Genomic DNA, 104,990 nt, shown 5'->3' with positions numbered 1-104,990 from the left:
GAGAGAGAGAGAGAGAGAGAGAGAGAGAGAGAGAGAGAGAGAAATGAGATACATGTGACAAGGGGACACAAGAGGGACAATTGGCAGAGAGAAGGGGACCAGCCAGGAGGTAGCAGGGGATGTAAATGAGAACAGTGTACACAAGAAAGCGTCGAGATGAATCTATCACTTCAGGTGGTAAACTAAAAACAATCTTAAAAGAGAAAGAAAAATATGTAAAAGACCCAGTAAGGTAGCATATGTCTTGGTTTACACCAAAAGCACAGCATAGCTTTCCACATCACGCTTTTACCTGGCTCTAGCATGACAAAGGCCACTGTGAGCAGTAACTGCCCATGATCCCATGCAGACATTTTAAAAGGCCATAGTTTATGCCAGACCTTTCATTCCAGACAGAGCTTACCCACATATGCCAGAGGAAGCTGTTACAGCCGCTGTTCAGAGTGACTCTTGACCCTACTTATAAGTGACACTAGGACCATGCAGATGTATCTTGAGCCACTTGCTTTGGGAGCTTTCCAGCTATGATACAGGAAGTCCACCCAACTTGAAACTGCCATGTGGAGGGAATACAAACAACAGGAAGGACCAACCTTAAGCTGCCCCACTTCAGCTGCCCAACCCTTCCCAACTACCCCTCAGATGACATTGTCCTGGACACCGAAACCAGAAGAGCTTAGCTGAACTGCTTGCTATCCCTCACCCACCACAACTGAAGAATAATACACTATTGTTTTATCAACTCAGCTTCAGAGAAATTTGCTAGGCACCAATAGATATGACACATATATGAAGTCATCTATTTGTACAATAACCCAAAGAGTTACTGTCAGTCTCTTCTAAAGTGAAGATATGCTGGGCGTCGTGGTGCATGCCTTTGATCCCAGCGCTTGGGAGGCAGAGGTAGGTGGATCTCTGAGTTCCAGGGCAGCTTGAGCCACATAGTGATACCCTGTCATTCAAAAGAAGATGAGGACACTGGAGGCCATTGATAGTGCTATGGCTCGGCCAGTACTGAGCAGACCTGGCACCCTAAGGTCTAAGCCTGGACTTCATAAAGGTGGGAAGAGAAAACTTGGGCTGACTCTACAAGGCTGTCCTCTGACTACCACACTGCTCCCATACACATACACAGCTATGATAAAAATTTTTAAATGAGATTAGGAACTACACAAACAAGGTCAAGGGGTTAGGCAGAGCTCCAGGCATCAAGGTAGACAGGAAACACAGGCCAATCAGCCCAGTTCTGTGGTCTCCAGTGGTCTCTTGGGTCACACACGCCAGGCTGAGACTTGTAGGACTCCTTAACAAGACTCATCTGGCCTGACAAATATTGACACATTTAGGTGGAAGGACTGGAAATGTGGGCAGAGACATACAAATATGTTTGCGTGTTTGCTGGCCTGGAGGGTGCAGATGGAGGAGGCTGAAAGTCTCTGCTTGGCACAGGCAAGGAACGGCTTCTGTGTTCAGTACTCTAAAACTAAGTGAAACAATAATTTCAAATATTGAATAGAGATTTTTCTCTCTAAGTATACACGTGTGGCTGTCGGCTGGTCCGTGTCTCGTGAGATTTGATATAATAAAGTACGGGCCGGTTGTGAGGGGATGCAGGTGGGGATGTGGTAACAGGTGAATGGTCCTTTGGGCACCGTGATGTTAGAGGCCTTCAGTACTTCTGCAGCAGCTCTGGGGATGTGCTGATGGCAGATCCGGGATGTCACCGGTGCTGAGGAGAGCAGTCCTGACAGAGGGCTCAAGTGAACATTTCTCTTGGATGTTACTGTTCTTGTATCTGTCACATCTCTTTCTTTCCTGGGTCTGCCTAACAACTCTGAAAGCTACTCCAAACCCTCTAAGTCTTTCTATTCGTTTTTGTGTATTTATTGTGTTGGGGTACATGGTATTGAACCTTGGGCCTCAAGTATCCTAGGCAAGTACCTTACCACTGCATAGTGCTATCAACCTTTTAGATTTGTATTCATTCATTCATTCATTCATTCATCTATTCATCTGGTTTTGAGACAGAATCTCAATCCCAGCTGGCCTCAGGCTCATTGTGTAGGTGAGGATAACCTTCAAATTCTGATCTTCCTGCTTCCACTTCCTAGAATTATAGGTACGCAGTGCATTCTGCCATGGTCTCAGTTACAGCTTTGTCTTTTAGGCTATTACAGTAAGTGGATTGTCACCGTGACCTCATTTCCACATACCTTCCACTGCCACAGAATTCCCAGCATAAGTGTGATGTCACTGCCCTGCAACATGGTCTCATTTGTTACCCGTGTACAGTCCTTGTTACTGTGAAGCTGTCCCAGCTACTTCTTTTCTACCCTCTCCTCCTCTCCCGCTCCAAAATCCTTTCTCTCCTAAAATCCAAAATACTGGCTTTGTTTATTTAAGATAATGGCCTTGGGCAAGTACCTGACTGACCAGGCCAATCAACAATCCATTCTAGAAATAATAACTTAAGTCTGACAATCAGTTCATTTTTTTCTCTACATGGTTGCAACATCCAACATCAGAAACAATCAGTGGCCATATCTTCTTCCCTACTGAGCTGGAAAAAATAGAGAACTCCAGTTGTTCAAGAGAAAATGAGGACATTCGGTGTGGGGCTCAGTCAGCAAGTAAAGAGCTGAACGTCAGCTCCCAAGTCCAAAGAGACAAGCCAGAGACAAGTCAGGTTCCTACAGTTAACTCCTGAGTTGCTCTTCACTTTTATTTTTTTCCAATTTTTATTTTTGAGGTAGGGTCTCAGGTAGTCTAGGCTGGCCTTGAACTCACTACATAGCCAAAGATGACACTAGATCCTGATCGTCCTACCCCTGCCTCCAGAGTGCTGGGACTACAGAGACCCTACCATGCCTGGTTGGTGTGATGCTGGGACTCTAACCCAGTGCTTTGAGCACACTAGGTAAGCATTCTGCCTACTACCTCCCAGGCCTGCTTTAGCCTGTTTGATATCTGTACCCGACAGTCCTAAACCATTCTGAATCTAGCTCCTCTTGGGCCATCCCCCCAGTGCTTCTTTCCCTTGACTTAGAGAATACCTTATATGGGCCTCAGAATGTCATCCAGATGTCCTTGCTGCTGTGATGCTTCCACACGGCTCCACTCTGCGTAACCTCCCCTGGTGTGTGCGTAGCCCACCAATCACACTTTCTCATTGTGACAGAATTCCTACTTTCCTATGGTGGCGTGCTTTCGGAAAATATCTCTTGCCTGCGAAGACTGAACCTTTGCTGGACCTTGCAGCCAAGTTAGTTAATAGTATTGCCTGGAGACTATGTAAGATTATGCACTTCACCTGCTGTCCTACTCTGTGCTCAGCCTATTTAACTGACCTGCCTGTAAGGGAACAACGTCACCAATCTTAATATGCTTTGGATTTTCCAATCCGTTTTTACAACGTAAGTCAAATGCAAATTGTGTAGCCCTCCCTGAGCCAAAAGAGTGTGTGCATGCACGACTGCGTGCAGGTATATGTCGTAATCGTTTACTGAAAGCAGCCAGCAGGTTAAAGGAATCTTAAAAACAGTAGTCCCCACAAATGTTGAAATTGTACTTCTAAGTTGATAATGTGTGAAGTTTTGAGTACTACTGTGGGTCAGTTAAGGTCAAGAGTTTCTTCCCTTTTAAACCTGTTAAAGAGTTCTATAGAGAAGCCCTCATTTTTTCCCATACCATGTTTCCTGTGCTAATCAATAACTACAGAGCAAAGCTCTTTGCTAGGAACAAGCACAACACACAGGCAACACAGGGTGAACAATGGGACAGATCTGACACAGACAACACACGGCTATAGACAGGTCAGAAATCACAAACTATGGACAAAAGACACACAAAGAGAAGAGTTCAAATTTGGTCAACCTATTCCAAGAGAATCCTGATTTATTCCTTAATGTGATATTGAAGCATTTACCTCATTTAGTGTGTGTGTGTGTGTGTGTGTGTGTGTGTGTTTATGCCATGTACATGCAGATGCCTGTAAGACCCAGAAGACAGCATCAGACCACTCAGAGTAGTTACACATGACTGAGGCACCCAAAATGGGTGCTGGGAACTTAACTCGGGTCCTCTGGAAGAACAAGCATTATCAACCACTGAGCCATTTCTCAAGCCCCTTACCTACATTTCAAGCTCTTCAAAGACAGTCTGATTTGTTTACACAATTCCACAGCCTACAACAACTGGGGGACACATAGTAGGAATTTGGCAAACATTTGACAGACAAGATTATTTCAATAAACCAAATAAAGTGGCATGTGCCAGTTCTAGCAAATCTAGAAAGACATGGCCAGTTGATGATCCAGAGGACCCAAGTTAAGTTCCCAGCACATATGTCAAAACCACCTATAGTACAGCCCAGTGATCTGATGCCCTCTACTGGGCTCCACAGGCTCCTTCCTGATACATGTCTGAAGGACATGGCCAGTTGGTGAACCAAATATCTGATTAAGACAGCTATCTCTGGATGCAAGTTAGCACTTGAACACAAGAGTAACTTAGATAACAAACTGACTGACCTCTGAACTGTCCAGAAGGGTCTAGGTTGCAGTCTTATACCTGACACACTCTTCCTTCTCCATCTCTAGTTACCTACGTTCACTCTGCTAAATCCACACCAGCCATCTTTAGAGCATGTGCTGTCTGCACTGAGTATGCTTGAGACTGCCTTATGTTTTAGACTTTGGGTTTGGTTTTAGTCATCTGTATCAACTTCACTGGTTGAGAATTCCTAATCCAAAAATTGTCGATCCAAAATGATCCAAAATCTGAAATGTTTCAAATAGAATAAATATCAGATTTTAGACTTTCAAATGAAAGAACTACAGGCTATACATATTTTCTGAAAACCACAATAGACAGGAGGAGGTATGTTCTTTAATTTTATATTCAACCCAGAAAACAAAAGAAAGAAACACTTCTTCATGGCAAAGATAATTTATTGTATGTTATGGGAGAAGTGTTAAGAGTGACACTGTTTCACAGCAGAACTACTGACCTTGTTGAGAGAACATCAAAGAGCCTACACTGACAATCAAGTAGTATGAGCCAACCACAACAGACTCCAAAGGAGTTTGCTTTGCTGTTTGCAAATTAAGATTTTTTTCTAGAATATCTTGACATTTCCAATTAAATGTCAGCCATAATAAACTTCACAGATGTACAAAATGTGTGATTTGTGCTTTAAAAAAAAAAACAAAAACTAGATGCCGGCTCGCCATCATCTTGGAAGTAGTATCAGCAGTCAGTAAAGTGCTTCCCAACACCTTGGACTATATCTACAGGCACTATCCTTGCCCACCTGATATGTATCTTTTTAAAATAAAAAACTAAAAACTAAAGTAGTAGGTCATTACAAATGAGATGCAAATATTTTTGATTAATAAATACTAAAATGAAAAAATTATGCTTTTCACAGAATTGTAAAGAATGCTCATTTTAAAAAGTTACTTTAAAAAGAAAAATTATTAATTAACAATACTGAGAAAACAGTACTGAAACAGTACAGAAGAAAACCATAGATGTGACTGGAGAACCTATCAGCTCTTTCTTAATCTTTCTAGCATGATTAAGAACGATGCATTGGACTAGTCCTGGTGAGAGAGCCTTTCATCCTCAGCAGCTGGAAGATGAGGCAGGTTGGTATCTGTAAGTCTGTGGCCACCCTGGTCCCAGCCCAGTCAGGCCTACACAGAAAGACTTGTATTTAAAAACAAAGAAAGAAAAAAAGAAAGAATGAAAGAAAGATCTCTCTAACTATGAAGAAAACCAACTTGGGCCCTAATCTTTATTTTATTGTACTTACTGAATAAATATTTAAATTGAACAATCATCCCTTAAGTTACTTTCACTTAGTTTATTAAATAGAAAAATTTTGCTTTCATAACTGAATTGTTCAGCTGAGACCTTCAGAATGATGAAACAAAAATCTGAAACTAGGTTGGGTTATGTTTGTTTCCCACATTATGAAAATATTTAAGTAAAACATATTTTGGCTTCATTTTCTCTAAAATTGCAAGGGTTGTGAGCTGTCACAACAAGGGTGTTCAGACTTGGGCTGACCTTATGCTCCAGTGTGCTAACATCTTCATATGTAAACTACTATTTCCTTTGTGCAGAGCCTTATAAACTCAAATTATAAGTACTTAGGGCAAAAAAACTTTCTAGACTATTTCTTTCATCATTGAGGAACAGGTAAGATATTTTTCATTCTTTAACTCATTTTTTTATACCAAGAAACATTTTGTCTTACCAGTTTTTATACCAAGGCCATAAAATTCAGGCATTTAATAAAAAAACTCATCCGACAATACGATTACAGGAATACAAGTAGAGCCGCAGCCAAATGGATGCTGACTGAAACCAACTCTGAGCCACCCAGCCGACTGGGAACAGAGGACAAGGGGCACCAGAAACCAGCTTTGTAGATATCTGATATTTCCATTAAATGTCATGGTTAAAATAAACTCCTGTTACAACTGCTTGTATTCCCTTATTAGCTTTTAGTGCTTAAAGATACAAAGTAAAATAAAGCACCCTATTAACTCGCAGCTCGCTCTAGCTCTGCTCGGCATATGTGTGCTACACAGCATATCTTTTGCTGCCCCAGGGATAAAGAGAGGAGCAAGTCTGACCCTTTAAGTTCCATCATGCTCACTTGAAGCTGCTGCATCTGGCTGGAACTGGAAAGGTAGCCCCAGTAGTCCTGCCTTTGCTTCATTTTCAATCTCAGCTGTAAAGCGGCCTTTTCCATGTGCTGTCTCAGTGACAAACTTGATTAAGAGGATGCAAAATACAAACAGCATCGTAACGACGATAACAGCAGGATGATCCATTACATTTAAGATTTACTCTTATGAACTTGATCACTGTCACACTTCACAAGCTTCTCCTCAGGTAAGTCAGGCCTGTGATGGCCATGCCTATGACTTAGCACCAGCAAGTCACCGCAGGCTTTGTTTCAGGTTTCAGGCTAATTCTGTTATCAGGCAGTTGGCTAAGCATCAATGGTTTGTGGCTCTTTAGTTTATGAGCCAACGTCATAAATATAGCTTCTACGTGGTCATTATCATTGGGGTTTTTAGCAGAGGTCTCAAACAAAGGCATACTGTGTGTGTCAGCAAACTTTTGTGCCAAGTCTGTGGGCACCTGAATGGCGCTTCTCAAGTCACATTTATTTCCCACCAGAATTCGAGGTATGTCATTTGCCAACAAATGCTGTTTGCATTCCTCTATCCAAGATGGCAGGCTGTGGAAGCTGGCCATGTTGGTCATGTCATACACAAAGACAACAGCATGCACATTCCTGTAGTAGTGCTGGACCATGCTCTTCCTGAACCGCTCCTGTCCCGCAGTATCCCACAACTGGATCTAGAGGGGAAAACAGAAAGCAAAGGTGACAAGCTCAGTCCAGTGGCACATTCAGAGCAGCATAGCCCCTGTTCCTGCCCCCTAATACCTCTCCACTTTCTAGCTTGTCTTTTCTGTTACCTGCAGGGTCTAGACTTCATGATTCTGGTCTAGTCACAATGTGACTATTAAATACAGATTATAAATCTGAACACTATGGGCTTTAAAAGTGTTTTTTAAAGATTACTGTAGGAAAAGGTTACAACACACACACACACACACACACTTAAAATACCTGTGGCCTAGTGCTATGAAAGACTGGTGCTGAGTCAAATGTACTCAGTGGTTTTTAAGTTTTTATCCTGTGTGCACACACATGCATGTGCACACATGCAGTGCACACATGCCATGATGGATATATGCAGTTAGAGATCAGCTCAGGAGTTGGTTCTCCACTGGCCTTTGTGGGATGCAGGAATCTAGTACCTCTAACCTCTGGGCCTTCCAGGTAGCCCTCAGTTTTGACTTTTAAATCTGTCAGTTCTTTAAATCCAAATTTCTTCATTTTGCCTTTTTTTTTTTTTTTTAAAAAAAAAAAAAGGTAAGGTCCTTTTACGGTATAGTCCTCAGTGGCCTGGAACACTCTATATAGACCAGGCTAGCATCAAACTCAGAGATTCACTTGCCTCTGACTCCTGAGTTAGAACTCAGGTCAGTTCTGTTAGAACTCAGATTAGAAGCACATACCACAATGCCCAGCATCTTCATTTTCTTAGTAGCCTTCCTTTTTCCTAACATGAGCCTAATTTTATTGAAGGTAGAGATATAAGGTATTTATAAATCTTGATTTCTCATATTTTCTTAGTATTTTGGGAGACCCAGCAGCAGAATTGGAGTCAATTGCATGCAACCAGCCTTCCCTGGAAGAAGGTATCCCAAGAAAGCTACTGTCTTTCAGGCCTGGGGAAAAGGTGTTTGCTGGGCAAATATGAAGACTGAGTTCTGTCGCCAGCACTCACAGTCACAGCTGTAACCCCAGCAGTGGGGTGTGCAGGCCAGCCAGACTAACAGGACTGTTCAGTTTCCAGTGAGAAACCCTGTCCCTGGGACTAAGGTAGAGCACGACTGAGGAAGAAATGTAGCCTGCACACTCGCCTGCACGCTCACCTGCATACACAATCACAAATACACACAAGTAGAGCAGCTAAAACATGTCACATGTCACAGCTCATCCTGCCCTTGCTGCCTGACAACAGGCATGTATAAGAGTAAAAACAGTCTCACAAGGAGAGCACAATACAGAATTAAGGATAAGCTTAGCATCCAACCAACAGGAGCCAGCACAGAATTGCCACCTCTGCAACTCACTTTTTAAAATTTTTTTTTTTAATTTGGAGAGGATGCCTTTTGTACCACGGGTGGGTCCTAGGAACTGATTCTGAATTTGTCAGATAAGATCCTAATGAACCCTCCAAAGGTGTCTAAATTCTATCTTGGCATGGCAGCACACACCTTTTATCCAAGCAGAGGCAGGAGGATCTGTATGAGTTCTAGGACAGCCAGAGCTACATAGTGAGAATCTGTCTCAACCAAAGGTATCTGAATCCTGTATTTAGGGTTGGCAAGATGGCTCAGGCATGGAAAGGTGCTTGCTACCTTGCCTGACAACCTTAGTTCAATCCCAGGACCCATCTGTGGAAGGAGAAAACCACATCCCACAAGTTGTCCTTTGACTTCCACAGGCATGTGTGCATCCAAGCGCATGCACACGCACATGAATTAAATACATGCAATTTAAATTAAGGCATCTTAAAATAAATACAATTCAATGTTCTACCAGGCATAATGCTGTCTGTGGTTCTGTTACTCTGGAGACAGGGGCAGGAGTATCTAGAATTTGAGACAAGCCTGTGCAACTGAGCAATACTCTGTTCTAAAATGTAAAGATTCAGAGGCCAGAGAGACAGCTCAGCAGATAAGTGCATTTGCTGCTCTTGTGGAGGACTAGGATTTGGTTTGCAACAGTCCATAACTCTAGCTGGGGGAACCCAACATCCTCTTCTGAACCAACCGCATGGTACACACAATGAAATAGATGAAAACTTGCTTATTTCTTTTAATTCATTTATTTATGTTATGTATATGAGTACATGGTTGATGTCTTCAGACACATCAGAAGAGGGCATCGGATCCCATTACAGATTGCTGTGAGCCACCATGTGGTTGCTGGGAATTGAACTCAGAACCTCTGGAAGAGCAGCCAGTGCTCTTAACCACTGAGCCATCTCTCAAGCCACGAAAACTTGCTTTCTTTTTTTTTTCCCCACGAGGGAGAGTTTATTCAGGAGATAGGGAAGAGGAGGGGGGGCAGAAAAGTAGAGGAGTAGAGGCCGGCCATGACCACGTGGAGAGAGGGGGAAGGGAAGGGGGAGGGGAGAGGAAAGCCTGCAGGTGTGGGGCCAAGGGGGCAAGAGAGGAACAAGAGTGAAAACTTGCTTTCAAGGTGGACGTTTCACCTCATTCTCATGACCTCTGCTCCTCAGTTATCACCTCCAGTCGCTCTAATTTGCCCCCATGGCCTCTTCTTCATCAACAAAAACCAGTTAGTGAAGCCTTTGGCTTTAGCTTCAACATTCACCTAGGATTTTGTCCTTTGTCACTTTTCTTTTCATTGGCTTTTTTTTTTTTATCATTCGAATTTGGGATTTCCAGGGTGACCTACCAACTGACCTGTTTGCACAACTGAACACTTGGTCCCTGAGCTCCTACCCACTACTTCATGGACTGGGAACTATCAATTATCAGACCCAGTCCCGTCCTGACAGGAAGACAGAAGTATAATACAGTGAGATAATGGTTTGGTGGAGGGCGAAGGGGGTTACAGGGAAGCAAAACGGGTGGGATTCTCAAGAACTAGACGTTGAATAACAATCTTGCAGGGAAATACAAAAGGAGAGATATTGCAAGCCATCAGTGGGAAACCAGCAAATGACTTGGCTGAACTCTAGGATGACTGAAGGAAGAGGGCAATGTGCACCAGACAGAAGAAGGCTGTGTTGGCTGTTTTTAAATGAGAACTGAGCTGCTATCGAAGTTCAAAGCAGGTTTGGATTTTCCCCCCAGTACTAAGGAGGAAGCCCATCATCCTGAACATGCCAGACAAGTACTCCATCACTGAGCTTTCCAGACCTCTAATCCCTCAAAGAGAGGCTTAAAAGAAATATTTAGCTAGGGTTTTGACAATGGAAGTAACAGGAGAAACCTGAGTATGAAACTGGCTAGATTTAGGAAGTAGAAGATAAAGATTATATCAGGATGACCTGATCGATTCTGAATTTTATGTAATTTTCATTTATCATGAAATCTCAGTTCATTTCTCCAACCACATAAGAACAGGGCAGGGACCAGAGCACTGGCTTGAGCAGTATGGATGAAGAAACCTTGGGTTCAACCCCTGGCACAGGACATAATACAAATAAGTCACATAAAAGTAAGAAGAAGAGCATTTGACTCTCACAATCTGTTACTCCTTACATCATGTTATCATTCTTTGTGCTTAATAAAATATCTATTTTATCAAGTATTACTCTTTAGGTATTAGATCCAAGGGTAAAATATCTTGTTTCTCCTTAGTTAAAATTACTATCTTGTCTTTAAAACGGCAAAATCTCACTTTTCTCTCTATAAGCATAAGCCTCTGATATGTTTAAGCAGTGATTGCTGATCGATGGCAGGAAACTGGATTAAATCTCAAAATATCAGTCTATACTCAAGTATCGACCATGGCAAAATGACTGTTGACAGAGGAGTACAGCTAGACATCAGGAAGGAGCATGTGGATTAAGACAGGGAAAGCCAATCTGAAAGTCAAATATGTTTTAATTTAAGGAATTAAGTTTTATTCAGCTGCCAAAATTCTGTGAACAAGATTTTCTCTTTCAATTATATGTACCTAGCACTTAGAAATCAATTAGCAAGTACAGAGTCAGTGGAGTTCTGGTTTCTTTCCTTATGTGTACGTTTAGACAGGCTCTCACTTAGCTCTAGCAGGCAGAGAATTGAAGACGACTCTTTTTAAGGCTACCAGACTGTTGGTGGCTATGGATGTACAGTTCAACTGCCCAGAGGCATAGCCTGAGTTCTTTTTCAGACAGATCTGAGAGAGCTGGGAGTAAAGGTGTGCAATCACGCCTGGCTCGGGTTTTGGTTCTTTGTTTTGTTTTATTTTGAGACAAAGAGGCTCTCAGTTCACTAAGTAGTCAGGCTAGCCTTCAACTCAAGGCTATTCTCCTGGCTCAGCCTCACATTATGTAGCTCTGGCAGGCCTATAACTTACATAAATCCTATCCATGCTTCCTGCCTGCTGAGAATAAAGGCATGCATCATCATACCCTGCTTAGGAAAAGTTTTACAAAGACTTTATATATACACAGGGATGGGGAGAGAGCTCAGACCACAGTGCCTGTTAGCATATACACTCCCTGGACTCAATCCCAGCACTGCATAAACCAGGTATGCTTGCCTGTAAGCCCAGCACCCAGGAGGTAAAGACAGGAGGTTCATGAGTTCAAGGTAGGGTTAGGGAGATAAGTCTCACTTTCAGAGAGGCCCTATCTCAAAAAATACAGCAGTAGAGAGCAATTGAGGGAGATATCTAACATCAACCTCTGGCCTCTACACACATGTGCATGAACATGTACACACTTTCACACAAAAATGTACATAAACTATATGTGTGTGTCCATGCACATACATACAAGGTCATCCTTAAGTATATAGACTTTGAAGTCAGTTTTCGGTACATGAGACCCTTTTATTAAAAAAAGAAAAAAAAAAAAGCATATAGGGCCGGAGAGATGGCTCAAAAGTTAAGGAACCTGGCTGCTCTTCCAGAGGACCAGGGTTTGATTCCCAGCACCCACATGTTGGCTTAAAATCATCTGTAACTCCTGTTCCAGGAGAATCCAATGCCCCTGTGGACACTGCATACACACAGTACACACACACTCGTGCAGGCAGCTCCATACATATACATAATAAACAAACTATTTCTAAGGTCAGGGATGCAGCTTGGTTGTGGAGGTGGTAGAACACTTACCTAACAGGCACAAGGGCTTAGCTCCAAGCCCAGACGCCACCACTACCACAAGGAACAGTCTTCTCCACAGACGGGATTGTAAGGAACTGTCAGATGCACTGAACAAGGTGACGAAAGTGGGTGCATGCGTGGGTGCGTGCATTTGAAACAGGGTCTCACTGTTTCCTAGATGGCCTGGAACTTGCTATGTAGACCAGGCTAACCTCAATCTCAGATCTGCCTGCCTCTGCTTCATGAGTGCTGGGACACCATCACACCCAGCCCTGGAACCATAACCTTGTGAGATTTTTTTCGAAAAAGGACGTACATCCTTTATTCTAAGCTAATGACTGACTTAAAACCAGACTCTAGGTGTAAGGGACTATTCCTAATACCCCCTCACTACCACCACCACCTTCTTTTTTTTAATTTTATTTTTCAGTTGTTCAAGAGAGGGTTTCTATATAGTCCTGGATGTCCTGGAACTCACTTTGTCAGTGGTTCCCAACCTTCCTAACGCTGTGACCCTTTAATACAGTTCTTCATGTTGTGGTGATCCACAGCCAGAAAATATTCTCATTGCTGCTTCTTAACTATAATTTTGCAATTGTTATGCATTGTACTGTAAATAACTGTGTTTTCTGATGGCCTTAGGTGACTCCTGAGAAAGAGTCCCTCAACCCCAAATAGGGTTGCAACCCACAGTCAGAGAACCACTGCACTGTGAAGACCAGACTGGGCTCCAACTCAGAGATCCGTCTACCTCTGTCTCCCAAGTGCTGAGGTTAAAGGCAGAAGCAGATGGATTTCAGTGAGAGGCCAGCCGTGGTGCAAAGAGGGTTCCAGGACAGCTAGGGCTACACAGGAAGATGGTCTCTACATTAATTTAAAAAATTGAAAATTTCAGAAAAGCAAAACAAAAAGCCAGACACACAGCCCATATACCTTAGAGAATGAGGTTTATTTGGTTCACAGTTTTATAGATGGGCAAGCACTCCCAATAACCTATTAACCCATAAATAAGATTAATTCACTAATCTCTGAACTAATCCCTTAACTAGTCAACAGATTAGTCTAATTAGTCTATAAAGGGATTAACCCATTCATAAGTCTGAGGGATCCAATCACCTCCCAAATGTCCCACCTCCAAGTCTCATTATTTAGGAGCTTGGGAATTATATTTCTAACACCTGAACTTGGGAGACAACTTCAAGCCATACTTCACTGGCTCACACTTGCACCTAGGTGAGTTGAGCAACTTTCCCCATAACTGCTTACCCCAAAATATGCGCATACCAGAAGCTTTCCTACTTCCACAGGCTTCTATACTATACTGGCTTGGTTTATGCCAACTTGACACAAGCTAGAGTCATCAAAGAGGGGTTGAGAAAAATGGCCCAAGAGAGCCAGCTGTAAGGCATTTTCTCAATTAGTGATCAATGGAGGAGGGCCCAGCCTATTGTGAGTGGTGCTAATCTTGGGTTCTATAGGGAAGCAGGCTGAGCAAGCCAGGGGAAGCAGGCCTGTAAGCAGCACCCATCCATGGTCTCTGCATCAGCTCCTGCCTCAAGGCTCCTGCCTGTGTGAGTTCCTGTCCTGACTTCCTCCAGTGATGAATAGCGATGTGGAAGTGTAAGCTAAATAAACCCTCTCCTCCCCTCCTTGCTTTCTGGTCATGATGTTTTGTTGCAGCAGTAGTGACCTTAAGACATATGCCTAGCCGGGCAGTGGTGGCGCATGCCTTTAATCCCAGCACTTGGGAGGCAGAGGCAGGCGGATTTCTGAGTTCGAGGCCAGCCTGGGCTACAGAGTGAGTCCCAGGACAGCCAGGGCTACACAGAGAAACCCTGTCTCGAAAAACCAAAAAAAAAAAAAAAAAAAAAAAAAAAGACATATGCCTAATCTTATTCATCTTCTACTCAGCCAGCTCTTATTGCCATGCACACAAATCTCTTTCCTCAGCTTCTGGTAGGAATCAAACACGAGGTCTTGTGCATCCTGGTAAGCACTCCATTCCCTATGTCTCCCTTTACTTTCTTTATACTATAGTGTAGCCAACACTGGCAGCCTGAAGAAGATGAAGATTAATATTTACAAGGCTAAAGACATGATCAGTCAAGAAAGTGCTTGCCAAGGTAAATTTGAACCCTCAGCACGTGTACAACTGCAATCCTAGCCCTGGAGAAGGGCTCCCTAGTCAGAGAGTCTCATGGATTCAGTTCACTCCAGATTCATTGAGAGACTATCTCAAAATGTAAGATAGAAAGCAACTGAGGAAGACTCCTGACAGCAACCTCTGGAGTCTAGATTTACCTCACTCACAAACACACATGCTCATATGTACCTGTGTGTCCACACGTAAAATAAACACCAATTTAAAAGCAAAGGGGCCCAGAGAAGGGTTGATGTCTTAACTCAGATGATTTGCCCTTTATTGTTACTGGGGTAAAAGCTCTTCCCTCAAGGGAAGAAGGGTAGGAGGAGCAAATCAAACCTGTTCCAAGCAGATTGATGTAGGGGACTGCAATGTAAAGCAGAGTGAAACCAGTTGTTTAAGGGAGTCAGTAGTCCCAGGTTTCATGTGTGTGTGTGGGGGGGGCAGTTCTGTTTGAGACAGGGTCCCCCTGGTTGTCCTGGGACTAACTATATACACCAGGCTGGCCTTGATCTCACAGAAATCCACTTGCCTCTACCTCCCAGAATACTAGAGTTAAAGGCATGGGTGTTCCCCCCAACCCCCGCCCACCTCCATTTCACATGTTCTAAGGAGTAGTATTAAGTAACCCTGTGGTTTTGCACTAAAGTGTCAAGGTCTACAGCATCAGGAGGCCCCTGACTTGTCAAGGATCTTTATTCTGCCGTCCAGGAACCCAACTCTTCAGAATCTCAAACTGGCTGCCTTTGACTTCACCACTATGATTACAGAGTCTGAGTCTCAGAAGCCACCTGGGAAACGGTCTGTTCTTGTATCAAGAGATATGATTTGGGCAAACCACTTAAGAATCATCACATATAAATACGTCAGTGAGAAAATAGATTTTTCCAGCTAGATAAATTGATTATCATACAGAAAATGCCTCAAAGGCAACAGGTTTTACTTCCACAATACTTAGCCTTTGTGCAATGCTCAAATAAATTCCCAAAAAATAACAGGTTTTTTTGTTTTGTTTTGTTTTTAAATTGGGGTGTTTGGGATTTGTTTGCTTGCTTGCTTGTTTGAGACAGGGTTTCTCTGTGTAACAGAGCCCTGGCTATCCTGGAACTAATTATGTAGACCACACTGACCTCAAACTCACAGAGATCCTGGTCTCTGTGAGATCTGCCTGCCTCTGAGTGCTGAGATTTAAAGAGTGTGCCCCCATGTCCAACTTATAACGGAGTTTTCTATGCTTGAGAAATTTCTGAGTTTCTTTCGGTCATGCCCCCCAGACCCCCCCATAACTTTCACTCAAGCAGTGGAGGGTGGGAGGGTGGGGAATGACCGCCGCCTACACCCTTGACACTTAAAAAGTGTGGTCCACAGACTCATTGCATGTGCGTTATAGGGGAGCTTATCAAATCAGAACGTGCTTTTCTGAAAAGCAAGTTGTCTCAGGTAAACCTGATCCACATTAGAGGTGGGGGAACACTGCCTCAGAAGTCTGATATACACAAACACACTTTGACACGCCACGGGACACACACTTCTGCCCAGACCCAGGGTGCGGTCCGGACACCTGCCAAGAAGGGGCAGCCCTCCGCAGTGACAGCGCCCCCGCCCCATCGGCTCACCTTGATGCGCTCTCCATCAATATCCACGGCTCGCTCTCGGAAGTCCACCCCGATCGTGGCCTCGGTGCGGTCGGGGAAGCGGCCGGCGCAGAAGCGGTAAGTCAGGCACGTCTTGCCCACGTTCGAATCGCCGATCACTATGATCTTGAAGATGCGGGAGCGGGCAGGAGGCAAACACCCAGACGCTCCTGACACCGCACAGCTGGACGAGAAGCTGACCTCCAGCGACGACTCCATCTCCGAAGCCATCCTCCCGCCCCGCCCCAAGCTGAGCGGGAGCAGAGAAGCCGAGGGAATGGCGCCACACCAGCGACAGCGCTTCCTGGCAGTGATACACAACGCCCCGCTCCCCACAGCCCGCAGGCACGGCAACGCGCGTGCGCGAGCTGTCCCTGCCCACCCAGGTGTGGCGCCCCGCTAAGGCCCCGGCGCGCGCGCAGTAGGTCTCCGCCAGCGGGCACAGTGTACCTGGAAAGAGGCGTCGGCCCTCCTTGGCTGGACTGCGGCGCAGAAGGTCCGCCTGAGGGACATCTGTGTGTGGCGCTCCAGCCTTCTACCGCCTCGCCACGTCCAAGGTTCGCAAGCTCTGGAGGAAGCGGCGTAACTCTTGGGGGCGGAGAGAACAACAGCAGAGAGGAAGGAGATGCGGCCAGGCTGCTGTCTCGCGAGAGGCGGCCGCCCAGTGGCGTCGTGGCCTGCTGGTTGCCGCCGGAGTTGGGGTTTGGAGCTAGGGTCTGCACATCGCCGGTGTTCACCGCTTCCTCCAGGCCTCTGCGGAGCGGGGCGGAACGGCATGGGCAGGAGAGTGTGAGGCTGCTCAGCCCCTGAGCCTGACCTTTGCTTTAGAGACTCTCCTCTACCTACCCAGTCCTGGGATGAAAAGTGCACTACCACGCCCGGCAGTTTAAAAAAAAAATGCTTTGGGCTGGTTTGAACAACACAGGCCTTAAATCTCTGTGATTCTCTTCATCTACATAGAGTTTCAGGACAGCCAGATTTCCGAAGGCAGAATCTCTCAGTCAAACCCAGAGCTCACCCCATAGAGCTAGTCTTGATAGCTAACTTGCTCTAGGGATTCCGTTTCCATCTTCCACGGTAGGAATTACAGGAGGGCTTCCATGCCTGCTCAGCATTGCCCTGGGTTCTGGGGATCCAAATTTAGAACCTCTTAGTTGCCCTGAAAACACTTTAAGCACTGAGCCATCTCCTTACTTCCTTCTTTCCCATTCAGCCCCTAACTGGGCTTTCATATTGTAGCTAAAGCTGGCCTAGAACCTCACTGTGTACCCAGGCTGACTCTGAACTTGTGGGACTCATGTCGCAGTCCCCTGAATACAGGTGTGACCACTGCCTAGCTGAATTTTTCCATTGGTTTAAAAAGAAAAAAAAAAAAAAAACTACTGAAACTGAGTGTAATACCACATGCCTATAATCTCAGCACTGAGAAGGCTGGAACAGGAAGCCTGAACTTGGGGCCTGCTTGGGCTAAATGTTAGTGGTTACATGTAGACGATTTAGAGTCAACTCTAAAGGACCTGACATGTTAACTTTGTAAGTCAACAAATTCCAGTGCCAGTTGATGAACTGGCAATGGAACTTCTGGGTGAGAAAGAAAGGGCATCTCCTCAAAGAGGCAGAGATCATCGTGTAGGCCCCACTCCCCAAGTGATGCCATGAGGCCAAGGTGATGTCTGTCTCATGTCATGTAAGTGGTAGCATTACAGGAAAGGCTCTGCAGTAAACTGGTATTTCATAAAAGTCCACTGAACCTGTCCTTCTCCATCCAGAAGAGTGGTGGTACCTTTTCTCATCCTGTAAACCAAACAAGACTCCCCCTAGAACAAGAAGAAAAAATAATTTTTATCACACAAAAATGATGGCTATACAAATATCCCTAGAAAAGACAGCCCTGGAAGAAAGCTGTTGGTCCCTTTGCCTGAATCTGCTGGTAGGAGACCAATGAGAATTAACTTCCATTAAATGGTTAATGCTTCATGAGATAATTTCACCATCTGTGTTCAGTGTTAGCATCATTTTTCCTAGGAGGATTCTCCACATTCTTTGTATGCTTAGTAATTAGGCTTACATCTGGACATTTTGAACATTTCATTTGAGACTTGAGTCCTATTGAAATTCCACTGAAAATGCAGAACTGTCTGATATGATAGTACATTCTGAGGCGGGAGGGTAACCATAAGTTCAGCTCGCCTGCTGCCATAATGACTATGAACTAACCCTCTGAAAATGTAGGCAAGCTCTCAATTAAATGCTTTGTTTTATATATACATTGTCTTGGTTATGGTGTTTCGCTATAGCAATAGAAGAGTAACTAAGACAGAGGCTTCCTCTCCCGCGAAGGAAAAATGCTTACATTTAACACAATGAACATTCTTTCACCTGAGTGGAAATGAGTGGACACCAGTGCTAGGATAAAATCTCTGAATCTCTTCAGTGCATAGCATGTCTGTCAGGCAATGTGTGATTTCAGGAAACACCTGGCCCTTGGGCTCTTTCTGCCGCCCTGGGAGAGCTGAGGCATGCAGAAGTAATACACGGTACTGTAGTGTTTATAGCCATTTTGGTGTTGCATTGTAGGATGCTGTTGTGGTTGGGGCCCTGGTTACTTCTCCCAGAAATAAGACTCAGACTCAAAATATATCTACAAATACCTTGGCCATATAACTGACTAGATATAACTTAAAATATCCCATTTATTCTAACCTACATTCTGCCATATGACTGGTTACCTACTCTCAGATACCATGTGACCACCGTATCTTTTTTTTTTTTTTTTTTTTTGAGACAGTGTTTCTCTGTATAGCCCAGGCTGTCCTGGAACTCACTCTGTAGACCAGGCTGGCCTTGAACTCAAAAATCTGACTGTTCTGCTTCTCAAGTGCTGGGATTAAAGGTGTGCGTCACCACTGCCCGGCCATCTTATCACATCTTTCAAGCAAATCTCCCTGCCTCTTTTTCTCCCAGAATTTTTTCTCCCACTTTCTATTTCCTGCCTAAGCCATAGGCCATAGGCTTTTTAATTGACAGGTGATACAGCCATACAATACACAAAGATGTTCTCTCTCTGTCTTATAAAGAACATCTCAAATACTTCGGCTTCTGGCTTGACAGAAAGCAGGATGAGAAGGTGTAATAGGCAGGAGTAAATTCTACAGGATCCCAGTTAGCTAATTTGATGGAAGATGTCAAGGATGGTGATGGAGACGACAGGACATCTTGTTCTCTGTTCCTTTCTGACTGTGACCAGTACAGCAGTGAGTGATCGTTAGGAGGAAATGAGCAAGGTTCCTGACGTGGGTCTAGTGCTGAGGGACTCAGGCCGTGAACTGTGGCTGCAGGTTTTAAGTATTCTGAGCAAACCATGTTGTTAGTAAATCAGGTGTGCTTTCCAATAAATGATGCAGGAAATGTCTAGAAAAGTTAAGGATGCCGGTCGGTTGTGGCGTACGCCTTTAATCCCAGCACTTGGGAGGCAGAGGCAGGTGGATTTCTGAGTTCGAGGCCAGCCTGGTCTACAGAGTGAGTTCCAGGACAGCTAGGGCTACACAGAGAAACCCTGTCTCGAAAAAACCAAAAAAAAAAAAAAAAAAAATCATGTAAGTAATGTCAAGACAGTGGTAGGAAATATAATTAACAAGTACAAGGCATGAGTTCAAAAGTAAAAAGCTGATAAAGTTTGTCAGTCAGGTTAGGTGGCACATAGCCATGATCCCAGGTCCTTAGAATGATAAGGCAGGAGGATCCCAAGTTCAAAGTCAACCTGCTGAATGTATCAGGAGCTGCTCTCAAACAAACAGCATACCTATTATGTCCACATAATGCCAAATGATAAAATTTATGGATGGCTAAATTTGTTTTTTTTCTACAGTAGATTAAATAGTGAAAAAGATTTCTCCAAAACTGGAAGATGGGAATGGCTGTTAAACTATTCACTGATGCCCTCTGGTGGCAACACAAGGAGGATGCTCTCTTTTCCACAAAGCCATCTTTAGTAATACAAATATAATTAAAAAGTAATACTGGAGCTAAAGGTGTAACTCAATGGTAGAACACATGTTTAGCATGTGTGAGGCACATTTTATCTCTAGTACCAGAAGTAGTTATTTTTAAAAGTCACTTAGTTACAACTATCATTTTATAGCTGAATAAATGTAAAAGTCAAAAAACTCAAGACACTTCTTCTGCCGGGGTTGTAGCTCAGTTGAGAGAATATCTACAAAGCATATGCAAAGCCCTGGGTTCAATTTGTAGAGCTGCATAAAACTGGGTGTGATGCACTCTAATCCCGGCCTTTGGGAGATGGATGGAGTTGGGATACCAGACTTTCAGGAGCATCCTCTGAATTCTACACAATTTCTCCACCAAACCTCTCTTCATACTTATTTCTGGCTACAACTACCTTTCCTCTTTACAATCTCCCTTCTTCATATTTCTTCAACTGGGAATAAATTATTCCTTATGGGATATTTTGTATCGGCTGCATCCCATTTTTCCTTTTGGCTTAAAATCTATGTACAATGACTGTATACACATGGTTCATGAGTGTGTACTGTGTTTGCACCCAGATGGATGACAGAGACCAATGATGTCAGGTATCCTCGATCTGTCTCAATCTTGGAGGGGGGATGTTTCTCATACATCCTTATCTGTCCTGGAACTTGCTATGTAGAGCAGGCCTGCTTCTCTCTCCCAAGTGCTGGAACTGAACTCAGGACCTCTGGAAGAGCAGTCAGCCTTCTTAACCACTGAGCCATCTCTCCAGCCCCCATATTTTTTGAATTACATTTGTGTGTGCATGAGTGTGAGCAGCCACATCACAACATACATATGGATATCAGTGCTGTTTCACCATGTAAGTCCCAGGTCATTAGACTGGATGTCGGATGCCTTCACCTGGAACTAACTCAGCAGCCTTAGTGTTTAACACAAGGCTCTCTCACTGAATCAGGCAACCTGGCCAGCAGTCCCCAGGGAGCCCCCCTTCTCTGACTCCCAAATGCTGAAATTATGAGTAAGCCTGTTTTTTATGTAGGTGCAGGGGTATGAACTCAGGTATTCATGCTTGCACAGCAAGACTTTACCAAGAAAGCCATTTCCGCAGTTCCAGGGAAGGTAATTCTTAATTCAGTTTCATTAATTTTCTCATTTTAGCTACAGAACCTTACATACTTCAATTTATCCATTCCTCTTTAGACATTCTTGTATTTTCTTTTTTGGGGGTGGGGTTTTGTTTGCTTGTTTCAAGATAGAGTTTCTCTGTGTAGCCCTGGTTGTCTTTGATCTCACTCTGATCAGGCAGGCCTTGAACTCAAAGAATGCTGGAATTAAAAGCATTCAACGCAACTGCCCAGCAACATTCTTGTATTTTATACAGATATAATTTGTAAAAGTTAAAATTTGAAGGGTATCAAGAAAAAAATTTTAAACTACTTCCTGAAATATTGGCCCAATGAGCCATAGCAGGCGATGATGATCAGGAATAATGAAAATAGCAATACTGGTGAGAATAACCCCATTTAAAGTGGATGTCTACTCCACATTGCTGCAGTGATTAAAAAAAAAAAAAAGGTTAAAAGTTGTAACTTGTTTGACCTAGAAAATTTTAGAACAGTGTCTGAGACATCTGAGTCAGCCTCTAACCTGATTCTAACTTACCTGAAAGCTGCTGAGACAATTTCATTATACTGCTGTGGTACTAAACCTTTATAGAGTCTGTGCTGTTACTTGGCAATTGAGTCACAGGATCAAAGAAAATAACCTAATGCTGGACCTTCTGTGAAGGCAGATTGAAAATGGAGACCTCCAGGTATACCATGGTGAGGAATAATACAAACTCCAGAGAGGCAAGGAATAGTTTCAATCCTGCTACTTGTTTAGTAACCACTAACCAGCAGAAAACATCCCAGGTATAACTGAGGCTGGGTGACAAGACTATTTACCTTTTATTAACAAAAAAATACTAGCTAGATTTTAGAGTCCTACCCAGAATGTTTGTTTAACACCCTCAGCAAGTAAGTTTACTTGATGACTTTGGTGCCTGCTAATCCTTTACCAAATGCTCTACTACCAAAGTTCCTGGCACAACTAAGACTCATAATAGGGATTCATTTATTTACAATGCAATACTGTAGTGAAGACAAATGGTCAGATTCGGCTGTTTTCAAAAGTACTGGATTGGTATTTAAAAGCCCAAGGATTTATTCCTTGTCCATTTAAAAGTGCTGTTGTCCAGGGAAAAATTAAAGTTGTTTCAATGACATAAAGTCGGTGGACTTTTTCTTTGTTTTCTACTGGTGTCTCAGTATAGTAAACATGACTTAAGTATCAGAATAGTGTAAATGGTAAACCAATCAGAAAGCACTTGACAAGAGTTAAAATTATGGGTTCATTTACTTAGTGTAAGAGAAGTCATAATCTCTACTTCCATACTTTCTCATTGTTGTTTTTAGAGACAAGGCTTCTGTGTGTACACCTGGCTATCCTCAAACTAAAGAAATCCACCTGCTTCTGCCTCCTCAGTACTGGGATTAAAGGAGCACACCATCATGCCTGACTGAGACAGTGCCTCTTAACTTTTGATGTACCTTAGAATTTCTAAAAAAGGTCAGGTGTCAGTACTGATTAATACTAACTGCAGCTCATGTAATCACACTTCCCAGTGGGCCTGGGCAACAGATGTTTATAGAGTTTTCTAGGACTTGAATACAGGATCAGTGCTGAGTTTACAGTTTTAAGGACTGAACTGTCTCCTCCATGGAGAGAAGTGCAACTGTGGACTAGAGCCGATGGCTGTGAATGACTCACTATGGTGTTGAGAAGCCAGGCAATCCTGCATACTTTGTCTTTGTAAAGACTAACGATGCTAGGCTATTAAAAGAAATGTCTAGGTATGTAGTATGTCTGTCGCCAATGTCCTTAATATTCTTTGAAAAATTAAAAACTGAGGGGCATCTTTTGTAGTCAGTCAGTTCCACTAAGCATGGCAGTACCTAGGAAGTGCCTGCTTCTAGATGAGCCCATTCCAAGGCCAGCCTGGTCTACAGAGTGAGTTCCAGGACAGCCAGGGCTAAACAGAGAAACCCTGTCTCGAAAAAAAGAAAAAAAAGAAAAAAGATGAGCCCATTCAAAGCCAAACACAACAGACAATGGAAAAAATGAGAGATAGCCACCATCCACCATCCTTTGTAGGATACACCTATATCCTATAAAGACACCACCATTTCAGACAAACTATATAAGAGCAAAGATTAATGTGGAAAATATACTGATAACGTCAATAAATAAGATTATCTGTAGTATGTTGACATGATTACATGAGGCCAACTAATAGGAACAAGAAGATGAATCTTCTATAGCCGTAGCTAATTAGGAAATTTGAGTTTGCGGATGACCTAAATTCAGTTATTGTTACTTCCTACATACTGTAGGGCAATTATATTCACACAAACCTCAACAGGAACTTGAATATCTATTATGCACTGCTCTTATCCTTGTCTAAGACTGCATAGGTTCACTACGTGAGTGAAGACACTTGCCACAAGCCTGATGGTGTGAGTTCAAATCTTGGGACTCATACATGGTAGAAGAGAACCAAGTCACCTTAGATCTCCAAGTTTACACTCAATGAACAGAATTTTAAAAAATTAAAAATGGACTTACAGCCAGCATGGTGGTGCGCACCTTTAACCCCAGCACTGAGTGGGCAGAGGTAGATGGATCTCTGTGAGTTTGAGACCAGCCTATGAGTTCCAGGACAGCCAGGTCTATGCACAGAAACTGTCTGGAGGTGGGGAAGACTTACAAGAACTGAAGCCAACATGTTAGTCATGAACTTTATGTTAGACACTTCATTCACAAAATTCTAGCAGTCAAACAGAAGATGCTATGTCCAATAGACTGTTTAAAACTACAAAATGGACTGTTTTAAACTATAAAAACAAAAACAAGTGAAACAGTTGGCTTATTCTTAGGTCCTTTTTAATGAATTTCTGAACAAGTAATGCTGAATACATGTTCCTAAATATGTCTATTGATCTCATTTTTAAAAAAACTAAGTTAATGAAGGTAATTAGTTTTTGGTATTCCAGAACCCAGGTGAATAGTCTTGTTACCATCTACTTGAGATGCTGACTTGATCATTTTGAAAGATACAACGCAGCAATATGATTACTTCAGGGCAGGTAAGTAGAGCTCCTAAGAAAAGCCAATTTGAAAGAACAATGTAGCCATATGTGTCCTGAAAAGCCTGCAATTACAAAGTAAACAAGTCATAAATTCATTCAGGACCAAACAATGGAAAACCAGAGGCAGCAGAGTCTCTGTCAGTGATGTACAGGTAAACAGAAGACAAGCAAGCATCATTAGTTGAAATCAACTCATGAGATCCAGAACACACTTAAAATCATCTCACTCCTAAATGAGAAAAAAAGTTTGTCCTCAGGGCTGCCAGACTATCTTTACAATGAGATTTCCAACATGTAGAAATATGTCACCTGCATGAAACACAGGTTCTTAAACTACAGACCAAGGCCTCACTTATGGGAGGGTGAAGTGTCTCACCAGGTGAAGGTGCCATTCAGCCTGAGTTTGACTCCTGAAACACATGGAAAAGGTAGGTAAAGGTGGGAGGTGGAAGGTGCGATCTAAGTTGTCCTCTGACTTACACATACGCACTCCCCCCACACATAGCACACACACAAAAAAATTTTAAGTCTTCATAGATAGGCATTGTACATGTGTTTAATCCCAGCACTGGAGGGATAGGGAGGCTGACCTCTGGTGTTGGAGGCCAGCAGGGGCTACACAGACCCCAGAAGTTTGTTGCACTGCTAGTGACATCCTTTAAGTTTGCTATAAGCAGCTTTTAAACGAAGACTGTCATCTGGTTTTGGTACATAAAACACAGAGGCTATAACATCAGTAAATTCTAATTTATACTGTACCTCTACCTATTATCCCAAAATGATGTTGCCTAAGAACCCACTGCACAAGCAAGTGGCAGACTTTTTGACTCCTATAGGTTTCATTCCTGCTTTCTTTGCCTTTCCAGGGCAGCCCTCAATTCCATCTCCCAAGTGCTGGGATTATAAGCATGTACTCTCACACACAGCACCTTATTTTTTTTAAAAAAAATATTATGAGTATTTCTGCAGAGAAGTGGGCTCATTTTACTACATTTACCAGAGAATTTATATAAAAGACACCCTTTGTTAAGTACATTCTTCAGAACCTCCTACACACAAAGACTTTCCACAACCATCTCAGAAAGCTGCAGAAGGGAAAAGTGAAACTTGATGAATAACCTTTTCCAAAAACTTTTTATTGCTACAAGTTTTTAAATTTTCAACCAGCAGAAACAGAAACCATTTCTGCTTCCTATGGCGCAACACAGCCATTTCATGGGTTTGTGTCTTAGTCTTAACAATGGGTTCAGCAAAGCTTAGACAATAGCAAAATGGTGTTAAGAATTCTTAAATGGAAAAACCAGGAGCATGATGCAGAAAAGGAAGACTCCTTCCATCAGAAAGGTTGACCTGAATCCTCCTAATATCACTGTTTTCAGAATTCAAGGACAGTAATTATCCAAAATAAAAAATGCCTAGCATTTTCAGTACTCTACTTTTTAGCTTTCCCCAAACAGATGCTATGCCCGGCAACATAAAGTCTTACCAATTGATTAGAAAGGATTTGAGTTTGCCACAACGCACCTGATCCTGGACATGGTTTTCTGAGCTCTTCGTACATTCACAGCCTTCATTTCACAGCTCTGAGAGTAGTAGAGCATGCAGTACAATCATGGTTAAAAAACAGGGCCTCCTAAGACCCAGAAAGCTTTCCAGCAACATCGGCACTACTTTTAGTCATGCTATTAGAGATCATTTTATTGTTGTGCATAATAAATACAGAAAAAATGGTGAAAATGTATGACTCACCTATCTAATTAAAGCTAAGTAAACTAAGCTAGTCAGATTTTAGCTTTTCAATGAGAAATGACAGTAAGTGAATATGAAGAAAAACAGAAGGATTTTTACTTTCCTATATTATACAAGCCAAGGGACCCCTTCTTATTAAAAGGGTTGATAACACCAGTTCTTAGCAATAAACATAAGGCACTTGTTTAGATTACAACATCACACTGCATTTTCCCAACTTGTTTATCTAACCCTGTATTCCCCCACAGTATCACTGGAAATTAACTGAATATGAACGGGGTAAATGTGAATGACCCAGTTGATATATATACTCAAAGTAAAGTACAATGTTTTAGGTGAACCCAGTCAAGGTCCTGTGACACCAGACAATGTATCCACTATCAAATAAACCTGAAAGAAAATAAAGATTTATTCAATAGTTCCAGTAAAATCGGGTTGGAATAATACAATATACACGACAGGAATTTGGCTCCTCTCAGGTGGCATCTGTCAGAGTTCTGAGTACTTCTGCGTATTCATCCTAAGACAATCTACATCATTTAAACATTGTCAAGACAAACAGACAGATTTCATTGTGATATACAGTAGAGTTTAAACAAATCCACACACACGCACACCTACTATATGGCTGGTGCCTCCTCCAACAATGAATTAGTGGTGGACATACCACTAGTGTTTTTTCCAAACAACAGGAACCTCAGTTGCTACTCATAGGAGAAAAATTCTTAAAGTTTGCTGACTTTTTTTTTGTTTTTTTTTGCCATCTGTTAAGATGTTCCTGAGACAAAGCCTGTTAAAGCAAAGCACTGGAGTTCAGACTGGAAGTATCTTTGCATCACTAACCTCCTAAACTGGGATGTGGAATGCAGACCATGTACTGTGAAATAAAAGGATCTGATCTTCTGAAAATTCCCTTTAGTATATGTACTATCTATAACTAAAATACTACAAAAGTTCAATTTTATATACACTTAATTGGTTATACTTAAACTTAATTGCTCAGACCTTGCAAACATAAAGAAATATTGAGCCTGAGGCTAGTTCTCAGTGTACAGGTTTGACATGTTTAAGGCTCATTTTCCCAATCAAAATGGTCAATGTTTAGTTTTCCTTTCAGATTATGAACTACATTCATAGGACCTGCCACCATCCTAGCCCTCAGTGAAATCTGAACAAAGGAGCAGCTTTCTACCTAGTTCTGGAACTTCCCTGACAGCACCATTTAGCCCGCTCTAAAAGGCTCCCCTCTAACCTAGCCCTACAGTGCCTTTCATTGCCTCTGGCTTGCAACCTCTGTTTCCACCTGTGTATTTCACAGAAGCCCAACTCGGATTAGTGGAAATATTCACACAACTGTTTTTCAAAACAATTTATTGCATCATATTTGGTACCTTATGTTTGACAACAAAAAAGAAATTACATTTGTAACTGCAGGAAAAAAGAAGCTGGTCTGTTATTGAAAAAAAAAAAAATCTTGGGCCCTTAAAAATTACAAAGTCTTGGGCTTGCCTGAAACAACTGAGCAAGAAATATATTCTTAGAAATGAAGGGCTTCAAGTATTACAAACCTGTGACACTGTGGAAAAGTTCCAGAGGTATCTAAACTGCAGCACTTTTCTGCATATCGTGAACAAGGCCTGCTGAGGTTTTTAGCTATTAGTCTCTTGATCAGTCATAGAGTGGTAGTCAGGAGTTCTGCTCTTTAACTTCAAGCCATGGTAGTTTTCTTTTTTCACTCTCAGGTGAAAAATTCATGCTTGCTAATTAGTTGATGCCACATCACAGTGCATTTGGTTCTTGCATTACAGTTTTAACAAGTTTGGCCAAAACAATGCTAAACGTTTGCATTGTTATTTTAGTTCTTCAAGTTTTAGTTAAATTGAGATTGTTCCAACTGGTTCCTTCGGTTAAAAACTGTGGTACAAGAACACCAAACTGATCATGTACAGTGAATTTTGGAAACACAACACACGTACTGAACACCTTCTAGGTTTCATTTAATCTGCTTGGTAGCTATGTGTCCCAGTCTCTACAACGTCAAGCGTCTGTTGTAGATGGCTCTGTACACAGTGATTCACATTGCATACTTCCTATGGTCAAAAATCAACCCCGTAACAAAATCAGTCAGATGCTAAAGCCCCAGCAACTCTTTGTGCTCAGTGAAAGAATCCAGTGCTAAAACAGCATTTATGCTGTCTGAGATATAGTAAAATCTCACAAGACAAATTTAAAGTAATATTTCTGCCACACACCTGCTATGTTAGCTGTTATAGCCTCCAGATTTTATATAAATTAGTTAAAAACATGGGAAGGGAAGGTAGGAATAGGATACGATTTTTTTTTCTTTTAAACCCCTCAATTTTAGCAGCTTTTAATTTTTTAAGAAACTGAACCTATATCCTGTAATGTTAGATAGTTTATATATAGTTTTCAGCAGGATAAAAAAAACATAAGACTATTTGAAGGCAAGAACATTTACTCCTCTCATTCTGTGTAAGTAAGAGCAATGCAGCAGGTGCGTGACAAAAATATTATACACTAGATATGGTCCAAAGTCATTCCATTTGCTTGTTTAATGATGTTCAAATTTCATTGGCCAGTTCTTCAGTTTCTGCAGAACTATCTCCATTAACTGTGATCTTCATATCCTCTTCATATCCAGGAGGCATGAAAGCCAAAGCATAAGGGAAAAGCTTATGACAATTTGCTCTATATGCTTCAGCAGCTTCTTTACAGTCTCCTAGGCTACCATCACACAAGGCTTCTAACACCTCCATGCATGTCTAAAGAAAGAAAGGCTCATGTTAGAACTCTCGGCAGAAAACAGGTCTCACCACGAGACAGTTCAACATTAATTTTCCAAAATAAGAATAAAACAGGTTTGTAAGGAAAACAAAGCACTTTCTCCAGCTCATAAATTTCAATATGATAGTCTTCAAGGCACGATTCAACATTTCTTCATAAATGGAGGGTAAATATCAAAAAGAAAGAGACAAGTGTATGAATATTTGATGTATTTTAAAATGTATTCTTTTTAAAGAAGTACTTTGAGCAAGCACACCTTATGAAATGGCTTTACCTTAGCCTAGCTTGGCCCTGTGTATAAATGTTAAATTACATTGTCAATGCCAATTTAAGCTTTATAATAGGCCATTTTACTTCCTTTCCTTCTTTTGGGAAAACAATGTGCCAGTAAAACCAAATACCAGCCCTGAAATGGTAGTCCATGTTTAATCCCAGCATTTGTAAACCAGAGGCAGATCTTTATGAGTTCAAGGCCAGTCTGGCCTACATAGTAAGTTCTAGTTCAGTCAAGGCTACACAGTAAGGTCATCCCAAGAAAACCAACAAAATTAAACCCTGTTATTTAACTCTGAATTAAAATTGAAGAATCTTGAGGCTAGAAAGATGAAACTAGTAGAGTTCTACCTATCCCAGTATACTTGTGCACAAGAACAGACACACACAGACACACAGACACACACACACACACACACACACACACACACACACACAGCCCCTCAAAACATTTAAGAGGAAATTTCTCACAGATAATGATTTAGGAAGTGTTATGTATAAACAACAAAAATTATTTCATTGTTCCTAGTGAGTAGTTACTTTTTCGTATAAAGAGTTTAAAATAAATAAATAGGCCCTGTTACCTGAAGGTTTCTGTTGGTGAGGGATCCATCGAGTGTTGTTGCCAGCTCTATTGCTCGTTTCTGACTAGAAGAATCTAAATAATATACCATTTTGGCAGCTAAGTGGAAGGAAAGAGGAGGTATCTTAGTTTAGGAACCTTCAACAGAATTCTTGGCCTCTACTGGTTCAGATATAAAGTAGACGATAGCCGGGCGGTGGTGGCACATGCCTTTAATCCCAGTACTTGGGAGGCAGAGGCAGGCCGATTTCTGAGTTCGAGGCCAGCCTGGTCTACAGAGTGAGTTCCAGGACAGCCAGGACTATACAGAGAACCCGTCTCCAAAAAAAAAAAAAAAAAAAAAAAAGGAGAAGATATATGTGCAAAGTACTACTTGTTAGTCACTGCAGACACTACAACAACCTGAGATTGTCTAAAGGAGGAGAAAGGATTAAGGTACAAATGTTATATCCACCCAATGGAATAGAATGTGTTAGTAAACTATGTATAATAAAAAACATGAAGCAATACAAATATTCTAATACATTTCTTGGTATAATGAGATTATGAATCATTTTTCTACTAAAATAAATATAATTTGGTAGTGAAGGGGAAGTGGTTCCTTAATTTCCTACGGAAAAAAAGCCATGAGAAAAAAAGCCAACTTTAAAGGCATGAGACTAAAGCTTCTGATCACATTCCCACAGCAGCATACAAAGCTTCTAGGTTTTTTCCAGGTTCACTTTGTTGTGTCTGAGATACAGTTTGCTGTGTAGCTCTGGCCTAGAACTTGTAAACTTGACCAGGCTGCCCATAAACACACAGAGATCTGCTACTTCTGCCTCCAGACTGCTGAGATTACAGGCGTACCACTACCACCACCACCTGTCTTTAACCAGATATTTTTAAAGAATACTAATAAATCCCAGATTTCTGTTCAAGGTAAATGATTCTTCTTGCCTCGGGCTTTCTAAAATGTATGATAGTTTTCAGGTGTTTAGCTTACCAAGATAAATGCATAAGCATGAGAAATCAAAATCACACTAAGTGAACTTTATGATCACAAGAAAGGAGGCATGCGAACACAAGCAGGACCTGTACACTAAAATTCACTTCTGGGGTGGGTTGGGTACTGGAAATAAAACCCACTTAAATTCATTTATACTTCTTGGGTGGGGTGGCAGATGCCATTAGTGGCAGCAATTGGAGACAGAAGCGGGCAGACCTTTATGAATTAGAGGCTAGCATTGTCTACTCGTGAATTCCAGGTTATATAATGAGAACCTGTTCAAAACCAAAACAGATCAACCAGTTGTACTCATTTGTTTATAACATTAGTGCTAAGCTTTTACTGTAACAATTCTGTTCCACAAAAATTTAAAATATAAAGGAAGCATGTATACACGGGCTGTTTTCCTAGTATTAAAAGTACAGTGCACATTGCCATTTAGAGCAAAATGTATCTTACCTTGGCAGTGATTCATTAAAGCATTAAAGTTGTTCAAGTAGGCTACTAAAAAGGACCAAATAAAACTGATTACCTGATAATCTATGTGGCAATGAATCAGAATTCCTTTTCAGAAAGGTTTCATTAAAATTCTTTGGATTTGTTGCTCCAAAAAGACGATTCATTTCCTGTTTTAACACTGTTCTAACTGCTTCAGGTAAGTCTTTACTTTCACACACTGTTGAATAAATTAAGAAAACAAACTCTCTTAGCAGTTAGATACTCTGATAAAGCTTATAACAGTTTAATCTTCTTATAAGCCTTTGAAAGTCACCTTTACTAGTTAAAACAAAAATGAAACGTGGCCAACTTCCCTGATTTTTAACTTCAGGAACTATATGGATAGAGCTATTCGCTTACTCAACAGTGTAAGAAGTAACCTAGAGTCCCACAAGGTTTGGTATGATGTGTCCTCATTTTCATTAAATTCTAAAAAGTCTTTAATTTCTTTCTTCATTTCTTCTTTGACCAAGTCATCATTGAGTAGAGCATTGTTCAGTTTCCACGTGTATGTGGGCTTTCCATTGTTTTTGTCATTATTAAAAAGACCAGCCTTAGTCGTGGTGATCTGAGAGGAAAATTCATAGCTCTAAGTGCCTACAAAAAAAAAAAAAAAAAAATGGCCGGGCGGTGGTGGCGCACGCCTTTAATCCCAGCACTTGGGAGGCAGAGGCAGGTAGATTTCTGAGTTCGAGGCTAGCCTGGTCTACAGAGTTGAGTTCCAGGACAGCCAGAATTACAGAGAAACCCTGTCTCGAAAAACAAAAAAACAAAAAACAAAACAAAAAACAAAAAAACAAAACAAAAAAAAAACTGGAGAGAGCATACTTGACAGCACACCTGAAAGGTCTAGAACAAAAAGAGGCAAATACAGCCAAGAGGAGTAGATGGAAGAAAATAATCAAACTCAGGGCTGAAATCAACCAAGTAGAAACAAAAAGAACTATACAAAATTCAACAAAACCAGGAGCTGGTTCTTTGAGAAAATCAAGAAGATAGATAAACCCTTAGCCAGACTATCCAGAAGGCACAGAGACAGTATCCAAATTAATAAAATCAGAACTGAAAAGGGAGACATAACAACAGAAACTGAGGAAACTAAAAAAAAAAAAAATCAGATCCTACAACAAAGGCATACTCTACAAAACTGGAAAATCTGGATGAAATGGACAACTATCTAGGCAGATACTAGTTACCAAAGTTAAATCAGGATCAGATAAACCATCTAAACAGTCCCATAACCCCTAAAGAAATAGCAGCAGTCATTAAAAGTCTCCCCACCAAAAAAAAAAAAAGCCCAGGACCAGATGGTTTTAGTGCAGAATTCTATCAGACCTTCAAGGAAGACCTAATACCAATTCTCTTCAAACTATTCCATAAAATAGAAACAGAAGGAATACTATCCAATTTGTTCTATGAAGCTACAATCACGCTCACACCTAAACCTCACAAAGATCCAACAAAGAAAGAGAACTTCAGACCAATCTCCCTTATGAATATCGATGCAAAAATACTAAATAAAATTCTGGCAAACTGAATCCAAGAACACATCAAAACAATCATCCATCATGATCAAGTAGGCTTTTTCCCAGGAATGCAGGGATGGTTCAATATTCGGAAATCCATCAACATAATCCACTATATAAACAAACTCAAAGAAAAAAGAACCACATGATCATCTCACTAGATACTGAGAAAGCATTTGACAAAATTCAACATCCCTTCATGGAAAGATCAAGAATTCAAGGCCCATAACTAAACATAGTAAAAGCAATATACAGCAAGCCAGTAGCCAACATCAAACTAAGTGGAGAGAAACTTGAAGCATTTCCACTAAAATCAGGTACTAGACAGGGCTGCCCACTCTCTCCCTACCTATTCAATATAGTACTGGAAGTCCTAGCCAGAGCAATTAAAAAACAAAAAGAAGTCAAAGGGATATAAAAAGGAAAGAAGTCAAAATTTCACTGTTTGCAGATGATATGACAGTATACTTAAGTGACCCCCAAACTTCCACCAGAGAACTTCTCAACCTGATAAACAACTTCAGCAAAGTGGCTGGATATAAAATCAACTCAAACAAATCAGTAGCCTTCCTCTACTCAAAGGATGAACAGGCTGAGAAAGAAATTAGGGAAATGACATCCTTCACAATAGTCACAAATAATATAAAATACCTTGGTGTGAATCTAACCAAGCAAGTGAAAAATCTGTATGACAACAACTTCAAGCCCTGAAAGTTTACTTGTGGATGAGCCAGCCCCAACCAAGAGCATGAGAGCAGGACAGGTGGCTCTGCCCCTTGCTGGTGGTGGCATTGGCCAGCTGGGGAAGGACAGGAGAGCTCGCCCAATAGTGTGAGTGTAGGAGAACTGTTGGGCTGACCAGCTTAGCTACCTCTCAGGGCACAGATAAAGGGCTCTGAATTGGCCCACTCCTACATCTACTCCATTGATGAACTGCTGGACTGCATGAAGGGAATGGTCCTAGAGATCCTAGAGAGACTACAGGGTCTCTGACAGACGGCAACAACAGGATATTCAACAGGAATCCCAGTGAGATTCCAGTATTGATGGTGTAGCCAAAGCCAGAGGCCTCAAACCAGACACACTGCAAATGCAACAACTTACTGAGATAATCATGTGCAAGCAAAAACGTGTGGACCAATGTTTTATAGCTTCCACGAGATTTCTTTTTCTCTGTTGGGGGATGGTGGTACCAAGGGTAGAGGATGGGTATGAGAGGAGAGGGAGATGAGTGGGATTGGGATTTGTGGTGTAAAATTCACAAAGAACCAATAAAAAGTTAAAAAAAAAAAAAACCCCTCTGCTGATCAGTTTTAACACATCCCATAGCCTTAATATATGCAACATATGCCAACATTTTCTATGTACTTATATTTGATTTTTAAGTTATATAATGAGCTGCTAAAAATGGATTTCAGCATTCCTTTTCATTAACAAATTATTGTCCTGAATTAAAAAAAACAAAACACGCCTTTAAAAACACGCCTTGGTGCATGCCTTTAATCCCAGCACTTGGGAGGCAGAGGCAGGCAGATTTCTGAGTTCGAGGCCAGCCTATTCTGCTGAGTGAGTTCCAGGACAGCCAGGGCCAACAAATAGATAGCTATAAACCAAATAATTCACCAATATGCTGCTACTGGTTGGTTAAACAGCACGTATTTTATGAAGCTGAGTAGCCAAATTCAGTTGCTAAAAACTTTAATTTACCCTTATTATAGTTGTACTTCTAAATTTCTGACCACTTATCAACTTTTCATGAAGGAAAAGCAGAAAAGGAGTAAGATTATAAGATTATTCCTTTTATTATTCCTAAAATATACTCTAGCCAATTGCAATGAACACTATCTTCTGTAAGATAAAAGTAATTTCCATGGGCTCTGTCCTGTGGTATGGCTAAATACAATGGAGGATGCTTTATATATAAACAGAAAGCAACTGTACAGATTTCATTACTTTTTGAAGGTAAGTTAATGATTTTCATTGTTTTTTTAATTTATTTCCCTCAGGGGGGAAAAACTGGAGGGGAAAAAAAACACTGTAAAATTAAAATGAAGAGAGAGACAGAGAAAGTGTGTCTGTGCGTGCGTGCATGCGTGTGAGAAAATCTCTATCTCCAGACCTGTAAGATGACGTGGAGGGTAAAGGAACTTGTTGCAAAGCTAACAACTTAAGGATTCTCAGAGAACATGTGGCTCCCACAGGCTGTCTGCTCCCTGGCTTCCACATGCTCACCACGGTGCTGGCACATAAAATAAAAATGTAAAATGACTAACAGTTATTTGCAAAAACTATTCTCACTTAGTAATTACTTACACACGCACGCACGCACACACACGTACACCCACACACCTTGATGTTCATTCACTTTTTAAAATTAGCAGGCTAGGCATAGTGGTGTTCCACAGGCAGAGGTAGGCAGGTCTTTGTGAGTTCAATGCCAGCATAGGACAATCTAGGTCAGCCAGAACTACCCAATGAGATCCCGAAAAGAAAAGGGATGGAAAAGGGGAAATGAGAAAAACAGAAAAATGAACCATGTACATTGTAGCTGTGTTTCCCATGAAGGTATCAATTATCTGCCCTTTTAGGCACCAAAACAGAAAAAGCAAAAGAACTTAAACCCAAAGGCAACACCAGCAACAACAAAACCCCAACTAACAAGGTAAAAGTTAAATGTTACTTGGAGGCTAGAAAGATAGCTCAGTGGTAGAGAGCTCTTGCTGTCTTGGAGAAAACCTGGTTCAGTTCCTGGTGTCCTCTTCTAACTTACATTTGGCATGCACAAAATGTAAATACATGCATGCATGCAAACCATTCATATAATAAATAAATTTTGGGTCACACAGTGGTGTATGCCTTTAATCCTAGGCAGGAGGATCTCTATGTGTTCCAGGCCAGGTTGGTCTAACTGGTGAGTTCTAGGATAGCCAGGACTACTTAGAGAGACACCCATCTCAAACAGACAAATTAATTAATAAATCTTTAAAACAACAATAACAAAAATTTCATAATGACTTATTGCTGATGACTATTGTTAATGACTAGTAGACAGAATATATATATACAAAACCTTGATTACTTTCCATGATAGGTTAATATATCTCATGAATCAAGGAAAGGTAATTACCAATAAGAGGTCAGGTTAAAAAAAATAATAATTCATTTTCTAGTGAACTTTTATTTGGTTCCTCTAACATCCTAAACTGAAATTGTATTTAGTTCAAGCTATTAGCTTCTCAGCAGACAGAGCTAAGTAATGTCTTCCCAGGATAGTTGGCAACATTAAAATGGAAAGAGAATGTTCATATTTTATGTGAGATTAGTAAAAACCCACTTTAAGGTTGTAGCACAAAATATTAAATAATTATTATCAAAAAACAAACAAACAAACAAACAAACAAACCACAAAAAAATAAGATGGTGTTGGCACATGTCTTTAATTCCAGTACCAGGGAGGCAGAGGCAAAGGCAGGCAGATCTCTGAGTTCCAAGACAGCCAGTGTAACATGGAGGAACCCTGACTCAGAAAACAAAGCAATCAAATAACCAAACGAAAAATATAGAAGCTGGGCCTGATGGTGAATGTTTTTAATACCAGTACTCAGGAGGCAGAGGCAGGTGAGTTTAAAGTCAGTCTGGTCTGTTCATTGAATTCTAGGATAGCCATGACTATGTGAAAAGAACTTGTCTCAAGAAAAAAAAAAAAAAAAAAAACCATAAAAAAAGAAGGCAAAGAACAGGTCTAGGGAGATTACTTAGCAAGTAACAGCATTAGCCATACAAGCCTATGGACCCGAGCTTAATTCCTGAAACTCCAGGTAAAAAACCAGGTACAGCAGACACGCCCATAATTCTAGCACTTCTCCTCTGGATGGAGGCAAAGGGCTTGGAAAAAAGTTTATTTTGTGTTTCTACTATACACTGACACTAATGTATTGATCTGGTTGTCAGATGATTATTTGAAAGTAACAAAATTATTTATAGATTGGTTGGTTGTAGCTCAAAAAGGCATTTTTCGTGCCATGCACAGGCTTAGGTTCAATCCCATTACAAGGAGAGCCAAGGCGACTCCCAAATACTTGAACCAAACAATTCTATACCAGCACTACATAGCATTTAAGGCCTTAAAATAAAAACATTGATTACAAAAGAACCCTATTTTTCCCTCAGCTAACTGACTATACAATACCTTTAAAATGACTTGAGTATATTTTCAGATTTTTAAAAATTATTAGCTTTTACTTATGTATGTGTACATCATGTATATTTGGGTGCTACTGGAAGCCAAAAAAATGTGTTGGATACCCTACCCCAGAGCTGAAGTTAGAGGTGACTGTCTAGTGTGGGTCCTGTAAATCAAACTCAAGTCTTCTGGAAAACAGCAAAATCTCTGACCCCTGGGGGACACCCTCCACCCATATACCCATTACAAACTGCTAGAAAAGTATGTGCAGTATGAAAGTAAAAACCTACCAGAATTAAAGAGTCGAATCATGCACTCATGAAGCCAGGGATGACTAGAATCAATAGCAAATGCCCGCTTTACTGATTGTAGCATCAAAAGAAACTTTTCTATAAAAAGAAAAAATAATATTTTGATAATTTGATAAAGTAAGTTGTCCTTCCTGGAAAGGCCAAGGACCTAACAAACACAAAAAGTGAATTTAGACTCAATCACATGAGCTGTAGTAACACTTTTGAAGCAAACACTTTTCTTCTAATTGACTACATATTAGCTGTGTTCATATACCATTCTTCAGGAGATTCTGCCAACAGAACTTGCACAACATTCTGTGATATGAACTAGTATCATATAAACAGAGAAACTAAATTGGAAGCCATTTCTTTTCTACTTTCCATTACTTAGAACTCTTGTATCTCCTTTCCTGCAGTCTATGACTGACAGTTCCCTTTCAGCCACCTCTGGATGCCTCCACCCAGGCTGTCTAATTGCTCTACACTATCCCTATTCCCATCTGCTTACCTTTCCCAAGTCTCAACGGTGCCTCCACCTGTTAAACAGAAACTTACACTGAGTCTTCTTGACAGACTTTCCTAATTTGGTATCATGCTTCAAGTATCTATGTATAAAACCCTAACTTCTTCTAAAACAATTCCTGTTCCCATGCTCCCCAAATTCAGAAGATACTAAAATTCCTGCCATGCTTCTTATCAGCACCTACTAGACAGCACTGCAAGGTGTTGAGACCCTCTTTACACAGGGCAACTTCTGTGGATTTGGGGATTCTACCTAGAAACATTTTCATTATTTATTGACATTTTAGAGAGGGACCTTCACTTATGTGGGGGCTAGCATGAGCCTTCTGCTGAGATTACAGGAGGAGTTGCTACTTAGGACTCTAAGAATTGACTAACTGATTTTGTGTTCCCTTGTGGAGGTCAGAGAACAATTGTAGAAGTCAGTTTTCTCCTTCTTCCAAATAGTTTCTGGGGTTGAAACTCATTGGTCCAGCTTGAGGGGTACCTGATGAGCATCTTGCTGGCCCCCTAAAAATTACTTTTAGAAAGAACTGAGTTAGAAAAGCAAAGTGGTAGACCCCTCTAATCCCAGCACTCAAGAGACAAAGGCAGGGAGGACCTCTCTGAACTCACAGTGAAACCCTGTCTCCCCAACCCCCCCCCCCAAAAAAAAGCAGAGTTAACTGTTAACCAAGTGAGAATTACTTATCTAATACTTTTCAAAGTTATAATTATGGAAAATAGTATAAGATATTTTAACTACTTAATCTATCAAAAAACATTCTGTTATATTTTAGCCTATTTCTTCCTAACCACTTCTATATTATTTCCCTTCATAAATATATTTTAATTATTGGGCATGCTGACATATACCCATGATCCCAGACTCAGGAAGCAAAGGCAGAAGGACAGCTGCCAAGTTCAAGTCTAACCTGATCTGCAGACTGAGTTTCAGGCTGACTGGGTTAACAAAGGGACTTGTCTCAGTAAACAAACAAACGTTCAACTAATACTGTTTTGCATTATATTTCAAAATAAAAGTTACATTACAACCTATCTGTATCATGCTGGCCTTGAACTCATGGTCTGCACGTACCTTCCAGCCTCACCTTCACATGAGCTGAGACTACAAGTATGAACCACATGCCTGGCCACATAATAATTATTTTTTTTAAGATCAGTCTTCATCTGACCTTAGTAATAACCAGCTTCTTTTCCCTTCAATTCATTCTACCTCAATAAACTTTTCCAATGAACTGCCTAAACAAATTACACAAATTCAGTGCTATGAAGTTTTGTTATCAACTATACACATATATATGCAAACACTCTAAATGTGAAAGACAAGGCATTGACTCATCTTCTGCCTGACCCCTCCAAACAATACAGACACTAACACTGCCAACACTTTTTTGTGTCTTTAGTAGACACTATTTCCTTCTGAATAAAGAACTATTCTTTAAGATCCAGCTCAGAGACTAGTTTCTATTTATGGCATCAACTCTTAACAGCTAAAAATTATTTGATGCTTAACTGTGTCACCAACTATTCTAAGCTTTATATTTATATTAAGTAACTTTATTCACAAAGTCAAATATTTATTTCACTGAGTCACATATGAGATGATCACTATATCTGACTTTATCCTAGGGACCAGTGTGCATCTACTGTGGAACTCTGTTCTTCAAGAGGCCAGCTACATTACTGTACTTCCCCACAGCACTCTGTGGACACCATGCATCTCTGTGAGGAATCTGTACTGGCATCTGCCAAGAAATGCAACACTGAAATCAGGGTGACACTAACCCTAAGAAATCTCAACAGTTTTATTATGGCTATATACCCTAATATCCTACCTTTCCTAAAGTAAATCTCAAAGGCAAAAAGATGAGTTTCTATCTTGTTCTTCACCAAGTTCTTCAACGGTGTTAAAAACTTAATAGCTTCTTCCAATGGAGTTTCAACCTAACAAAAATAAAAGACATTATACAAAAGGAAGTAAGATTCTTGAAAAATATGAACTTAATTTAAAATGCTGTTTTCTTGTGCCAAAAGTAAAAAAATTTTAAAAAGGCACTTACCAGTTACTCAGAAATATATTATCAAATTTCAACCTCCCATAATCCACGCAAAGACAATTTTCAATTCTACAACTCTCTTCTATGGTTTTTTAAAAGTCTTATTATTTTTATGCATGTTGTTTTTTTGTCAGTATATGTGTCTGTACACCACATTTATGCAGTGTCCTCAGAGACCCGAAGAGTTTGGGATGCCCTGGGTCTAGAGTTCAGACTGCTGTCAGCTACTAAATAGGTGCTAGACTTCTAGAAGGGTAGTTTTCAAATGACTTGCTTGGGGGGGGGGGGGGAGGGGGGGGTAAGGGGATAACATGAAATGTAAATAAAACATCCAATAAAAAATAAAGTAAAATGACTTGTAATATGGCCTAGTAATTAATAGCAATTGCTGTTCTTACAGAAGAATCAGGTTTGGTTCCCAGTATTCAAATGGTAGCTTACAGCCATGTGTAACTCCACTTCTAGGGAACCTAACACCCTCTTCTTACCTCTGTCAGCACCAGGCACTCTTGTGGTGCACAGACCAACACATAAGAAAATATTCATAGACATATATGTACAAAGAAAACTATAGCTTGAGGGCCCTGGAAAGTATAAAGAGGAACATGAGAAGCCCATGAAGGAATTCATGAATACCAATTACTACCCCATGATCAATTGGAGGAACAAGTAATTTAAACGTTTTGCTGCTATGCTGGGACACAGGGGGGAAAACCTTTCCTGCACAGTATGTCTCATGAAGATTAGATTTCAAGGCAATTTTTAAATTTGAAAATTGTAGCTAGGTATGGTGATTCATACCTACAATCCTAGCACTTGAGTCTTAGGAAGGAGGACTCTGCAAACTTGAGAATAGTCTGGGCTAGAGTGAGTCCACACACTTTCATCAAAACCTCAGAATTATCCATTAAGTATTAAATTTACTAAGTAAACCCATGCCATCTTCCATTTCTCCATGGGTAAAACTACTGATGATTTAATGGTTTTATTTTATACATATGCTATCTTGAGTTGATTATCACTGAATTTACCATTACACCTACACTTTAGGCAATTTACCCAGATTGGGCAGCTACTTTTAAAAGACTTCAATGTTGCAACTATTATGGTGGCTTGACATACTACTAGACAGGTATGGATGCTGCTGGAGAGGGCATCTTTAAGGTCCTTACACGAGAAAGAGTTTTATGTTCCTATACTGTGAAGTGAGCAACAATTTACGAGAAGTTCCTTCTACCACGTCCCTTTCAAAACAACAAAGCACCCAGAAACACATGTTTCTAAAACTCTATAAACCGGACTACATCAGACCATATTGTGATGTGTGGTACAAAAACAACACTACAGTCCAGACTCAGGAAACCCTTCTAAAGGAGGCCTGGCACAAAGCTCTGCTTTGTAGGGAGCTCAGAGAACACTGTTCTGTCCCAGTAGTTACATATTGTAAAAATGTGTAAATATACACGTTAGAGTAAAATCACATTGCTTTTTCTTATACCCCTACTGCTATGTCTAAAAAAGGGTACTGATTACTTGCCCAATTCTAAATGTGTTGTTTGTTTTCATATCTTAATTTTCTTACAAAACAGTGAGGAAAATTATTTTAGATTTCAAGTGATTGAAGATGCTAAATGTCTAAAGAAATGTGCTTATTCTATCAGTTTAACACAATTATTATTACCATGGAATAGGATTCCTGTGAACAAAGAAAGAAAGAGTACTAATCAAAATAACTCATGTGACAGTATCTAGGTTTGGGCTCAGTGGTTAAAATTCACAAGTCAGAGTCTAGATTTGAAAAAAATAAAGACTTAAAAAAGTTTTTCCAAACAGGGTCTTGGATAGGTAGCCTTAGGTGAGCCTGAATTCCACAAGTTGTCTTCTAACCTCCACATGCACTGCCACACACATACACATCTGCACAAACAAATACATAAATGAGACTAAACATAGTTTTCAATGCCAAAGCCTGTTGTGGCACTCACTCACTTGTGCTAAGCACGACTATGAAATACCTTGGCCAGTTTTTCAGGGATAAGCTCTTCTTTGGGGCCTCCAATTTCCTCATCATCGTCATCCTTTTTCTTTTTCTGATTTCGCTGCTGCTTTTCTTTTTCTGCATTTTTTTTCTCTTCTTCTATCTGGGCTTTCTTTTGAGCTCTTCTTTGTTTATTCCGTAGTTTCTTTAACTCTTTGTCAGACATGTTTGCTGTAGGCAGTAAGTGTTAACAGAATTATAAACATGTTAACTAAATAAGCCATTGTAGCCACCTTAAAAACTTTCAAAAACTCATTTTATGGGTATGTATGTGGTAGTTTGAATAAGAAAGACTCCCACAGTCACATATATTTGAAGACTTAGTCATCAAAGTGGAATTATTTGCGGAGGATAAGGAGGTATGGCCTTGTTGTTGGAAGTGTATCACTGGGTGTACTGGCTGGTTTTGTGTGTCAACTTGACACAAGCTGGAGTAATCACAGAGAAAGGAGCTTCAGTTGAGGAAATGCCTCCATGATATACAGCTGTAGGGCATTTTCTCAATTAGTGATGGAGGGGAGAGGTCCCATTGTGGGCAGTGCCATCTCTGGGCTGGTAGTCCTAGGTTCTATAAGAAAGCAAGCTGAGGAAGCCAGTAAGTAACATCCCTCCATGGCCTCTGCATTAGGTCCTGCCTCCAATTTCCTACCCTGTGTGAGTTCCAGTCCTAACTTCCTTTGGTGACAAACAGCAACGTGGAAGTGTAAGCTGAATAAACTTTTTCCTCCCCAACTTGCTTCTTGGTCATGATGTTTTGTGCAGGAATAGAAACCCTGACTAAGACACTGGGGGAGGACTCTCAAGTCTCAAAAGCTTAGCTAGCCTCTTTCTCTGCCTGGGGCCAAGGATCAGAAAATAGATCTCAACCATTTCTTCAGTATCATGCCTGCAGCCATACTTCCTATCATGATGATAATGGAATGAAACTGTAAGCAAGCTTCCCTAAATGATTCTTTTGTAATAGTTACCTTGGTCATGGTGTCTCTTCATAGCAATAAAATAATGACTAAGACCGGATGTAATGCTTTCATTAATGTTATGTGTACTATGTACAGAACTAGTGCCCTTGGAGGTCAGAAGATCGCTTTGAAGCTCCTAGAACAGAAGTGGATATAGGAACCAATCTCTGATCTTTTGCAGGAGTAGAAGTGCTCTTAACTGCTGAGCTATCCCCAGGTTCTACTTTTCCTTGCCTAAGCTTTTAGTTATTTAACTATTTATTTAAAGTATGTGTACATACTTTAAAGTATGTGGGGTACTTAAAAGCAATACCTACTGAGGCCAGAAGACAATGTCAGATTCCCCTGGAGCTATTAATTATGAGTAATTGTGAGCCATACATCATGGGTGCTAGGAACCAAACTCTTCCCTACTCTTAATTTTTTATTTATTTTAAACCACCTTTTTTTCTATGCATTAATACTATTTACATATTAAATCAACACTGTAATAGAATGATTTGACATGTTTTGCTTTTGTTCCGTTCCCCCCCTGCCCCCCAGTGTTGGAAGGAAAGAAGGAAGGGAAAAAGAAAGAAGAGATGGGGAGAAAGAAAACAAAAGGACAGGCTTAAAGTGAACATGGTGGGAAACTTGGCAAAGAGTTACAAAAATTACGAATAAACTAAAGGCCCTAGTTAAGGTGATTTTCCAACCAAAGCCTTGAATGTAACACTTGCTTCTTTCTGCTGTAACAGCAAAATGCAAAAAAGAATCTAAAGAAGTACCAAGGAGCTGACAACAAAAGCAAAAGGTCTGACATTAAAATGCAAAAGATGCCAGGTGTGGTGGTGAGTGCCTTTAATCCCAGCACTAGAGACGGGGCGGATCTCCAAAGTGGAGTTTGAGGCCAACCTGGTCTCCAAAGCTACAGCTGTTACACAGAGAAACTCTGTCTTGAAAAACCAGAAAAACACCTGGCAGTGGTGGCACACGCCTTTAATCCCAGCACTTGGGAGGCAGAGGCAGGTGGATTTCTGAGTTCAAGCCCAGCCTGGTCTACAGAGTGAGTTCCAGGACAGCCAGGACTATACAGAGAAACCCTGTCTCGAAAAACCAAAAAAAAAAAAAAAGAGTATCATTCACCATGAAGACAACAATTTTGTTAGATTTAACAAAATTCACAGAAACTCCTACCATGTTGCTGATAAAACTGTATGGGCACAATCACATCAAAATAAGGACCAAAAAGATACCATATAAAATAAAGAGACCTTTATACTCTCATATTTTTACTATCAAGAGAGAGAAGGGGAAACTATTCAGTTGCAAATAAATGCTATTCATTTATTTGGCTTTTTTCCCCTTTTTCTCCAAACAATCTCCCTTTGCAGACTAGGATGGATTATTTAGTGACTTTCAAGATAGCCTGGGCTACCAAGTGAAATCTGTCTGAAAAAAAGTCCAAAACCAATAAAAATTATGTTGATACTGAAAATGTGTAGACTTTTCCTTTGTCTGCAGTATCCTAAAAAAAAAAAAAAAAAACTTATAGTATTATCAAAAAAGAATCATCATAGGAGTTACTATAAGTAACCCAAAACTAATTTTAAAAATATATGAAACACTACGCTAAGATCAGCACATTCTTTCTGCAGTAGGCAGGACACTAAGTGTCATGTAAAGCACTCATACTAACAATTGCAGCATGAAAGCAGCACAGAGGACATGAAAATGAATAGGTTTCACCATACTCAAAATTTTTTTAATCAAAACAAGATCACTGTGTAGATTTGACAGATTTTGGGGGGGCTCTATTTTTGTAGTGCATGACCTTAAATATGCCAGAAAAAAAAAAATCTACCAATTAAGTGGCTACTTTAGGCTCTTCTGAAACAGGACTTTACTATGTAACTCAGGCTATCCTCAAACTTGATATGAACTAGCCTTGAACTCAAAATTCTCTTGCATCTGTCTCCATGTCTGGCTGTGCCATATATATTATTACCTGCCATTATATTAAAAGGACTCAGGTCAATTCACCACAGTAAAGTTGTCATAAGTTAAAAAATATTTATACACACACACACACACACAGAGGAAAGACTACTTTTACTTTGGGATTCTTTCTCAAGTAACTATCTTGGAATGACTTCTCTCTACAAATCTTGATACTTTGCTATAAAAATGGTATAAAAAAATTGGTGAAAAATGAAGAATCACAGCAATTTCTCTAGTTTTCTTACTTTTAAAATTTATTTTTTTCAAGACACGTTTTCAACCTACAGCCCAGACTGGGCTGTAGACTGATCTCACTGTGATCTTCCTGAGTACTGACCTTCCTGACTGCAGGTATGAGCCATTTTCCCTAGGCAATTAATTTCTCTAGTTTAATTCTATGTTGGGTTTTAATGTTAAAGCAAAAATTTATCTTTTACTGGGTTAATTACAAATTATTACTAAAAAAGGAGTAACTAGAGGTAAGACACTTGCTGCTAAGTTTAACATCCCAGGTTAGATCGCAGGCACATGCACACACACACACTTACCAAATAAATGTTTTTTTAAAAGTAACAAGCTAAAGAGTCAACACACTAAGGTAGTTTCTCCACTACACTAATTACATCACTAGCAGTCATAATACTATAGTTTCCCGAATAAATCCAATATTAAATGTGAAACTTTAGGATATTCAAGCATTGTTACGTACAAAAACATCTAACCACAAATTAATGAAGTAGCTTAGTAACAGAGTAGCTGATGAAGAAAAGGTACTCAATGGGATCCTAGAGTCACCTCCCAAATACCTAAACAAAACTCTCAGATCAGACTCAAATGCCAAATTAAGTCTATGTTAGAAACTTATTTTGAAAGCATGAAAGTAGTTTTTCCTTCTGCTGCTTAGAGAAATTCACAAAATACCCATCTAGCCTTGGCTAACAACCTCCCATATAAATATTCAATAAAATCTCTGGGGATTGGGGGGACCTGTATTATTATTCATGAAAATAAGTTCCTATAAACACAAGAGAGCAAACGATGAATCTTGGAATGGGATACCTGTATCAGCCTCGTGTTCTTTGTTCTCATCTGTAAGAGGGTTGTCATGAAGCTTCAAATAGATCTCAATAGCAATTCTTGCTGCTTTGAAGTAAAATGGATGCTGCCGAAGTACATCTTCTAGTTTTAATAAGTCCACATATGATCTAAGGGTGATCTTCCTCATACAGTATGTATGAAAGTCAAACTGGTCATCGGTGATTTCTATAAAATGCTAACAAAATTATCTTTTTATTATCACTGGAGTATAGCACTGTCTAAGAAAATAATAAAAAACAAAGCATTGAAACTGCTTCTATAGTATGAAAAGTTAAAACATAAAATTACGTCTTTATATTTGCCATATAAAACCTAAAAAATACTATTGGCTACTGTCTAGCAAAGAACAAGAGAAAATGAGTAATTTAAAGGAAAGAGGATAATGATGTTTCAACTATATTCATGACTATACTTATTTCCTTCTTAATCATACTTAACTGAAACTATTCTGACAAACCACCCACTAATTAGTATATATGACAATCCTATTATAGTTAGCACATATACACAGGGAAATCTTATTTAGAAAATATATGGCAGGGATTATATAGCACGTAGTATTTGGTAGGTTTTATAAATCTTAACTCTTTAAAACATGCTGTTTGTATGTAAATGAAAAATCAAGTAGCCAGTAAGTCAAGAAATCAGCAACGCCATAGTTCAACCAAGTAGTGATATTCTACATTTGATAGTACAAATGCCAACATAATTATAAAGCTATGTTTGTGTATGAACATACACACACGGGGGTCGGGGGGAAGGTCTCCCCACTAGCCATAGAAATGAATCTACAGTAAAGAAGACTAATAAACAGTGATTTTTACTTTGGGGACACTAGTGGTAGTGCTCATACAGAATCTTATACAGCCCAGACTGAGTTTCAAACACTTGTTAGTAATTCAATAGTCTTGAATCCAGATCTTTCTGCCTCTACCTCCCAAGTACTGTTACAAGTATATACTACCATGCCCAGATTGAAAAACAATGACTTTATAAAAAAAATAATAAACTGCAGAGCATACAGAAACACTGGGGAAAAGCTTCAAAGCTTAAATCTTTATCAAGGTAGATAGCATGAATTAAAACACAGGACTCTAAAATGAATGGGATTTTATGTATTTAGGAAATGAGCAGCAGCAATCCAAAGTACACTAAAAACATTTTCAGTTTTATAAAATATAAATGTATTATTAACATTAAATCACATACTATGAATTATAAATGGGTGTAGACTTTGCCCAAAGGCTTCAAGATCTAACCAAACAAACTGAGTAGCTGACATATATAAGGTACTTACTCTCTCAATTTCATGACATTTCTTAAGTGCTTCACCAAATTTGTTCATTGCTTTGTATGCCTGGGCACACTCTGTCTGGAACCACATACACTGCATTTCGTTCAGGTTCTCTACTGCTGATGTTCCTTCCTAATGAAAATCACATAGTGGTCCAAAAAAATTCACACCAAATACATCACTTTACCATAAGATTAAAAAAGGAAGAATGGTCAACTGATCAAAATTCTCCTGAAATAATTTTTGAGTTTTTTTTTCAATTAACAGATTCATGAAATTAAATTCTCTTTCTAAGCACTAGAAATAATAATTTTCCTAATGACTACACAAAAGGTCTACAATAAATGAGTGGCAGAGATTAACATAACAGCACATGGGATATAAGTAATAAATACTAGTCCCCTTCACTCCTAAAACACTCAACATAAATGGTTACAAGCTAGTTTGACTTTTTTGGTTTCAAGACAGGTTTCTCTATGTCGCCCTGGCTGACTTGGGCAGCTACAAAACTCACTATGTAGACATGCCTGCCTCCGCTTCCCAAGTGCTGAGGATAAAAGCACGAACCACCACACGCAGCTATAAACCAGTTTTAAAAACCATTGTCCAGGAGCCTGAGTGATAGCTCAGTGGTTTAGAGGACATGATGCTCTTCTAGAGGACCAGCACCCACATAGTAGCTCACAACTGTCTGTAACTCTAATTTCAGGGGATCTGACACCCTTGCGCCAATGCATATAAAATAAAATTGTATTTTAAAAAACTATTGTCCAACTATATAAAAAAATATTTTATCTAATGTTGACTATTCTTTATCTAATAGAACAATTTAATATCTGGACAACTGTAATATTGGTAATAAACTTTAGTGACTGGAAATGGCTCAGGTTCAATTCTCAGTACTGACATGGCTGCTCCCAACTGTCTATAATTCCAGTTCAAGGAAATGCAATAACCAAGCCTGCACATGGCTGACAGGCATACGTGCAAGTACAATATCTATATGCATAAAAGAAAACTTTGAAAGAGACAAATATATAAATACAAAGTCAATTATGCCCATTTTATGCTCAAAAAACGTAAGCCATACAAACCCTTGTAAACTTGGAACACATTTCTTCAGCCTCTTTAATCAGATTGGCTTTTAACATGTATTTTGCACACTTGGAATTAATAAATCTGTCTGCTGTGTCCAGGGCCTGGGCTTCATCCATCCACCTGGCAGCTTCTTTAATATTCCCAGCATGCTTGTAAGGTACAAAAACAAATTAACCAGTAAATATGATAATTTTACTATATTAGGTCATCTGTGACTTATAAATAATTAAAATTAAACAAAAGAAAAAGCATTCTTCTGACACAAGACCAACACCAATATTTTAAAAAGCCACATGTGGTAGCCTGAGTTTCTAACTCTAATACTAGAGGAGGTTAGATGGAACGTTCCTCGAAACCACCAGCCAATAAGCCTTGCAGAAAAACCCGAGCCTCAGGTTAGAAAGTTATTAATAAATGTTCCCCCACTATCCTAATTCCAATTTATTTATCTCAAAGCTACAAAACTGAGGAAAACTTGGCTTTAAAACTTTTAGGGTAGTACACAAGATAGCTCAACAGGTAAAAAGAAACTGCCACCAAGCCTGATGATCTGTTCAAACCTATAGATCCATATGGAACAAAGGGAAAAGTAACTCTCAGAAGTTGTCCTTTGACTTATATGTTGTAGAACACATATGTCACTTACCTCAAAATAAATAAATATAATTTTAGAAAACGATTTTAAAGTTCTGGGTCAAAAAATGCTGATACACACTGGTAATCCCAGAACCTAGGAGACTGAGGCAAAAGAAGTCCCACTTTTTTTTTTTTTTTTCTGGTTTTTCGAGACAGGGTTTCTCTGTATAGCCCTGGCTGTCCTGGAACTCACTCTGTAGACCAGGCTGGCCTCGAACTCAGAAATCCTCCTGCCTCTGCCTCCCAAGTGCTGGGATTAAAGGCACGCGCCACCACCACCTGGCAAGAAGTCCCACTTTTGAAGCCAGCCTACTATTAAGACCGAGCTTCAAATAGTAATAATAAAGACAGTAATAACAAACAAAACTTGGAGGTGATTGCAGCTAAGTGGTACTGTCTATCTAGTATGTATGAAGCTTTGGACTAATACCAGTGTAGTCAACAAAAGGGGAGGACGTGCTTTGAAATGCTACTTAATTCTGCTAATTTCTTTCAAAATATATATATTACTGGTTTATAAATAACTCCTTTTATAAAAGACTTGATTACTGAATATACTAAAGATTAAAAAAACAGGCAACTTTAAGATTTCAGAACACATAACACGAGATTCTCACGCATAGCTCAAGAGTCAAGATAGTAACATGTACGTTCAAAATACAATTGTTTTACTTATTAACATCAGATGCTTATACACGATCATACTCAACTGTTAGCAAAAAATACACACTTTACAGTAAATAATTACCAGCAGAACCATATATAGGTGCACATGCATACACACACACATGCACACAGTCTTATGTATTTTGTATAGTTATTGATAAATGAGCAAATAAATGTGGCTATGACACGTCCAAAAAAAAGAAAAAAAATCAAACTGGTATTTCTCATATATTTTACTTACTCTATGTAGCTAGAAGCTGTATAACCTTATAAAGAAAACAGAGGTAATGGTTTTTACCTTATAGATTTTAGCTTTCACAAGAAAGAGTTCTATCAATGTTGGTGTACTTTCAATAGCAGTATTTATATATTCCAGAGCAATAGATGGCTGACCAATTTTATCATAATGCTGTGCCAAATAGTACTGGACCCAAAGTAATGTGGTTGGAGGTTCCTCTTTTCCATCATCTTGAAAAGGAAGAATGAAAAAAAATCAAGATTAGATGATTACAAACATTGAGAGAATATTCCCTCTCCCAGACTGGTCCCATTTATAAGGGAAGCAGTTATAAAGTAGTTTGTGTAATTAGCAGTTGTATAATCTACAGCTAAGCACATTAAGACCTACCAAAGCATGTTTTCTTTTTTTTTTTTTAAAGATTTATTTTTTATATATGAATACACACTGTAGCTGTCTTCAGACACACCAGAAGAGGGCATCAGATCTCATTACAGATGGTTGTGAGCCACCATGTGGTTGCTGGGATTTGAACTCAGGACCTCTGGAAGTACAGTCAGTGCTCTTAACCACTGAGCCATCTCTCCAGCCCCAAAGCATGTTTTCTTAAGCACACTTAAGCATAACACCTTGCATATAGTAAGATTTTAAAAAGAAAAGTGCGACTGTTTATTTAAATTTCTGGGTAATATTAACTAGAAATTTAAATATATTTAAATATGTTTGTGATCTGGACATTTTGATATTTTTAGATCTTAATATTATGCTGAACACTGATCATTAATATTATGCTGCATATAGACTGAATTAAAACTATATCCAAAGAAAGTAAGGCAAACACAAAAGTATTTCTTCTGTATTTTAATTCAAGACATTTAAGATGTAATCTTAATATATATGAAACTTAAATATACAATTCACACATCAAAAAAAAAAAATTGCCCTTAAATATAAGTTTCTAAAACCAGAGATCTATTTGCTTTCAAAATCTATTTGCTTTTTTCTCCCTAATAAAAGTAAAATGGACACACAGAAACTCTAGTCTCAAAAAAAACAAAAAGTAAGATGGCTCAGTGGACACACTTACTCCCCATCTGATAGCTCTGCAACAAAGTGCTGCACTTTCCTGGTCAAGTCATGGAGGCTCTTTTACTTTTGTAGGAAAATGATGATAATTAAAAGAGTATCATGAGGTTAACCAATGAAGCCATGGTATGCCTTTTTAAAGTACTGTTAAAATTAATCTGAGACCTAGAAACAATGGCCAGCTTACTAGCAATGTTCACCCCAGGTCCCACGGTGGGCTATTCCACTAGTGAAGCCAGAACTTGTGGGAAAAATGATTCCAGATCTTCAGTGGTAGTGCACAAGGTAAGCACTCAAGATCTTGTCAGCGAATAAGTTATCACCTACCACCACAGCACTTGAAAGATGGAGTCACGTAAAATTAAATATCAAGTATACTTAAATAAATTATTTTCTTCTAAAACATTTATATTTATTTATTTGATTGTATGTGTATGGGTGTATGACTGCCGCAGTCACGGCAGAAGACACAGAACAACTTTCTTGAGGAAGTTCAATCCTTTCTACTGTGTGATATCCAGGGACTAAACTTACAAGTAACCAGGACTTGAATTCATCTTTGCTATGAATAACAAATCTGTTAAATAAAATTACTTGCCAAGTTTGAAGGATGCAATGAACGAGTCTAATTTGAAAACTGGGAAAAGAATCAAAGTGTAACACAGGAAAAAAAAAAAATACTGAGTCTTTCCATACAAGCTCAAACTTTTAGAAATCAAGTAGTATGTGAAATAAAATTTACCTTTTAAGATAATAATATCTGCCTACTGATAATTTTGGCTCACTCAGATTCTACTTACAAAAAAAAAAAAAAAAAGAAAGAAAGAAACCACTCCAAATTTACCAACCTTCATCAAACCATTAGCTAGAGAGGGCCCATTAGAAAGTTTTGAAGCAACACACGTTTCTCTACCTGCTCTGTTCAACAGGACAGGCATTAGCTATATATATATATATATCCTGAACAGGATTTGAACTATACTACAACTAAAAAACTAGAGCAGCAATTCTCAACCAGTGGAGAGTCAAATGATCCACTCATGGGAGTCTGATATCAGATAGCTTGCATATCCGTTATTTACATTACAATTCATATCAGTAACAAATTACAGTTATGAGCTAGTAATGAAAATAATGGTATGATTGGGAGTCACCACAACATGAGGAACTGTTTTAAACATTAGGAAGGTTGAGAGCCACTGAACTAGACTTTTTATTTTTCTTTTTTAAAAAGATTAATTAATTAATTTATTTATTTTATATTATATTTTATTTATTTATTTTATATCACTGTCTTCAGATGCACCAGAAGAGGGCACTGGGTTCCATTACAGATGGTTGTGAGCCACCATGTAGTTGCTGGGAATTGAACTCAGGACCTCTGGAAGAGCAGTCAGTGCTCTTAACAGCTGAGCCATCTCTCCAGCACTGACATCTAATTTCTTAAAAATATAATTAGCCTTCCAGCACTGTCAGTCCAAGGCCAGCTTGGTCTACAAAATGAATCTAGAATAGTCAAGGCCATTGCACAAAGAAACTCTGTCTCCAGGGGGAAAAAGTAATTAGCCATTGTGGCTAACGGTAAGCAGAAAAGACAATCTACTTCTACATCTAGCTATCAACTTACAAAAACCTGAAAGGAAAGAAACATAATACATAAAACAATATATTCAGTAAAACCTAGATGAAGAAAAATTCATTCTCCAATAAATAAATCACAGGTACATGAATTAAAAGAGACATAAAAGAATCACCATCCAAACGCTGAAAGAGTTACTTGGATCTTCAAACAAAGGGATAGGGGCTGGGCATGCTGGGCCCCAGCACTTAGGAGACTATGGAAGGAGTTCAGCAGAGCTCATTAGTGCCACTCCCAGAAGGTAGTCCTGGGATGCATAAGCAATGAGGCGGAGCCTTCTGGAAACAAGCTGACAACAGCACTCCTCCAAGCCCTTGGCTTCGGTTACTGCCCTCAGGTAGTTTGCTACCCTACTTCCCTCAGTGAAGAAGTGTGACCTGAGAGCTGTAAACGGAAATAAACCCTTTCCTCCCCAACCTGGTTCTAATCACAGTATTTATCACAGCAATAGAAATCCTAACTAAGACAACTACCATGGATTCAAGAACATCTTGGAGTACCGAGTAATAAATCTGGAAGAAAGAAAAGGGAAGGAGAAAGGAAAGATGAAGGGAGGGAAAGACAAACACAATACAGCTAAAAATGTGAACGTAAACTGGTTACTTAGAATTAAAGACAGACTTCTTTTGTGTGCATGTGTACCTGTTTATGTGTAACCCAGTGCACATGTATATCATTTCTCAGTTTCAATCTACCTTATTCTGTTAAGATATAGGCTGGAAACATAAACAGATGCCACTAGGCCTTGGTCTTTCTTTTTTAATTAAAAAAAAAAATGTGAACATTAAAATCAAGCTCGAGGGTTCTCATACTTAGCAGCAAATTCTTTATGGACTGAACTAATCTTGAATCCATTAAAGTACTAATTTATAAGCATAATAATAGTATCTTGCTGTGTGTATGTGTGTGTGGTGTGTGTGCGCGCATGTGTACACATGCACATGCTTTTTTTTGGGGGGGGGGTATAAAATACTTGAGATTGAAAGCCATGGCCTGGTAAGACACACTATGAAACTACTCTACCACTGAACTATATCAGCATTCCTCTTTTTCTTTCTTTTTCTTTTTTTTAATTTTGAGACGAGATCTCTCGATTGCCCAGAGGCCTTGAACGTCTTATAGTTCTCCTACCTCAAATACTCTGAGGAGCTGGGATTACAAGCCCATGCCACCAGGTTGAACTGATAGTACAGCTATACATGAAGTGAAATACTTCTCTTTAGACATGTTGAAATAGTCATGAAATAACATTATTTAAGTTTGGGATTTAAGAACAGAGGGAAATCCAGACATGGAGGTACACACTTTTAATCCCAGCCCTTGAGAGGCAGAGATCAGCCTGGTCTACAAAGAGAAACCCTGTCTAGAAATTGATGTGATTCTCAGTAAAACATTATCGTGATATTATGTGTAATTAGTGGATAATAGGAAAGGAAATTAAGTGCACCATACTTTCTACTAAAATAGTAAATACCAACCTCCTGAATGGCAATTTCATAGTCCATTAAAAATTTCAAAAAAAATTTTAAAGACTTAAAATGTATCTACTTACCATTGGGGTTAAATAGGCGACAGCTTTTTAGAGATGTTTCATAACCAACTACTAGTTCTTCTACAATTGCCACCTAGAGTACAGACACAAGCACATTTTAACAGAAATGGAACTTATGCTCATGTGTAAAATATATTCCTTATATAAAGGACTAAATAAATATTCTAAAACATTATATCCCTCCCTTTATGAATTCTTTTTCAGAGCTGAGGACTGAACCCAGGGCCTTCAAGCACTCCACTACAGAGCTAAATAAATCCCCAACCCCTTATGAATATTTTAACCTCAGGACAAAAACCTAAAAGTTCTCAGTCAAGGGTGGTGGGTGGTGGGGTGATACACACCCTTAATCCCAGTACTAGGGAGGTAAATAAAGACAGGTGAATCTTTGTGAGTTCGAGGGCGGCCTGGTATACTGATCAAGTTCCAGATCATCCAGGGCTACACAGATACTCACTCTCCTAAAACCTTATTGCTAAGTTCCTTTCTCTGACAGAAAATAAAATATAAACTAAACTAGCAGCTGATAAGTGTTGGACAGAGGCAATACTATGGCCAACTTACATCTAAATTCATTTTTATCTCAAAACACATAATCTATAGTTAACATTTGTTTTTTATGATCAAGAATAAAATGTCATGACCTAGCATGGTGGCACACACATGTAATGCCAGCACATAAAGGCAGAAGGATCAAGAATTGCTTGAGTAAGGTCAGTCCGGGCTATGTAGCAAGCCTGAAACTTGAGAAATGAAACCCAGCCATAAATGGATGGATGGATGGAAGGATGGGTGGGTGAGTGGGTGGATGGGTGGATGGGTGGACAAATGATTGGTTGAGTGGGTGGGTGGGTAGGTAGATGATAGGTAGGTAGACAGACAGATGACAGATGAATGAATGAATGATTCTGTAAGATTAAATGCTATGTGAAAAGGGTACTTTTTAAGTGTCTGGTAAATGAACTCTTCTCATAATCCAGGAGAAACATCACTAGCCCTGAAATCCAGCAAAGTGGATGCCTAAGGTCCAGAAAAATACCTCTCTGTCCAGGTTGTACTTTCTCCTAAATTTTAACTACACTTCTGGCTTCCTCAGAGGTATTGAGTACTTTTAATACATTAATTTCCTAATATAGGCAAAGTACAATGGTGAATGTCTGTAGTCCTACAGTCAAGTTTCCAAGGCATGAGGATCAAATGATCTCAGAAATTCTAGCCAGCTTGGACAACATAGTGCAATACCTGCATCAAATCTAAAAACAAAATTTAAAAAACAGGATTTACTAATTTGACTAATTCATCTGCAATTATATTTATTGCTATAGAAACCCTCTTCAATGGCCACAGACGAATGCAGTATACTTGTGAGTGAACTGTGAGCACAGACAGGTTACTCTGGTATACTTGTCTGTGCTCTTCTCCCAAGTCAGGCCACACACTTATCCCAAGATACAATGGGACAACTCCAAACTCTTTGGAATACGTGCATTTATTAACAAATGAAAGAACAGCAGCAGTGAATTCCTTTAACACTAACACTTAGAATGCAAAGGCAGACCTATCTCCTGATCTCCAAGTTTGAGGCCAGCCGAGTCTACAAAGTTAACAGCCAGGGCTACACAGAGAAACCCTGTCTTGGAAAACCGAACAACATCCCTGACCCAAAGAAATAAAATAACTATCATAATGCAGAATTTAACCCAACAGTATGTAAACTTAGAGAATTATTTCTCTAAGTTGGATGCTATGAAAAGACTAGAAGATTATGACAATATATGACTGTTTCACAAACATCAAATTCTCAATGTTTCAAAACTAGAATATGTTATATGTAACAAAAAACAACCAAAACAACAACGGAGAAATCAATAAAGACCATCCATACCTTGGGCTTTCAACAAAAGACTGACAATCTGACAATTAAATGTACATTATGTGTTATACATGCTTAACTTCTTCCACCTAGTTCTTTTCAATGTCTTTCATGTTTCAGCCCAACATATTTTGATGACATTGTTTTTGCAAGGAAGCAATGAACATAAATTGAAATATCTTCTTAAAAAGCACTTGAAGCAAAACACACATATGAAACGAAAAAAAAAAGACTTGCTGAGTGAGCTACTAAAGACTTTTCTGACAAAATATTTTTGCTGAATAAAAATGGAGAACAATTAAAAGGTTAATTTCAAGGGAGAAAAAAAATCAATTCTGACTTCTAACAATGAAAAGAGATTAGAAAAAATGTTGCTGTGAGTTAACGTTAAGGATAGAAAGCAAATACTGAAGTCACTAAAGCACCAAAGAGCAAACAGACTAAAATGGAAAAGGGTACAAAAGCATTCACACTGTAAGCCAGGAGACTAACTGCAGGTTCACAAACAGGTAGTAGTGAGCCCAACAACCAGGCAGACTCTGAACAGAGTACGGTATTATGGTTGACTTTACCTTCTCTTTATCTCTGTATAAAGACCTCAAGGTATTGAAGACAGGTGGACAACCTTTGCTGAAATTCATCCTTAGGAACCTATCCAAACACTCCTTAAACTTCTCTCCTGTAAGAGAAAGATTCTGTTCAAACTCTAACAATGCACACATTAGCCTTCATAGACATACATATTCATCTTTAAATCACAAAAGTACTTTCTTTCTTTTATAATTTTTCTACTTACCAGATAAAAAGTTTAACGGCAGCCTTCTTGGCACAAGTCCCCTGGGATACTTAGTCCAGGCCTCCTCATATATTTTTAGCCGTTCTAACATATTAGCTGGGGGGGGGGGGGGGGGGGAAAAAAAAAACAAAACCTCTGTTTATATGTAATTATGAATTGCATAGATTTCTGCCAATTACAAGTTTTTCTAAATTAAAAGTACAACTGGATGGGTGCAATGGCACACACCTTCTATATGTCAGAAGCAGGGGGGAATCTCTCTGAGTTTGAGGCCAGCATGGTCTACAAACCAAATTTCAAGCCAACCAGAGCTACACAGGGAGACTCTGTCTCAAACAAACAAAAAAGTGAAAGGTAAGTTGTACAAGAAAATTATGTGTAACCTTAACAATTAAATATATCAGCAATCACTTAAGAGTATTTCCAATTATTTTCATTATTTTAAATACTCATTAGCCATATAAAGTAAATTATTTTCTTTAGCCTACTCTAAGTTAGACAGACTGTGAAAAACCTGGAGACTCCATGGTAAAAATTACTATACACTGTTTCTGTTCTAATCTTCTCCACTTTAACTCTTTGGTTTACTTAGAACCTCTGGATCTGTCCTTATTTCAATGTCTCCATAATTTATTTGTTTTCTTTTACTCTCAGCAAAAAGGCATTCCTCAGGCATTCCTCTTCCATCTCCCTAATTTCCCTTTGTTTAATGTGGTCTCTGTCCTAATTGATGTTAGGTTCTTTATTTCAGAAATAAAGAGAGAGTGTGTTGCCCACATCAGGTAACTCACAGCTGCCTGTAACTAGAGGTTTGGGTTCATAGGATCCAAAGGCAAAACACACACACACACACACACACACACACACACACACATATATACATATATAAACAAATATTCAATACTTTTAAAAATAATGTAACAATTAAAAGATTTTTTTATTTTTTTTCATTTCCCAGGAGTTTTCATTACTCAGTAGTAAGCAGGTTTTTCATTTCTCAGTTTTCTAACTAATATTTTCTCATAACTATGTTTCATGGATATAATTCCCTCTATCTTAGATTCCTCCATTATCTAACATGGAATGATGGTGTTCCTTTGAAAGAATCTATGTCACAAAGTAATCACCAGCAAAGTTGCTTTTGTATATATCAATGATATCAAGAATGACACACTATACTAGCCTTAATAGGAACTGAGTCAAACTAGACTATGAGCATGAAGTTTTCTAATTTTGTTGTTGTTGTTGTTGTTGATGTTTTTGGTGGATTTTTTTGTTTGTGCCCAACTGTCTCAAGGTTTCTCTGTATAGCCCTGGAACTCACTTTGTATACTAGGCTGACCTCAAACTCAGAGAACCACCTGATATGCCTCTCCAGTGCTAGGATTAAAACCATACCCAGCTTCTATGTTCAGTATTTGAAACAACTGATTCTAAATTACTTGTACCCAACAATACATGTTGAGTCTTCCCAGCTTCCAATTTAGATGTTTCTATACCTTTCTTCCTCTTTGTTCTTTTTAGTGACTTTACCTGCTTTCTTCCCTGTGTGTCAGCTTCTATTTTAATGAGTGTAGGTTACGCAAAGCTGTTGGTGATACAGTGGTTTCTCTTGCTTTTTGGCCCCATATATGAGAAAGAGTTAAGAGATGGAAGTATTAGCATGCTGTCTAATAAAACTATGCTTCATGTTTAGCATACCGACACTCATACAGCCACAGCTAACCAGAGGTTCTGCTTGTTTCTTCCCTCAGAGAGACAGGCAGGTCTCTATGTATTTATTGTTTTGTTTTCAGAAGTTATTTCTGGCTGGGTATGGCAGAATATACCTTTAAAATCAGTACTCTGAATGCAGGGGCAGGTGGACCTCTGAATTTGATACTAGCCAGGGCAACATAGTAAGACCTTTTTCAAGAAAGAAGTTATTTCTAAACATTTCTTTTTTATTTTTATTTTTTGACGGGGTCTAATTATGTCACCCATGCTGGCCTACAACTTTCTATGTAGACCACCATGTTCTCAAACTCACCAAGATCTGTCTGCATCTTCCTTTCAAATACTGGGATTAAAAGTGTGTCACTATGACTGGCATTTTTTTTTCCTTTATTTCTTTCAAGTAAAAGAAAAAAATAATTATGGGGCTGGAGAATGGCTCCATGGTTAAGATCAGTGGATGCTCTTCCAGAAAACCTAGGCTTGAGCACAGCTCACAACCATCTGTAATCCAAGACACAACCATCTGTAGTCCAAGACTACCTGATGCCTTCTCTGGCCATGGGTATCAGATATGTTAAAAGTGGTATACACACATACATACATGCAGGCAAACATAACATAAACATAAAAATGTGATCTTATTACAATTATTTATTTGATTATAGTGTGATGTATGTTGTGAGGGGGTGTTACACACACATGCACTTGCATCCCACTGTACACATCCTCATGTCAGGGGTCAGGAGTCAAGTCTCTTCTTTCACCATGAGGGTCTACGTATTAAGCTCAGGTCATTAGGCTTGATGCTAAGTACCTTTACTCACTAAGGCAGCTTACTGATCATTTCCAATTTCATCTTGTAAAAGTAGATTTCAGATTAGTCTCAATCCTCTATATGATTAAGAAGTAATGTTTTACATTTAGATTTTGGATTTATTGTTATTGTTGCTTTGTTGTTGTTGTTTCTGGGTATCGGTATATAAAATCTGGTCTTGAACCTACTATGTAACCCAGGTGGCTTCAAACTCAAGACTCTCCTACTTCATCCTTACAGTACAGAGGTCATGGCATGCTAGGCTAGGAACCAATTCCTGTTTCTTCGGTTGGTGGGTTTTCTTGAGACACAAGTCTCACTAAGTATCACTGGCTGGCCTGGAACTCACCTCCCAGGTGCTAATTAAAGGCATGCCTGGCTCCAGATTCTGTATATCCTTAACTACTACTTTTCTAGCTGTACTTTACAAGGAGTTAATACAATACTCATTAGAAAGAGGTTGAAAACAGTAAGTATTAAACAACACTACCTGGCTTCAGTGCTTTTTCTAAGCCTTTGTAATAGGCCCAATTTTCAGGATTCCTCTCCTGTAATCCTCTATAAACATCAGCAGCATCTTCCAAACGACACAACTGCAACAGAAGTTCCCCTATTTAACAAAAAGATGGTGATTAAAACATCTGAGGAGAATTTTCCCTCAAAAGTTATCTTCAAAAGTCTCATTCTGAATAAATGTTTGACAGTGGCTGGTGTTCTCTTGAGTTCCCAACTTCCCTATCGTGCTATTTTATTTTCTCCTTTATTCAAGTTAACATTCATTTTAAAAGCCATCAACTTCAAAGTCTCAATTTAGTCAGGAATCTGCCTAACTTCAGGCAAAGTTCCCACATTCACTGAACACACTGTTACCAAGCCAAAACCTGCTCCTTAATTATTCGTGCTATCATATGAACATTAGCATCTAATTTAATGACCCACTAAATATCCTAACCTTATTATCACTTGAAATCAGCTATAAAATAATTCCATGAGAGCAGCCCACAACTTGGCCACATTCAAAACCATCTAGTTCTAAGAAAATACCTGGGGCTCACCTTAGCCTAATCAGCAAGCCCTAGTCTCAAGAAGGGGAAAAAAAAAGGCAGATGGTGACTGAGGAGAAATGACACTGAAGGGGTCCACATCTTAGTATGTACTTGTACATGTATATACATATACTTGCACATGTGCTCACATGCATGCATCTAGTCTTTACCTTCTAATCTCTCCCAAAAACCAAATAAGCAAACTACTTTAAGAGTAACCTTGTTTTCTTCTTGCCTCCCTAATGCAACCTTAATTACAATTCTAGGGGCTAGAGAGATGGCTCAGATGTTAAGAGCACACACATGGCAGCTCACCACTGTCTGTAACTCTGTAGTTGCAGAGGACCCAACACCCTCAGATATACATACAACCAAATGCACATAAAATTAAAATAATCTTTTTCAAAAAAGAAAGTTCCTTTTCTATGAACTGTCAACTTGGCTTGCCTCTCCCTGACTGATATTATCAATTTCAACTCTTAAAATGACTCTCAAACTTAAGATTCTTTGTCTACTCTATCAATTGCAAGGCCTGGACTATTCCAAACATATTTGCCAGAACTTTCTCATGAAAGAAAATAATGCAGATGAACTGATAGAAACTGTGATTTCACTACAAATTTATAATTTCCAAAGTCACAAAAGCTTGAAACAATACTTAGGATTTCCATATTCTTAATTAGTTTCCATTTGCCAAAGGTCTCATTTTTTTATAAGACAGGGTTCTCTGTGTAGTTATGGCTGTCCTGGAATTCACTCTGTAGACCAGGCTGACCTTGAAACCTGAGATCCCCCTGCCTCTGTCTTCAAATTGCTAGGATTAAAGAAAGGCATGCATCACCACCATCTGGCTAGTTTTATTTTCAAAAATTACTCTACCCTTATAACCTGTGCTTGTATCAATTAACTAACAATGATTATTTACTTAAGACTCATGTGCTTGTGACTTCTAAATATTTCAGAGGTGATAAGCAATGAAATCTTTAGAATTAAGCAATATTGTCAAGGGTGTTTCAGAATTCGGTAAAAATTAAGACTTTGAATTTTAACATGACATTGGGTTCTCAACCAAGGTACATTTAACAGTACTTCAAGACATTTTACTTGCTCTTCCAACAAGAGTAACCTCTGTAAAACAGTAAAAGAACCCTACACAGAAGAGATATCCAGTCTTCATAAGCCAGGACAGAACATCAACAGATCAGGCTGGAAAAGGCTAATCTATAACAACATAAAAAGACCTGGTAATCAACTAAATAATCAACTAAAAAAATGAACAAGAATTATTAAGTTTTTTTTTCTCTCAGCCTAGGAATAAATGGCAGCATTAAGAGACATTTACTTCGGGCTGGAGAGATGCCTCAGTGGTTAAGAGCACCGACTGCTCTTCCAGAGGTCCTGAGTTCAAGTCCCAGCAACCACATGGTGGCTCACAACCATCTGTAATGGGATCTGATGCTCTCTTCTGGTGTGTCTGAAGACAGCAACAGTGTATTCCCATACATAAAATAAATAAATCTCTTAAAAAAAAAAAAAAGAGAGAGAGAGAGACATTTACTTCAAACACAAAAGAATACAAATCTTGTTCCTTTCCACCTAGAATTTATGGTCTTTTCTGTTTTCTCAAAGAAATGCAGATAAATGATAAAAAGATATTTTGGTTTGTTTTTGTTGTTGTTTTGAGCTTTGTTTTGCTTGTTTGCTTTCATTAAACACAGGATCTTATTCTAGAATCCAGACTGACCTCAAACTCCTGACTTAAGACCCTTCAGTGCAGGATTATAGAAGTGCAGCACTACATACAGCTCCTTTTCTGTATTTTAGTAAGGACTAATTTATAAATATATAGTACTGGTAAAATCTGACATGCAGTACTTACACTGTAATTTTTTCCAACAAGTTATCTCTAACATAGTAAATCTTGTTTTATAAAATTACATTTGTGTTTTATTCGAATCCTGTAATGATGGGGGGGGGGCAGTACTTGGAATTGAAACTCAAGGCCTCACACATGGTAGACTAGTATTCTACAATGAACTATACCCCTAGCCCTGTATTTTCAATACAAAGGTACTTTACAGAGGGGATGGCTACACTGGCAGTTAGCCTAACCTTGTAGTCTTATTTACTCCCAGCCACAGAATATAGACCAGGAGTTTGAGACCAGCCAAGAGGACACAGCACAGCCCCCTTTAAAGTAAACAATGAAAAATCAAAAATAAAAATGCTTTACCTAAATCATTTTTAGATTTCTGTGCCTTTTCTTCTCAATTGACAATCTCCATCAGTTAATAATATTTTCCCACATCACAAATCATTCAAAATGCTTCATGAATAATATACATTTTCCCATCTTCAGCAAGCTGAATTTTATATGGTGACTGTCAGTAGCAACTATGACTTTTCAGTCTGCCACTGGCTATAATTAAAAGTTACAGTGCTATATATTTTTTAAATACCTTTGGTTTCTTCAACAGCAAGTTTATCACAAATCTGCTTTTCATAGGTACAAAGATGTTCCAAGGCTTCTCTATAAAGACCTGCTTCCCGAAGAACTTGATTCTGATATAAAAGGAGTTCACTATATTCATAATCCACTTTATCAGGAGATGTCTGCATGAAGACACACAGAATGCTAATAAGAATCTTATTTTTTGTATTAGAAAATTATTTACACACCCTCAAACAAAAGACCAATTGATAGCAATACTTTTAAAACTCCTAAATATCTGTTTAAGAAATGTTAAATAAGTATCAGCAGTATCAGCAATAAATAAATGGAAAGAGGGAAACATGCAATAGAATGCAAATAAGAAATCTAGAAAAAAATGGTGGAGTCAGAGAATTGGACTTCACACCTGTCACTGTAACAGCTGAACCAGGCAATGAATGCTAAAGGCCAAAATCTGCTCACAGATGAGCTGGTTCAGTCTTTGGCTTTTATAAATAAAAAGTAAAACAACTAGTTTATGGCTACAAATACTATCCAATACAGTAATAAATGGATCAAGCAAATTATGTGCCAACTGATGTGCTGAACTGAATCCATCGGTCTATAGATTTCTTCGAAAAGTACAGCTTTAACTAACAATTAGGAAAAGCAAACAAATCCAAACTCAGGAACATTCCAAAAGCATTATTGTATGCACAGCAAAATAATAAATAAAAAAAATACAAACTCTTTAAAACCGCTTCAGATATATGCTCCCCAAAGAAATGATTAATACGTGATAGGTATGATTCAAAACCAAACAATGGAATTGGAAAAAACTGTTAGAAAGGAAAAAAAACAAGACAATTTACACTATCTACAACTTAGAATTAATCTAATCTTGATAATCCATCATAACATCGTCAGTAATAACAACCAGAGTAATTCTTAGGAGCATATGAAGTATGTACAAGAGCCTGTCTGCAATCATTTAAGGAACAAAAAGCAAGCCGATAGACATTAACCACAGAGATTTTCAGGTATGTATATAAACTTCTTTCTTTCAATTATACTTTGAATCAGACACAATAAACTGTCTTGTTATTACCTGCTGTGTTTTCCTAAACTCTTCTAAAATTTTTGCTGCCATTTCATAGTCTTCTAATAAATGGTAAGCAATAGCATAACCAATCCATGATGCTCTCTGTGCAGGTCGAAGCTGAAGCAACTGGTATCTTGTTTCCTTCACAGTGTGTGTGTGGGGGGGGGGGGGGAAAAAAAAGACTTATCTTAGTTTCACAAAGTGAATACCCCTCTATTGACTAGAACAGGAGGCCCTGGGTTCAGCCCTCAGGGCCCTAAGAAAACAGAAGATCACATTACTTTGGTTCAGAGTTATTCACGCTATAATACAAAGCAGGTAAAAATTTTAGAAAAATTTCAACATCAAATATTATATAGCTGTATAGAGACAAAGCAATACTTTGAAGCCTCCAGTGCTAATCTTATAGATTTTTTTAAAGCTTGATGCCAGATATCCCTATTTCCTGATTTCTTCCACAAAGGCAACAAATGAAATACTTTAGTAAGTACAGTGCAAACATTTAATAAGGTATTTAAAGAAAACAGCGTGGCAGCCATTTCCATGAAGAAATAGATTAGAGAGGAAATAACAAACCCAAGACTGATTTATGGGTTAAATGGACCACTATTGAACTATGTATGTAAAATATCAATGAATATAAAAAGTCGAACACAAAATTTAAAAACTTACTTTAATGAAAACGACAAAAGGTTAGATTATTAATTTTTAATAAAGTGATTTTAACTAAAACTTTAATAATATTTTTTAACAGTTCTATATATTACTCCAACTCTATCCCTCAACAAAATGATCTGTTTTTAAGATCTATCTGTTCCAATCACAGATGTAATCACTAAGAGGGTGGGGGTGGTCCAAAAATGGAAAGAATTTTTTTATTAGAATATATTCAAAGTTCTGAGTAACAAGATTTTTCTCTTATGGTAAAAATAAAAAACATCTTTTACTTACCCTATAGCCCTCAAGATCTCGCATTTGAATCTGAAGTAAGGAAAGATCTCTTAAGATCTGAAGATTGTCTTTATCCCATTTCAGTGCATTCCTGTAGCACTTAATGGCTTCATCATACTTCTTGTCTGACCTCTGAAGAAGGCCATAAACATGCCAACCTAAAGGAACTTAGTTAAGGATATATATAACCTGTAGGCGGGCAGTGGTGGTGCACGCCTTTAATCCCAGCACTTGGGAGGCAGAGGCAGGCGGATTTCTGAGTTCGAGGCCAGCCTGATCTACAGAGTGAGTTCCAGGACAGCCAGGGCTACGCAGAGAAACCCTGTCTCAAAAAAAAAAACCAAAAACCAAAAAACAAACAAACAAACAAAAAAAAGGGATATAACCTGTATATCAAGAAATACGATTCTCAGTCAGGTATGGTAGCATATGCTCTAATCCCAATACTTAGAAAGCAGAGACAGACAGATAGACTTCTAAGAGTTTTAGGTCAGCCAAGGATATAATATAGGGATACAGGTTTTACATACACATTTACCAAACAATCTCCCAAAAAACTTGAAAAGCTAACCTCATTTGTAAACTTCTGAATGTAAATAGGGACACTGGGGAAGAAGACAAAGATAAATGAGAATTAAACAAAGGGAAAGGAGGAGAGCTTTTGAAACCATAGATAATCAGGGCTCACCTGTTAACACTATAACCTCAAACAAATTAGCCTTATTTTGCTTCTCATTTACAAAATGTAAATAAGAATGTCTACACGATAGAGCAAAGTAATGGTAATGAACTGAAATACTATTCATGAAAGTGCTTGGTGGCTGGAGAGATGGCTCAGTGGTTAAGAGCACTTGTTACTCTTCCAGAGGACCAGAGTTCAATTTCCAGCAACTACATGGTAACTCACAACTGTCTGTAATGAGGCTCCAAGTGACTTGAAACCTGACAGACACACATGCAAGCAAACATCAATGTACATGAAATAAAAGTAAATAAAGTATTTAAAAAAAAAAAAAAAAGCCGGGCAGTGGTGGCGCACGCCTTTAATCCCAGCACTTGGGAGGCAGAGGCAGGCAGATTTCTGAGTTCAAGGCCAGCCTGGTCTACAGAGTGAGTTCCAGGACAGCCAGAACTACACAGAGAAACCCTGTCTCGAAAAACCAAAAAAAAAAAAAGACAATGCTGCTACATGGCACAAAGTTCCCAAAAGTCACGTCACATATAAAATCAAAACAAGTAATTGTTACAAATTTTCAATAATTGGGGTTTTCTTTCCAACATTTAGAGATCTTAGACTCTACTAAAGGAAGCAAAAAAAAAAAAAAAAACCAAAAACAAAAAACTTGAATATAGTCCTAAGAATAGCAAAAAGGAAGGAGGCCATTTTACTGCAGTGCCACTGCAATCACTCAGCCCTACTACCCTTTTGCTTTTCTAGTCTATCTCTTTTTAAACCCCAAAAAGTAAAACAAATGAGTCTTTAATACTCCTTCCTAAACAGCCTATCATCTTCAAGGAGTTAACTTTCTTTAAAAGTTTGTCACAACTGGAAAGGCAGCTCAGGCATCTTGGGTTCGGTTTCCAGCACCTACAGAGGTGAGTCATATCATTGCTAAGTCCAGTTCCAAAGGACCTGGTATCCTCCTCTGGCCTCCAATGGCATGGGGCAGTCATGTGGTATATATAAATATATGTAGGCAAAAGACTCACACATAGATAATAAATTTATTTTATTTTTTTTTTTTTTGGTTTTCAAGACAGGGTTTCTGTGTAGCCCTGGCTGTCCTGGAACTCACTCTGTAGACAAAGCTGGCCTCAAACTCAGAAATCCACCTGCCTCTGCCTCCCAAGTAATCAATCTTAAAAACAAAAAACAAACAACAACAAAAAAAAAAAACAAAAAAAACATAAAAACAAAAAAAACCCACTTGTTCTATCTACTGTGGGTAAGCAAATCCAGAGCAGAATGTTGTATCACCTGATATGGAAGGGTACCTCCAACTGTGGTCCTGAGCTCTCTCTGGCTTACCTTTCTAGTACTCTGATCACTCTTTTTTGCACTTGTGTTTTCAAGATTAGTGGAACGTATTTGAACAAGCCACATTTTATATACTCTCAAAGTGTTCTATATAATAAGCATCTAGTATTTTCCTTCAACTATTGATTATTGACTATTGATTTCCTTCATCTGTACTGTCTGTCCTAAGAGACCACTAAACACTTGAAAATGTGTTAAATGACTCAGCTCTTAAATGTTACCAGCCTACAAAACAGGGATTATCCTTGATAGAGACTGAAAAATACCAAAGCACATTTTTTTCTCTTTTCCCTCATAAACTTCTACTCAAATCCAGCCCTTGTCAATCCCTTAACAAAATACAAATTATGTTATGTATTTCAACATTAAGTCACTACAACTGGTATAGTGTGGAAATCCCCATTTCACAAATAAGGAAACTTGGGTAACAAAAAGGCTGAGGAGAGCTTCAGATCTAAGAGAACATACTGAACTTATACTTCAGTCTATGCTCTTACTCAATATAATATATAGCTCTGTAATATTCCTTGTAATATATCTCTCTAAAGTTATGATCATGGTGAATGAAATCACCATGTACCTGTCTCAGAGAAGTCTGCTGTTCATACTACTTCTGTATGTATCATCTAGTGAGTCATGTTCTCTCCTTCATAGATGGCACATCCTATCTGTATCTTCACATCACAAAGGGGCTAACAAGTTCCCTGAGGGTTTTTGTACAGCTTCCTGAAGGCTCTATCCCCACTCCCTTGACACTTCTCAAACAATCCTATTTGTTAACACCATCACTCTGTGATGAGGCTTCAATGTATGAATTTAAAGGGATATGAGTATTCCAGCCATAGCAACACTCCCTCCCAAAGTAAGACCAACATCAGAGATAAAATTTATTTAACATAGATTGTTAAAATACAGTAGGTATATTAGAAAAAAGTTCCCTGTTTTCAGTTTAAGAAAAAATCATTTCCTCAAAGTAACAGGGATTTACATTTCTTGACTCAGTTTGTTTTCTTATATCAAAACAGCCCATTCAATCTTTAAATACATTTCAAAAGGATACACACATGACTCTTTAAGTCATTTCTCAAACCTCTGCGAACCAATTCATAAGCTTCTTCCTTTTTTCCCAAACAGTTCAACGTTAATCCTTTCATAGCCAAAGTTTCTATAGTTCAATAACAAAGGAAAAAAGAAGGCAGAAGAAAGTAATCAATACGAAATAACTATAATCTCAAAAACAAACAGCACAAACATTTCAAGTTTAACAAGATGTGTCCAGGTATGTACAGAATTCAAATATTTTTCAAAAACTGACAAGGCAAGTAAGCAAAAACCTCTAGATTCTGTTTTCTGAGGCACTCTTAGATTTTTTTTTTCCTTAATGAATAAATAAAAGATAAAAGCCTAACTAGGCATGGTGGCACTTATCTTTAATTCCAGTATATGGAAGGCAGAAGCAGACAGACCTTGTGAGTTTGAGGCCTGCGTGATCTACTTAGAAAAGTTCCAGGTTAGCCAGGGCAACATAGTAAAAACCGGTCTCTAAATAAATAAAGCACAAATATCTGACTAGCCAGACTACTCAGTAATAATCAATCTAATGGCATTCTTAGGCAAATTCACGAGATGACTACATACCTATTCTTTTAAAATACAAAACATTATTTTGAAAACAGACTTTGTTTCTATGAACCTAAGTTATATGAAGACTCAATCAATTCTTTATTAAGATACACATAAATTATCTACAGTTCTGATTCTCTCTCTCTCTCTCTCTCTCTCTCTCTCTCTCTCTCTGTGTGTGTGTGTGTGTGTCCTACGTGTCTAAATGTGTTTGTAAGTGTGGGTGGGCACTTATGTTGGGGTCAGAAGACGACCTTGGATTTCTGTCCTTGCTTTCCACTTTAAGGCAAAGCCTCACTGTTATTTACAGCCACGTATGCCAAGATAGCTGGGCTTCTAGTTTCTGCAGATTCTCTTGTCTCTGCATCCCATCTCCCCATAAGTGTGCTGGTATTACAGGTGTACATACTACCTTGTCTGGCTTTTCCTGTGGCTTAGAGGAATTCAAACAAAGATCCTCACATTTGCTTTAGCAAGTACTTTACCCTCTGCTATCTATATATCCCCTACATTTCTAGTTTTCAGAAATTTATTATTGAGTCTTTTGGATTACTATAAAGAACACAGTTAAAGATGTCAAAATCTCACCATTTCTAATCACCAGTTTAAAAAGAGTGTTGTGAGAAGTAGTAACTTTTCAGAAAAGAAAAATTTCTAACTGTATAATGCATATTCCTATGAGAGTTAAAATAGACTCACTGTGATTTAGTTGCCTAATTTTTTTTGTATTTGCCTAATTTTTAAGATCAATTTTTAGAACTCTAGAAAAGAATGAAGATGTGTATGGACTGAGCTGTATGCACGAATAGTCCTTGTACTGAGAAGGCAGCAGAAGGACCATAGGTTAGAAACTGGCATGAACTCTGTTCTTATAAACAAAATAAAGTCTTCAGGTGTTCTATGTCTAAAATTATCTCCAGTAAACTCGTGATACTTCTATTCAACCTCATTTCAGTCATGTTAAAATACAGGGAAGGGGTACATTTCAGAAAGGAAGAGAGGAAAACCTACTCTAAATTCATATCATAAGATATGACATTTTCTGCTAATGAAACTACTATGATTAAATTAGAAGTTCCATTATAGTATGCATATTTTACAAAACAGAACCTACTATTCAGATATCAACTGAAAGCAGGTTTTCAAAAAGGAAAAGGAGATCAACTTAGGTATTTTTAGCATCATTGCTTCCACCTTCAAACTGCGGCATATGTAAACTCTCAAGCATGGGCAAACACCCAACACATGCAGTAAGGGAATGGTGAAAACTTGCTAGTGAACTGTCATCCTCCCTCCTCAATACAGTGTCAGTTCACCACCAATGAGCCATTTCCCAATCTGTATAAATCAGACCCACAAAACGTTATTTATTTTCCTCTTATTTCTTTTCAAGTTTAGTCACACACTCACCAACTGTTCTACAATCATCTAATCACCTATCTTATTTAGACAAAAGCTATGCAACTGGCTGTTATAAACACAAACATCTCACACACGACTCAGTTGTGATGAGCTAATTAAGACACAATAAAAATAAGAGAGACTAAACGGTCACTTTCTGGGCAAGCTTATAGTAAAGACTAAAGTTCTTCCAGCACAAAGTTCTAAAGTGAAATTTTCTTATTAACACTTTAACTTAAACAATCATCAGGTCTGAATGGGTTCTGCCTTTCCAGAAGAGCTAATACAGAAAAAAAGAAACCAAAACTTAAATTGAATGTGCTATCATTTTCTTGGTATTTAACTAAAAATTCATTATAAAATTTTATCTCCCCACAGTTGTTAAAGGTTCACTCTGGAAAATAATGACAGAGTAAACTAAGAGAAGCCAGATCCAGTTCCAGGAAAGCCTTGTATTTAGATGTGTAGTGTTTGTTCTTACCTCCATGCTCTGCAAATTTGGGATTGGAAAGGATTTGTTTACAGAACTTCAATCCATTTCTATACTGTTTATGTTCATAACATCTCTGTCAAAACAAGAAAGTATGTCAGTTTACCAATAAATGCAGAAACATCCCAAGTTCCCTACTAAATTTTTTGCTACTAAGCAATGTTATTTTCAGATTTTAGTAAGTCCCACGGAAGGGTTACCAAAGAAGGATGAGGATGTAGTCGAGTGGTGGCAGAACACTTGCCTAATACACCAAAGTTCTAGGTTCTATCTTCAGCAACAAAAATTTAAAGTAGAACAAAGTATAAGGTACAGATTTGAAAAATCAAAAACCTAGTAACTGAGTAATAGGAAAAATGAAAATATAATTTAGAAGGTACAGACCAGGTGTGGTGGTGCACACCTGTGTCTTAATCCCAGCACTCAGGAGGCAGAAGTAGGTAAGTCTGGGAGTTTGGGGTGAACATGGTCTGTATAGTGAGATCCTCCCTTAAAAAAAACCAAACAAACATATAAAAAGATGAAAAGGAAACAGGAATTATGGTTTAAAATTACACTTTTCTAGCCAAGGTAGCCTTTAAGTGTAATAGACCAAGTAAGTATATGCAAAATGACAAGAAAAAAAAAAGAGCATATATACACTACAGCAGATTGGCATGGGGGTGGGGGGGCAGAAAGAGAAGGGGAGGAAAAAAGTTGGGGACAGGCCCCACCACTGCATATCACAGAGGTGGGCTGGAGGAGAGAAAAATGCAGTTAGGAAAGGTGCAGAAGAGGGGGGAAAAATCACAAGGAAAAGATTTTGATTTCAAGTATATACTGTCAGAAATAAACAGTGAAATCTGCTTGTTTTCTAGTTCTATTTCTTCAAATATCCTTTTCCATCTTTTCACACTCCCCAGTGAGTTCCTCCTCCCCAGTGAGGTTTCTTTTGGGAACAAATAGATGGGTTCTCTCTTGTAATCATGTGATGATAAGAAAATTGAGACTGTTAGCATTCAGAGTATGTACTCATGCCTACCATTGGGTTACTGTTGTAGTATCTGGTATTTTCCTAATCTTCATCTGCTTAATGGTTTTTAGCTGTACTTTATTATTCTTGTGTCCTCCAGGATGTGTTTATATTTCTCTTCAATGTTTAGGATTCCTTTAAATATTTTCTGAGGTGCCACTAAATGTGGTCATAAATTCCCTTTGTTTGATCATGGAATGTGTCACTTTGTCATGGAAGGATGACTTTGCTGGATATACTAATCTAGCTAAGTGGTCATTGTCTTTCAGACTTTTGAGATATACTGGTTTGTGTCCTCTGGATTTTCAGAGTTTCTGTTACTCCAATGGATTTGTCTTTATATATGACTTGAAGCCTATCTTTTGCAGTTTTCACCCTTTTTCTTGTTCTGTATGCTTAGTGTGTTCAGAATGCTTACACTTTACTGTAAGGAGGCTCTTTTCAGGTCTTTTCTGTTTGGGTGTCTCCTACCTAGATGTCCATCTCCTCCCCTGGGTTTTGGAAATTTCCTGCTGTGATCTTATTGAATGTGTGTTCTAAGCCTTTAGCTTGCACTTCTCTCCTCTGTGCCCATGGAGCACAGTGTCCCACATGTCTACATTCTTTTCATGTTCTATTCTATCTATGCCATTGTCTAACTGTTCTGATCCAGCTACCTTGTCTTCAAGTCCTCAAATTCTTTTGTTCTGCTTTGGTTTTTTGGAGACAGGGTTTCACTGTGTAGCCTGACTATTCTGTAACACTCTATGGAGACAAGACTGGCCTAAAACTCAGAGATCTGCTGCCTACCTCTTCCTCCCAAGTACTGGGATTAAAGGCGTGCACCACACCCTCACACCCTCATATTCTTAACCCACTTACTCTATTAGTGAGGCTTTCCAGATCTTTTTTACTCAATTTACTTTCTCACTTCCCAACTTCCAAAATTTTCAGTATTCCTCTGTTAAATTCCCCTTTCACATTATGTTGGTGTTATTTCATTCATCTCTCTGTTTCTGTTCTCTGAGCTCCTTCAGAAATGTATTCCTGTATTCTTTGACTTCACTGTTAATCTTATAATTGTTCTTTTGAATTATTTAGGATTCCATCTTATTCTCATGGAGTATACTATTATAAAATTAGCAACTGTGAAGACTTGTGTTCTCCGATTTCCATGTTTCTATGTCTCTGAAATCAGATTTGGTGGTTAGCTGAATTTTTTACTTAATTGCATTGTTGTTTCAGTCCAAGTATTTGCAATATTCAAGAGGTTTACAGTAAGTAAGGCACAGTTTCTTCCTACTAGACTGGAGGTGCAGCTTACAACTAAGCCCTCAGCTCAGTCAGCTAGGCTTCATCTCTAGCATCACTTTGAGAATACAATACTATTTTCTGACACAACCACAAACAAAAGACAGTTTACTGTGAAAATACAGTAAAAATAAAAGTTCATCCCTTCAAATCCAATAATTTAGAAGGGAGGTAACAAGCAAAGGACAGGATAGTGTACACTAAGGTATTCATTAACTAAAGGTAAAAATGGAGAGAGAGATATAGGCAGATTAAGATTGATGATTAATATTAGAGCAACAGATTAAAAATAAAATACCAGCCTAGTGGTGGTGGTACGCACCTTAAACCTAGCATTCAGGAGGCAGAGGCAAGTAGACCTCTGTGAGTTGAGGTCAGCCTGATCTACAGAGTGAGTTACAGGAGAGCTAGAGCTACACGGAGAAACCCTGTCTCTAAACTTAAAAAGAGGAGGAGGAGAAAGAAACACAAACACAGTGGGGAATATTAGAAAGAGGAAAAAGTGCGACTAGAGAGATGGCTCGGTGGCTAATACTTGTACTTGCAGAAGTTCAATTCCCAGCACCCACACAACAGCTCATAACCATCTCTAATTCCAGTTCCAAGGGATTTAACACTCTCTTCTGACCCCTGTAGGCACTAGACACACATGGTGCAAACATATGTGCAAGTAAAACATATAACATTTTTTTAATCTTAATAAAAAAAAGCAGAGATAGTAAGGAGGAAAGGAGATGATAGGGTGGCTCCAGCTAAAGAACAAAAAGAGAAAGGCTGGAGAAATGGTTCAGTGATTAAGAACTCATACTGATCTTGCAGAGAGCTTGAGTTAGGCTCCCAACATCTACACTGGGTGGCCCACAAGCACCTGTAAATACAGTCCCAGGGGGATCCAATATCTGGCTTCCACAGGCACCTGGACTCATACTACAGACACACAATTAATTTTAAAAAATAAAATAAAATAAAATAGAAACAAATAACTCTAGCACTTGGGAGGCAGAAGCAGGTGGATTTCTGTGAGTTTGAGCCAGTATGCCCAGCATGAATTATATAGTGAAGAACATTCCAGCCAAGGGATATATAGTGGGCCTTGTCTCAAAAACACAGAACAAAACAAAAACTTTAAACAAACAAGTCAAAGAGGGGATGGGAAGAGAAGGGAGGGAAGAGAAGAGGAAGGAAAGGGGAGAAGAGGAGAGTAAAGGAAGTATAACCAAACAACCTTAACTGATCTCAGTGCTCAGCAGGGAAACTTTTATTCCCAGTTCCAGAATAACCTATGTTTTGGGCAAGACAAAGCCAGTCCATTAAACTGAAGCTAAATATTAAATAAAGGATATCTGGCACACGATGTCCAAGGTCAAGCCTGCAACACTACAGCATGAAGATGAAGAGATTTACCAAGCCCAACAATCTAATTGAGTAGCAGTAGCTCCTCAATTAACCTCAAAAAACACCACCGGGAGGCCCATGATAGACTATGTTGCTGTGCACAGGATCAACAGTAAGCGGACTCAGCCACTTACTTTAAAAAAGGCTGATAGCCACAGGAAGTTGGGAAGGGAATGGAGGAGTTGAGGGCTTAGATACAATATAAATACACTGTATTAATATATGAAGTTATCAAAGAATTTTTTTTAAAGAAGGAAAAGAGAACAAAGTAGCGTTACAATCTATGTTGTCTTTGCTGAGTCTGGTAACTGTCATCTTCCATGCAGCAGCTGCTCAGTTAGACTGTCCTGCCTCTAAGCTGTCTCTGGGGACAATTGGCTGTGGGGGGCACTACAAAACTATGCCTCTATACAGTCACTTGTATGCCTGGTGCCCACAGAGGCCAGAAGAGGATGATGGATTTCCCTAGATATCTGGATTTTAAAATGGTTACAAGTTACCATGTAGGTGCTGAGACTCAAACCTGGGTCTTCTGGAAGAACAGCAAGTGCTCATAACTGCTGAACCATCTCGAGCGCCTTATCATATATTTTACAAAATGAAAAAGTAACCTGATATACTTAGTTTTCCATAACAAATCACTAAATTAAATTTTAAAAATGAGCTTGCAATTCCTTACCCAGAAACCATTTTGTTTCAGGAATTCTTGCAACTTCAAAATTGGGAATAAGGATTTCCTTTGTATGAAATGAATGTTATATATGTTCTATTTGTCTGTTTTCTATGTTAGTACAAAATTAAAAATTATAGAGCTCATCTTATTAAAATTAATACTATGCTATAGAAAAAATGAAACAAAAAAAGGTAATAAAACAGAATGAACTATTCTAATAGATAATAAAATCTCATCTCTGGCACTCATACTCTGAGAGACATCTGAATGACTGCCATCAACTTAGACACATGCCAAGTATAAAAGAATACAGCAAATATGAAAATATCTGTTAGCATCTGTTGGACAAAAGCAGCCCAAGACTATTATCTCAAAAATGAAGTAAATCCCTGCTTCTGCCTAAAGCATTTTCCAGACTGCAGATTAGACATAGAGAAACAGTTCAGTAGTTTCACAATCTGAGCAACTATAGAATAAGAAACTGCTGAAACAGCTAGAATCTTTCCAGAAAGGATCACAGAGAAGTTGATAGATACAAGCTTTAGAAATGTCCATGAGACTCTTTCGTAAAAGATTAAGTTGGGGAAGGCCCACATCAGACTGAAGTCAGAACAGCTACAGAGCAGCACAAGCCTAACAACTACAGGTACTCAGGCACCAAACACCCAGGAAACAAATCTTCACTAACACTAGTGGATTTAGCAGAGATCCAGACTACTCACTCCCTGGGAGGAAGACTCAGATCTACCTTTATTAAAATTTTAAAATAAATCTTCAGTCTGTGAGATGGTTGGACAAGTAGTTTATACCCACTGTCATGCCTGACAGCCTAAGTTGGACCAGTATGATGGAAGGAAAGAACTTACTCACAAAAGTTATTACCTAATCCCACACAGATGGACATATGCACTCACTAAATAAATAAAATGTAATTTAAAAAAATTAAAAAACATCCAAGCATTGGTAGTGCACACTTTTAATGCCAGGACTCAGGAGGTAGAGGCAGGCAGACCACTGAGTTCAAATCCAGTCTGGTCTACAGAGTGAGTTCCAAAACAGCCAAGGCTACACAGGGAAATCCTGCCTCAAAAGAACTTAAGAATGAATGCAACCATTTACATTATAGTATTTGTATATCTGTTAATTATTTTACGTATATAAATCTGTGCTAACTTTTTTGTTTTTGTTTTTGTTTCTCTGTGTAGCTCTGGCTGTCCTGGAACTCACTCTGTAGACCAGGCTGGCCTCAAACTCAGAAATCCGCCTGCCTCTGCCTCCCAAGTGCTGGGATTAAAGGCGTGCGCCGCCACCACCACACGGCCTGTGCTAACTTTTATTTTCATGTGTGTAGTCTTGTATGATTGTTATATGGTTCCTTAGAGGTACAGGTAGTTTGTTAGCTACCTGTAGTAAGTGCCTGGGTGTGAATTCAGATCTCCTGACAGAGCAATAAGCATCTTAACCACCGAACTATCTATCCCTCTCTAGGCCGCACATGCTTTCATTTTATTAAAGTCTCACTTTTCTGTTTTGTTGGGGACTTAATTTTTGAGATAGGGTCTTTCTACGTAGCCCAGATTAGTCTAGAACTTGGCTTCCAGAGTAGATCACTGAGATTACACACATGTATCACCTTGCTTATCTTTGTGATGCTGTGCTAAGCTTAGGCCCATTTGCCCCATATGCTATACATTTAGCTTTTATTACAATCTTTGCACAATGCAGTGTCTTTTAGGAACTTGTATGCCCTGATACAGACAGAACTCTTTATATACAAAGCAATCAGAAAGATACTTTTTTAACAATATAATTTTAAGTACTACCTATCTTATGACTTTTTAACAATTTGTGTTTTATATATGTATATTGGTGTTTTCCCTGCATTTATGTCTGTGTGAGTATGTCAAATTCCCTAGAACAGGAGTTACAGACAGTTGTGAGCTGCCATGTGGGTACAGGAAATTAAACCCATGTCCTCTGAAAGACCAGCCACAAAGCCATTTCTCCAACCCCATTACAATATTTTAAAGGAATGTTAAAAGGTATAGATCCATCAACACATAAAAAGAAAAACAAATAAACAAACAAACAAAAAAACCTATCACTCTGGCTCAAAACGGATTTTCAACAAATACTACAGTTTGCAAAAACTCATTTGATCCAGTCCTTAAACACTGATTCTCAGAGTATCATTTTATGTAGACCCTATTATCATGGAGAAGAGAAAAAAAGATTGCTATTTATTTGCTTGGTAGAGCAACATGTCTGAAAGTAGAAAATTCACCCTAATAGTATGCTCCCCTACTCCTAGCTCTCTTTATAAAAAAAGCAAGCTTTCATCTCCCCCTTTATCTAAACAAGATAAAACCTCAAAAATCAAAACAAAACCAAACATCCTTAGAGTTTCCTTGGAAAATTTAATAGATATCTCAAATTACTAACAGAAGATAATCACAGGATAGGCTATGAGGGGTTGGGGGTGTCCTTAGATATGATGGCACACACCTGTAACTGCAGGACTCAGAAAGGGGACTGCTGCAAATCTGATACCAACCTGGGCTAAATAAATGGTGAGTTCCAGACCAGTACGAGCTACAGAAGATTGTCTCAAACACCAAACTAAGAGAAGCAAAGAGCACTGGCTTCTCTTGCAAAACAAGACCAGGTTCTTTAATTCTCAGCATCTACATGATAGTTGTAACAAACTGTAGCTCCAGTTCTAGGGAATCCCATGCCCTCTTCTGGTTTCTGTGAGCACTAGGCATGCACATGATACACACATATATATGCAGGTAAAACACTCATATACACAAAATAACTTTAAAAAAAATCAAAATCAAATACTGGGCAATGGTGGTGTACACCTTTAACCTCAGCACTTGGGAGGCAGAAGCAGGTCAATCTCTGAGTTCAAGGCCAGCCTGGTCTACAAAGTGAGTTCCAGGACAGACAGGGCTACACCCTCTGTCTCTAAATAAATAGATAAATAAATAAATAAATAAATAAATAAAAACAATAATAAAATCAAAAATTAAAACAAACACCAGCTCCATCATTTATTTCTACACAACTTTGGTTTTATTTTAAAATAGGGTTGGACAGAGTGAGCAGGTGCTAGACCTAGGCCCCCTGCACATAGGTAGATGTGCAGCTTGTTCTTCAGGTGGATCCCTGCCCCCCAACTCCCAACAACTGGAGCAGGGGCTGTCCCTGAACCTCCTGCTTGCAGTTCCCATTCCCCTAGCTGGCTTTTATGGCCTCAGCTGGAGAGGACACAGCTAGTCCTGCAGTGACTTGATATATGTGTCTGGGGGTGGGAGAGGGGGGCGTTATATCCAGAGGCTTCCCCCCCTTCTCAGAGAAGGAGAGAGAGGAATTGGAAGAGGATCTTCAAGAAGGTGTACTGGGAGGAGGAGGGTGGCTGAGATTGGAATGTAAAGTGAACAAATAAATTTAAAAGAAAAAAAATAAAAGGAAATATGGTTGAAAGGGGCTGGGCATGATGACACATGCCTTTAATCACAGCACTCAAGAGGCAGAGGCAGGCAGATTTCCTGTGAGTTTGAGGCCAAGCTGGTCTACATGAAACCTTAAACTTAAGGAATTATTTTAAAAGAAACAAGCAATATAATTCTTAACAAGGAGGAAAAAGCAACTATATGCAACAAATTGAACTAGGTTTTTTGCTTCTGGTTTGGTTTTTTTTTTCTGTTTTGGCAGAGGATGGGGAAGTCATACCGGAGACTAAAACTGGAAATGTGAAATTCTCTCTAACACTGAGTTACGTCCCTAAGCATTGGGTTTTGAGGCAGGATCTTACAAAGTAACTTAGAATGACTTTGAGCTATATCCCAGGGATGACCTGCAACTCTTAAATTCTTCCTCTGCTTCCCAAAATGCCATGACTGTCACTACTATTGGCTTGAACTTTTCCCCCCTCTTAAAGTCTCAACTTTAATTCAAGTTTATGTGACAAGCAAAGCATGCTTAGAGTTTAGATATCTAAGTGTGCACTTGCTATTCTGGAGAAATCCCTAAAAGCCAAGATCACAAACCATTAAATGAAGTTCCTTCCACATCCTACTACACACATTGAGAACTGTCATTCTCAAATCCTCTGGCATTTACCAACAGCAGAACTACAAAATGACTTTTTTTTTTTTTTTTTTTGGGTTTTCGAGACAGAGTTTCTCTGTATAGCCCAGGCTGTCCTGGAACTCACTCTGTAGACCAGGCTGGCCTCGAACTCAGAAATCCACCTGCCTCTACCTCCCAAGTGCTGGGATTAAAGGCTGGGATTTAAGAATGAACTTTGCTAATAGTTTTCTCTCATCAACATGAGACTGTCTGAGCCAGGTGGTGGATGCCTTTAATACCAGTACTTGGGAAGCAGAAGCAGGCCATATTTCTGTGAGTTTGAGCCCAGCCTGGTCTACAGAGCAAGTTCCAAGACAGCCAGGGCTACATAGAGAAACCCTATGTCAAAAAGCCCCAAAATTAAAAAAACTAAAAACAAAAACTCCACCCTACCTTATTTGCATATTTATATTCACGGTTATAATATTATAGTGGCCCCACTCTAGTTGTGTGAAAATCACTTGTAGAGTTTATAAACACAGAACAGGTCTCATCCTTTCAATCCGTTCAATCTTCCTAATGCTGCAACCCTTTAGTACCCCAACCATAACATTACTTTCACTGCTACTTCATAACTGTAATTTTGCTACTGTTATGAATGGTAAGGTAAACATTTAGAAGACGCCACCTAAACACAGGCCCAAAAAGAAATGTTAGGTGCAGTTCCTGGAAGAGAAACTTCCTAATATACAATTCTTTGCGTATGCTCTCTCATGGAATTTTTATGTCCAAGCACTTTTATGAATAAAAAAAATACATATTTGAATCAATCCTCTACCCTTCTCAGAAGCAGAAATAGTACAGACAGCAAGATAGCACACTAACAAGAAGAATCCATCCAGTTGAGTTCATCTATCAGTAGCACTCCAGTCCTCCAATCCTGTTCCCCTCTGGAAAACTCTAGTCAGTGTTTCATGATGACTGGGATAGCAGTTCTATTATCAAATAATGCATCTATGTGAGCCCCACAAATGACCCTAGACTATATGGCTTTGCAAAATCTACAGAATGAAATGTAAGTTCAGTTCCTATAAAGCGTTTGTTTCCTTTGTAAGAAAAGGGCATTATCTATTAAGGTGGTATACACCTTTAGCCAGCACTAGGAAGGCAGAGGCAAGTGGAGTTCCAGGACAACCAGGGCTACACAGAGAAACCTCTCAGAAAAAAGAAAGATTGAAAAATAAAACAGAAAATAAACCTGAACTGTAGGTGTTATTTTTTTTTTTAATTTTTTTATCCTCCTCAAATAATCAACCAAATGTTTGTATGTGTTAATCTGGCTTGCCCAAAATCATTTTTAATTGCTTTAAATTTTCATTTTATCTCCTGTGTTGAGTGGTTTGCCTGTATGTATGTATGTATGTATGTATGTATGTATGTATGTACACCTCATTGAGTGTCTGATACCCATGGAGATCAAAAGATACCAATTAAGGATGCTCATGAGCCACCATGTAGATGCTGGGAGCTGAATCCAGGTCCCCTGCAAGAGAAACAAGTGCTCTTAACTGATGAACCATCTCTCCAGTCAAAAAAGATCACTTTTTAAAAATTCATTCAAGCTGGGCTGTGATGGCGCACACCTTTAATCCCAGCACTTGGGAGCCAGAGGCAGGTGGATTTCTGAGTTCGAGGCCAGCCTGGGCTACACAGAAAAACCCTGTATCAAAAAAACAAAAACGACAAAAAAAAAATTTAAAAATTTATTCAAACAATATAGCATTTTTAAATATATGTACACTTTGTCAATTTAAATCAAAATATAACAAATTTGTTCGTTCATACCACATCTCACTACAAAAAAAAATTTAGAGCAAAAATTTAAAAGCAAATAATGACAACTATATTAACAAAAGATTTTTATTCTCAATTTTTTATACTGTTAAAATTTTGATTTTTATATCAGAATATGATTTACATTATACCAAAACTGCATTTAGTATTCTGTTCTTTTGTTTTTGTTGGTAGTGATGATTGTTTGTGGAAACAAGTTCTCAACACATAGCCTTGGCCGGCCTGGAGCCCACTATGTAGACAAGGCTGGCCTCCAACTCAGAGATATACCTGCCTCTGGCTCCTGAGTGCTAGATTAAAAAAGCCTGTCCAATCTTTGTTTTACTCCTTGAGACAGGTCTCATTATGTTGCCCAGGCCAGCCTTGACTGAATTCACTCTGTAGCAAGCAGTCCTTCAACTTGCTAGCCTCCTGCCTCAGCTTTGCTAGTGCTAGAATTATACTAGATGTGGCTAAGCTTGCACTACCAGGCCCAGATACTGATTTCATATATTTACAGAAAAGAGAGATACTGCAATATATATACAACATAAAATGTCCAAATCAGGTTAACTAGTACATCCATCAATTCAAACAGCTATGTGTTGGAAACATTCAAAAATTCCCTCTGCTAGATGTTTTGCTAGATAATTAACTGTTGCCAACCAGAGCTGAATTACTGTTCTACAGAACACTGGAAGTTATCCCTCCAACTGTCCCTTGACTCTATAACGATCTCCTCTCTTTCCTCCCTAGAACTCTGTTGTACTCTTTTTTCTTGCTCTGTGGACAGGGTCTCACTAGATTTGCTTAGCTGTCCTAGAATTTATAATCATCCATCCTGTCTTCCTAATGTTTCATCAGGCCTGGGTCAAGCCAGTATAGTCTTAAGGAGAAAGAATTGCTAGCCCAGCACTTCATCACTAAGCTACACTCTCAGCCTAAAGTTAATGTACAGAAGGTGACCTTACAGTAGGTACAAGTTTATTTCTATTTTAATCCACAAGGGTTTTTTTTTAAATTTCAAATGTATTTATTTTGTGTGTGTTTGCACACTACCACAGCACACATGTGAGAGTCAAAGGACAAGTTATTGGAGTCTATTTTCTCCTTTCACCATGTGTGTTCTGGGAATCAAACTCTGATCATAAAATCTGGCACCTTTACCTACTACTAAACCATCTCACTAGCCTAAACCACTCCATCTTAAACTGGTCCCAACCCTTTAAGACACTAACTTAAGTGTCATTAGCTATAACTGACCCTTGAGAGTTGGAAAATAATTTAAAATGTAGCAACAATAAAATGTCTTGGGGCTGGAGAGATAGACGGCTCTTAACTAAGAGCACTTACTTGTAGCTCTTACAAAAGACCTGCCTAGGTTCAATTCTCAGAACCTATATGGTGGCTAACAACCATCAATAATCCCAGTTCCAGGGAATCAAACAGGCACACACTTGGTGCATATACATGCATGCCAGCAAAACATTAACACACGATAGAATAAAAAAAAAGTTTCTGAATGTGCAAGAAGCAAAAAGTAATTCATAATCAAACATGTAATCCAAGGTATTTCTGGCCAAGTTCACTTACATCACATTCTACAGCTCACTTCAGCACCCTTGGTCCCAAACACATAACATATGCCCATTGTGCTGCATGTACCATCAAGCCGTATAATACCGACTAACACTGCCTGGAGCACTTGATCTAAGATTCAAGACCAGTTACACTATGACTCACAAGCATTTTACAGTACATACGGTTTTCTGCTCATAACTTGAAAACACAGACTATATTTCTGAGCATACTGGTATCAAATTATAAATTACTGTACTTTAGATTACACTTTTAGAAATGTTGAACTGTAAAACTATTGAATTGCTGGCTTGAGATTTACCTTTAAAAAAAATCATTTGATGACTTTTGGTTTGAGATTAGGACAACTCTGAAAAACACTAACAGTACTTGATATTCTGCAGCACCAAATATTCAGTTGAGACGTAATTCTTCATGTAAAACTAAATAAGCCCATATAACTGACTAGTGTATGTCTAATTTCATTCCCTATTGCTGTAATAAAATATGACAGCTGCAACTTAGGAGAGAGAAAGGGTTTTTTATTTAGCTCACACTTCCAGGTTACAGTGCATCACTGTAGGAAGTCTTTGCAACAGGAATTTGAGAGCTGTCTTAGAAAGGGTTTCTACTGCTGTGATAAAACACCATGACCAGAAGCAACCTGGGGAGAAAAGGGTTGATTTTACTTCATCTTTCTTCCCTCTGGATCCACATGAGGGCTGTGTTATGTACCCCCAAACACGCAAAATAAATAAATGTAAAACAAATTTTAGCTAAATTTCTTAAATTATTTTAATGAAATTCATTACCTTGCATAACTAATATATGCTAATACAGTAAGTTTTGTAATGAAATAAATGTCTTTATGATCAGTTAGTATCTGATCTGAATATCTATTTTATGTCTTCCATACAGAATTGTATAAAATTTTCTCAGGCAAAAGGAGATCACAAGTGGAAAAAGTTTAAGCAGCCCTTGTTTACATGCATACAGTACAGGCAGAAGTGTATTAAAACTAGTTTCAAAAAGAAGGAAACCACTTTCAAAGTTAACTATACTCAGCTACAAAACTGGAATGTCACACTAAAACTTAAATAAGTAGCTAAGACTGGCATGTATGTCTGATCTCCAACGTGGGAGATGTAAAATAAAATTAAATTAAAAGGCAGAAGACATTTCCTATGTATAACTATGGAAATCTACTTGCTAATAATTCCTAATATGAATTTCATCTGCAACTAAAACTAATTATCATTAGTTATAAAGACACTTCTTTCTTTTTTCTCTCTCTCTTCCCTCGAATCTCTCCCCAAATAGTAAATACTAGGTAAGTATAATTTAATTGCCCTGAAAAAATAAAGTCTGGTTTCTCACTCCTAGCTCTAGCTACGAACCACTATAACTTCAATCTGTTTACTTAATAAAAACATATGCATGACACCAGCAGGATAGCTCAGTAGGTAAAGATGTCTGCTGCCCAGCCTGATGAACTGAGTTTCATCCCCAGTACCCACATGGTGGAAGCAGAGAACCAACTACCACAAACTGGCTCTGATCACCACACACCCCACTGCAGCATATGTGTATGCATGCATCCACAAGTGCACACACATCCACAAAATAAATAAATAAAAATTTAAATTAAAAGTCTGTCTTTTGGGGCCAGAGAGATAAGTCAGTGGTTAAGAGCACTGGCTTCTCTTCCAGGTTCTATTCCCAGCACCTACATGGTGGCTCACAGCTGCTATAACTCTAGGATATGAACCCTTCATACAGACATACATACAGGCAAAACACCACCACACACAAAATAAATAATTTTTAAAAAAGGTCTGCCTTGCAAGGTTTTGAGATTAAGAAAGAACTCATAAAAAGTATACTGTAAGAGAAAGGCATGGTGGCACATACCCATAATCTAGTACTCAGAAAATTGAAGCTACTCTATAAATGATCCAGAACAAAGCCTCAGAAATGGAAGCTGTTAAGTAAATCACAAACTACACCAAGCTATTACCATTCTCTTAATCTTTTTCTAAGAAAGAAATATTTTGTCCTAAGTTCATCAAACTACTAAGACTAAAATTCAAAGCAACAATGAGTAACAGTAGTTAAGCCCTCCTACCTTAGGTTTTATTTTCTCCTAACTCACATTAGTAGATAAAAAGGGAAAGAGAAGGATGCAGCAGGGTAACAACCAGCATGCTGATATCTGACTGCAGGCACTAAGGACGGCCCACTTTCCAAGTAAGCTAAAATCTGAAAGGCATGAGTTTTGCCCATACCTTTCAAGAACATCTTTCCTACCCTAAACCTAGATCACAAGAAAGTGAGGTAAAGCTGGGTGGTGGCGCACACCTTCAATCCCAGCGCTCCTGAGACAGAGGCAAGCAGATCTCTGAATTCAAAGTCAGACGAAAGAGTTCCAGGACAGCCAGGACTACACAGAGAAACCATGTCTCAAAACACTGTGAAGGGGGTGGGGGTGGGGGGGTAAAGCTCTGGGCAACTCTCAAACTATCTGGATGAACAAATAGCACCAAAGGTATGCTGAAGCCACATTTTCCTAATGACTTAATATTCTAAATATATTAAAACAATGTGAAATGTTAAAAGGAAAGACTAGCAAGCAATCAACACAACCCTGTGTAGGAAAGGAGGGGGCAAATATGCAACAAATGTTATTGTAAGTATCAGACTAAACTAAGCCAGGCAAATGCACTGTAGAAATTACAAATTTTTCCAAAGTGATACTTATACCAGGTTTCCATACTAAGCCAGAGGGCTGGAGAAATGACTCAGTGGTTAAGAGCACTTATTACTCTTCCAGAGGACCTGAGTTCGAGTTTCTGCACTCACATGTTGGTCTGTAATCCTATCCACTGAAAGTATGTGGTACACAAACATATATGCAGACAAAACACTTAGAAACATTTCATCATTCTGAAACTGAGGCTAAAAGTTCCTGGGAAGTACAAACTGATCCTATATAAGCAAGCTGACTACAAAAGTACAACAAAAGGAGTACTGCTGTCCCCAACCTATCAACACTTGGTTTCAGCACTGGAGTATGCCCAACTTTTCCTTTACCAGACCAGAAAAAAAGGTGAGGAAACGCTTAAAAATCAAGTGGTGGCAAACAATTTGCATCCATCCTGGTCTATATACAGTCAAAACTATGTTGAGAGACATGATCCCTACTCCTACCCCTTCTCAAAACAGAAAAAAAAAAAAAAAAGGAAAGGAAAGGAAAAGCAAGAGAGCTAACACTATATATAAAAACTGTAACAGGCGCAATTTTGAAACAAAACTAAGCCGGGCGGTGGTGGCGCACACTTTTAACCCTGTCTCAAAAAAAAAACCAAAAAAAAAAAAGAAAGAAAGAAAGAAACAAAACTATTATTACTTTGCTTGGTAACATTTTCTTCATTCTTAATGTCAGTCAACAATAAAAACATTGTATCTGCTTTTCTTCCATTTAGTGATTTACACATTTTTCTTATTTATGTCTTATCACAATAAATTCTTTAGTGGGCTGGCAAATTGGCTTAGTGAATTAAGGTGCTTGCCCTCTGAAGACCTGAATTTAATCTCTGAGACTCACAAGATAGAAAGGCAACCAATTCCTGAAACTGTTTTCTAACCTATACACGGTATGCCTTGGCAGGAAGGCATCTACAACATTCACAAACACACCCATGGACGGTTGATAAAATGCTTTAAAATAATAAATCCTTTTGTACTGTGATTTTAGCAATGAAATTAAAAGTTGCTCTTCCAGAGGTCATGAGTTCAATTCTCAGCAACCACATGGTGGCTCACAACCATCTGTAATGGGGTCCAATGGCCTCTTCACATAAAATAAATAAATAAATCTCTTTGCTGGGCAGTGTTGGCATACCCCTTTAATCCCAGCACTTGGGAGGCAGAGGCAGGCGGATTTCTGTGTTCGAGAGTTCGAGGCTAGCATGGTCTACAGAGTGAGTTCCAGGACAGCCAGGGCTACACAGAGAAACCCTGTCTCGAAAAACCAAACCAAAAAAAAAAAAAAGCTTTTGTCCCATCACAACCAAGAATCGTTATCCTATAAATGGTTAAACAAACCCTACTAAGTCTAGAATGTGAATATTACTTTGCAATAAAATACAACAGACTACTGATACAAGTGAAATCTTGGGTGAGCCACAATGGAATTCTTCTGCATGGAAGAAATGTCAATCTGTAAGTTATATACTTTATGATTCGCTTTAGTAACTATTCTTTTTTAATTGCATAACTAGGAGACATATTCATTAGTCATGGTTACTGGAAGGTGAGAGTAGAAAGGATGAGAAGGACATAGTGGATGTAGTTCTAAAAGGGCAGCACAGGGCTCCTTTGAGTTTACATAGAACTGTCTTAGATCTTGACTGTAGGGACAGAACCTACCTGAATAACAACTACAAGTAAAACTTGGGAAATATGAGTAAAACTGGTGAACACTAACAATGTTACAATCAACTATAAGACTTCTATAATACTAATTTGGAAAAATAGGTAAAACATACAAAGAATATCTGGGGTTGTTTGGTTGGTTGGTTGGTTGGTTTTTGGTAAGACAGGGTTTCTCTGTATAGCCCTGGCTGTCCTGGAACTCACTCTGTAGACCAGACTGGCGTCAAACTCAGAAATCCGACTACCTCTGCCTCCCAAGTGCTGTGATTAAAGGTGTGTGCCACCACTGCCCGGCAAAAATATCTGTTTTATTTCTCAAACTGTATGTAACTTTATGGCTCTCTCTCAAAAAAAAAAGTGAGTTTTAGGGGAGAGGATATATATCCAACCCTGGAGTCAATTCCAGCATGAGCATATATACACAGGCACACGGCTGATTCTGCTCATCATAGTGGCTCACATTTGCTATCCAAGTACTGGAAGGCTGAGGCAGGTGGAATACCAAGAATTGGGGACCAGCCTGAACTACAAAGACCTTGTCTCAAAAGAGAAAAACCAAACAATAAAGGGTGTCATTAACAGTTGGAAATTTTGAATATTAAGAAAAAAACTGTTAATGATATTACAGGCAATGTCTTTATTTCTAAGGGTGAAAGTCTACAGCTTTCCTTTGTTTCAGATAAGTATATTTTTGGTATTCTTGATTTTTCAGGGCTTTCCCCCCCAGTCAGTATAAACAGAGTTGGGAGCATATCTCTGCTTGTGTTTAGCATAGGGTTCAACCTCCAGCATTACAAGGGAGAATAAGAGGGAAAAGGGGGCGCAAGGGGGTTGCATGGGTACTTGCTGAAAGAAAACTATGCTATATAGTTCTACCTACACATCACTTAGTCTTTAAAATAGCTGGGTATAATAAGTCAGATGGATGACCTGCTTCACATGCTAAAGCCCTGGTGAGAGCTTCAGCACAGAAATTATAACGGCAACTGTTCTTTGGCTGGTTAGATGATGCTTAGTGAGTAAAAACAATTCCTGTCAAATCTGTTCATATTTTGTTTTTGTTTATTTCAAGACAGGGTCTCACTATATAGCTGACTTTCCTGGATCTCCCTATTAGAGCCAGCTGGCCTCAAACTCACAAATATTGCCTGCTTCCACCTCCAAAGTACTGAGATTAAAGGCAGACAATACTACTAAGCCTTTTGCTTCGAAATCTGATGACCTGAGTTTAATCTCAGGAACCCCCACATGATGAAGGAGAGAACCAACTCCTGGAAGTTGCCCTCTAACCTCCCCACACATAAATAAAAAATAAATCATTCTAGACCTATGTCATAAGAAGTGTGTAGTGGTTCCCATCTGTAGTCCCAGCACTTGGGATGCTGAGGCAGAAAAACTGTCAAGAGTTCCAGTCCAGCCTGACTACAGAAAGAGAGAACTGTATCAGAATACTGAAAACAAAAAACTATGCTACAAATCCACTTAGACTTCTACAGGTCTGAAAACAAAACGCCGTAAGTAGTATGGGAAGTGACTGTCTAATACGTTTTTCAATACAAATTGATTAACCTATAAGATAACATGGGTACTTCTGTAAAATCAGTTACCTCAATATAAATGGCTATTTAGGATTTATTTATGTATTTTTTGTATAAGTATATGAGTGCTCTATTTCCTGAATGTCTTGCACACCAGAAGAGGGCATCAGATTCCATTATAGATGGTTGTGAGCCACCAGGTGGTTGCTGGGAACTGAACTCAGGATCTGTGGAAGAACAGCCAGTGACTGCTTTTAACCACTGAAGCCATCTCTCCAGCCCATAAATGGCTTTTAAATAAGCCTTTATTTCTTTGTCAAGCAAATGAATTATAACTGCAATCGAAAAGGCTAATACACATACATGCTCCAAAATTCAAGTCAAGTTTGGCGAATAAAGTTAACTCTTTCATACACAAAAAAAAGTTTATCTAAAAGAAGCTATCCTCACACTAACAACAGAAAGTGCTACAATGTATTCATGACAGCGCCAATACTGCAGGGCATAGTTTACAATGTTAATAGGTTCAATCCAATACCCCTAACAAGTATTACTTCATGTATTTCTTATGCAAACTACAAACATCTGAAGCGTGGGGGATTGAGTTTGAGATAGCGTCAACAAGATCCATCTTAGAAGATTCTTCTATTATCTCCTGCTAAGTTTTCGCACTACTATTTTAAAAACTTCAGAGCAAGAGGGGGAAAAAAAAGTCTGTACTGAAACTTCCTACCGGACCGCCCCCTAGAAATGAGTCCCACCTCCGGAGAAGGGTGACGGGGTGGGACCGTTTTGCTCTCAAACTAAGAATTAAATGTTTCTTTTCCCACTCCCCAAAAGAGGCCGAGGGGCTGCAGGATCAAGTGTGCAAGTGACTAGACAGAGGTAACAGAGTACCCTTCGCTTCTACACGGTTTCATCCTTTCAAGAGTCAGTGATCGCGGCCGGGCGGGGACAGGTGAATCCCAGGTGGTAAGGAAAAGGGACGGGCCGTAGAGAGAGAAGCGCGTTCAAGCAATGAATGAGTCCTGCCTCAGCCACACCACCTGTTCCTTCCGAGGGTGCCACCCCGACCAGCCAGCAGGATCCCTGTCCGGAGCGGGCCGCGACTCCCGGACCGCGCGGCCCGCTGCCCCGCTCAAGGCCAGGCTGCTCCTCCCTTCGTTCTAGCAGGGTAAAAGGCAGCCGTGTGGAAGCCGGGGAGTCGGGGCCTAGTCCGGAACCGAGGCCTCCGAAGCCCGCGTACGCGACGCGCGGACGGAGGTGGGCGCCACCGGGGCGAGACGAAAGAGTGCGCTCCGCCAGCCAGCACAACCAAGGTGGGGTCCCCGCGGAGTGGCCCGGTGCCCGCCCGCCCGCCCGGGCTCGGGACTGACAGGCCCGGCTACCAGCGAGACGCTCTCTGCCGCCCGCTCGTAGCCTCACACTCACCAAGATCCGCTTGAAGAGCGCGTTCTCCTTGGGCGGGAGGCTCACGGCCGGCATGGTTCCGGCTCCTCCCGCGGCTCCCGCCACCGCCCGGCTCGGTCAGTCCGTTTGTCCAGCCGCCGCCACTGCCGTTCCCGAGCTCACTTCAGCCTTGAATCCTCCACTCCGCCGCCACTAGGCCTCCGGTGTCGCCGCGCCGCCCTGTCCTGACACTCCCTTCTCCTCCTTTTTTTTTTTTTCCTCCTTTTCCCCCTTTCTCACTTAACGCTGCCGCCACCTCCCCCCTCACGGGTCTCCGTCGGCGGTTCACGTGGTAACTGAAAAGACCGACAGAGGCAGCCAAAATGGCGGACTCGGAGGGCTTTCCCACCCGGGTCACACCTTCCAACGCGCAGGCGCGGTGACCCGCTCTCCCCACCCTCGATGCACCGGAGCCTGCCGGGAACGCGGAGGCCGGTCCGGCCGACTCGGCGGCGGGTTCTGAGTTGGCTCTGCCGGTCCTGCCAGTGCCGTGTGCCTGGGAGGGCCGCCAGTGACGCTTCCTCCGCCTCCTCTCTGCTCCTTCTCGCTAGACCAGCCTTACACTCGTTGGGATAGACTCGCCCAGATGGTGTCATCATAGTTTGAGCACCGAGTGCCAAAATAGAAATGTTTTAAGAAGAGTTGTAGTGGTTCAAGGCCAAGTGCCTAAATTGTGAACAGAAACGAGCGAAGGGTAGGATGAGAAAACCTTCGCTTTTGTGGGAATTTGTGAACCGATCCGAAAAAGAGGGCTTAATCGTCTTGAAAAGCCTCTCAGAGCTTGACCTATGAAATGGGCCCAGCTGGGTAGGGTATCAGTGATTTTTGTTGACTATTGCTAGAGATAGCCAGGGAAGGTGTTGGCCAGATCCGAAGTGACATATTTATACTGCCAAAGGAGCCTCTGAAGGTTGAGGTGTATATTTATTTCATTGCTGAAGTCATATAATGCAGGGTTGAGGAACGGGCTGTGTAAGTCACCTTGATGTAGTGGAGTTGAGGGTAGAGATTCCTGGAGTTGGCTTCCAATTCATGCTTAGGATTGTATCTGTTGAACTGCCTGTTAACAGAAACCCTCAATCCTTAGAAGCCGAACTCCACTGAACAATGTCAGGCCTGAGAGTGAAGAGGATCCAGACATTCCATTAACAGTTAACAATAAAACTTTACAAAACGACATGCCATTGAGTCCCAAGAGCCAGTTTACCCTTGGTTATCTCGTGCAGGCCTTCTAGTAATCTGTGCACCATGAGTCATAAAGATGAGCAGGAGTTTGGCTCCTTTAAGTCTGTCTTTGTTTTGTTTTGAGGCAGGGTTTCCCAGTGTTTCCCTGGCTGTCCTGGAATTCGGTCTCAGGAAAAAAACAAAAAGAGAACGATCTTATAGCAGGCAAACCCTGGGGTGTCCTTGAACAGTAATCTCTAAAGATTTAGGAAAATTAAGTTGGTGAGATGGTTCAGTGGATAAAGGAAGTTTATTTTGCAAGCCTGACAACCTGAGTTTGATCCCTGAACTCACATAAAGATGGAAAAAGTGAAAAGGCTCCAAAAAGTTGTTCTCTAACTTCCATGTTAGCACACATGAATAACAAATGAAATTATGGGGCTGGCGAGATAGTTCCTAGAGTAAACACCCTGCTGTTCTTGCAGAGAACCTAGATTGGGTTCTCAGCACCTCTGACAAGACCAGGTGTGCACAGGGTGCCCATACAGACAAAAGGCTCATACATACAAAATAAACCTAAAAGAAAATTCATTACACACAAAGACACAACTAAATAAATAGCTTTTATGCAGGTGTGTGCTGCTGAAGACCTAACCCGGTGCTGTATGCATGCCAGATAAGCACTTCTACCATTATAAATACAACTTTTGTGTTTTCAAATTGTATAAATTTTTAAATTGTACTTTTTATTACCATGTTATTTATACATAATAATGGTGTTCATTATTTTTATACATGTACATAATATATTTCAATCATAGTCACATACACATCCCCTTACCATCTTGTCTCCCTCTACTACTTTTTTAAATAACTTTTTATATTTATTATTTCATGTATGTGAGTATACTGTTGCCATCTTCAGACACAACAGAAGAGGGCCTCGGATCACATTACAGATGGTTGTGAGCTACAATGTGGTTGCCGGGAATTGAACTCAGGACCTCTGGAAGAGGAATCAGTGCTCTTAACTGCTGAGCCATCTCTCCAGCCCCTCCCCCTACTACTTTTAATCCCCTTCCCACTAAATAGTAATTTGGTTGGTTGGTTAGTTGGTTTGGTTGGTGTTCCCTAAGTAGCCCAGGCTTACCTTGAACCCATATCCTCCTCCTCTGCTTACATAGTTACCTGTCCAAGTCTACGTAGCAGAAGTTTGGGTGAGCAGTTTTTGTTTGTTATAAAGATCTTTTTATTTGTGTGTGTTTGTGTGCATGTGAATACTGGTGCCCATAGAGAGCAGAAAAGAGTACCAGATACCTTGGAGCTAGAATCCCAGGTGGTTGTAAGCTACCCAACATGGGTGCTGGGAAAGGAACCTAGGTCTTCTGGAACAGCAGCAAGTACTCTTAACTGCCCAGCCATCTCTCTTGGCCAGACAGCAATTTAAGGTTCAGTGAACACTGGTCTAATTACAACATTGATCTGATTCATTTCTGAGTTAAAATGCACCTGTAAGTAATAGTCTGACCACACAGTCAGTGACATGTTAGCCTGAAGTCAATAATAAAACACCTACTGTGATCACTACAATACAACAGATAGAAATTGAATGTGAGCTATGCTTTGAGTGCTCTTTGTGCTTCCAGGAAGTAACCACCAAGGCCATATGGCACTGCCACTGCTGGCGACCTTACATCCTTCCCTATCACTACAGCTGATGAAGAGCTTCCTCGGCTGGGTGTGGTGGTACACATGTGTAATCCCAGAGCTGGGGAGGCTAGGGCAGAAGGACTTCAAGAATGAGGTAAGCCCGGCACTCAAGATTACCTACAATGGGAGACTAGGGCCCAGTCTGTACATGCATTTATAGAAAAGCATCAGAAAAGAAGCTCGTCACCCAGATTCAACAATTTTCTGGGTTTTTGTTTGTTTCATAAAAACTTGCATATACAAGAAGCCATTCTTCAGGACCTGAGTTTGATCTATGGACTTCTTATGTATCTGCTGTTTTCTTCTCATTCCAACTCTTGCTCTTCCTACCCACCACCCCCACCACGCCCACCCCTTAAACACATCAGTTAAGTAATATGTTCCTTCATGGAAAAAAAAAAAAAATCCAGCACTAAACCTTGTTTTCTAGCTGCTACCTTAAATCTCCCCTTATCTAGGTCACAAATAGGGTTTTTAGCATTTAAATTCAGGGCATGGTTTAAATTAATGTTAAGAAAGACAGCTACCAAACTATATGATAGCTATTAGCTCCTGGCTAATTCTTTTCAAGATGGGAGTTTCATCTACAGCTGCCTCCTCCAACTGTAGAGGCCCATTGAGCTCTAACATGGTGAGAACAGTATGCTCATACAGCATGGCTTCCCAAAATATATACTGGTAAAAGGACACAGGGATCAAAGTTCCAAAAAAGAACAAAATGGACTTTCCCAGCATGGATCCTGAAGTTAGTGATGTGCTTACTGGTTCTGTGCACTCCAACAAGCCGCGGCTTCTGTTTCAACTTGTTGGAGACTAGTAAAAGCTGTGTCAGGACAAGCTCTGGCGAGATGATGAAGAAAGCATATACAAGTGCCAGGTTGCTGAGTGGACAAGAAGCCAGTGAGCTGAGAGCCAACAACTGATTCAGCGCATTAGTAGGCCGGTTTGCTTACTTGAGCGTTAGTCCAGCAGGCTCAGACTAGGTTACAAACTAAAGTAACTCACAGTTGAGTAACGTGTTTAGCCATCATTTGACTTTCAAAATGAGCCACAAAGTATAATTATTTTTGTCTTCCATCAATAATTTATTTTCTCGGGGGCTGGAGAGATGGCTCAGCGGTTAAGAGCACTGACTGCTCTTCCAGAGGTCCTGAGTTCAAATCCCAGCAACCACATGGTGGCTCACAACCATCCGTAATGAGATTGGATGCCCTATTCTGGTGTGTCTGAAGACAGCTACAGTGTACTCATCAATAAAATAAATAAATAAATATTAAAAAAATAATAATAATAATAATTTATTTTCTCTTTGCCTGCTTTTTTTTTAAATGCATTTATTTATTTAGTGTAAGTATATATTTGTGTGCGGATGTATGCTTGTCAAAGCACCCATGTGGAGATCAGAAGAAAACTAATGGAAGTTTGATCTCTCCTTCCACCATGTAGGACATGGTAATTGAACTCAAGCCATCAGGCTGGACAGTAAGTGCCTTTACTCTGAGTTATCTTTTTGGTCACACCATTTTTTTTTTTTTTTTATAAAATAGGGTTTTACACTGCCTAGGCTGACCTAGACTCAAAACTGAGGCACTCCTGCCTCAGCTACCCAAGAGCTGGGATTAGATATGAGTTACCACATTCAGCCAAAGCTTTTTCATTTTAATAAAAAGATTTTAATTTTAGGAGCCAAAGAGATGGCTCAGCAGTTAAGGGCACTGGTTGTTCTTCCAGAGGTTCTGAGTTTGATTCCCAGCAACCACATGGTGGCTCACAACCATCTGTAATGGGATCCATTGCCCTCTATTGGTGTGTCTGAAGAGAGGGACAGTGTACTCACATACATAAAATTAATCTTAAACAAAACAAAACAAAAAGCCCAGCTGGTCATGGACTGGAGAGATGGCTCAGAGGTTAAGAGCATGTGTTGTTCTTCCAAAGGACCAGGGTTGTTTCCTACCATCCAGATCACACTGGACAACTCACAGTGGGATCCTGGACCCTCTTCTGGCCTCCAGGACACTTGAGGGCACTGATGCACTTAACAAGCTGATAAAAACACAGACATAAAAAATAAATAAAGATGTTTAAACCAGCTGATCAACCAGGGTGAACAATACCACTGACCTTCCAGATACCTGCACACATGCACAAACCACAACATAAGTCTACACATTAAAAAAAAAAAAAGATTTTTTTTTTTTTTTTGGTTTTTCGAGACAGGGTTTCTCTGTGTAGCCCTGGCTGTCCTGGAGCTCACTTTGTAGACCAGGCTGGCCTTGAACTCAGAAATCCACCTGCCTCTGTCTCCCAAGTGCTGGAATTAAAGGCGTGTGCCGCCACTGCCCGGCAAAACAATCTTTTTTTAAGAACAGTGACTTGGGGCTGGAGGGAGAGCTCAGTGGTTAAGAACACCAGCTGCTCTTCCTAGACGACCCAGGTTCAATTCCCAGCCCCTACATGGCAGCTTGCTACTGTCTGTAACTCCTGTTCCAGAGGATCTGACACTCACACAGAGATACATGCAGTCAAAACAGCAATGTACATAAAATAAAAATAAATTATTTGAAAAGAAAACAGTGTCTTGAATAAGCAAACAGGGTATTTAGTACTCCCAGATAACACCTAAACTTCCCAACTATCCTACAGAATGAGCTTTATGTTACAGGTATATAACTATACTAGAGATTAAGTAACAACTAAAAAATATATTGTTGAAACGTAGTAGACACAAATGATACTGAGAAGCATGACAGTTTGGATCTTGTTTTACATAGGCTCACAGCATTATAGCCAACCCCACCTTGTTAGGTGAGCTAACAGGACCGCTAGATCTAGAGTTCTGAGGCCCGCACACTGGATGCCTCTGCCATCTGAACCAGTCAGATCACTTTCATGTAACATCTGTAAGAATTTTATCAGGGCCTGGTGGTTAAGGCCTATAATCTCAGATCTTCAAGAACCTGAGGCAGGAGGATCAAGTTCATGGGCATCTTAGTGAAACCCTTTCTCAAAAAGTTTTTTTTTTTTTTTTAAATCTGTGTGGGGCTATGTAGCTCAGTGGTAAGGCACTTGACTAGGATGTAGAATTCCTACACAGAACTGAAAGGAATCAATGTGATCGTGAGTGTAAGTGAATTTTAGGAACTGTTAAGAAGCTTTGCAAATACAAAGTTCCCTTAGTTTCCCTTAGTTTATCTTTGAGCACATCTCTTAATTGACGCTAATAATCACAGCACATCCTGTAGTCGTTGTAATAACTGTAAGCCACACGAGTTTTTGGGTGACAAACGAACACTGTAGTAAACCTGACAAGCATCCTCGGGATGGACAAACTGCTTTCCCAGCCCCAGCCCTCTGCACCCTTTGTTTTGCGAACAGACCCCTGGGTCTGGTTTCTTGGGCTTGTCCTGTAGCTAGGACTCTGGCCCACCTCCGAGTCCCATTTCTGCTGCCAGGGGGCGCTGCGCTCTGCGCCACCTGCCGGAGATGCGCGCGCAGGGAGAAGGCGGTGCCCGCCCAGCAAAACGAGCAAAGCGAGATTAGGCGGAGCCTGCGGGGCAAGATGGCGCCGTCCGTAGTTCTGCGCTCGTTTTCGCGGCTGTTGGTCTCCGCCCGGCTGCCGAGCTGCTGTGAGTGTCTTTTCAGCCCCATTCGGCGCTCAGCCTACCCTCACCCAGCACGAACCACCCTGGAATCTCCGTAGTAGGAGGGGGTCGCGGTCCAGCCTTTCCTGCAGTGACCTTCACCGTCCGCGAGCTGGGTTCTCCACTCATCATCAGCAGTCAGCTTTCCTCCAAACTAACCCCTGACCTCTGCGAATGGATTTTGGGTCTTTTGTCCCAGGCTCTTCAGTGCCTAGGAGACAACAAACAGAGAGATCCTTCCGGGACTGCCTCCCACTCCAAAGCCTATGAGGGCCGGTGAGACTTTAACCAAAGCTTTGAAGGCGCCCTGAGTCCCAAGGACGACCTTCTGTCTCGGCTGGTTACCTCGGTTCTCTGAACTATGGTCCCTTGATTATTTAAATTGGGGCTGGGCAGAGAGAGGATAAATGACAAACTAGGTGGAGCTCTCCGGGAATCCCTGCCCTTCGGGGGATCCCTGAGACAAGCAATCAGGAATTCAAGACCAGCCCGCGCTACAAGAACCTCTAGCTCAAAAGAAAATTTCTTTACATACACTAGTATATGTTAGGTTTTCCCTGCTGACATCAATAAGACACATATTCTCTCTCTTTTTTCAGCTTCAACACGGTCAAAGTTCTATGTTCGGGAGCCTGTCAATGCCAAACCTAACTGGGTGAAAGTTGGGCTGTCCTTTGGCGCCTCGATTTTCATGTGGATTTATGTGAGTACGCTACTCATAGGATCCCCTGGAGCTGGAGTTAGACATTTATGAGCTGCCTGTTGTTGGTCCTGGGAACCAAACTTGGGTCCTTTGCACACAGTACATGCTCTTAACTGCCAAGCCATCTCTGCAGCTCCAAGTTAATATACATTCTTGAAAGGTTTTCCTGATGGAAGGCTTAGTTGCTGCCTTAAGGATTGAAATTAGGTCTTTGGTTCCTATGAGTATTATCATTGCATTAGACGTTATTCCAGTTACACAGTCTGTGGTTCTAAGAAAGCAGCTGCTCTCTGAATTCTAATTAACATACACAGAGGTGAGGAAGGGGGTTGGTCATTTACTCACAGTGTCAGGCTTCGAAGATTGGAAGGACGGCATACTGTACATAGACACACACAAACACACACAGAGGTACACAAAAGTATAGTATATACTTATCAGCCAGCCTGGGACACACTCAACAGCTAGAGTATCATGTCTTACAATTCTTCTGTCACATGCATTCCACTGTATCATTCTCAAATTTAACGTCAGGTGGTGGTCAACAAATTATCCCACTAATAATTTTTTAATTTGAATTTCTTAGGTTTTCAGTTGTTTAAACCTACCCAATCTCTCTTATGAAACATAAGGATCTTTACTTGGTTTCTTCCTCTTGAAGCTGCCAGGATGCTTACATCTCTAGTTTTAACCATTCATTTGTAGCTCATCCGACAACACAATGAAGATGTTTTGGAGTACAAAAGAAGAAATGGATTGGAATAAACTTTGGAAATAATACAGTAAGTATATTTATAGAGTACATAGATTATGGAAGTTAATTTATCTATTTGTGACTGAGACAGGGTCTCACTCCTAGGCGTAGTGGCACATGCCTTTTTTTAGTCCCAGCACTAGAGGGACAGAGGGAGGCAGATCTCTGGAAAGCCATCCTGGTTCCAGGATAACCAGGGCTAAGTAGAGAGACTGAGTCTCACTGCATAGACTTGAACTCATTATATAGACTAAGATCCACCTGCACCTGCCTCTGCCTCCTACATGCTGAAATTTAAGGGTGACACCAGTGCTGGATGAGGTCATAAGAACTTATAATGCCAGGGCTACAGAAACTGGCAAGGAGATGATGAGTCTGAGGCTAGCCTGGTCTGCCAGGGCTACAGAAACTGGCAAGGAGATGATGAGTCTGAGGCTAGCCTGGTCTGCACATCAAGACCCAGAACAAGCAAAGAAAGAAAGAAGGAAAAACAATAAGCCAAAACCACATTAAGTCATATCTTCGTTGCTGGTACTTTAGGCATTGTGTTTATAGCACTTGGGACAAGGTAGCATAATTTGTGTGTGTTTACTAATATGTGCTTGCCGTGTCTTGAGTATGAACTCTCTACTGTCTTAATGTTCATGTTCTCAAACTGTACTGAATGCCCAGCCATCTTAGGAGTTTAATGTTTGTAGAACAAGTGAATGTATAAAGGCAGCCAATTCAGGATGTTTTTCTGCTTGGCCATTTTGTTATGATTGTCACTACAGCTAGCATCCAATTGAGGAATTCAGGTAAAACCTAATATGAATGAGACATATTTTCCATGATTTAAGAGAGAAGAATTGTGAGTATGTCTGTGCATTGTGTGTCACACACATAACATACATATATCATGTGATATATATAATATATATACTGTATTTCTGAAAATTATTTGAAAGTTCTTTACCCTTGATGAAATCCCTTATTTTTTTTTTTGGTTTTTCGAGACAGGGTTTCTCTGTGTAGCCCTGGCTGTCCTGGAACTGGCTCTGTAGACCAGGCTGGCCTCGGTGAAATCCCTCATTAAAAAAAATCTTAACTTCTAGACTGAGAAGTTAGCTCAGTGGTTAAAGCAACTGCCACACAAACATGAGGACCAGAGCTCAGATGCTCAGAACCCATGTAAATGCTGGGTTGGTTGGTATGGCGACTTAGAATTCCAAAACTCTGAAAGTGAACAGAGGGTTCCCAGAATAAGATGGCTAACTAAATTAGCCACTGGTGAGCTGTGGGCCAATCAAGAAACCCTGCCTCAATGAATGAGGTGGGAAGCCATTGACAAAGATCCCCAGCATTTGCATGTGCTTGTGCACACCACACCACAGGCATGTGCGCACACATGCAGACATGCACATATGCCACACACAAAATATTTCAGTTTCCATGGGTTAAGTTGTTAAAATAACTTACATCTGCTAGATAATAAACATAGTAATCACAAAACATATTTTCTTTATTTAAGAACTCTGAAATTTCACACTTTAGAGTTGTCCAAATCTTTTGCTTCCTTTTTTATGTTAATACCACTTTGCCTATTTCAATATTTTTGCTATGAATTTAGAATTAAGTACTAATATTGTTTAATAGATATATTTTCTAGATCTTTTCAGATGCTCTAAGGTGAATTATTCAGAGATGTCCAGTTTTAATGTTATCTAATCAACACCTTGGGTTGACTGGGTTTTGTTTCCTCTTCCTTATAGGTCTGCTTCATGATCATAGTTATTCCCCTGGATTCCCCTAGAGTTGTGGATATAAGAAAAAAGTTACATGTGAATATGTATCAGTCAAGTCAGCACATACATTTTGCATTGTTAAATTAAATAAAAATACTTGTGCTCTTCATATGTAGAGACGGAATCACTGGTCACTGCTGATGGACTCTTTAACTTTTAACTGTTTATTTTTATGTGTTAGTGCTTGCATATATGTATGTGTACCATGCACATTTGGTATTCATAGAACTCTGAGGAGAGAGCTGTAGCCATGGGTGGTTGACAGGGGACTTGGGAACCAAACTTTGGTCCTCTGCAAAAGCAGCCAGTGCTCCTAACTGCTAAGCCCCTCTTGTCATCTTTTTCTTTCTTTTATTTTTTTTTAAAGATTTTATTTTTATTTATATGAGTACACTATAGCTGTCTTGAGACACACCTGAAGAGTATATCAGACACCGTTACAGATGGTTGTGAGCCACAATGTGGTTGCTGGGAATTGAATTCAGGACCTCTGGAATAGCAGTCAGTGCTAACTGCTGAGCCATCTCTCCAGCCCTCATCTTTTTCTTTTATGTTTGGTTTTTGGTTTTAGTGTTGCTGTAAATCTCCAACCCAAATAATGACTGGTTAAATTAGAAATAGCTGAGAGTAGTTAACGGACAACAGTTCAGATTGCTTTATTTTGGTTTTATTTTTATTTTATTTTTTTTTTCTGGTGCAGGGTCTCACTATAGATCTTTGGCTGTGTTGTCCACTGTAGACTGGCCTTGAACAGAAATCTATCTGCCTCTGCCTCCTGAGCGTGTCACTATGGCCATCTCTTGTTTTTTTTTGTTTGTTTGTTTTGTTTTGTTTTATCAAAACACTTAGATCCCAAAGAGACAGACTACTTTCCTACTCAAAATACAGAAGAGGCCCAGTAAGAGGTGTAAGTCAGACAATAAAGATGAGTCCTGCTATGAGAGTCTTGAATTTGAATGGTTTTTATTGAAGTGACTGAGTGTTTGTTTTAACGTGTGTGTGTTTGCCCACATGTGTGTATGCACACCATACACAGTCTTGGTGCCCTTGAACGTCAGAAGAGGGTATGGAATTATAAGCTTCTATGTGGATCCTGGGAACTGAACCCCAGTCTTCTGCAAGAGCAGCCAGTGCTCCTAACTGCAAAGCCTCCTCTCCAGCCCCATAGTGACTTTCTACTCACTTATGGCCACATGAAGCTTTTCCATTGACTTCAATCAAGATACAGAAACTAGGGTTTTTTAAAGAGGGGATTGGGCTAGCAAAATGGCTCAGTGGAGAAAGCACATGCTCACCTGGCAACCTGAGTAGGATCTCTAGAATCCTCAGAAAGATAAAAGAATGTTCACTTCATAAGATGGCACTGACTGGTCTTCCAGAGGTCATGAGTTCAATTCCCAGCAACCACATGGTAGCTCACAACCATCTGTAATGGGATCTGATGCCCTCTTCTGGTGGGTCTGAAGACAGCTACAGTGTACTCACATACATAAAACATAACAAAAAGATGGTCCACTAACCACAACAGGCATGGCAACATAAACTAAAAATGGGTGTGGGGATACTACATGATGGCTTCAAAACTAGCCAGGGCTATACACAAGATCCTTCTCAAAAAGAACCGAAAACATGGGGCTGGAGAGATGGCTCAGTGGTTAAGAGCACTGACTGTTCTTCCAGAGGTCCTGAGTTCAATCCCAGCAAACACATGATGGCTCACAACTATCTGTAATGGGATTCAATGCCATCTTCTGGTGTGCCTGAAGACAGCTACAGTGTACTTATATAAATAAATACATCTTTAAAAAAGCTGAAAGCATAGCAGAATTCTTGAAGCCCTGTTAATCACATGTATGAAAATTGTAAAAAGGGAAGAGAGTAGATGCACTTTAAAATGATTTATTATCTGAGCCTCCTTTGGACATTGTCTTTGGACGTCCTTCTGGACATAAATTCAAAATTACAGTATTTGAAAATAGTTATACAAATGCTATGAAAATTCAAATATAATACTAACTTTCCTTTCGTCCGTTTGGATTCCTGATAGAGTGGTAAAACTTGAGAGATTATAGACCAGTGTCATGCAAATGCAGTAACCAGGGAAAGATCTGTGGTAGGAAGAAGGTCTGATAGGGTCCAAGAATTGTCAAAGAATGATATCCCAGATTCAAATTTTATGCAAAAGTAAAGAGTGTTTATTTAACTGAATTTCCTGCATGCAGGGGTCTCCCCATTTGGGAATGGAGATCCCTAATGGACTTGCAGCCCTAGCGTTTATTGTCAGTTAGGGAAATTCTTTTAGAGATTGGTTCTAATGTTTTGATTTAATAGAGAATCTTTGTGTCCAAACCTTCAAGGTCCTTGTCCCCAGTTGCGTTTTGATTGATCAATAAAGATGCCAGCAGCCAATGGCTGGGCAAAGGGAAACGGAGCGGGACCTTTAGATTTGCAAGGGCTAGGAACTGGGAAAGGAAATACGGATCCCCCTGGATCGGTGGGATATGGGCAGAGGTAGGAGCTACAGGAGATAAAGCCAACCAGCCATGTGAGATTTAGGGTGAGTGGTCACCAGCCACTTCCCCGATTGGGCCTAGGGTAATGGGAAGGTTTAGGAGTGTCCAGCCTTTGAGGTAGCCAAGGTATTTTAAAATTAACTGGCGTGTGTGTGTGTGTGTGTGTGTGTGTGTGTGTCTTCCATTTTCGAATCCAGACAGCTCCTGGGTGAGTGCACGTGTGTGACCTGCAGGAGCCAAAGCAGAGTAGCTAAACTCACCTCTCCAGAATTCTAGGGAGGAGAATGTGCCCTTTTACCCTCCTTGATTGGTTAGCTCTATCTCTAGGGGTCTGACTGATTCTACAACTCCTCAAGCTCTGGAGACCTCCCTGGGGGATTGCTTACTCATTCTAGCTACCTACGTTTACTTTAGGCCAGATGACAAGGTGTCCTCAGATTGGCTACCTGCAGCTGTGGTTGGCTGACCACAGGTTCCAGGATCCTGGTTCTCATTTCTGGGAAACAGAATCTTAGGCCTAGTCTCCCAAACTGCCAGTTTGCAGCCTGTCATGGAGTCAGTCTGGCTCTGGCTAACTCAGTCCTCTCAACTCCAACAAACTATGTCTACCCTAGAATAGGCGTCTATGTTAGACTCCATGACGAAGGGGAGTTAAAATTGCAGGTGGGGCTTGAGTTGCCGGTAGTCCATCCTTGGGATGACATTACCTTGGAGTATCCATTTGAGCCCAGGGTCATGGCAAGGGTATTTATTTATTTATTTATTTATTTGCTTTTTGTTTTTTTTCGAGACAGGGTTTCTCTGTGTAGTCCTGGTTGTCCTGGAACTCACTCTGTAGACCAGGCTGGGCTCGAACTCAGAAATCCACCTGCCTCTGCCTCCCAGGTGCTGGGATTAAAGGCATGCGCCACCACTGCCCGGCGGCAAGGGTCTTTATAAGTGGCAGTATGAAACCCAACCCTCTATTGCTGGGGTGTTTGCTATTTGGTTTGGGTTTTGTACAGGTGACCAATGTAGGGCTTTACACATGTCACACAAGCATCCCCTTAGCTCTGTCTCCGCCATTGAAGGAAGGAGATCAAGAGCCAGGGCACATCAAGAAAAAAAGTGAATGTAAGACGCACCCATAAAACTTGAAGTTAGTGAATGTATAGTGTTTTCAGGTTGCTTGATTTGTTAGAGGACCTATAAGAAACTGGTGGGATCACATAGAAATTGAGGCCAAAAAGTCAATTAACTCCAAATTAGTACCACTTGTCAAAAAAAAAAAAAGGCACTTAAAAAACCTTGTTGCTGGGGCTGGAGAGATGGTTAAGAGCAACTGGTTGCTCTTCCAGAGGTCCTGAGTTCAATTCCCAGCAAGTACATGGTGGAGGCTCACAACCATCTGTAATGGGATCTGACGCCCTCTTCTGGTGTGTCTGAGGACAGCGACAATATACACATAAAATAAATAAATAAATTTAAAAAAAAAAGGCCTTGTTGCTGAGCCATGGTGGTGCATGCCTTTATTCCCAGCACTCAGGAACTCAGGAGACAGAGACAAGCAGATTTCTCTGAATTCGAGGCCAGCCTAAATAAGCAAGCTTAGGAGGCTGGAGAGATGGCTCAGTGGTTAAGAGCACTGACTGCACTTCCAGAGGTCCTGAATTCAAATCCCAGCAACCACATGGTGGCTCACAACCATCTGTAATGAGATCTGATGCCCTCTTCTGGTGTGTCTGAAGACAGCTACAGTGTATTCATATATAATAAATAAATAAATCTAAAAAAAAAAATTTTAAAAAGCAAGCTTTAGGATAGCCAAGGCTACAGAGAAACTCTGTTTCAAAAGAAAAAGAAAAAAAAAAATCTCTAAAGAGTCCAGAAAACATTAAGACACCTGCAATGTTGGAAATAGCAAGTTTTGTTTTAAAATAAAGTATATTTTAATACATAAAATCTACTGTGTGCCAGGCTTTCAGTGCACTTACCTTGTATGATGTTGAGTTTATCCATTTTCACTTTAGAGGAAGCCATTCCTGATAACATGAGCTGTAGGATAGAGCCTTTTACCATAAGGAAAGCACTCTGTAAGCCCAGCTCTCAGGACACTGATGACAGGGGCTTGTTGACCTGAAGCCAGTGAAACCCTGCCTCATCTCAGAGGCACGCACATGAACACACACAAACACACACACACACACACACACACAGAGGCTGCCTACATGAGAAAGAGCAAGCAAATCATGCCAGGGTTTACAGCTCTAAATCAAGAGCATCAGCAAGAATAGTTCTGATTCAGCTGGGTGGTGGTGGTACACTCCTTTAATCCCAGCACTTAGGAGGCAGAAGTAGGTGGATCTCTATGAGTTCAAGGCCAGTCTGGTCTACAAATTGGGTTCTAGGACAGCCAAAGAAACCCTTTCTTGGGGGAAAGAAATCATTCTAGATTCCCTAAAGAACTTAGATCAAAGGATTTTTTTTAATTGGATTGTTTTTTTGTTTGTTTGTTTTTTTGTTTTTTTAAGACAAAGAGTCTTACTGTGTAGCTCTAACTCTGGTTGGTCTGAAGCTTCCTGTGTAGACCAGGCTGACTTTGAACTCACAGATCCACTGTCATGATTATGTGCATTTACAGCCCAAAGGTTACTGGGAGACAACAAAAGCTAGAAAACACAAGGCATGGCTCCACTCATACTGTGGTTTCGGATATCTGGTCTCTAGCTAGAATTTAGCATGATGTTGTCTCCAAAAAATAATTAAAAAATAAATAAATAAATTAAGTTAAAGTTAAAAAAAATTCCTTTTCCTCCTCCCCCCAAAAATCTTTTCAATTGTTTCTAGCTTTTTTATATTGTTTATTTTTATTTTATGTACATTGATGTTTTGCTTGCACATATGTCTGTATGTTGGTGAGCATCAGATCCCCTGGAACTAGACTTATTAAACAGTTGGGAGCTGCTCTGTGGATGCTGGAAATTGAACCCAGGTCCTTGCTGCTCTG

General features: G+C 39.6%; 3 protein-coding genes across 3 annotated transcripts; 1 reads left to right on the top strand and 2 right to left on the bottom strand.

Moving 5' to 3' along the window:
* Positions 1-4,931: 4,931 nt before the first annotated feature.
* Positions 4,932-16,527, bottom strand: Rab33b (RAB33B, member RAS oncogene family). Its single transcript, XM_028763569.1, has 2 exons — positions 16,208-16,527; positions 4,932-7,380 (listed from the first exon to the last, which is right to left on the bottom strand). The coding sequence occupies exons 1-2, from the start codon at positions 16,454-16,456 to the stop codon at positions 6,940-6,942; spliced, it is 690 nt and encodes a 229-aa protein (XP_028619402.1). The 5' UTR covers positions 16,457-16,527; the 3' UTR covers positions 4,932-6,939.
* A 9,552-nt stretch (positions 16,528-26,079) lies between these two features.
* On the bottom strand, positions 26,080-90,078 carry Naa15 (N(alpha)-acetyltransferase 15, NatA auxiliary subunit). The gene is made up of 20 exons (XM_028763593.1): positions 89,715-90,078; positions 70,445-70,529; positions 68,000-68,104; positions 64,902-65,059; positions 63,957-64,091; positions 62,877-63,030; positions 59,862-59,981; positions 56,842-56,937; positions 56,618-56,724; positions 54,173-54,245; positions 49,956-50,125; positions 48,352-48,504; positions 47,261-47,389; positions 45,925-46,138; positions 41,904-42,097; positions 39,667-39,775; positions 37,304-37,402; positions 31,339-31,482; positions 29,820-29,917; positions 26,080-28,940 (listed from the first exon to the last, which is right to left on the bottom strand). The coding sequence occupies exons 1-20, from the start codon at positions 89,766-89,768 to the stop codon at positions 28,740-28,742; spliced, it is 2,598 nt and encodes an 865-aa protein (XP_028619426.1). The 5' UTR covers positions 89,769-90,078; the 3' UTR covers positions 26,080-28,739.
* A 6,048-nt stretch (positions 90,079-96,126) lies between these two features.
* Ndufc1 (NADH:ubiquinone oxidoreductase subunit C1) lies at positions 96,127-99,615 on the top strand. Its single transcript, XM_028763602.1, has 4 exons — positions 96,127-96,235; positions 96,850-96,953; positions 97,659-97,735; positions 99,459-99,615. The coding sequence occupies exons 1-3, from the start codon at positions 96,169-96,171 to the stop codon at positions 97,716-97,718; spliced, it is 231 nt and encodes a 76-aa protein (XP_028619435.1). The 5' UTR covers positions 96,127-96,168; the 3' UTR covers positions 97,719-97,735; positions 99,459-99,615.
* The last annotated feature ends 5,375 nt before the right edge of the window (positions 99,616-104,990 follow it).

Source organism: Grammomys surdaster, unplaced genomic scaffold (assembly GCF_004785775.1).
Source record: "Grammomys surdaster isolate TR1022 unplaced genomic scaffold, NIH_TR_1.0 139, whole genome shotgun sequence".
Taxonomy (NCBI): domain Eukaryota; kingdom Metazoa; phylum Chordata; class Mammalia; order Rodentia; family Muridae; genus Grammomys; species Grammomys surdaster.
Note: the sequence above shows the minus strand (reverse complement) of the source record. Positions and strands in the feature narration are given on the sequence as shown.

Excerpts from the sequence above, each read along its gene's own strand:
- Rab33b (XM_028763569.1), bottom strand. The coding sequence starts at position 16,456 with ATGGCTTCGGAGATGGAGTCGTCGCTGGAGGTCAGCTTCTCGTCCAGC. Across the intron at positions 7,381-16,207 it reads TTGATGGAGAGCGCATCAAG|ATCCAGTTGTGGGATACTGC; the intron begins GTGAGCCGATGG and ends TTTCCCCTCTAG.
- Naa15 (XM_028763593.1), bottom strand. The coding sequence starts at position 89,768 with ATGCCGGCCGTGAGCCTCCCGCCCAAGGAGAACGCGCTCTTCAAGCGG. Across the intron at positions 39,776-41,903 it reads TCCCTGAAAAACTGGCCAAG|GTTGAAACTCCATTGGAAGA; the intron begins GTATTTCATAGT and ends TATTTTTGTTAG. Across the intron at positions 31,483-37,303 it reads GATTCGACTCTTTAATTCTG|TGTGTGAAAGTAAAGACTTA; the intron begins GTAGGTTTTTAC and ends TTTATTCAACAG.
- Ndufc1 (XM_028763602.1), top strand. The coding sequence starts at position 96,169 with ATGGCGCCGTCCGTAGTTCTGCGCTCGTTTTCGCGGCTGTTGGTCTCC. Across the intron at positions 96,236-96,849 it reads CGCCCGGCTGCCGAGCTGCT|CTTCAACACGGTCAAAGTTC; the intron begins GTGAGTGTCTTT and ends CTCTTTTTTCAG. Across the intron at positions 96,954-97,658 it reads CGATTTTCATGTGGATTTAT|CTCATCCGACAACACAATGA; the intron begins GTGAGTACGCTA and ends ATTCATTTGTAG.